General features: G+C 50.1%; 1 pseudogene; it reads right to left on the reverse strand.

The window, feature by feature from the left end:
• Positions 1–6,925: 6,925 nt before the first annotated feature.
• On the reverse strand, positions 6,926–108,676 carry LOC119965331 (annotated as a pseudogene).
• Between the last annotated feature and the right edge of the window lie 35,503 nt (positions 108,677–144,179).

Below are 144,179 nucleotides of genomic sequence, written 5' to 3' on the forward strand. Positions count from 1 at the left end.
TGGTACAGGGTATGGTGGGTTGTTTGGGCACCTTCATCTTTCCCTCTGCATCTTCCCAAAGAAATCTTTTGAGGAGTTCAGTGCCTTCCTGAATGAATCAGTTTCAATGGTCCCAAGCTAGGGACGCCCATGAATCAATGTGAATGCTTGACCTTTTCAGGGATGCTTCGAGGATATTCCAAAAAGATTTCCACTGTGGTCCTGGGAGTCTCCAACTGCATTTGGTGGTGTTGGGAAGCTTCAATCTGAGCCTGACACTTTGCAGAGGATGCGATCGAATAGCCTTGTTGTGCCCAACTCTGTAAAGTGACAAGGCCGTCAAATCTTGTGAGAGGCCTCTCCATGATTTGCGACACTCTGAACCCCATTGTGAGATCTAACGGGATTTTGCCCTCACTGGCAGGATCCAGATTTCTGTATTTAAGTGAGCCATTCGGCTCATTTAACTATGTCAGCTTCAGAATCTTCCGGGGGCTACGAATGAATGCCCATGTGTGGGAGACCTCGCTATGGCGCTGTTTAATACTGTTCCACACAAACGTGAACTAGGCGTAACGGCACCTGGGGAGTTCTCCCAGCCCATCGGAGACCCACGGCCGGTGGGGCTCTGGGCAGGATGGCCCTGGCACCCCTGCCACATGGGAACCGTGGCCTGCCTGGGTGCCCGGATGGCACTGTCAGGGTGGCAGACTGGCAGTGCCAAGGTGCCAAGTTCCAGGTGGCCTGTGCCAGGGATCGGGCCCAGGGATGCCCTGCTCTTGAAGTGGGATGAGGGGTGGCTCGAGGACCCCCTAACAGGTAAGCTGGGGCATTAGAGGGGTCCGCAGGAAAGGTTGAGAGATCGGGACGGCATTAAAAAATGGCTTAAATGGAGCCTCGGTTGGGTGTTCTTCGCCGATGCCAAATAAAAGGTCCCGTGTGATAGTGTGGGGCCGCTTTCGGTGCAGGCAGCAAGAAACACCCTGCTATTTGCACACAAAATAGTTCTGTTTTTTGGCCGTTAAATCATGCACAACATATGCAAGATTCCACCCATTAAATCGGAAGGAATCTTGTTTAACTGCAGCAAAGTCAACAATCAGTCACACATTTGGAAGGGCCATTTGGTGAGTCAGAAATGAATAAGAACCAGATACTAGAACTCTATGAAGACTATCCAAGTCCAGGAAAAGGAGTTCAAAGAGAGCCAACGGAACATGATCAGGAAGAGTTTTGAGGCATCCTGTCAGATTGCTTCCAGTCGTTGATAAAGGGTTTTATTGATCAAAGGCAGTTAGTAACAGGCACCGACGCTATTGTTAGAACCCTCGCAGAGGTTATTGCACCAGGACTAGCAGATTCCCCGTGACCTCCACTGAATACGAGCTTGCCCGGCAACGGGGGTGGGGCTTTTTCTTAACAGTGGATTAGATCACTAAAATAAAAACCCTGGCCTGGGTACAGGTCGAGGAGGGAGGCCGTTTGGAGAGTCGAGATTTTTGTATCACGAAAATAAACCCTAATGTTTGATTTCATAGCTTAGAATCATAGAATTTATAGTGCAAAAGGAGGCCATTCGGCCCATTGAGTCAGCACCAGCCCTTGTCAAGAGCACCATAATTAAGCCCACAGCTCCACCCTATCCCCATAACCCAGTAACCTCACCTAACCTCTTTTTTTGGATACTAAGAGCAATTTAGAATGGCCAATCTACCTAACCTGCATATCTTTGGACTGTGGGAGGAAACCGGAGCACCCTGAGGGAACCTACTCAGGCACGGGGAGAACGTGCAGACTCCACACAGACATGGACCTACAGCTCATTTAGTGGATTGTACATTGGAGGGCCGGCCATGGTCTTGCCTCCACTTAAATTTAGTGGGACCGTTCCAGGGATAATGTTCCTCATCATTGTGGATGCCCACTCAAAGTGAGTGGAGGTCAATAGGATGTGCATTACGACAGCTCGAGCCATCATCAATACCCTGCGGCAATCTTTTCCCACACAAGGGATTCCGAAGATGCTGGTCTTGGGCAATGGGACAGCTTTTGCGAGTCTGGAGTTTTGGGTGTTCATAACTGCGAATGGCATACGACACCTGCGTACCACCCCGTACCACCCTGCAGCAAATGGATTAGCAGAACGAGCAATCCAGATATTCAAAAATGGGATGAGAAAGCAGACGTTGGGTTCCTGGGAGACCCATCTGGCGTGGTTCCTGTTTTGCTGCTGGACAATGGCGCACACCACAATGGGGGTCGCTCCAGCCGAATTGCTGATGGGCTGCTGCCTTCGTACGTGTTTGAGTTTGGTTCTCCTGGACACTGGCTGGAAAATCCAGCAGGGCCAGAATTGTGGCAAGGCTGACGCAGACCTGGGTATGCCTTTGTGCACTTTCACTTTGGGTGACCTGGCGTACGCCCGCAACTTTGGTGGTGGCGCCATGTGGATCCCGGGCGTGGTGTTGTCCCAGACAGGACCAGTACTTTACAAGTGTGGGCATAGGGGTATAAGTCGAATCGGCATGTGGATCACCTCCATGGGTGCATCCCTGAGACTCCAGATCCGATTCCAGAGGTTCTTGACTGAAACCGCCCCCAGTTTGAATTACCGCCTCCGCCTCAGCTGTCGCCGTTGGCTACAGCTACACCTGCCTTGGAGAAGCTGGATTTGGACGTAGAGGACACTGGGATGCCGGATGAGGTCCCGCTGAGCTCCGAGTCTAAGACCGACATGAACGTAATGCCACCATGTGAGTCCGTTGTGTCGGCGCCACAGCCGCTTTCGTTCCAACAACCCCGCCAAATCGTCCACATGAAAACGCCATTCGTTGGTTCGGTTTATGCCTCCATTTACTACGAGGTCAACCCCCGAAGGCCATTCCCGGGCTAAGAGGACTAGGAGTCCTTGGACCCGCCCATGGACATGGATGTATCTCCGGTTTTCGTGGGAGAAGGGGTGTTATAATCCTCATGGAGGTCACTGCATCAGGACTAGCAGATCCCCGTAATGGGGGCGGGGCTTCCCTTCAGGGGTACAGATCACTGATATAAAAACGATGACCTGGGTGCAGATCGAGGAGGGAGACCCTACAGGGAGTGGAGATTCTGGTGTACTGTATATAAACCTAACTTTTGTTTTCCACCTGCTTGGTCCATGAGTGCTACTGTAACGGATTTTACAGCTCTGCAACAGGTCATAACACTTTGACTTTCTGCTCTGTCTCCCTGGTCCACACTGCCCGGGTCTGCACCCAGAGCCCTGCGCAAACCCTCTATTGGCCGGGGTTCACATGTTCCCCTGTGATTGGCCTGAAGCTGGTCACCTGGTCTGTGTTGCCCACCCTCTAAGTAAGTCTAAGTATCCCAGCATGCTTTTCCAACAGATTGCCAAATCCATCAGAAGTGTAGCTACCACTCATCTACACAGAGCAAGACAAAAGGACAAAAGCAAGGTCTTTAATTCAATCGAGCAAGCTTATCAATCTATCGGTGTCCCAGGGTGATCTGTTGTGATCAGCTAGGAATAGGAGAACTGTTTTGATTAGATACCGCAGCAGCATCCTGGGATTGCCTTTGAGGCTTCCATGTTCTTGGGCAATTCATTCCCCAATTGAGCCTGTTTAATAAATCATTTCCTATTTACCTTAGTTTACCCGAATGAAGGAGTGGCTCCCACCCTTCAGACCCTTGAAATAGACATGCCTATGTTTGCTTGTTATTCTCCCCCAGGAGGTGGACCCCACCCATCACTGAGTTAATAGAGGGGGTGGCTGGATGAGGTTCCGAAGTGACCATTAATTGTGCACTTCAGGGCATCAATTGGTGCTGGGGTGGGACATCTATCCACCGGCGTTTCCACCACAGGCTTAATTGGGGTGAAGTCAGGACGGTGCTGGGGTCCCCACCACCCACCCTCCCAGCTTATCAAATGCCCCTTTGTGGCCAAACCCACCACTGGGGAGAGCACATGGTCCCACCTGTGAATACTATTTTTCTCTTCACAGATACTGCCTGACCTCCTGAGTATTTCCAGCAATTTTCTGATTTTGTTTCAGATTTCCAGCATCCACAACAGTTTGGTTTCTGTTCACATGATGCACCCATTTGGGACCAACTCCAGAAAATGTAAATTCTTGTCATTCCAATTCGAGCAGGGTTTATTATTTTCAGGTTAATGAATATCTAAGTTAACCAGTGAGAAATATGGGAACTGGTTACATAGATAGCCTTTTTTCCTTTTTAAATAGTTTTTTAATAATGATGCTTCCCAGCAAACATAGTTACAGTCAAAAGGAAGGCTGAAATGTTTGGTGTGGTTTCATCAGCAAATTAATTATTTACAGCAGCAGAAAGGAGAAAGATGTTCATTGAAGCACATTTTTAAAAAAAAATTATTGAAATTTTTTGTCAGAAAATATAACAACAAACAATGAAAAGCAACAATAAAACACCTTAATAACTGTAATACCATCAACACCGTATCAACGCCTGTATCACACCCCCCCCACACCCCCAAACCCAGTAAGCAACCAAAGAACTCAAAAATAAATTAAATTAAAGTTAAATAAGCAAACATAGTCAACGTTCCCCCCCCCTTCCCCCCCTCCCCTCCCCCCCCCTTCTCCCCCCCCCTTCTCCCCCCCCCCCCCCCTTCTCCCCCCCTCCCCCCAATACCCCGAGAGATTGGGTAACACCAGCCCTCCACCATCTCTACCCCGCTCCAAGAAGACCCTCTTCACCCTCGGGGTCCCATACGCCCAAACAAAGCTCATGATACTGCTAGTCACCCTCCTAAAAAAGGCCCTAGGGATAAAGATGGGCAAACACTGAAAGAGGAACAAGAACCTCGGGAGAACCGTCATTTTGACGGACTGCACTCTACCTGCCAGCGATAGCGGCACCATGTCGCACCTTTTAAATTCCTCCTCCATCTGCTCCACAAGCCTGGTAAAATCAAGCTTATGGAGAGTCCCCCAACTCCTGGCCACCTGCCCCCCAGGTATCTGAAACTCTTCACTGCCCTCTTAAATGGGAGTCTCCCAATTCCCTCCTCCTGATCACCCGGGTGTACTACAAATACCTCACTCTTGCCCAGATTTAACTTATAGCCCGAGAAGCTCCCAAACTCAGCCAACAGCTCCATCACCCCCGGCATTCCCCCCTCTGGGTCCGCCACATACAACAGCAGGTCGTCCGCATACAGCGATACCCTATGTTCTTCCCCACCCCGCACCAAGCCCCTCCACCGCCCCGACTCCCTCAGCGCCAAAGCCAAAGGTTCTATCGCCAGTGCAAAAAGCAAAGGGGACTGGGGCACCCCTGCCTGGTCCCACGGTAGAGCCTGAAGTACTCTGATCTCCTTCCATTGGTAACTACACTCGCCATCGGGGCCTCGTAGAGCAAACGCACCCATTTGATGAACCCCTCCCCGAATCCGAACCACTCCATCGCCGGCATCATAATAACATTTAACAATCTCCGCACATTCGTGTTAAGCTGTCTTCCCTTGACAAATCCTGTCTGATCCTCGTGTATCACCCCTCATTGAAGCACATTAAGCAACCAATTCTGGGAGCTGCCAGAAGTAATGAAAGAGTTATGGCTGCATCTAGTGGATGAGGATTTCCTGGTCAAGTGGTCCCTAAGTGCAAGTTGTTGACCTCCTGGCCACATTGCCTGAGCTGTCAGCTGCCGCCACCTCATCCCAGGCCGCACTTGTTGCCTCTTGGCTTACCCTCTGGAATCCTCAGGGGAATAGGATATCCCTCCTGGCCTCCACGGCGTCTAGCAGCCTCCTCAGGTCAGCGTCCCCAAATCTTGGGGCCGGTCTCCTCGGTGCCATTGTTGCGCGCTGGCTGGGGTTGGCTGAGCAAGTGCAGCTCAAGTGCTGCTTGACCTTGTGAGCAGGGGGTTGGCGAGCGCGGTCCCGGCGAATCAGCTGCCGAGCTGGCATTTGCGACGAGAAGCCCTGCGACCTTGTTAAGTGGACCAATTAACGCTGAATTGTGTTGCCGGCTGAGCACCGGGAAGCACGCGGGCAATTCTCGCTCGCTACCATACTTAGAGATTTTTCCGGAGAATTGCATCCCAGGTGTTGCAATGACATAGTTGAAAAATAGCATCGGACAAAAATTGCCCGGGCAGCGATCTGAGGACTCCACTTTTGTATAGTTTTTAGCAAGACTATCCTATTTTTATAGTCCATTCCCCTTGAAGTGAACAAAGAACAAAGAGCAATGAAAATTACAGTGCAGAAACAGGCCCTTTGGCCCTCCAAGCCTGCACCGACCATACTGCCCGTCTGAACAAAAACTCCCTAAAGGCCAATATTACATTTGACTTCCCTTATACCTGTTGAACTTACATGCTAGCTTTTTGTGGTTTATGTACGAGGATCGCAGAATCCCTCCAAGCTGTAGCTTTCTGCAATCTTTCAGTGTGTACATTCTCGTCATAAACCATTGTGTCATGATACGTATATGGACTGGGATGTAAAGAGTTAACAAGTTAACGACAATGCTTCGTACCACTAGAGAGAGTCACAGAACAGTCATATATATATCCTGTGACTTTGGGGATTCTGTGAGTTAAAAGGCAGTTAGAAGATGGTGAAGCATAGCAGCAGTTGTACTTGAGAACTCTGTAGTTAGAGATAGTATAGTTTAATATAGAAACCTTCTACTTCAGGAATGTGAATGAATCTTAGTTAGTAGTGTAAATAAATTTATAGTTTCGTTTGTTAACAAAGCTTTGTGATCTTTAATCAGAACTACTCATTCAAGCCATCCAGGTAAAGCAAAATAGAGAACACAATACTGTTGTTTGAACCAAATTTTGAATGGAATTGAATTACCATTTCTCCCTCTCATGGGTCACAAGGATCCAAATGTATAAAGGCAATGGCTAAAGTTTATGCTGCAAAAGCCCCAGAGACCTCTACACATTGCAGTTTTAAAAGTGTTTTTATTGGCATTCCATTATTTAGATTAGCGTATACGGAACATAGTGGGAAAAACATAGTAATATAACAACGGAGAAAAAACATAATAATAAAAACAGAGAATGGAAAAAACACACAAAATAAGCTAGCAAGTTAACATACTAATATCAATACAGCTACTACAGCAAAGAAAAAAATTCTCCTTGTCTCTTGTCTAATTCTTCTGCCAATTACTGACCCCACTGCAAAGGGATTTATATGTCTGTTCTATCCAGGCTGCTCAGGATTTATATGCCTGTTTATTTCAGCTGCAGCACCAGAGAGCAATTTCTGCACATACCGAGCTACAGTCCGTGTCAGGTACCTCTTTGGTGAAGTGGAGGCATCTATTGCACTGTTTGCTGCTGAAGTTGAAATAAGAAAATTGCTTCCTGAAGACTCTGGACTATTGAAAGCTGTTCTCCCTTTCCTCCTCCCTCTCTGAGCAGTTTGGCTTCCTCAGACTAAACTATGCTAATTTGCCCTGTCATTCTGCAGGTTAAGGATGCTGGACACTACTGCACCAGTGTCTTGAAGTAAATGTTTACAGAGAGTGTATGGCACATGAATTGGCCCAAGCAGTCCATGCTGGTTTTTATATTCCACTCAAGCCCCCTCCCATCTTCCTTCAGCTGTATGCATCATTGTAACCATCTACTCCCTTCTCCTTCATGTTTAGCTTCCCCTTAAATGCACAATAAGTGATTCTATATCGAGCCCTTGAAATCAGAAGCAATATTTCCTCTAGATACCACACCACTTCTTGTACTACAACTTGTGATGACATTTGACCCAGGAGCAGTATAATAAGCAAAATATGCAATATCTTTAAAATGTTTGTGGAACCCGTAATTGTTTTTAAAAATGTTCGAAAAGGAGTTTTCAGAAGTGGAATCAATTGTAATTTTCTTGGACAGAAGAAAAAATACCGGTCTCTGTGATTTGACCCGGAAGCAGTACCAAAAGGAAGGAAGCTAAGAAGGAAGCCATGTGGATGGCAGACAAAAAGGGAGCTACGAACTAAGGAGTTGGAACACGAGAGCAATCAGTGCACGGACGCAGGTGGAAAGAGAAAGCTAACAGAGACAGGAGAAACACAAAGGAGTTTTGTGGGAAGAGAAAAAAAAATTGTTCTGAGGTCAGGTTTTCTATTCAGTGGAAAAGGAGCTTTTAAAGGCATTGTGCGAGCTGTCTAAAAATGTCTAAAACCCAGAAAGTTGTGTGACTAGCTCAGAAAAGCTGGGTGTTTCCCCAGAATTGGCAAGGCATATCATTTTCTGTTGACTGTTTAAATTGAATGACATTGCAGTCTTATAACTCACATTCATCAATTGATAATCATAGATTGAATAATCACGCTTCAGAGCAAGGAGAATAATTGTAACCCTGAGATCAACAAGTAAAAATATAATTTCATGAAAATGAAGATCGTCAACGAATACATTCACAATTCATAATCAAACCATAACTGCAGAATATTCAATAGTCTGATTTATGTTCAAAAAGGCACTTTCAGTATTAGTTTATAATTTGTACCATGTGTAATCCCAAAATCCCCACCTAGAATAATGGATAAAAGTGCAATGCTTTCTCCCCTTCTGAATTCTTACCTCCCATGTCATTAGCTACCAATACAATATTTCCTGTTCTTTATTATTTCAATCAGACTACTTTTATCCTTTAACACACCATCTTTGTATTATTGTGCTATTTAAATGGGGCTGGTTTAGCACAGTGGGCTAAAACAGCTGGCCTCCCTGAACAGGCACCAGAATGTGGCGACTAGGGGCTTTTCACAGTAACTTTATTGAAGCCTATTTGTGACAGTAAATGATTATTATTGTTATTATTAAATTATAACTACCTCTTTCAATTCCAGTCCTGATCCCTGCTGCTGATTTTAAATCTCGTCGCCCTGTATCTACTTCCCATTTAGTGCCAGCAGTGGGAGTTTGGATTGAATTTGGAGGAATGAAGCAGGGGTAACAGTTGTCGGAATAGCCAACATTGTGAGTTTGTTGCTGCTGTTTGGGCCACGGTCATTGGCAAAGTTGTTCCAGTTAAGGGAGAGCACAGAGGGAGAATATGATCCATTTGGGGTCACTCCTATTTTCACTTCTATTGCCTGGTACCAATTGGCAATTATGGACTCAAAATGGGGTTGACAGCCTCGTTGCCCCATTAGCACCAATGAAGAGGTCAGTAATATTTTGAAAGGAACCTAATTTGGGTGTTATTATTTCTTGCCTGTTTTTTATTGTCTCCCGTCTTGTTCTTTTAGCTCTATGTGTCTTTTCCTTTGCAAATTGCGAGTCTTGGAATTGGTATTGCTATTTTGGATTAGAATTGATTGAAACGTGTGTTGGGGGAGATGGGAGTCAATTATGTTATGCGTCCACGGTAACTTGATGATTTTTTTTGTCAAATTCAGGAGAGCGGGGATACTCCTCTTGGCTTCACAAAAATAATCTGAAGATTACTGGTCTGAAACCCCACAGTGTGTGATCTTGCTGGAGGATAAGGCAGCCCATTATAGGGAGAGCTCATCCAGTGAGCAGCACCAGGATTCCCTTTTGAACCCCCCAACATGGCAGCTGGGTATAAAGGAGGTCAACACCTGAAAATTGCCGATCTTTCTTCGCTGCTGGTGCAGGTGACCAGCTGGCCAGAGCAGTCCATTGGCCATTCAAACACAACAAAATACTGCAGATACTGGAAATCTGAAATTAAAACAGAAAATGTGTAAACGTTACGAGAACATATGACCCCTCTGCAGAACCAGAGGCTCAAATGGACCCAAAACGTTAACTTTGTGTCTCTCTCCACAGATGCTACCAGACCCGCTGAGTTAATCCAGTGTTTTCTGCTTTTAATTTAGTCCATTGGCCTGTTTTCCACGTGTGAAAACAACCTCATAGTAGACATGGTTTTGTCTAACATGAGAATATATTGTTTGTTCCAAATGAAAATTAAAAAATATAAGTGACATAAAAAAACGATTGCCTGCCCATTTCTCCATGGGTGCTGATCTGTGACCAGGGCTGAGTTAAATGTTCTCATTTTTGCTGACCACCGCGTTGTTTTCTCCAGTTGTTCCACTCCGATATGATTTGTTGTGCATTCTATGAGTTTTTTTACATTTGAATCTGCAATCAAATCAAACATAGCACCATCAGAGAGAGTGGACATAGTTGAAAATATCTTGTCACACTTCGCTGGGCAGATAATGTCGCTTATTTCACATTGAGATTGATTTCATTGAAGTATTTCAAGGTTTAGGGTCAGGTGATATGATAAAGGAATTTGCTTAAGTACCAATGCATTACTGTGCCACAGCTGGGAACAACAAAGCAAGAAGCAATGTCAGCTGAGATGGTAATGAAGAATTTGCACCTTTGGATCAATAACAGATTGATCAGAAAAATAAGTCTCAACTCACGTGGCAGGAAACATAAGCACAAACGAATGACATTCAACAATACGTGGTCAGGAGCAGTGGAAGATTTATCGTGGGTTACGACTTTTAAGGCATAAGCTGATATGGGTTTGGCTTATTTTCCTGTTTGGACTGTTAGTCTGTTTTGAAATCAATTTTTCTGGGGGCAGATGTGGGGGAGGGCACTGAAGTGCACGTGATGTGGAAAGGGGGCTTGTGAGGGAGGTTCTTGCCCAGGGCCTGAGCAGGGTGACCTGTCGGGCTTCCTCCATGTTCCTGACCTACTCCTGTCAGCCTCAAACTTGAGGCTCGGTGGGAAGCAGGCCTTAAGTGACCAATAATTGGTAAAGTTGTGGTTAGGTTGGGGGTGAACAGGAAGGTAGCTGGAATGTCGCCCAGGGAATTTTACAAGACTGTTTGCCTTAAAACCTGCTGGACATGGGGCCGTTAACTGTTTTAAAAAAAAGTTAGAGGACCCAATTCTTTTATTTTCCAATAAGGGGCAAGTTAACGTGGCCAATCCACCTACCCTGCACATCTTTGGGTTGTGGGGGTGAGACCTACGCAGACACGGGGAGAATGTGCAAACTCCACACGGATAGTGACCCAAAGCCGGTATCGAACCCGGGTCCTCAGCACTGTGAGGCAGCAGAACTAACCACTGCGCCACCATGTCACCCGTGGGCCATTAAATGTTGCCCGATGTCATCATATATGTGTTTATTTCTACCTCCACCACATTATCTGCTTCCATCTGTATTTTATCAATATTAATTATAGGCGTGACTTAAAGGAAACATTTCTAAGTGTCATTTTGGGCGCATTTGGTGACATCACGGTCCACCTTTCAAGGCACTTTGTACTGAAAATGCGCCTCGATGGGCTTCTCGCCAGTATTGGCTACCTTGCCTTCTGATTCACCAGACTCGTGTCTCAGCGTCTCACCGCAAACACAGGGGAGCTGCCTTTAAACGCTCCCTCACCACTCACTCCCAGTCAACACACAAGCATGGCAGCAAACAGACCTTCTCCTTGCTTTGGGGATGACGACCTCACAAGGCTTCTTGCCATGCAAAACATCTTGTTCCCGAGGGGGTTGGAGGATCAGCAGAAGGGTCACCAATGCCACTTGGTGAGCAATGAGACCACGATTGAGATGGCACAGCTGTCATCCTCACCTTCCACTAGCGTTGATAACTTACAATGCATGGTACTGAGGCCAACAATGCTATGGTGGCGGCCGCAATGGAAATCCTGTAGCACGTCAGCATCTTGAGAGGTGGTGCCCAAGATATGGCTCAGTATGTGATGCCTATCGCTTAGAGACGCAACACCATGTCCGTGTCGCTGAGGGACATGTCCCATACGCAGGTGGTCATGACTGGGGCACTGCAGAGCATGTCCCAGTCACAGAGGAGTGTCACTAAGGGCGTCAACACCATGGTACAGACAATGGGGAGCCGTCACGACTGGCAGAGCCAGATGACGCAGAGGCCTCTGGAGCCCACTCCAACTTCCCCTCCGTCCCATGGAAACTCCCAGAGTCCTATAGGCACCATCAGGGAAGAGGAAGCACTGGAGAACAACCCAGGGCCTACCACCAAGGAAGCGAAGACAGTCTTCATTTCTTTCGAATTCCCCCCTCTTGACACCGGTGCATCTTAAGGAGAGTGGCAGGGCATGGTGGCATGGCAAAGTCAGTGACACCGGTAAGTCAGCCGGGGCCCTCCGGCTCCAGACCCGCTAGAGGATGTCTGCCAAGGGCACTTAATGCCACAGGGCATGAAAAGCAGCAGGCTGCCTCCACTTCTGATGTGCATCCTGGGGACACAGCCAGACGTAGACCATGTAAGATCAAGGAGGTCGAGGTGCACTGGGGGGGCACTGTGGAGGGGGGGGGGGTCACTATGTGTAGCTCGAGATAATGGTGAATCCTCTGTCATGTTAATATTCGCAGCAGGCCTGCCCACACCCCAGCCTCCTGTAACCCTTTGCTGCCTGTGTTCCCGCAGCAGGCCTGCCCACACCCCAGCCTCCTGTTACCCTTTGCTGCCTGTGCGCCCGCAGCAGGCCTGCCCACACCCCAGCCTCCTGTTACCCTTTGCTGCCTGTGCGCCCGCAGCAGGCCTGCCCACAACCCCAGCCTCCTGTTACCCTTTGCTGCCTGTGTTCCCGCAGCAGGCCTGCCCACGCCCCAGCCTCCTGTTACCCTTTGCTGCCTGTGCGCACCGCAGGCAGGCCTGCCCACACCCCAGCCCTCCTGTTACCCTTTGCTGCCTGTGTGCCCGCAGCAGGCTGCCACACCCAGCCTCCTGTTACCCTTTGCTGCCTGTGCGCCCGCCAGCAGGCCTGCCCACCCCCAGCCTCCTGTTTACCCTTTGCTGCCTGTGCGCCCGCCGCAGGCCTGCCCACACCCCAGCCTCCTGTTACCCTTTGCGCCTGCAGGCCTGCCCACACCCCAGCCTCCTGTTACCCTTTGCTGCCGTGCGCCCGCAGCAGGCCTGCCCACACCCCAGCCTCCTGTTACCCTTTGCTGCCTGTGTTCCCGCAGCAGGCCTGCCCCACCCCCGCCTCCTGTTACCCTTTGCTGCCTGTGTTCCCGCAGCAGGCCTGCCCACACCCCAGCCTCCTGTTACCCTTTGCTGCCTGTGCGCCCGCAGCAGGCCTGCCCACACCCCAGCCTCCTGTTACCCTTTGCTGCCTGTGTTCCCGCAGCAGGCCTGCCCACACCCCAGCCTCCTGTTACCCTTTGCGGCCTGTGTTCCCGCAGCAGGCCTGCCCACACCCCAGCCTCCTGTTACCCTTTGCTGCCTGTGCGCCCGCCGCAGGCCTGCCCACACCCCAGCCTCCTGTTACCCTTTGCTGCCTGTGCGCCCGCAGCAGGCCTGCCCACACCCCAGCCTCCTGTTACCCTTTGCTGCCTGTGTTCCCGCAGCAGGCCTGCCCACACCCCAGCCTCCTGTTACCCTTTGCTGCCTGTGCGCCCGCAGCAGGCCTGCCCACACCCCAGCCTCCTGTTACCCTTTGCTGCCTGTGTTCCCGCAGCAGGCCTGCCCACACCCCAGCCTCCTGTTACCCTTTGCTGCCTGTGCGCCCGCCTCCTGGGGACACTGGTCCATGATGCAGCGCCCATTCAGAGGATGGGTGTCAGTGCACTGTCCATAGAAAGACAGGAGTCAGGCTTTGGAATAAACTGAAGAGCACCAGAGCTTTCCTCACAGTGAGTTATCATCACTCTCCTGCCGTGTATATTGGCCCGCTGACAGTGCCGACGCAGGTCTGCCCCAATATCGTTGTAGACCCATATTCTGTGTCCTTTCCAACTGCTCACTTTGGTCTGCCGAGTCCAACGCCTCTCCCGATCCTGGTACGTGTGTAACTTGCTGATTATTGCCATCGGCTGATCACTAGCCTTGGGCTTCAGTCGGAGTGGCCTGTGGGCCCTGTCGAACTCCGGTTGTTTGGGTAGCTGTCCCTTCCGACCAAGTTGCCCAGCATAGTCATTTGGTTCTCTGCCCTCAATCCCCTCTGGCAGGCCCACTATTCAAACATTTTGCTGCCAAGGCCGGTTTTCCTGATCCTCGACCTTCCCTTTCAGGCTCCCTTGGGTCACTACCAATCTTTTTATCTCTGGTACGGGATCTCCACTTTGATCTCTTTCTTCATTGCGGTCAATACCTTGGTTAGGAATGTCTTCTCCAGGTCGCGGGGGTTGGGGGGTGGGGAGGAGGAGCCCATTGTCCGGATTGTCGGTCTCCCTTGACGTGTTGGGTAAGCTGGGTCTACGAGGACTGCGTTTGCTGCAGTCGTAAGAGAGACAGGCTTCCAACACTTGAAGAAATGCAACTCGATTTTTATTGAACACCTAACAATGTGATACATGCTTTAACTGTGGGTTGACACTGTGCTGATTTGACTGGAGACCTGAGGCTAACCTGACTAGACTACTTACTACCACATGGTGTTTGTTCTAGCTGATGCTCACAAGCTCCGACTGTCTCAGACTATCTCTGACTGTCTCTGACTGTCCCATTAATCTGGCTGGATCCCGAGAGAGCGGGAAAACTAGTGCCCTCTGGTTTATAGTGGTTGTGTCCTGTCTAGTGATTGGCTGCTGTGTTCTGTGTGTTCATTGGTCATTCTGTGTGTCAATCACTGCCTGTCTGCACACCATCGTATACCTGGATGTATATTATAACATCCCTTGTAGCCACCTGGGGTGACCACTGCCCAAACACAAAATGGAAGATTGCAAGGAATGCAGGGAAAATTGGACAGGTTGTAAAAAGCAAGCAGCTTGCAGAGTGCTTGTATATTTGGACTGCTGCAGAAACCAGTTTGGCTGTTGCTGAAACCAGACAACGCTATGAAAAGAAACAGTTAGCATATTAATGAGGTGATACCGGGCAATCCCCAGGCACAAAAGACACAATTTAACACTAATCGATACATTGAATGGAAGGCCAGACTTTTCGGCGCCAATGAAGCCCAAAACAATAAGTCCCAAGAACCGCCCCAGTGATCGAGCAACTGCCCCGCTTTTGCGGAATTCAAATCAATCGATTGGGAAGAGACCCAATCGATTACAAAAGTATAGAGGGTCCGCCCAGGTGGGCGCAAGACCCTGAGAGGAGTATAAAGCAGAGACCCCGACCCCAGCTCGCTCTCTCTGTCACCCTCTCCTTGACCAGCTAGCCCTCCCAGCAGAACACCGTTGCAGCAGAAGAACCTTGTGCCGGAGAGGTCTGGATAGAAGCCGCCAGCAAGTAAGTCACAACGCACGCTACGGGAATAGACACTCCTGACCCCTTTAGACCATAACCACTGGAAGCCTGCGGACCCAGGACAAAGCTAGAAGCCTTTGTTCCCTGATCCGGCAGTCCCCTTATCCAGATAAGTATTTGGCCTAGTAGTGGTAGGATTAGCCTAGTCTTATAGTTTTATATGCATGATTAGTAGATTATTGTAATATAATAAACGTGTCTTGTTTGAACTTACTAATTGGTGTATGGTTTTATTGCTTTGAACTTGACCTTGAAACTTGTGGCTGTATCTTAACGATACCTGGCGACTCCAAAGCTAAGTAACGAAACAGAGCCAAATTGAGTGTTAAGCACACTCACCCAGAACGAGCAACACCCTCCCTTGGGGGTGGCCAGGGCCCCTCGCCTGCTTGGTCCGCTGACTCGCTCGCTCGCTGCTCCTGCCCTTTTCCATCACTTCTGGTTTTGCTGTGGCCTATTAGTCCACTACTTGCTGGCCTATTGCTCTTCTTCTTTGTTTTCCGTTTAGGAGTAGAATTAGTCTGAACCCTCGGGCTAAATTTGGCCAAAAGTGCCTTTTTGACTGTATCCTGGAGGACAGCCACCTGATGTGCGGCTGCTCAACACATCCCCCGTCACTGGAAATCTTTTAAGTAGAACATGGCCCAAGGTGCCTCACAAAGAAATGTAAGTTGTTCAGGGCAGAAATTGAGAGGAAAAAACTGAATCATAAAAACTATACACACTTACCCCTTTATTTTCTGCATCTGGTCAATGGTTTCTGCGAGAGGAATATTGAATGTTTCAGGCAGAAACAATGCCAGAATGGCTGCGAGCACTGAGCAACTCCCCATCAGAATATAAGGCAACAATTCATTATAAGCACCTGTGAAAATACAGGGCATAAATTATCTGCAAAGTAAAGACCAGCACATTGGCAATCCATGTAACAATGTTTTGCGATCAATAATCGCTCTTTCATTTATTTTCAATTTAGATATGTCAAATAATATGATGGATTGTTTCATTTCTACATTTAAGCTGTAGGTGCTGTATTAATGCAAGTTGTTGTTGATATTGAATCCAACACCCCTAACTTTAACTTACAGCCAAACTATTTTCTGAGAACAAAATGACACTACACATTTTGAAAGCAGGAATTGATCCTCATTGTGTACATTTTGCAGATGGAAATTTAAGAAACAGGAGGAGGCCTTTCAGCTCCTTGAGACCACGCTGCAATTCATTGTCATAGCTGAAATTCTGTCTTCTACATCCACTTCAATTTCCTTCCCACCCCCAGAGCTCGTGATTCTCTTAACGCCGAAACATCCAGGGCGGGGTTCTCTAATCCCGCGGCAGAGTGTCCACGCCCTCGTAAATGCCGTCGCGTTTTACAACGCCGTGAACGGCCCGGCCCAACGACTAATTCTGGCCCGCAAAAGGGGCCAACACGTGCGCGGCGAGAAGCACGGGGGGCCTGGCGCCATACCGCCGTCATTCGCGCGACGCCCCGATGATGCAGCGCTGTGTTGAATAAAATGTGCGCGAGCTCCGCAAAGTCCCGAGGCCGGCGACATGGCCGTGCCGCCCCGAGGTTCGAGGACAATGACCTTGAAACGCTGCTGGATGCAGTAGAGGAGAGGAGGGCAATCCTGTAAACTAGACGTGGCCACCGGCACCTTGCCACCTTCCGGAGGAATTGGTGTGAGGTGGGCAATGCCGGAATTGCGGTGGGGTACACCGTACGGACAGCCGAGTAGTGCTGCAAGAAGATGCACGACCTGATGAGGTCAGCCAGTGGGAGTACACCGAGACGTGCCCCTGGCACCACCCAACCCCTACCACCCACACATGTGACAGTAACCCCCCCCCAGGAGCGGTGCCAAACCTCTCACTTGACCCACATGGGCTGCACACACCCGTGAGAGCCGCCATAGCTGGGTCCCAGTGCTCCCAGACCATCGTCTCGGCGACATCTGCGCGGGATGCTCTGTAGCACCGAAATCTGATGCTTTGCTGCCCCTCCCTAGGAGAAGACCGCCCACACCTATCGGGAGAGTGCGAGAACTTTAGGGGGTTCACCTGTACTGCGCCCCCTCACAGTACACGGGCAGAGGGCACTGGACCTCATTAGCGGAGCCGGGGACCGGGAGGTTCCCGCTTGCCAGATCGGAGGCGCACCAGCAAGTGAGACTCCCCTGCCTGCCTACACCCCTCCCCCCATTCCTCACCATTTCCCCCCGTACACCCCCCCGTACGCCCCCTCCCCCATTCCCCCAGTACACCTCCCCAGTACACCCCTCCCCCCCATTCCTCACCAGTACACCCCCTCCCCCCATTCCTCACCATTCCTCCCCAGTACACCCCCCCAGTACACCCCCTCCCCAATTCCTCACCATTCACCTCAGTACACCCCCCAGTACGCCCCCTCCCCCATTCCCCCAGTACACCCCCCCAGTACACCCCTCCCCCCCATTCCTCACCAGTACACCCCCTCCCCCCATTCCTCACCATTCCTCCCCAGTACACCCCCCCAGTACACCCCCTCCCCAATTCCTCACCATTCACCTCAGTACACCCCCCAGTACACCCCCTCCCCATTCCCCCCCAGTACACCCCCCCAGTACACCCCCTCCCCCATTCCTCCCCATTCCCTCCCAGTACACTCCCCCAGTACACCCCCTCCCCCCCATTCCTCCCCCCAGTACACCTCCCGGTACACCCACCAGTACACCTCCCGGTACGCCCCCCCAGCACACCCCCTCCCCCATTTCTCCCCCCAGTACACCTTCCGGTACACCCCTCCCCTATTCCTCCCCATTTCCCCCAGTACAGCCCCCCAGTACACCCCCTCCCCCCATTCCCCTCCCCACCTACATCCCCTCCCCCATTCACCTCCAGTACACCCCCTCCCCCCATTCCCTCCCCACCTACACCCCCTCCCCCATTCACCCTTAGTACACCCCCTCCCCCATTCACCCCTAGTACACCCCCTCCCCCATTCCCCTCTCCACCTACACCCCCTCCTCCATTCACCCCCAGTACACACCCTCACCCCATTCCCTTGCCTGGCGACACCCCCTCACTCCTCCCCCCCCACTCACCCCAGTCCACTGTGTAACAATACATGCTGCATTGTATGTTGCAGGACCTGCTGCCGCTTGTCCTGGACCGCCTGCCGCTGCTTGCCCCCAACAAGTGCCAGGTCCAGATGTCCCCAGGAACGCATGCCACGGTGTGGAGGGCAGACAGCAAGGAAGGCCTTCCTCCGTCATTGGGGCAGATGAATCGGATGCACAGAGGACTGAGACCCAGGACAGTGATGAACAGAGGGCGGACACCCAGGAAAGCGACAGCCCCAAAATGCAGACGAAAGGACACTGGCGAGCACCAGAGTCAGGACAGTGACACACAGATGATGGACAGACCAGACAGTGCCCCTCAGATGGGGGTGACAGAAAGAACACCGGCCCCGGCCTCGACGCAGGAACCCCCAGACTTTGAGTCCGATGACGATCCAGACTTGGCATCACTGCACTGACCCACACCGCCCACCATCGCAGAGACTCGCACCTCGGTTGGGCATTTTAGTGATGAGGCTTCTGGGACACAGACTGGGTGTGCACCACACAGCCATACCGAGCAGGTGGAGGTAGGAGCAGCCCAGGGGCCGGACGGTCGGAGTGCAGCCCAGCCCCAGCAACCAGCTGCCGCCCAGACGGCTCCCGGGTTCCTGGACTTTCCAGTCCCACCCATAGACTCAATGCAGTTAGAAACCCAGAGACTAGAAAATGAGATGACGGTCAGCTTCCAGCAACTGCAGATGTAGGTGGAGGAGTCCACGCGCATCCAGGAGGAGAGACTGTGGCCGGTCATGGCTGCCACCCAGGCCGACACCACGTCCACGGTGGAGGCAATGGGTGCAATGGCTTCGGCCATGGGTCAGGTTCTGCAAGGCATGGGCTTCATGTGCATGCGTCATCCATGGCCCAGGACAGGGCTGCCCTCTCACAGGCAGCCATGGCCCAGAGCCAGCTGGACATTGCCGCCACGCTCCGCAGCCTGGCCGAGTCTCAGCGGCAATCACTGAGAGCGCCGGCGGCCTCGCCCAGATGCTGGATGGCGTCACACAGGCGCAGACAGGGATGGCCCACTCCCTGAGCTCCATCTCTGCTGACGTTCGGACCATGGTCGATACCACAGCGGGCCTCCAGGACTGGCAGCAGGTGTCGGGGGTGCATCGGGGCTTGTTTCTGCTCACACTCCCATCTCATAGGGAGGCCTAGGGCCACTGGGCCCCCTGAGGGAGGAGGGTGTTCTGGGGTCCGTCCTGATGTCTCCTGCCAGGAGGATCCTCAGACTCCCCCCGTTCCATCTGTGGTGCACCTGGTGGGCAGTGGGCAGAACAGGGTGGCACCACACCATCCAGCATGCCCGCCAAGCAGCCTGGCCCATCCAAGGCGGGCCACCCCAGGAAACGCATGCCAACAGGGAGCCAAGTCGCAGGCACAAGTCTCAGCAGTCCGCCTCCACTCCTGCTGTACCGTCTGGGGAAACACCGAGACATAGTGGTAGTTTGACACCTAATAAGTTGGCATGGGTGCTGGGCACAGTATAGTTATAGGGGCTAGGGCACTTGTATGTTACCGTTACAATTAAACTCACTGTTACACCAATGCAAGATGCCTCTGTGCTAAGTCCGGTGCCTGCAGGGTTGTGAAGGGGACTAAGAGGCACTGTGTTCGAAGGTCGGTGGAACGGTGAGCCCAGGTGGGTGTAAATATTCCCCCCGCCGTACTCAGCACCCCGCCACCAGCCACCCAACTCCATGTGATGGAGTGTCCGTAATGGGTACAGGGACTACCCACATGGAGGGTGTAGCTGTGGCCATGAGTCAGACGTTGGCTAATGATTTGGAGCTCACAGCTCATTGCAGAGCAGGTTGTCATCATTCACCATTGCATTGAACACACCCGTTTCCCCAGGAAATCCTGTGAGACCAGCCCGTTGTGCCGCAGTTCGAGGGTGCTGTGCATGTGGTGGTTTGGCAGGTACGGTAGTCGGGTGGTGTGGGAGGTGGGGGTGCTGGGTGGTGAGGTGGGGCGGTACGGTGGTGCCAGTGCCCCTGCTCAGAGAGCCCCCACCCCCCTAGTTGGTGAAAGGTGCGGCTATTAATGCCTCGCGTGCTCGCTGGCCAAGCCGGTGGCATTGTGCAGCCTCCCGTCCATATCCAGCCTCCATGTCGCTTCTGTTGCCCCCCTCGTCCCCATCCTCCTCATCTAGAACATAGAACATAGAACAGTACAGCACAGAACAGGCCCTTCGGCCCTCGATGTTGTGCCGAGCAATGATCACCCTACTTAAACCCACGTAACCCGTATACCCGTAACCCAACAATCCCCCCATTAACCTTACACTACGGGCAATTTAGCATGGCCAATCCACCTAACCCGCACATCTTTGGACTGTGGGAGGAAACCGGAGCACCCGGAGGAAACCCACACACACACGGGGAGGACGTGCAGACTCCACACAGACAGTGACCCAGCCGGGAATCGAACCTGGGACCCTGGAGCTGTGAAGCATTGATGCTAACCACCATGCTACCGTGAGGCCCTGGAGAGGCGTCTCCTCCCGCTGGCTCCCCGTCTGCCCCCTCCTCCTCCTCCAGCACATCGCCCCTCTGCTGGGCACTATTGTGGAGGACGCGGCAGACAACAACGATGCGGCCGACCCTCTCCGAATGGTACTGGAGGGCCCCTCGAGAGTGGTCGAGGCACCTGAAATGCATCGTCAACAGGCCGAAGCACCTCTCGATCACACCCCGGGTTGCTGCATGGGCCTCATTGTATCAGGTCTCCGTGTCGGTCTGTGGCCTCCGTATAGGCATCTTCAGCCATGACCGCAATGGGTCACCCTTGTCACCCAGCAACCAGCCCCGCAGCCGGTGGGGGGCATTCCTCAAACAATGGCGGGGATGAACAATTGTGCCAGGATAAACGCATCATATACGCTGCCCAGGTACTGTGTGCAGACGTGCATGATCTTGATGCGGTGGTCACAGACCACCTGGATGTTCATGCAGTAGGATCCCTTCCTGTTCATGATCACGGACCTGTTTTCCGCTGGTGGCCGCATGGTGATGTGCACCCCATCAATCGCCCCCTATACCACAGGCATCCTGGCCACGGCAGCGAATCCCGCTACCCGGACATTCTGGTAGGTCCTGTCCACTGGGAACTGTATGTACCGGTCTGCGATGTCATCCAGGGCGTCAGTCACTGCACGGCGGCACCTGTGCACCGACGCTTGGGAGATGCCGGACAGCTCCCCACTCGGCAACTGGAACGAACCCTTTGCAAAGAGGTTCAGGATGAGGGGGGCAACAGACGCGACATGGGGGCTGGATATGGATGGGAGGCTGCACAACGCCACCGGCTTGACCAGAGAACACGCGAGGCGTTACTAGCCGCACGTTTCACCAATTAGGGGGGGTAGGGGCTCTCTGAGCAGGGGCACCGTAACCTTGATGACCACCGGGAGAACGTGTCTTCCCCCAGTGCCACGCGGTGCCAGGTGTGCCATCAGGTGACAGATATGGCAACGGTTTCCCGACATCCGGAGTCTCTTCCTGCATGCCCTGTCCGGCAGGTCCTCGAAGGACATGCGGCGCCGGTGGACACGTGACCTCATCGGGCGTCTCCGGCACCTTGGAACCACCACCACCTGCTCCTCATCCACATCGGTATCGTCATCCTGTGCATCCCCCTCGCTGTATTGGTTGTCGTCCACCTTGGCCTCCTCCTGTGCCCATCGGGCGAGCGGCCCTGCAGCCTGAGGGGGTGACACTGGCCCTGTGCAGCCTGTCCCTCTGCTGCAGCCGCCGCTGCCACAGGGCCACATGCAGGGCAGCGGCTCCCTCCATGGCGGTCAACATCACCCAAACATTATGATCTGCAGGGGGTGAGGGTATACAACATGTTTAGGGATGGCGCCTTCTACAGCCATGTGCCACGGGCTACATGTCTGCCCCGGTTTGTGGATTGCATCCCAGACACAAATGCACCCAGACCCCTGGCTGCACCCTCCGTGCTCCGCCCAGTACTGCCTGTCCCTCCTGCTGGCGCCATCGTTGGATGGCTATGCCCTCATTAGGGGATGCCATGGTTTTGGACCCGCCCCTTCCCGCTGATGGATGGCGGCTGCTGGGAGATCTACCCCTGGGGGGGTCCCGCACCCATTGGCAAGGCCCGGGGCCATGCGGGCAGGCAGCGCCCGGGGCTGGCGCCCATCAACCTGGCCACCGTACTGGCGGCAGTGGCTCTGGCAATGCCCTGCATTGGCATGGTGGCTGGCATGTCGTCCCCCCCTCCCTAACATGGAGGACCCGCTCCGCCAACATAGAGGCCCAGACCCCCTCCCTCCCGAACATGGAAGACCCTGACCCAATCCCCCCGAACATGGAGGACGCATCCCGCCAACATAGAAGCCTGACCCCCCCTCCCAAACATGTAGGACCCCTACCCATCTCCCCATCCCCCCTCCGAACTAGGCCCCCCTGGCCCGCCGCCCGCAGCCCCGTCCGTGTCCAACATGATTGGCTGACGATTTTTATTTGCAGGTGTGAACGGCACCTGCGTGACCTGGGGTCACGCCGTCTGGATTTCGGCGCATCTGGGCCGCAGAATCCACAGGATCCCAGAGAATCGCGGGACTTGCCCCTTCGGCTGATTCTCCAGGCGGCGCGGCACCGTTCACGATGATGCTGTTCGCACCGGGTGGGAGAATGGCGGAACGCCGTCAGACCGGCATCGTGTAAAAAATCGGCACGATCACCGATTCTCTGACCCAGTCTGAGAGGATCCCATCCCCAATTCAATGTAATGATTCACAGCTCTCTGGGTTAGAAAATTCCAAGGATTCACAACTTTCGAAGTGAAAAAAATTCCACTCATCTTGGTTCTAAATGGTCGGCTCCTTATCTTGATTCTGTGACCACTTATTCTAAACTCTTCAGCAACCTTTTAAGGTTCATCTTGCTTCGAAAGATTGTTTACATTTAATTAGATCACCTCTAATTTTTCTAAATTCCAGAGAATTTATGCCCATTCTACTCAAATTTTCCTCATAGGACAGCCCACTCATCCCAGGCATCAGTCGAGTATATTTACAGTGCATCCCACTCTGACGTTCTGATGTAATTCTTTAGGAAAGAGATTAAAACAGCACACAGTATTCAAGGTACAGTTTCATTACAGGCCTATATCATTACAGAAAGACTTTCTTAATCTTATACTCCCACTCCTCTGCAATAAAGGCTGACATATCATTTGTCTGCCTAATTGCTTGTTGTGTCTACATATTAACTTTTTGATTTCTGTTCAAGGATCTTCAAATCTTTCTGCGATGTTTATGGGCTTCTTATCTTTGAAAAAATATTCTGCTTTTCCATTCTTCATACCAAAGTGAATAACATCATACTTCTCAATGTTCTGGTCTATCTGCTTCATTCTTTCCATTTAACTGGTTTATATCCTTTTGCAGTTTCTATGCATCCTTTTCACAGCTTACTTTCTATTCTAAGTCTGGTTCACCAGCAAACCTGGGTGCATTACACTTGGCTCCCTCATCTTAATCATTGATACAGATTATAAATAGCTCAGGCTCAAGCATTGATCCCGGTGTAAATCTACTGTTGTCCAGAAAATGATCAGCTGTCTTAAGTTTCTGTCCCTCAACTGATCCTCCACTGTTCCGAATATATCACCCAAGGCCCCCTGAGTCAAAACCTGTGGAGTGGGACCCTATCGAATTAATACCTTCTCTATTTTCTGCTCTGCTGGTACATGTTCAGAAAACTAATTTCCCTTCAATGAAACCGTGTTGATTGAGGCAAATCATAGAGTGGTTTCCTAACTGTCCTGTTACAAGAATGCCCTTAATAATAGATTCAAGCATTCCCTCCCACTGATGTTACGCTAACTGGTCCATTACTCCCTGTTTTCACTCTCCTGCCTTTCTTGAATAGCAAGGCTACATTAGCTTTTTTCCAATCTATAGAAACCATTCTAGAATCCAAGGATTGTGGAAGTTCAAAAAACAATGGGCGTGATTTTCCCCCCACGTTACGCCTGGTGCAGATCTGGACATGCCGGGAGCATCGCGAGAGAGGCCCAAATCAGGCTTTGTGGCAAGCACGAGAAACCGGACCCGTGACGCCAGGCACAATCTGGATCACGGCCATTAGGCTCATTTCAATATGTGCAGCCTGTTTGAGGCAGCCTTGCCAACCCTTTACAAATGGCACCCCGATTTCTGAGGAGCCTGTCTCATCAGTGAGTTTAGCTCCTCGTTGCTGGGCTAGACCAGCGAGGCCCATAAAATGACTAAGTGTGGGTGAATCCAGGTCTGGACTTCACCCAAGAAGCCCGCCCAAAATAACGCATGTGGTGTTCTTTGTGATTCCTGTTCTCAGGATGGATGTCGACAAGTCATCACGCTCATGACATTATGCGCAAAACGGTCGACTTCCGGTTTGTGTTGTTTTTCCAAGTGCGCATGTGCAAAATGGCCACCTTCTGCAGCGTGCTGTTTTTCTAGCTGCGCCACCGATTCAATGGCGTAAGCCACGATGTGCACGTATAAAAATAAGCAGTCAGCTTAGAAAGTCACTTTTGCGCCACTTTCCAGAGAGAATTTTTCAGAGCACCTATTTTTAGTAATTACCCTCGCACGGCACATTTTACTGGAATCTTCTAGCATTACATTTTGTTGCCTTTGCAATCGTTCACGCAGCTTTTCATTTCTTTTAAGCTTAAAATGGCTATCCACCTTTTTTATGACTATCATAATTGTTCAACTTCATTCTCAAAGTGGAATTAGGTGTACAATTCTATAGCCAGCGGTCCAGCTAAATTTAGGAGGAGCGCGATTTCGCGATGATCAGGATCTAACGCGAAGGCAGATTTAAAAAAACTTCAAGTTGCTGTTCGAAATTTTTCCACTTCTTTCGACTTAGTTTACCGGTCATCCTGAAGTGTTCTGGCTTGTTCAGACCTTCTACCTTACGATCAGTAACTTGGTGCTGTCTTCGAGATCTATGTAGCGGCTTCATTATCCTTCTTTTCTTCTTAGAAGCTAATCTGTCTTTCTAAGCTTACTGCTTACTTTTAGGGATACACTCCTGGGTACCCCATGTAGTGTTCTTTGTGATTCTTGTTCTCAGGATGGATGTTGTTGTAGTGTTCACAAAGACAACAAAAGCTAAGTTCAGTAACAAAGCTAACATTTATTTACACTACTTATTAAAGCTCGATCATTTACTCCTATAGTAAACAATTGACCAGTAATCTACAATCTAAACTCAACTAACACTAGTCTCTACACTCTATAACTGTACTGTCCTCTCTAGCACTGCTATCTCTAGCTCTCCTCTCCAGCACTCTCCCAGAGATCTGTGAATCAGTGCTTTATATAGTTCTGCATCTAGCTCCATCTAGTGGTTAGTTATGATATGCCATTAACCATTTGTATTCTGGACATTTCACATATTGTCACAAACTGTAAGTATGTCCATTGTTCGGAATTATTAATAAAGACTTCCTGGTAACTTCAACAAGACTGCTTTGTGGTGTCCAGGAAGCATACTTCACGGGTAGTGACAGCAGAATAGTTCAAGGTGGCAGTACAGAATTTACAAAATCCATGAACTAGATTCTCCACGCCCCGACGCCGAAATCGTGTCCGACGACGGTGCAGAGAATCCGTTTTGGCACCAAAATTGGGAGTGGCGCCGGTTTTTGAATTCTCTGCCCCCTGAAAAACGGCATATTCTAGGAGTATGCACAGCTTGCAATTGCCTGAGGCCAGCCAGTGATGCTCTGTCCCGGACCGGCCGAGTTCCCAACGGCGTGGGTTATGTGTGTTCACACCGTTTGTGAACTCGGCGTGGCGACTGCGAACTCAGTCCAGGGCCGCCAGTCGGGGGAGGGTCCGTCCGCAGGCAGAGGGGCTTCATTTGGGGTTGGGGGCACTGTGGGCAGGCGGTCCAGGGTGCGTGAGCGGCCGAAGGGGGGACTACTTCGGCGGTCCAGGTCCGTGGGCTGAGTCCGCCATGGAGCACGGCGTGGCCGCTGTAGGCCTCCGCCGTCTGCATGCGCAGCTTCGGAATCAGTTTTCCTGGCATAAAAGACCAGCTTTCATGCCGGCGTGGGGACTTAGTCTCCAAAAGAGAGAATCCAGATTTCTCTAAAAGAATGAAGAACTCAAAACAACCTCACTCCAGAAGCAAAGTGTTGAGAAAACGCACCCAAGTTTCAGAGACACAAGAGCCTGGCAGCAGAAACAAAAGGCAGAACCAGAAGTCTCCAATTAATTCCTGTAGAAGATTAGCTTCAACACAGCAGAACCTGCAGGTTGAGACACAATGGGCTGGATTCTCCGCCGCCGGGACGCTCCGTTTTGCTGGCAGCCCGGGGGTTTCCCGACAGCGTGGGGCTGCCCCACAATGGGAAACCCCATTGACCGGCCAGCGAAACGGAGAATGCCGCCGGGGTGCTGAACCAGAAATCTGGCGTGGCGGGACGGAGAAACTCACCCAATCTCTTTAAAGTTCCAGGCTAGTCAGTCCTGTGAATCTTTATAAATGTCTAATCAGGCAGAAACTCTGTTGTGCGTCACTGGCCCGCACTCCAGCTCGCCATTCTCAGCAAGTGGCCTTTGAGTCTGGAACGGATTGGGAATAAAAGGAGAGACCGAACACAGAGAATTATTTTTGAAAACAAATTCCACCTGCATCACGATTCTCCCATCTCCTGGCCAGGGAGAATTCTTCTCTCCTGACCTATCTCCGATAGCATTGCAGTCTCCAGTGAAATGACTCTCAGCACAACCCAACCCCACAAACATTTTGGACTTCAGAAAATCAGAACATCTGTCCAGCAGAACAGCAGCTTTAAGAAATCTGATTAAAAAGAAGTTTGAATTTCTGTGGACACCTTAGCATGCAGCTGAGTGGCAAGATATGAAATCGTCACTGACTACAGCTCCAGTCTTACCATTTTTGATTCCACAAAGGAAACAAAAATATCAGCGGATGCCAGTCAGATTGGCATTGGTGCAGTTTTGTTACTGAAAGCAGAAAATGATCTGTGGAAACTAGTAGTGTATGCATCGCGTGCTATGACTCCGACGGAGCAGAGATATGCACAGTCAGAATATAGGAGGGAGATGGAGAACCTGGTGGAGTGGTGTAACAACAACAATCCCTCCCCCAATGCCGGCAAAACTAAAGAGCTGGTCATTGACTTCAGGAAGCAAAGTACTGTACACACCCCTGTCAGCATCAATGGGGCCGAGGTGGAGATGGTTAGCAGTTTCAAATTCCTAGGGGTACACATCTCCAAAAATCTGTCCTGGTCCAATCACGTCGAAGCTATCACCAAGAAAGCACAACAGCGCCTATACTTCCTCAGGAAACTAAGGAAATTCAGCATGTCTACATTAACCCTTACCAACTTTTACAGATGCACCATAGAAAGCATCCTATTGGGCTGCATCACAGCCTGGTATGGCAACTGCTCGGCCCAGGACCGCAAGAAACTTCGGTCGTGTATACCGCCCAGTCCATCACACGAACCTACCTCCCATCCATTGACACCATCTACACCTCCCGCTGCCTGGGGGAAGCGGGCAGCATAATCAAAGATCCCTCCCACCCGGCTTACTCACTCTTCCAACTTCTTCCATCGGGCAGGAGTTACAGGAGTCTGAGAACACGCACGAACAGACTCAAAAACAGCTTCTTCCCCACTGTCACCAGACTCCTAAATGACCCTCTTATTGACTGACCTCATTAACACTACACCCTGTATGCTTCATCCGATGCCAGTGCTTATGTAGTTACATTGCATATCTTGTGTTGCCCTATTATGTATTTTCTTTTATTCCCTTTTCTTCCCATGTACTTAATGATCTGTTGAGCTGCTCGCAGAAAAATACTTTTCACCGTACCTCGGTACACGTGACAATAAACAAATCCAATCCAATCCAGGTAGGGAAAGAATGCCTAGGTCTGTTAACGGGTATAAGAAAGTTTCATTACTATGTATATAGCCTACTGCACTTCATTGTAGAAACAGATCATTATCCTCTGGTCAACAAAAGCAGATAGACCTCAATGACATGTTGCTGAGACTTCAGCGGATGATGAAACTATGTAGATACAACTTCACATTCGTCTATACCTCGGGCAAAGAACTAGTTGTAGCAGATGCATTGCCAAGAGCTCAGGGTTACAATGCTGAGAAAGCATCAGAAGTAGTTCTCAATGTGGAAGCACATGCCACATTTGTCGCAAACATGTTGGCTGGGATTCTCTGAAATCCCGGCCAAGTGTTGGCAGCGGCGTAAACACCGGAGTGGTCTATGCTGGCTTCAACGGGCCTCCTGGCACAGTAATTCCCTGGTGTTCAGGTAGCTAGCACGGTGCCGGAGTGCTGTGCACTGTTCCGGCGCCCGAAAGGTGGCCCTGCATGGCCGGCGTGGGTCTGCGCATGCACGTGGTTGCCGTCTCCATGCCGGCGCGAAGCAACATGTCGGGGACCTTACAGCGGGCCACGCGGAAGGAGGGTGGCCCCCTCCAGATCGCGGACGTGCACCGATCAGAAGCCCCCGATCACGGGCCTGGACCCTGTGGAGTCCCACCCAGAGTCAGATCCCCCGCCCCCGCCCCCCCCCACGAGGACGTTCAGCGCGGCCGCGGGTCCGAGCTCCTGCCAGGTGGTACCAGGTTGGAACCACGCCGGTGGGAGTTCGGCTCGTTGACTGCGGAGAATCGCCGCTGGGGCCTATTTCAGCGGCCCCTAGGGAGGTTATGTTGCAATTGTATAAGGTGTTAGTGAGGCCACACCTGGAGTATTGTGTTCAGTTTTGGTCTCCTTACTTGAGAAAGGACATACTGGCACTGGAGGGTGTGCAGAGGAGGTTCACTAGGTTAATCCCAGAGCTGAAGGGGTTGGATTATGAGGAGAGGTTGAGTAGACTGGGACTGTACTCATTGGAATTTAGAAGGATGAGGGGGGATCTTATAGAAACATTTAAAATTATGAAGGGAATAGATAGGATAGATGTGGGCAGGTTGTTTCCACTGGCGGGTGAAAGCAGAACTAGGGGACATAGCCTCAAAATAAGGGGAAGTAGATTTAGGACTGAGTTTAGGAGGAACTTCTTCACCCAAAGGGTTGTGAAACTATGGAATTCCTTGCCCAGTGAAGTAGTTGAAGCTCCTTCATTAAATGTTTTTAAGATAAAGATAGATAGTTTTTTGAAGAATAAAGGGATTAAGGGTTATGGAGTTCGGGCCGGAAAGTGGAGCTGAGTCCACAAAAGATCAGCCATGATCTCATTGAATGGCGGAGCAGGCTCGAGGGGCCAGATGGCCTACTCCTGCTCCTAGTTCTTATGTTCTTATGTTCGAATTATCCTGAAGTCATAATGTTGTCAGATCCGACTGCTCACTCAGTGATAATGTCTGTGTTTGCTCGATATGGCATTCCATTAAAAGTCGTGACGGATAATGGACCCTGTTTCAGTAGTTGGGAGTGGTTGTCATTTGCAGAAGAATACAACTTCCAACAGGTCACCTCAAGTCTGTTATATCCCCAATCCAATTGGAAAGCCGAGAAAGGAGTCAGAATAGTAAAACAACTGTTCAAAAAGGCATTTGATGATAAAAAGGATTTTCGCTAGCGCTGTTAAGTTACAGAGCTACTCCTTTGTTGTCAGGATTGTTGCCTGCCCAGATGCTCATGGGAAGGAAGATTCGTATGACATTGCCTGTCATAACAATTCCAAACATGGATGAGCAGTTACTACATGAAGAAATGAAGCAACAGCAATGCAAGATGCAAGAAAAAGACAGACTATGATAGGCATGCAAAACAATTACTGCCACTGAAAGAAGGAGATGTCGTCAGATACAAAATCCAGATGGTGGTTGGTCAAACATTGCAAAGGTGTTAAATGAGGTTGCACCACAATCGCATATGGCACAAACTGCGGCTGGACCGATGTTTTGTAGACATCGACGAGCATTGTTAAAAGTAAAGAATTTGCTGCAGTTCCCAGAGCCAACTATAACAAACCCAGACATGTTTTGTAACATTGACTCACCAACAGCGCGGTTATCGAATAGACATAAGGAACTGACAACAGACAATTCCAATGACACTGCAAGTGCATTGAGAAGGCCAAAAAGGACAAGAAAACCACCTAATCGACTGAAATGTAAAACACTGAGGACTGCAACTCTGTAATTACAATTATGATATGTAATATAATAATATGCATGAACTGTATGAATGCATTTTCGCAATGTATGTAAAAAAATGTTAGAAAGTATTTCAAACATTTTTCTCAAGGAAAGGAGGATGTGACATTATGTGAAATGTTCAGAATACAAAGGGTTAATTTCATATCATAATTATCCACTAGATGGAACTAGATGCAGAACTATATCAAGCACTGACTCACTGGCTTCTGGGAGAAGGCAGGAGAGGAGCAGTGGGAGAGTGTAGAATACAGTTATAGATAGAGTGTAGAGGCTAGTGTTAGTACAGTGTAGATTGTAGATTGTTAGATTATTGTTTACTACGGGAGTAAGTGGTCGAGCTTTAATAAGTAGTGTAAATAAAAGTTAGCTTTGTTAATGAAGTTAGCTTCTGTTGTCTTTGTAGACACTACAAAATCCATCCTGATAACAGAATCACAAAGAACACCACACAGTTAAGGGTACAGGTATAGAAACGACCATATGCAAGGTCCTAACATGTTGTGACCCATCTCCAGACTGGCCTTAGCTTCTGATCATGTGCCTTCTTACATTAATGTGTGGGCAGCAGTGTACTCAGAGCCATGTTAACCTTTAGTTACCAGATCCTTCTATTACTGTCAGAGTAGCTCTGCCATCTCTTTTTTAATAATAATCTTTATTAGCATCACAAGTAGGCTTACATTAACACTGCAAAGAAGTTACTGTTAAAGGTTAACCTTGTTCCTGCTGATAAACCCCACCAATTCTCAGCTGAGAATTCTGAATTCTCCCTCTGTGTACCCGAACAGGCACCGGAATGTGGCGACTAGGGACTTTTCACTGTAACTTAATTGCAGTGTTAATGTAAGCCGATTTAGAACATAGAACATATAGTGCAGAAGGAGGCCATTTGGCCCATCGAGTCGGCACCGACCCACTTAAGCCCTCCCTTCCACCCTATCCCTGTAACCCAATAGCCCTTCCTATTAATAAATCTTAGGAATACTAATAAATCCTCCTGATACATTACACATCTCACCAGTCGTAATAAACCTTACTTAAAAACAGAGATAATACTCATCAGCTACTCACTTAATACTGTCCCTGCTCTGTCGCTCAAACCCTCGTTGCTCCCTCTCCCAAACCCACGCAACGAGACATACTTACAGCTATGTACAATCAAATATGACTCCTGCTTCTAGTTCTTATGTTCTTATGTTCTTATGACAGGCACATCACCCAAACATCTTGTTGCCCATATACTAATATTCTTCCCTATGTCTTGCAGGACAAGATCACACAACAGGAGGCAGCAGCAATGAATGGGTGGAGGACAAGCATATCTGCATCTTTTGAAATCCTTGCTGGAGATGCTGCTGTGAATTATTGTTTGAGCAGTGGGGAATGGAAGAAAATTTCTTACATTGTAGTTGTGCGGAAGTTCAACTGTTAGCTTACCAAGGTAAAAAACGTAAGGCGAGGCGATGCCAGCCAGCCTGGAGGCCATCGAATTCACTCCAACACCCATGTGTCTTACTGCAGTTGGATATAGCTCAGTAGTGTAAACATAAACTATAGAATAGGCACATGTGGCCCCAAACTTTCCAATCATCACCAGAGTTGTGACAAGTGCTGAAATATCTAGAAAAACATACATAACCATAAACTTGGGGAAAGGTGAACTTGTTTACAAGCATATGTCTGCATAATCTGTCATGCGCTTGGCACATGGGATCATTTTCCAAATATGTGATTCTGACATGATGCTCACCAACTAGGATTCCATACTGGAAATTCATGGCTGCAAGGCTTCATCAATTAAAATTAATGGATGGCCAAGTATACATCCAGAATTTCATGTTATGTGTTCCTTATCAACAGGACTATGCACTAAAAGCACATATTCAAAAGCAGCTCCTTTTATGTTAGTATTATAATTAATGGGCTGGAGAAGATGAAGTGCCTTCCCATTCTGTGACGATGCCGATGATAGCTATAATTACAACTTATTGCTCTGTGAAAAGGAGAAAAAATCTCAAGCTGCTTCACAGAGATAAATCAAAAATAATTGACACCGTACTGAGGAAGAGATGAGGGAGAGTGACAAATCAATATATTAGAGATGTCTCAGCAGAGGATGTTAATTGCGGGAATTCCAGAACCTGAGGACTTGGTGGCTCAATGCATAGCCGCTATTAGTAAGCTGAAGAGATGAGAGTTGCAAGGGAGGTTGTGGCAAGGTGTTTGAAGAGTTTGTGGTGGTTCTAGAGCTGGAGAAGGGAACAGAGTTTCCCCTTAGTGGAGGGATCAATGACCAGTGGGTATAGATTGAAGGTAAGGGGCAGGAGGTTTAGAGGGGATGTGAGGAAAAACATTTTCACCCAGAGGGTGGAGGGAGTGTGGAGCTCGCTACCTGAAAGTGGAGTGGAGGGTGACATCCTCATAATATTTAAAGAAGTATTTAGATGTGCACTTGCAATCTCAAGGCATACAGGCCATGGGCCAAGTGCTGGGAAATGTGATTAGTGTAGATAGGTGGTTGTTTTTGACTGGCACAGACTTGATGGGCCGAAGGACCTTTCCCGTGCCTTAGGACTCTATGGCTATGACTAATTACAAAGAGTTCGGAAAGGATGAGACGTAGAAGAATGGGAAAGCTGAGAAATAAATGGAGATTACAGAGTTGTCAGAAAGCAGTGACAAAAATGATTATATAGGGAAATGCCAGAAGGTTCCAACAATCCTTCCACAGCAGAAGATGGCCATGACCAGCCTAGCCCCTGAAACAATGATAATCTCAGTACGTGGTCAATTTGTCCCATAGCACAAAACAGTGTTATTTTGCTGCTAGGGTCATGATGCTGCGTTGTTGGTACTTGTCGTCAGTAATAAACAAAGAAGAATTTAAAAAAAAAATTTGCAGTTGTGCCATGACACAACAGTGCAATTCAATTTGTCATTCCTTGGATCTGATGGATTATTGTTGTCGGCTTTGGTAAAGACGGTTTTGAGGGAATTGCAGGAGACACTGACTTAGATTGGGGAGACCACAACAGAATCACAGATGTAGGGACGGAAAGAGAAGCTAAGAACTGGATGGAAGTTTGATTGTGGGCATTTCTGAGGAAGGGAGAAATAATGATGGTGTGGAAGGAAAGAGGAAGAGCTTTAGTGTCAAGATCCACTTAAAATATCAGCATATTATGGGGGCCTGGAAAGAATGCTGGTGATCTTAGTGGTCTTAGTGGCTAGGTGTGGGTTTATGTTAGGTGAGGGTTGTCACTACAGCATTTAACCTGCTGAGTTATGCATTTTATTGAAGTGTTAGTCCCAACACATTGGCACCCTGAAGTTCAATGAAAGCAGAGCACATTGAATTGTAAGCTTAATTCTCCCATAATAACAGGTCAGTAAGAAGTCAGCTCACCCCAGTCCAACGCCGGCATCTCCACATCATAATAACAGGTGTCACATCTACCTACTGGTATGTGAGTAAACAGCGAGGAGGGCGAACATGCTTGATGGGACTCATACACATTCAGCAATAGGAGCATACGGGACACAGTGATCAACAAAATGTATGTGACATTCTGAGCTTTGTTTCCAGATTGCAAAAAACTCAGATACATTTTAGCTGTTCCATATTGTGATTCTTTGATAAAATACACAATTTTGTATCATTGGCTCTAACGAGGGATAGAATGGTGTTTGCAATTTAGCTCTTCTGCCAATGTGACCTTGAGTAAGGTAATGGCATGTACAGAACTGGCCTGGATTAATTACCCTCCAATTTTCCCTCCCTCACTGTTCTCCTCTCAGAACCTCTTTCTTGCAACACAGTGAAAATCAATGAAAATGTGATGGGTCTTCTTGGTTTGTGGAAGAGTGCCAGAATGCTAAAATTGCTTTAGGATTACACCAAATATCAGGCTGGAATTTTACCAGACACGGGTGATCGGATGAGATGTGGCAAGGCTGACTAAATTGTCTGGGGAAGGCATTGGTGGCGTGCCTGATATCGTCTCTCCATCATCCAATTTTCCCAGCGCTGGTAAAGGTGACAGGTATGCTGTCCACCAGGCGATGAATTGAGCCTCTTAAGTGACTGTGTAAGGGGAACTATCTATCTCCAAGGGCATATTGTACAATTGAGTGGTGGCCACTGCCTTCTGGGGAGACTGTCTAGTGAATCTGGTGGTCTCTCAGTGATCTTGGAGGGGCTGGGGCAGATCCCACCCTACCTGTGCCCAAAGCTGCCTGTGCCCAACAACCAGCCCCACCACCCCAATACCCGGGTCTGCCGGCTTGTCTGGCCCTGGCATCTCCGACCCCACTTTTAGTGTGCTCCTTTCATTGGGGCACGATCTCCTAGACATTACAGTCCCAACAATGGCCACCGCTAGCTGCTCCTCTGATGAGGCTGCAGTGTTTGCCTTCTGCTTTTAGTCCCGACAGTGGGCTTCATTCTCCATAGTAAAAGGATGGCCTATATCTCAATTTATTATAAAATACTGCTTTAAAATGTTCAACAAAAGACGAGCTATGATCACCTCACCACCTTAACTGCACTGTAAAAACTTACCTAAAGGTACGAGTTGAATGAAGCAAAGGACAATTCCAGCAAGGAAAAATGAACCTGAAAGGCTGAACTTTCGGGGAAACCTCTGGAGAAAAATCCAAGTTGCGATGTAGGCGGGAACTTCGATCATAGCAGAGAAGAAGCAGTTCAGATAGTCGTCACCATGAAGATTGGGTGTGTTCAAAGACAAGCCATAGTACACACCTGATGAAACAATCCTAGAATAAAAATGTTAAATCTTCTTGGAAAACAAGTTTTTAATCTTTCTTCCCAAAGCTCTTTTTCCATTTTGGTTTTTCTGCCATTTTCCTTCTCTTTCATTTGTGCTCCCTATCATTTTCCACCAAGGGGGCAGACAACAGGTGTCCTCCACACTCTGTATGAATGTGAGATATTAGATGCGGAACTGGGACATTCTCTGCAAGAAACTAACCTTCTAATTCACCTCTTTCTCCAATGAGAAACAGTAGCATCTCTACTGAAAGTTATTTGGGAAAAACAAATGCTTTATGCAATATCTGTAGGATTGATTCCATTCCAATTTTTATCCTTCCATTTGCTCAAGGAGTAACACAGCATGTTGCCTACTAATGAACTATCCAGTTCCGGGAGACTGAGAAAACAAATTCCTTCTTTCCTACCCTCAAGGCGACAGAGAAATCACTTTTTAAACTTTTCTTAAGCTGACATTACGGAAGGCAGTGGACGATCCTCGCTAAAGTGGTCAATTCAGATTTCTCGCTCAGGTGTCCCATGAAAGGGCCCTCGATGGCAAAGATCACAGTGTACCAGTGCCACCATCTGCCCCTCCCCTTTCTAAGGGCCTGTCTAACTGGCTCACCTATTGCTGTGCCCTCCCCCCTTCTCCTTGTTTCAGCTGTTCAAGGAGGAGCAAGAAGGGGAAGAGCTGGCGGTGTGTGTGCACAAATGTTTGAAAATTGTGGGACAGGCTAACCTGAAATCACTCATTCTTCCCAGTAAAACCTTTCAATGCCTATCTGTGTAGAATTTCATCTTCAACTTGATGCTAAGAAAAATCCTCAGACTTGCTTATCAAATCTTTTAGCAGGGACAGGAATTGGGGAATGGGGGGGGGATGGGGGAGGGGGTTGCAGGATGATTTACTGGATGCGTTCTTCACAGAGGCAGTTGGCCATTTAAAACATCAGCTGATTCCACTCAATTCCGAATTTGGCATTATGAAACTGCGCCATAGGGCAGCACAGTGGCACAGTGGTAGCACTGCAGTCTCACGGCGCCGAGGTCCAAGGTTCGATCCTGGCTCTGGGTTACTTTCCGTGTGGAGTTTGCACATTCTCCCTGTGTTTGCGTGGGTCTCACCCCCACAACCCAAAGATGTGCAGGGTAGGTGGATTGGCTATGCTAAAATTGCCCCTTGAATGGAAAAGGAGAATTGGGTACTTTAAATTAAAAGAAAAAAAATCCTCTCCAAAGGGATACTCTGGCTATCCAAACAAACGGACAGAGTTCTGACTTCTCTGACCAAGCCCACTCTAACTGCTGCAGGTTTCATAATACAGGGATGCCAAATTCAGAATTCAGTAGAGGCAGCTGATGACTTAAGTAGCTAGCTGCCTTCATGAAGCATGCATTTGCACCCTGCTAATGGGATGCAGATGAAAGCACAACCACCCATGCCCAATTCTGCACGGCGCCAGTGGGAAAACAACATTGCGGTGGAATGCATTTAGAACAGCAAACGTCAGGACTCGCCTGAATAATCCCTGGGACGGCCTCCATAGTTCAGAATGGAGTCCAACAGCACCCCTGGATCACAGAGCAGGTAGCCCTTCCAGATTCAGTGTCCCGCACGAGGATCCATCATGCAGCCTCAGAATGTTCCTGGAGATCAATCTTCATTTTCAAGAGGTCCACCTTTTTTGTTCAATATTGAGTCAGTGATGTTGGACACCTCTTCAGTAAGGCACCAGGATATGATAGCAGACTACACGGCAACACGTAACATGCCTCGTAACGGAATAAGGCGCAAAACATCCAGTGGCATAATTAATGAAGCTGAACCGTTAGATTTGGTATGTTCTTCCACTGGCCTCTGCAGTGGGACGATCCATATTCCCACCCCAGAATGGGAGAATTCCACCTGGTATTTATATGACTGGTATAGTTTAGTCTCTGGTCAATGTTAACCCATAGGATATTGACAGTGGGGGATTCAGCGATGGTGATGCGATTGAATGTCAAGGATAGATGGTTGCACTCTTCTTGTTGAAGATGGTCATTGACTGGCATTTGGGTGACATGAATATTACTTGTCACTTATCAGCCAAGTCTAAAATGTTGTCCTAGTTTTGCTGGTTATGGACACAGACTGCTTCAGTATCTAAGAAGTCACGAATGGTAGTGAATATTGTGTTGTCATCAGCAACATTCCCACTTCTGACCTTATGATGGAAGGACGTTCATTGATTAGGCAGCTGAAGATGGTTGGGCCGAGGACACTACCCCGAGAAACTCCTGCAGTAATGTCCTGGGACTGAGATAATTGACATCCAACAATCCCAACTATCTTCCTGTGTGCCAGGTATGACTCCAATCAATAGAAAATTTTCTCTCTGATTACCATTTACTCCAGTTTAGCTCCAGCTCCTTGATGTGACAATCAAATAGTGCCTTAAGTCAAGTGCAGTCACTCTCACCTCATCTCTGGAGTTCAGGCCCTTTGTCCATGTTTAGACAAAGGCTGTAATGAAGTCAGATGCTGTGTGCTTGGCTGATCTTCATTGAGCATGTTATTGCTAAGTAAGTGCCACTTGATAGGGTTAGATGATTGGTAGCATTTACTGGAATATTTCCTAGGATGAGGGATCATTGTTCCTTGAGTTAACTGGTTATTGTGGGTTTTTTCTCTTTCAAGCAGAAAAGGCTAAGAAGCTATTTGTGAGAGGCTTTTTCAATCATGATGGGTTTTGACATATTGGGAGGGATTCTCCGACCCCCGCACGGGGGGGGGGGGGGGGGTCGGGTCAGATTCTCGGGCACCGGGGATTTGGCAGGGGCAGGAATCGTGCCCCGGCGGTCGGTCGGCTCCCCCCCCCCCCCCCCCCCCCCCCCCCGGCGATTCTCCGGCCCGCCATGGGCCGAGTGGCCGCCCGTTTTAGGCTGGCTCCGCCGGTGTGAATTACAACAGGTACTTCGCGTGGCCTCCAGGGTCCTCGGGGGGGGGGGGGGGGATCTGGCCCCAGGAGGTGCCCCCATGGTGGCCTGGCCCACGATCAGAGCCCGGGGCACTCTATTCCTCCTTGTCGGCTGCTGTGGTCCTCCGCGATGACTGATGCAGAAATGAACCCCCCCCGTGCATATGTTGGGATGACGCCAGCACACGCTGGCGCTCTCATGCATGCGCCAACCCGCGCCGGCCGGCGGAGGCGCTTCGGCGCCAGTTGGCGTGGTACCAAGCCCCTTCCGCGCCTGCCGGCGCGGCGCAAATCACTCCGGCACCAGCCTAGCCCCTGAAGATGTGGAGGATTCCGCACCTTTGGGGCGGCCCAATGCCGGAGTGGTTCACGCCACTCCTTCGCGCCGGAGTTTCCAGCCCCGCCGATTCCCACAGAAGAACCTTTTTCAGTGGCTGAAGTCTGAGTAACCAGGAGGCACAGATTGTAACTGATTAGGATTTAGGATGTTCTCCTTGATAACCTTCAAAAGGAACTTGGATACATGCTTGGAGCCAAACGCATCGCAGGAGTGCAGAGAAAGATCAGGGAAATAACCCAAAATTCCTCGCAGGTAGTTGCTGAGCTAAATGGCCTCCTTCTGTGCAGTGCTGTTACATGAAGTACTTACCAAACCAGAAGGTTTATGCCAGTGATGATTCGGATATTTTGGTTTTAACCAGGTGGATAATGGAATAAGATCGTTGAGTTTTAGTCTTTGTATTTTCGAGCTGAAAGGAACGGACAGGATTCAGAATTATGCTGATTGTTAGGAAATATTTATGTTATTATCTATTACTAATAGTCCATATCGGGGATGGATGATCCAGAGCACTATAAAGCAGAGCACTATAAGCTCTTTTTCCCTCCCTCAGCTCTTCTCACAGTGCAGAAGGAGGCCATTCAGCCCATCGGGTCTGCACCGACCATTCGAAAGAGCACTCTACCTAGGCCCACTTACCTGCCGTTGGGCTAGCGTAAGTGGAAGGGTGCCCTCCCCAGCAAATCCATGAACATCTCCCACTAGTGCGGAGGCAGTTCTGTCATGAATTTTTTGTAGAAGTCCACTAGGAATCCATCTGGTCCCAGTGCCTTCCCCACTGGCATGGAGTTGATACTCTCCATTTCTCCTCCCAGTTCTAATGGTGCTTTCAGCATCCATTTCCTATCTTCCCCCACAACTGGCATGTCCAGTCCATCGAAGAACTGCTTAATCCCTAAGTCCCCCTCGGGGGGCTCTGAGGTGTACAGCCCAGTTGGCATGCGCCATTGACCTTTTCCGGCTCCGCTACTTGTTTGCCCCTCCCATCTCTAATCTGTGCTATTTCCCTCGTGGCTGCCTGCTTTCTCAGCTGGTGAGCCAGCAGGTGGCTGGCCTTGTCTCCGTGTCCGCACACCGTCCCCATGCCTGGTAGAGTTGGTACACTACTTTCCTCATGGAGAGCAGGTCGAATTCTATTATATTTTTAAAAAGAAATTTAGAGTACCCAATTCATTTTTTTCCCAATTAAGGGGCAATTTAACGTAGACAATCATAGAATTTACAGTGCAGAAGGAGGCCATTCGGCCCACCGAATCTGCCCCGGCTCTTGGAAAGAGCATCCTACCCAAGGCCCACACCTCCACCCCATCCCCATAACCCAGTAACCCCACCCAACACTAAGGGCAATTTTGGACACTAAGGGCAATTTATCATGGCCAATCCACCTAACCTGCACATCTTTGGACTGTGGGAGGAAACCGGAGCACCCGGAGAAAACCCACGCGCACACGGGGAGGACGTGCAGACTCCACACATTCAGTGACCCAAGCCGGAATCGAACCTGGGATCCTGGACCTGTGAAGCAATTGCGCTATCCACAATGCTACCGTGCTGCCGTGATGCCCCACATCTTTGGGTTGTGGGGATGAGACCCACGCAAGCACAGGGAGAATGTGCAAACTCCACTCAGTGACCCAGGGCTGGGATCAAACCCAGGTCCTCAATGCCATGAGACAGCAGTGCTAAGCCTCGGAGTATTGCCGGTTTACCTTCCGTTGCCCAGACACCCTCTCTTCCCTGTCTCTTTGTGCTTTGTAGGCAATAATTTCACCCCTGATCATAGGCCTCCCCATTTCAGCTGTTAGCAATATACTTGTCTATAGCCTGTGATATTTTCCCACAGAAGGCCTTGTTGACCAGGGGGACCTTATCCAACCTCCATCTTGGGCATGGCTCCTCTCCCCAACCTCACATCTATATAGTGTGGAGCATGGTCGGAGATTACAATCACTGAGTATTCCGCTCTTACTATCCCTGGAAGCACTGATTTCCCCACTACAAAGAAGTCGATCCGGGTGTATACGTTATGCACTTGGGAGAAGAAGGAGAATTCCTTCTCCCCTGGGTGGGTGAACTTCCATGGGTCCACTGCCCCCATCCTCCATCTGCTCCATGAATATGCCAAGTTCCTTTGCCATATTAGAGGTCCTCCCTGTTTTGTGGTGGGTGGGCCCTGTACAGTTGAAATTCCCCCCCCATGATAAGTCGGTGTGTGTTGAAGTTGGGGATTTCCGCCATGGTCTAATTTATAACCTTTTGTCGTCCCAGTTGGGTGTGTACATGTTGACCAAGACCACTGGTGACCCGTCCAGGACACCCCTGACCATGAAGTACCTTCCCCCTGTGTCCATAACTGTCCTCACCGCAGCAAGCATTGTCCCCTTATTTAACAGTATGGCTCCCCCGCTAGCCCTCATCCAGTAGTAAGAATGGTAGGTCTGTCCCACACTACCGTTCCTGTTACTGTATCCCCTCCTTACTCCCCTTGCTCCGTTTACTCCCCTAGCTGTCCCCCCATTGGTTTTATATACCTACCCCGTTGCCAGGATCTGTGGGAGACGTGCCATGGCACACCTTGCTCGTACCTTCTGGTGCAAGCTTTCCCGCTACTGTGGTGGCCCCCTTCCTGGGTTTGGCTATGTGTCTATCCTTCGCTCGCTGTATGGTTTCCCCTCCTGCCATCCTCCTCACTCTCTCCCGTGCTCCGCTGCCCTCATCATTCCCTTCCTACGCTTTGGTTCCGGTATTCAGAGCGAGGCAGTGCAGCTCCGCGCAGTGTCTCTCAGGTTGACACAGTCCCTTTGGGTGAGTTTCTCACCGCTGTCTTTGCTGCTGTTTTCCCAGCCTGTTTTCCTGGACAAATCTGTCTGTGTCCGGAAGGGTCGTAAACATTAGCTGCCTGCCCTGGAATGTGACCCAGAGTTTAGCCGGGTACAACTTCCAAATGTCACTTTGCTTTTGTACATCGCCACCTTTGCCCTGTTGGACTCCGCCCAGCGCTTGGCCAGGTCTGCCCCAATGTCCTGCTATATCCTGATCTGGTGCCTTTCCCAGGGCTGGGATCCCAGCACAGGATTCTTTCCCAGTCCTGGCCCCGGTGCATTTTGGCGATTATTTCCCTCAGCTGCTCTCCGGCCTTGGGCTTTGGCTGGAGCGACCAATGGGCTCTCTCTATTCCTGGCGGGTTGGGGGGGCGATGTCCCTTCCCACCAGGTTTCCCGGCAACTGGGCCACATAGTCCGTGGGATCCCTGCCTTCTATGGATCTAGGGAGCAAAGAATATTTGTAATTTATTCATGGCCTGAACTACTCATGTTGCCACCTTTATTGTCCTGTGGACCTGCCGCATTTACCACTTCCTGTAGTCCTTCACAGTTCTCATTACAATTTGACATTTCTGCAATTTGGCATCATTGGCAAATATCAATACTGCTCCCAAAAATTCTGGGCGCGATTCTCCGCCCCCCACGACGGGTCAGAGAATAGCGGGAGGGCCTTCCCAACATTTTTCCCGCCCTCCCGCTATTCTCCCCCCTCCCGCCCAACTCCTGACACGAATCGCTGCCGCCGTTTTTTTACGGCTGGCAGCGATTCTCAGCTGATAGATGGGCCGAAGTCCCAGCCCTTTACGCTGTTTTTACGAACGACAAACAGACCTGGTCTGGCCGTTCGTAAAAACGGCCGTAAAAACTCGCATTTTATAACCATGGCACCGATTGGCACGGCAGTACCACGGCCGTGCCAAGGGTGCCATGGGCCCGCGATCGGTGCCCACCGATCGCGGGCAGCGGGCCCGATGCCCGCGCACTATTTCTCCTTCCGCCGCCCCGCAGTATCCATTCGCGGGGCGGCTGAGGGGCATCCCGGCCCGCGCATGCGCGGGTTTCGCGCAAATGCGCGGTGACGTCATCCGCGCATGCGCGGGTTGGAGTCTTCCAATCCGCGCATGCGCGGCTGACGTCATATGACGCGTCAGCCGGCGCTAACTCGGGCAAGCGGGCTTCACGAAATTCGTTAAGCCCGTGATGCCGGAGCTTACGGCGTCGGGCTGCTAGCCCCGACCGGGGACCAGAATCGGTTCCCGGTCGGGAAGGGGGGCGCTGGCGTCAAACCCGCCCGGGTTTGACGCCAGCCTTACGATTTCTCCCGTTTTGGGAGAATCGCGCCCTCTATTTCCACATCATTTATGTGCATATAGGACTGGAATGCCACAGATGTTTTCCTGCGGTAACTCTTATTAGCCATGTGGTTTCTAGTTTTGCTTGTGGTTTCTTCTGCCATTTTGCTGAAGCTATATTGAGAAGCTGGGAGAAACCCCCATGGAATTTCAATGCCAAAGTAAATAGCAGCAGTCCCAAAAGAGAAACTTATGGGATACCACTCACCACATCTTTCATCCTGACCCGCTGCTTATTGTCCTTTTACCATTACTTCATTCAGATGGTCATATTCTCTTTAGTTCCAAGTACTTCTCCGCTTGCATTGTACCGTAACAAATTGTAAGGAACCTCCTATTTAAACCTGATTTCCCTCATGTATTCCCTTTAATTTCCTCAATTCATTGCGATTATACCTCTTATGCCTAGGCGGTTCCTGAGATTTATGCCTTTCGGATGGACTGTACTTTTCATTTTAAACAAAATGGGATACACCCACCCCACCCTGTCCTCCACAGATGTGCTATTTGGTTTTGCCTCTCGAGATCCCCGGTATCAGTGCTATTTGATCTGGCCCAGTTGACGAATGTAGAATCCCGTCCACTATGTGCGGGACTGTACTGCCTCCCTTTGATCAGAAAGATCAGACCACAGGGAAGGTGAGGGCAGCGGAATGCAGGAGTGGGTGAGGCAGAGACAGAGGGAACAGATATTTAGCGGGCATGGGACAGGGGTAAGATCAGTCCCGGGAGGGGGGCTACCACAGGAGCGGGGAAAGCTAGCGCAGGAAGTATGATAGCAAGGAGGGCCACGGAGCACATCCCAGCTAGGAGGGAGTACCTGGCAGGAAGCGGGGACCAGCGGGACACGGATGTGGAATGTAAGAGGGGAGATAGGCAGGGGACACATGGGGCTGGGGAAGGTGTAACAGGGGGTACAGAGTGGGCGGAGGGAGAGGGAACACAAGGGGAAGGGAGAAGAAAGAGATGGGTCTCAGATTTACTTCAGCAGGTAAGGTGCAGGTTGAGGGAACAAGATGGCGCCGCAAGCAACAACTTTGGAGGGTCCCTAACCAAGTGCAGGGGTGCACCCATGTGGCATGCACACAGTTGGTAGACATATTGGGTGCCCTTGGACATAGGTAAACCCCGGAATGCAGGGGCCCATACGGTGAGTATGGTGACCGTGGCCATTTTTGGGTGGCCACTTAACAAGGAAAACCCCAGAGTGCAACGGCGCATCCACCAGGTAGGTATGGCTGATACCGCAGGACGGGGGCGGGTGGGGGGGGGGGGGGGGGGGTCCAGGATCATCACCTGGAACGTTAGGGGACTTAACGGCCCACTGAAAAGATCCAGAGTGTTATCTTCTGTATTATGGCCGTGTGAAAGATGCACACAGAACATCTAGTTCTTCGACTAGTAAGATAATTTATTAACAAGATGAACACATAGAAAGATAACTAACGAACTATAATACAAATGGTAACTAATAATTGAATTCAGTGAATTATCCTGGAGCTATTTCTAGTGTGAAAGTCCTCCAGTTCGAATTAATACCAACTACCAGATCTCTCGAGTCACATGTTGGATCTCCATCGCCACCTGCTGGTCGGGGGTTATGTCGCTAACTGCATACATTGACAGATAACTGTATACAATGACGTGCTCATGCATATCACCACACAGATTCTTCATCCATTTGAGAAATTTGAAAGCCGACATAGTCTTCCTTCAAGAGACATACCTGACAGAGAAGGACGAGGGTTAGGGTGGTAGCTAAACTGATTCATAAGAGGACAGTGTTTATGCCAACAAGGACAGTCACGGGCTGAGGGGCACAGTACAATGTGGCCAGCAGTGTCCTCGAACGGGCATCGGTCGTCCTGGTAACCATGTACGCATCCAACTGGGACGACACGGATTTCATAAAGATGACCATGGCCGAAATCCCCGACATCGACACACACAAACTGATCATGGGAGGGGTGTTTAACTGTGTACATTGATGGACCAATCGAACCACAGAACGGGGAAAAAGACAGACATGGCTAGGGAACTGGATGCATTCATGGAACAGATGGGGGCAGTGGACCCATGGAGGTTCCTACACCCTGGTTAGAAGTATTTCTTGTTCTTTGCAAGGGTGCGCAAGGTATACACCTGTTTCAACTTCTTTGCAGTGGGGAAATCAGTGCTTCCAGAAATAGTAAGAGCAGAGCACTCCGCGTTAATCATCTCCAAACACACTCCACATTACATGGATGTGAGGTTGGAGACAGGCTGTGTCCAACGTCCCGCTTGGACGTTGGACACAGACCTTTTGGCTGACAAGGTCTTCTGCCAGGAAATATCACAGGCCATAGGCGAGTACATCACTAACAACCAGAATGGGGAAGTTTCACCTTCCATGTTCTGGGAGGCACTGAAGGCGGTGATTAGAGTAGAGATTATAGCCTACAAAGCTCGTAGAGACAGGGAAGAGAGGGCAGCTAGACAGCAACTGATCGACTCTATCCTGGAGGTGGACACAAATGACTCTGAGGCCTGACCGTAGAGCATTTGGTGGAGAGGAACAAGCTGCAAATGGACTTTAACCTGCTAGCCACCAGGATGGTGGTGCACCAACTCGGCCTGACATGGGGGAACTTTTATGAACATGGAGAGAAGGCTAGCCGTCTGTTGGACCACCAGCTGAGAAAGCACTCAGCCACGAAGGAAATAGCCCACGTAAGTGACAGCAGAGGCAGACTGGGAGCCAAACCAAAAATGGCCAACGAAGGATTTGAGGCCGCCTACCGGAGACTGTACACATCTGAGCCCCCCGAGGGGGACTCGGGGATGAAACCGTTCCTCAATGGACTGGACATGCTAACGTGGGGGACAATAGGTGTAGGGAACTGGATGCACCAATAGGTCTGGGAGTGGTCATGGAGAGCTCTGACTCCATGCAGGTGGGGAAGGTGCCAGGATCCGATGGGTTCCTGGCAGACTTCTAGAAAAGATTTGCACTGGCTCTGGCCCACACCTATGGAGGTTCGCTAGCGAGGGGCCCTCTGTCCCCTTCACTAACACAGGCCACCATATCGCTGATACCCAAAAAAAGGACCCAACGGAATGTGCTGCTTAACGTAGATGCGAAAATACTCGCAACGGTCATGGCAAAGAGACTGGAGAACTGTGTACCAGAAGTGGTTGCAGAGGACCATGCAGGCTTTGTTGAGGGTAGACAGCTAACTGAGAACATCAGACGGCTACTGAATGTAACCCCACCGGGGAGAGAACACCAGAGGTGGTCATCTCCCTGGACGCAGAAAAGAGCTTTGACAGGGCCGAATGGAAGTACCTCATAGAGGTACTGGAGCGGATTTGGGCTGGGGACCGGGTTCACCTCATGGGTGAAACTCCTGTACACCGCTCCCCAGGGCGAGAGTTTGGACCAACACCAATAACTCTGAATACTTCCAGTTGCACATTGGCACTAGGCAGGAATGCCCGCTGTCCCCTTTCCTGTTCGCCCTAGCTATTGAACCCCTGGCTGCGAGACACAAAAGGCTGGAAAGGTAACGTAAGAGGAGGCAGAGAACACACAATCTCACCCTATGTGGATGATCTGTTCCTCTACATCTCGGACCTGCGAAACGGCTTGAAGGAAATCATAAGGCTCCTGGAAGAGTTTGGGCCCTTCTTGGGCTACAAACTCAACCTGGGCAACGGCGAGGTATTACCCGAACGGGTGAGGGATAGAGCTGGAGGATCTACTGTTCAAACCAGCCCAAAACAAATTCCATTACCTGGGGTTCCAGATAGCCCATGACTGGACACGGATCCACAAATGGTATCTGACCCATCTGGCTGTGGAAGTTAAAAAGGACCTGCAGAGATGGGATGCACTCCCGCTTTCCCTGGCAGATAGGATGCAGACGATCAAAATGAACTGCAAAAAGGTCCCTCTTCCTGTTTAGATCCATAACGATCTTCATCCCCAAGACCTTTTTCCAAGGAATAGACAAATGATTATAGCATTTGTGTGGTCCGGGGTGGGGGGGGGGGGGGGGGGGGGAAGAATCCAAGAATTTCCAAAAATTCACTGAAGAGGAGAAGAAACATGGGTGGCTTGGTCCTTCTGAACCTGCAATACTACCACTGGGCAGACACAGCCGAAAGAGTGAGGGGATGGGTAAGGGAGACGAATACGGAATGGGTGAAAATGGAGGAGTCCTCCTGCACAGGAACGACCCTCTGAGTCCTCGCCATGACAGCACTCCCACTCCCCCCCCCTCCCATCCAGCAAAGTACACATCCAGCCCAGTGGTGTTAGCTTTGAACTTGGAACCAGATTGTGACAACATGTATATTGCAAGACAATTGAAGGGTTTACAATTTAATGTGAATGCATCCAACCACTAGATGGGGATCAAGAGCATCCACATGGATAATGTGATACCCTTGATTCTGGGAGTAGGTGATTAGACGGGATAGAAAGTCACCGTGTTTTCAGAAGCTCTGTAGATAGAATCATAGTCTCAGTGTATTTTGTAACATTTAGATCTTAGTGAATTAGTCAAATCTATGTAGTTGTAGTGTTCATAAATTAGCTTTGTTCAAAACATAGCTTGATGTTCTTTGTGAGACAGTACAGTTTGCAGCCACCATCATCCAGAAAGCAAAGAACATCACACAGATGAGACAGCACTTCAGCTGAACCAAAGTATTCACTATGACCCCCATCTGCGGTAACCACAAATTCCCACCAGCCATGCTGGACGGCACTTTTAACAAGTGGAGACAGGACAGAGAAGGGGGCAGGGGTGGGGAAATGCAATCGATTAGGAACTTCTACACGTGAGACAGAACTCCAACCCTGGATGAGGTGACAGAAAGACCTAGGGCTATCGAACGGTCAGGAACTCCAACATTTACAGATCAAAAACTTTCTCCGCAAGGAGACGACGAGGTACCTGAGGGCCCCAAGAGACACAATGGGACAGCACAGTGGTTAGCATAAATGCTTCACAGCTCCAGGGTATCAGGTTTGATTCCCGGCTTGGGTCACTGTCTGTGCGAAGTCTGCACGTTCTCCCACTGTGTGCATGTGTTTCCTCCGGGTGCTCCGGTTTCTTCCCACAGTCCAAAGATGTGCAGGTTTGGTGCATTGGCCATGCTAAATTGCCCGTAGTGTACAAAAAAGGTTAGGTGGGGTTACTGGGTTACAGGGATAGGGTGGAGGCATGGGCTTAAGTGGGGTGCTCTTTTTGAGGGTGGGTGCAGACTTGATGGACGGAATGGCCTCCTTCTGCATTGTAAATTCTATGAATCCTGGAGGAACAGCTAGAGTTGAAGGGGAACTGTGGGGACATGTACGGATGACTGTTTGAAAGGAAGAGGACACTACTCGACGGAGTAGGACAGAAATTGGAGGACGAACTAGGGACGGAGGTGGGGTGGGGACTTTGGAGCGAAGAACTGAGCAGGGTCAACTCCACCTCCTCCTGCGCAAGGCGAGGCCTCATGCAGTTCAAAGTGGTGCACAGAGCGCACATAACCAGAACCTGAATGAACAGGTTCTTCCTGGAGGTGGAGGACAAGTGTGAACGGTGCCAGGGAGGCCTGGCCAACCACACCCACATGTTCTGGGCCTGCCCCAGTCTTGTCCGGTTCTGGATAGCCTTCTTCGAGACAATGCCCGAAGCTGTGGGGGTGAGGGTGAAGCCATGCCTGAAAATGGCAGCCTTCAGGGTTTCGGACCAGCCCGAACTTCATATGGAAAAGTAGGCCCACGCCCTGGCTTTCGCTTTCTTGATCGCCTGCCGGAGAATTCTGCTCGGCTGGCGATCAGCTGCACCACCCACAGTTGCAGACTGGCTGGCAAACCTGTCAGAATTTCTCCATCTCGAGAAGATCAAATACATCGAGGGTCGAACGAGGGCTCCACAAAGCCTCCCTCCTCAGCCTGTTCCAAGACCTGTTCGATGTCAATAGCAGGTCGGAAGGGAGGGGGCGGGGGTGCAATGAGGACAGATAGGACCACACAGAGCAGATAGGAACAAGGGTGGGAGAGGGCAGGAAGGAAGGAACCCAAGAAAACATCAGGAGGGGACACGGGAAGAGGCTGAGGAGGGGCCAGGCCCCTCCCCCAAAAGCACAGGGGCAACAGTAACAAAATGGTACAGACAAACCGTCTTACTCACCTATTGTTCAGTGTACGGATGTGAAAATTCAACAAAAATATTTTAAAGTAAAATAAAAAGGACAGGAGGATCGGGGGGAGGGGGCGGGTAAGGGGGTAATCTCCTATGTTTGGCTTTTGTAAATTGTTTCTGGTCTACACAGACTTATTTAACTTGAATTGTATAATTCATGTGATTTTGCCACCACAATAAAAAGGAAAAAAACATTTACCTGTCTGGGCGCGATTCTCCACTGCCCACGACGGGTCGGAGAATAGCGGGAGGGCCTTACCGACATTTTTCCCAACCTCCCGCTATTCTCCCCACCCCCCACGGCCGCCCCACGACACGAATCGCTGCTCGCCGTTTTTTACAGCGAACAGCGATTCTCTTCTTACCGATGGGCCGAGTTCCCAGGCCTTTACGGCCGTTTTCACGAATGCAAACACACCTGCTCTCACCGTTCGTGAAAACGGCCGCAAAGTGCCGTCCCGGACAACCATGGCACCGATTGGCACGGCCGTGGTGGAATGGGCCCGCGATCGGTGGGCACCGATCGTGGGCAGCGGGTCCGATACCCGCACACTCTTTGTTCCTCCGCCGCCCCGCAGGATCAGTCCGCGGGGCGGCTGAGGGGCATGACGGCCCGCGCATGTGCGGGTTTGACGCATATGCGTGATGACGTCATCCGCGCATGCGCGGGTTGGAGCCGTCCAACCCGCGCATGCGTGGCTGACGTCATCGTGTGCGTCAGCCGCCATGACACTTGGCGCGCGGGCTTAGCGACGGTCGCTAAGCCCGCGATGCCGTTCTTCACGGGGCCGCGCTGCTAGCCCCGACCGGGGGGGGGAGAATCGGGTCCCGCGAGGGGGCGCGGAGGCTGCCGTGAAACACGGCCAGTTTCACGGCAGCCTTTACGACTCTCCGCATTTGCAGAGAATCGCGCCCATATATGTCTTTAAAATATTCTGCTTTTATTCTTACTACCAAATTGAATAACCTATAATTTCCCACATTATACTCCACCTGCCATTTTGTTGTCCATGACCTTAACCTTTCTGCATCTGTTTGCAGCTTCTTTGTGTCCATAAGAAATAGGAACAAGAATAGGCCATTCAGCCCTTTGAGCCATTCTGCCATTCATTAAGATCCTGGCTGATCTAACTCTGTCCACTTTCCTGCCTCATTCCCCGTAACCAGAAATTCCCAATCTGATTAAAAACCTACCAGCAGCGGGTCTTCGGCCCATTGTGGGCTGGAGAATCGGCGCGGGGGGCCCGCCGATCGGCGCGGCGTGATTCCCACCCCCGCCGAATCTCGGGGGGCGAAGAATTTGGGACACGGCGGGGGCGGGATTGACGCCGGCCCCGGGTGATTCTCCGACCCAGCGGGGGGTCGGAGAATCCCGCCCCAGGTCTTTTTCCAAATGGCAGGCAGTGGCTAGTGGGGTACCGCAGGAAGGGGTGCTGGGACCCAGCTTTTTGCCATAGTTAGTAATGATTTAGATGAGGGAACTAAATCTAATATCTCTGAATTTGCAGGTGACACAAAGATGGGTGGAAGGATGAGCTGTGAGGAGGATGCTGAGATCCTTCAGTATGATTTGGACAAGTTGAGCGAGTGGGCAAATGAATGGCAGAGGCAATCTAATTTGGGTAATTGTGAGGTCATCCATTTTGGTAGCAGAAACGGGAAGGCAGATTATTATGTGGGTGAGGACACCTCAGGAACTGCAAAGGCTAAAGAAGGCACGTCCTGAAGGGCAACCAGGGATGGGCAATAAATGCTCGCCTAACAAGCAACACCCACATCCCGTAAATGAATTTAAAAAAAAAATCTGAATGGCCAAAAATTGGGAGAGGGAAACATGCAACGGGACCTGGGAGTCTTTGTACATCAGTCACTGAAGGTAAGCATGCAGGTGCAGCAGGCGGTAAAGAAGGCCAACATACATTTGCCTTCTTTTTGTAAAATAAATTTAGAGTACCCAATCATTTTTCCAATTAAGGGGCAATTTAGCGTGGCCAATCCACCTAGCTTGCACATTTTTGTGTTGTGGGGGCGAAACCCACGCAGACACGGGGAGAATGTGCAAACTCCACGCGGACAGTGACCCAGAGCCGGGATCGAACCTGGGACCTCAGCGCCGTGAGGCGGTTGTGCTAACCACTAGGCCACCGTGCTGCCCTACATTTGCCTTCTTTAGGAGATAGCGAGAGGATTCAAGTACTGGGCAGGGATGTCTTGCTGCAATTATACTGGGCCTTGGTGAGGCCACACCTGGAATATTGTGTGCAATTTTGACCTCCTTATCTGAGGAAGGATGTTCTTGCTCTAGAAGGAATGCAGAGAAGGTTTATCAGACTGATTCCTGGGATGGCAGAATTAATGTATGAAGAGAGATTGAGTTGCTTAGGATTGTATTTGCTGGAGTTCAGAGGAATGAGGAGGGGGGGTCTAATAAATACATATAAAATTCTAACAGGACTATCCAGGCTACGGGGTAGACCATTTAGGACAGAGATGAGGAGAAATTTCTTCACCCAGAGAGTGGTCAGCCTGTGGAATTCACTACCACAGGAAGTAGTTGAGGCCAAAACATTGGGCGCAATTCTCCGCACTCACGACAGTGCGGAGAATAGCGGGGTTCGTAAACTTTTACGGCCACGCTAGTCTGACGCCCTCCCGCTATTCTCCCCCCCCCCCCCCCCCCACGCCCGACTCCCGATACGAATCGCTGCCGCCGTTTTTTTACGGCCAGCAGCGATTCTCAGCTGGCCGATGGGCCGAGTTCCAAGCCCTTTACGGCTGTTTTTACGAACGGCAAACACACCTGGTCTGGCCGTTCGTAAAAACGGCCGTAAAGTGCCGATTTTTAAAACCATGGCACCGATTGGCACGGCAGTACCACGGCCGTGCCAAGGGTGCCATGGGCCCACGATCGGTGGGCACCGATTGCGGGCAGCGGGTCCGATACCCGCGCACTCTTTGTCCTTCCGCCGCCCCGCTGTATCACTTCGCGGGGCGGCTGAGGGGCATCCCGGCCCGCGCATGCGCGGGTTTCGCGCAAATGCGCGATGACGTCATCCGCGCATGCACGGGTTGGAGTCTTCCAATCCGTGCATGCGCGGCTGACGTCATGTGACGCGTCAGCCGGCGCAAACTCTGGCAAGCGGGCTTAACGAAATTCGTTAAGCCCGCGATGCCGGAGTTTACGGCGGCGGTATGCTAGCCCCGACCGGGGACCAGAATCGGTTCCCGGTCGGGGAGGGGGAGGCTGGCGTCAAACCCGCCCGGATTTGACGCCAGCCTTACGATTTCTCCCTCTCTGGGAGAATCGCGCCCATAATGTTTTCAAGAAGCAGTTCGATGTGGCACTTGGGAAAAAGGGGACCAAAGGATATGTGGAAAAGTTGGGATCAGTCTATTGAATGGATAACCAGCCATGATTATAATGAATGGTGGAGGAGGTTTGAAGGGTCGATTGGTCTCCTCCTGCTCCTATTTTCTATGTTTCTGTATCTTCATCCTCAATGATAGGGGAGCTTAGCACAGTGCAAAAGACAAGACTAAAGCATTGACAACAATCTTCAGCCCTAAGTGCCAAATAGATTATCCATCTTGTAGGTTCGGAGACTTAAAAAAAAAAGTTTAGAGTACCCAATTAATTTTTTCCAATTAAGGGGTAATTTAGCGTGGCCAATCCACCTTGCCTGCACATCTTTTGGGTTGTGGGGGCGAAACCCATGCAAACACGGGGAGAATGTGCAAACTCCACACAGACAGTGACCCAGAGCCGGGATCGAACCTGGGACCTCGCCGCCGTTAGGCTGCAAGGCTAACCCACTGCGCCACCATGCTGCCCGTAGGTTTGGAGATGGCGGTCTTCAACCAATTCGATTCACTCCACAAGACATCAAGAAATGGCTGAAGACACTGGACAAAATTGCAACAATAATACTGAAGACTTGTGCTCCAGAACTAGCTGCGTCCTTAGCCAAACTGCTCCAGTACTGCTACAAAGCTAGCATCAGCCTGGCAATGTGGAAAACTGCCTCTGTGTGCCCTATTTATGGCACAGATCTAACAGGCCCTAACACTCTCCTGTTGATCATCAGCAAAGTGATAAAAAGAGTTTTTTTACAGTGCACTTAAACAGGACTTACTCAGCAATAGCAATAACCTGCTCACTGATGCCAGTCTGCGAGGGCGATTCAGCTCCTGATCTCCTTACACCTTTATTCCAAACATGAAAAAAATAGTTGAACTCAAGTGGTGAGGTGAGAGTGACTGCCTGAATGCTGACATCAAGTCAGCATTTGACTGAGTGCCGCATCAAGGAGCCCGAGCAAAACTGGAGTCATTGGGGATCAGGGAAAAGTGTTCCACTGGTTGGAGTCATACCTAGCACAATCATCTCAGTCCCAAGACATCACTGCAGGAGGTCCTCAGGGTACTGGCCAAGGTCCAACCATCTTCAGCTGCTTCATTAATAACCTCCCTTCCATCATAAGGTCAGAAGTGGAGTTGTTTGCTGATGACTGCACAATGTTCAGCACAATTCGTGACTCCTCAGATACTGAAGCAGTCTGTGCCTACTTGCAGCAATACCAGGACAATATTCAGGCTTGAGCTGATAAATAGCATGTTCTATTTGTGCCACAGCAGTGTCAGACAATGATCATCTCCAACAAGAGAGAATCCAACCACCTCCCCTTCACATTCAATGTCATTACCATAGCTGAAACCTCATTGTCAACATCTTGGGGGTTACCATTGACCAGAAATTGAACTGGACTAATACTGTGGCTACAATAGCAAGCCAGAGTCTGGGACTTCTGCAGCCAGTAACTCACCTGCCAACTCCAAAAGCCTGTCCACCATCCATAATTTACAGCACATTTCAAATCCACCATCTCTATCACATAGAAGGAAAAGGGTAGCAGAAACATGGAACGCAACCACTTGCAAGTTCCCCTCTAAACCTTTCTTCACTGCCGCTGGGGCAAAATCCTGGAATTCCCTCCCCAACAGCACAATGGGTGTACCTACACCACATAGATTTGCAGCCGTTTAGGAAGGTATTCACCATGACCTGTTGAAGGGCAGTTTGAGATAGCCAATAAATGCTGACCTTGTCAATGACATCCACTTCCCAAGAATGAATAAAAGTAAAATACGTGCAGCATTAATTAAACTAAGATTTCGTCATCTAGTGATTTTCAGTGTAAAATATCTCCTGTAGAAGTGGCACTTGTAATGAAGTACACCAGCCGCAGAAACTGGACACTTCTGTAGTTTACAAACAATATATCCTGTTTCCATACGGTAATTTTCATAGTGTATATATTACTCATATGAAGAATATTGGGGGAAAAGTCACAAGAAAATTGAACGAATTGAAGTGGGAGGAAAGCATAGTGCAAACAAAGATTCTAGTCATCATCTGTGTGCACTCTAATACAATGCACATCTTTAACTGATGGAACAGTGCATGTGACCTCATCCCTAAATCCTTAAGAATTACGAAATGATTCCCCACTACTTCAATTATTCTATCCAGTGAGCAATTAAGGCATAAAAAGTTAGCCCCAAGGACCGTGCTGAATTAATCGTAGGTGGGAGAAGACAGTCAGCCTTCATGAGAAAAGGATTGCAAAACAGCTAAATGAGTCAAATCAGAATATACTGTTGTGATTGTTCTATTACTTGGAGTAATATATGTTACTCATTTGTTTATGTCAAGATGTACTTAACTTTGATGATGGTGAATACTCAAAGTCGCCCAGTGATGACAAATAATTTATTGAGTAACTGATCAATTAACTTGTGAGTTCAATTCTTCAATACTTTTACGAGTAGTGAAATTTAACAAGATAGAATTAGATTACCTATGAATAATATACTTTGCACTCTGAGCTAACCAGACACTTTTGTTCTCTAGCCACAACACATCCAAAGAGAGTGGAAAATAGGATTGAGCTTGTATTTATACTCCATGTTGGCGTTGCCCTCTAGTGATCCTCTGACTGTACTGACTACACATTAACCCTTCATGTATTATATATATATGAACGTATCATAGAATTTACAGTGCATGTATATATATATGTATATATAGAGAGAGATCATTACAGTGATGAGCTTAATAGATCACTTTTAACCCCTCTTTGTGCAGTTGTAGCCCTGAAGTTGTCCAATAAAACCCCAGGGAAGCAAAAACAGTTCAGTCTGAACTCTCATATCTAATTCCTATGGGTTAAATTTGCTTTTGTATAAAGACGGAATTGGGTTTCAAGATCCTTGATGGCCAATTAAACAAATAGCTTGCCTATCATTTGGACAAAGGAGGCGACTGACTCCCTCCCTATCCCCCCCCCCTCCCCCCCACCCTCTCCATGAACTGTAACATAGTAAAATGTTTTTAAAAAAAAATAATTTAGAGGACCCAATTATTTTTTTCCCAATTAAGGGGCAATTTAGCATGGTAATTCCACCTACCCTGCACATCTTTGGGTTGTGGGGGTGAAATCTACGCAAACACGGGGAGAATGTGCAAACTCCACACAGAAAGTGACCTGGGATTGAACCCGGGTCCTCTACGCTTTAGGCAGCAGTGCTAACCACTGCGTCACCGTGCCGCCCTACAACAGAGCAAAATGTTAACACTTTCTGAAGAGAAGGATGAAGAGAAAGTTTGAGAATTAAAGAGCAGGCCTGCATTGAAGAGTTGTACCACCACAAAGCAAACAAATACAATGTTGTGTTCAGGTACCTCAAGATCGTTGAAGAGAACTTCAGGTGGAGTGACACCATTTTTCTTTGCGGCGTGTCGGACTATCGCTTCAGCTTCCTTCACCCTTCCCTTTAGCAGTAGCCAGCGTGTAGATTCAGGAATGAACCTGGAATTAAAAGTATTTTATTTTCAATAAATTTGCACCCTGTTAGGGTCTTTAGTGTATTGAGATCAAAAAAAGAAAGAAACCGGGGTAGGTTTTATATTTCTTGCCACATTTTATAAAAAGTAAGTACCATAATTTGAAGGTGTACTTGTGGAAGAGACCCGAGGTGTTCGAGTGAAGTCAAGCATCCAGCAGAGGGCAGCAGAGCGGAGCTACTGATTGGCTGTTCTGGGGAGATTTGCATACGTGCAGTGCGGTTAGCGTAATTTGAAGGTGGTTTGTGAAGGGGCTGTTGTCAAGTGACAATTAAACCCGAAACACTTCCTCAATGTTTCCCTTCCTACCTCCTCCTCTAATGAAAAACAACAACCGTGGTTGTTGGGAAGGTAAGATTATCTCTTTAAAAACTTACCTTGAAGGGTGACATCATAGCAAAGCAGTGACCTGATTGGCTGGCAAGGAAAGTGTTCCAGTTAGCAGTTGCTGGGAGAAATTTAACTCTTCGTGTGTTGGTGAGTATTGTGATTGGTAAGTAAAATCTTTATTCCTTTCACTTATTAATTATTTGATACTATATTTGTAATCAGTTAAGGTAAAGGGAAAAATGGCAGGAGGTCCCAGACCCGTGTTATGCTCCTCGTGCGCAATGTGGGAGTTCAGGGACGCGGCCGATGCCCCTGGCTCCTTCATGTGCGGGAAGTATGTCCAGCTGCAGCTCCTGTTAGACCGCATGATGGCTCTGGAGCTGCGGATGGACTCACTTTGGAGCATCCGCGATGCTGAGGAGGTCATGGATAGCACGTTTAGTGAATTGGTCACACCGCAGATTAGAATTGGTGATGGAGAGAGGGAATGGGTGACCAAAAGGCAGAGAAAGAGAAGGAAGGCAGTGCAGGTGTCCCCTGCAGTCATCTCCCTCCAAAACAGGTATACCGTTTTGGATACTGTTGGGGGAGATGACTCACCAGGGGAAGGCAGTAGTAGCCAGGCTCATGGCACCGTGGCTGGCTCTGCTGCACAGAAGGGCGGGAAAAAGACTGGCAGGGCTATAGTCATAGGGGATTCAATTGTAAGGGGAGTAGACAGGCGTTTCTGTGGTCGAAAACGAGACTCCCGAATGGTATGTTGCCTCCCGCGTGCTCGGGTCAGGGATGTCTCCGATCGGCTGCAGGACATACTAAAGGGGGAGGGTGAACAGCCAGTTGTCGTGGTACATATAGGCACCAATGATATAGGTAAAAAAAGGGATGAGGTCCTACAATCAGAATTTAGGGAGTTAGGAAATAAGTTAAAAAGTAGGACCTCACAGGTAGTAATCTCAGGATTGCTACCAGTGCCACGGGACAGTCAGAGTAGAAATTCAAGAATAGTCAGAATGAATACGTGGCTTGAGAGATGGTGCAGGAGGGAGGGGGTTCAGAATTTTGGGACATTGGAACCGGTTCTGGAGGCAGTGGGACCATTACAAACCGGATGATCTACACCTGGGCAGGACTGGAACCAATGTTCTAGGGGTGCTTTTGCTAACACTGTTGGGGAGGTTTTAAACTAATATGGCAGGGGGATGGGAACCAGATTAGGAAGTTAGAGGTCAGTAAAGAAGCAGCAACTAAAGCCAGTAAGGTACAAGACAATAAACTCAATGTGACTAAGGGGAAGAGTAGACAGGGAAGAGATGATGAACGCAAAGGGACAGGTGGTCTGCGGTGTATTTGTTTTAATGCGAGAAGTGTAGCAGGTAAGGCAGATGAACTTAGGGCTTGGATCAGTACCTGGGAATATGATGTTATTGGTATTACTGAGACTTGGTTGAGGGAAGGGCAGGACTGGCAACTGAATATCCCAGGGTATAGGATGCTTCAGGAGGGATAGAGAGGGAGGTAGAAGGAGTGGAGGAGTTGCATTACTCGTCAGAGATGATATCACAGCTGTGATTAAGGAGGGCACGATGGAGGATTCGAGCACTGACGCAATATGGGTGGAGCTGAGAAATAGGAAGGGTGCAGTAACATTGTTGGGACTTTACTACAGACCTCCCAAAAGCGAGCATGAAGTAGAGGTACAAATATGCAGACAGATTATAGAAAAATGTAGGAGCAATAGGGTGGTTGTGATGGGAGATTTTAACTTCCCCAACATTGAAAATGAAATGAAAATCGCTTATTGTCATGAGTAGGCTTCAATGAAGTTACTGTGAAAAGCCCCTAGTCGCCACATTCCGGCGCCTGTCCGGGGAGGCTGGTACGGGAATTGAACCGTGCTGCTGGCCTGCTTTAAAAGCCAGCGATTAGCCCTGTGAGCTAAACCAGCCCCTGGTTTGGGATTCATGTAGTGTTGGAGGCGTAGATGGAGCAGAGTTTGTAAGGAGCATCCAGGAGAGTTTTTTAGAGCAGTATGTAAATAGTCTAACTCGGGAAGGGGCCATACTGGACCTGGTATTAGGGAATGATCCCAGCCAGGTGGTTGATGTTTCAGTCGGTGATTACTTTGGGAATAGCGATCACAATTCCGTAAGTTTTAGAATACTCATGGACAAGGACAAGAGTGGTCCGAAAGGAAGAGTACTAAATTGGGGAAAGGCAGAGTATAACAAAATTCGGCAGGTGCTAGGGAATGTGGATTGGGAGCAGCTGTTTCAGGGTAAATCCACATTTGAAATGTGGGAGTCTTTTAAGGAAAGGTTGATTAGGGTGCAGGACAGACATGTTCCTGTGAAAATGAAAGATAGAAATGGCAAGATTAGGGAACCATGGATGAAGGGGGAAATTGTGAGACTAGCTAAGATGAAAAAGGAAGCATACATAGGATCGAGGCAACTCAAAACTGATGAAGCTTTGGAGGAATATCGGGAAAGTAGGACGAATCTCAAACGCGCAATAAAGAGGGCTAAAAGGGGTCATGAAATATCTTTGGCTAACAGGGTTAAGGAAAATCCCAAAGCCTTTTATTCGTATGTAAGGAGCAAGAGGGTAACTAGAGAAAGGATTGGCCCACTAAAAGACAAGAGAGGGAATTTATGCGTGGACTCAGAGGAAATGGGTGAGATTCTTAATGAGTACTTTGCATCGGTATTCACAAAGAAGAGGGACAAGACGGATGTTGAGGCTAGGGATGGATGTTTAAATACACTAGGTCAAGTTGTCATACGGAAGGGGGAAGTTTTGGGTATTCTAAAAGACATTAAGGTGGACAAGTCCCCAGGACCGGATGGGATCTATCCCAGGTTACTGAGGGAAGCGAGGGTTGAAATAGCTGGGGCCTTAACAGACATCTTTGCAGCATCCTTGAGCACGGGTGAGGTCCCAGAGGACTGGAGAATTGCTAATGTTGTCCCTTTGTTCAAGAAGGGTAGCAGGGATAATCCAGGGAATTATAGACCTGTGAGTTTGACGTCAGTGGTAGGCAAACTGTTGGAGAAGATACTGAGGGATAGGATCTATTCACATATGGAAGAAAATAGACTTATCAGTAATAGGCAGCATGGTTTTGTGCAGGGAAGGTCATGTCTTACAAACCTAATAGAATTTTTTGAGGAAGTGACAAAGTTAATTGATGAGGGAAGGGCTGTAGATGTCATATACATGGACTTTAGTAAGGCGTTTGATAAGGTTTCCCATGGCAGGTTGATGGAAAAAGTGAAGTCGTATGGGGTTCAGGGTGTACTAGCTAGATGGATAAAGAACTGGCTGGGCAACAGGAGACAGAGAGTAGTGGTGGAAGGGAGTGTCTCAAAATGGAGAAGGGTGACTAGTGGTGTTCCACAGGGATCCGTGCTCGGACCACTGCTGTTTGTGATCTACATAAATGACCTGGAGGAAGGTATAGGTGGTCTGATTAGCAAGTTTGAAGATGATTGGTGGGGTTGCAGATAGCGAGGAGGACTGTCAGAGAATACAGAAAAATATAGATAGATTGGAGAGTTGGGCAGAGAAATGGCAGATGGAGTTCAATCCAGGCAAATGCGAGGTGATGCATTTTGGAAGATCAAATTCAAGAGCGGACTATATGGTCAATGGAAGGGTCTTGGGGAAAATTGATGTGCAGAGAGATCTGGGAGTTCAGGTCCATTGTACCCTGAAGGTGGCAACGCAGGTTATAGAGTGGTCAAGAAGACATACAGCATGCTTGCCTTCATCGGACGGGGTATTGAGTACAAGAGTTGGCAGGTCATGTTACAGTTGTATAGGACTTTGGTTCGGCCACATTTGGAATACTGCGTGCAGTTCTGGTCACCACATTACCAGAAGGATATGGATGCTTTGGAGAGGGTGCAGAGGAGGTTCACCAGGATGTTGCCTGGTATGGAGGGTGCTAGCTATGAAGAAAGGTTGAGTAGATTAGGATTGTTTTCGTTGGAAAGACGGAGGTTGAGGGGGGACCTGATTGAGGTCTACAAAATTATGAGAGGTATGGACAGGGTGGATAGCAACAAGCTTTTCCCAAGAGTGGGGGTGTCAGTTACAAGAGGTCACGATTTCAAGGTGAGAGGGGGAAAGTTTAAGGGAGATGTGCATGGAAAGTTTTTTACGCAGAGGGTGGTGGGTGCCTGGAACGCTTTACCAGCGGAGGTGGTAGAGGCGGGCACGATAGCATAATTTAAGAGGCATCCACAGACAGGTATATGAACGGGCGGGAACAGAGGGAAGTAGACCTTGGAAAATAGGAGACAGGTCTAGATAAAGGATCTGGATCGGCGCAGGCTGGGAGGGCCGAAGGGCCTGTTCCTGTGCTGTAATTTTCTTTGTTCTTTGTTCTTTGTTCATAGGTGCTTTCCCTTTGAGAGAGAGAAAGCTGGCTAGTTTAACCTAAGGATCACCACACCTCAGGTGAGGGACCAGATTGAGCCTTCATGAATAGCCTCTGGCAGTCTAGGAATCAAAACCTCTCTCTGCATCATGAACCCGCTGTCCAGCCAACTGAGCTAAACTGTCCCCAGGCCACATTGTATTAAGCATTGCGGGGAAACACTTTTTCAAAGACATACTAATAATACCATATAGGCTGTGATTTTTCTTTGTGGAACACCCAGGTCAAATAAGTGATTGAGCCAGATCCTGGAATATTTCATGAACCAAGCGCAGTCAGAAAGTTAAGCTGTTACCTTTCCAACCATTTCAATTGTAAATGCATTTGTAGCACCCTCTGCAGGAATGTAGTTTGAGTTACAAATCTTTTCTACAGCAATAAACAGTCATAGAGAGTCAGTCTTCGGGCCAGATTTTGCTAGACTAAAGCGGGTTGAATTGGTCGGATGAAAAGAAAAGCGGGTGGGAAGTGGATCCAGAATTCCCACCCTGCAGTGGAGTCAGGAACAAGCATCACCCAGCCAGGCTTTAGCAATCTCCAACTCCAGCAGGGAAGTCAGCCACTTGATATGAGTACAGTTCTCTCCTATCTGGGGCAGATCAACTGCAGCAACAGTCTCGTGTGTACGGGGAAGGTTCCCCAAACAGAAAGAGGCACAGCGTCAGCATCCAGCACCAAGGAGAACAAGGAGCAAGGAATAATACCCTGAGCACCACCAATACTCGAGTCTACCTATCTGGGGGTGACTGAGCACTAGAGCAGGAGGAGACCTTGACTGTCCAGGGAGATAATAATCATCTTTATTGTCACAAGTAGGCTTACATTAATACTGCAATGAAGTTACTGTGAAAAGCCCCGAGTCGCCATATTCAGGCGCCTGTCGGGTACACAGAGGGAGAATTCAGAATGTCCAAATTACCTAATAGCACTTCTTTCGGGACTTGTGGGAGGAAACCAGAGCACCCGGAGGAAACACACCCAGACATGGGGAGAATGTGCAGACTCCGCACAGACAGTGACCCAAGCCGCGAATCGAACCTGGGACCCTGGAGCTGTGAAGCAACAGTGCTACCCATTTTGCTACTGTGCGTATAGTAATAACCTCTGCCATCCTTATGATGACTAGGTCCTTCGATGCACCCATCAGCAGGGCCTGTCAGTAGCACTGTTGGTTCTTTCAAATAATGGTTGTGTGGCCTATCATATATTGAGTTACTGTGGTAATTCTCAGGCAGTTATTTTTAGTAATAATAATCTTTATTGTGACAAGTAGGTTTACATTAGCACTGCAAAGAAGTTACTGTGAAAAGCCCCCAGTCACCACATTCCGACACCTGTTTGGGTACACAGAGGGAGAATTCAGAATGTCCCATTCACCTAACAGCACGTCTTTTGGGACTTGTGGGAGGAAACCCACGCAAACCACAGGGAGAACGTGCAGACTCCGCACAGACAATGACCCAAACCAGAACTTCATACTGCTTATTAATATCATATACAATATCGGTTACAGAGTATATGTTCCAACCCCCACAGAGGTCATGGAGTGTGGACCATCTGGTTCCCCATGACTGCCCCTCGCGGAATACAAGCTTCCCCGTTAATGGGGCGGGGATTCTCCTTACTGAGGGGAGCCCACCTAGTATTAAAACCCCAATCTGATAAGGGAGATCCTTTGGGGAGTGGAGATTATATGTATTGAGAATAAATCAGTATTTGTTGCATCCTACCAGCAACTCCATGTGTGTTCACTCTCTGCCGATTCTACACTGGCGATGAGTATTAAGTGGAGCTGCCATTGGCACCGAGTGCTGCGTACCCAGACTACTTTGTTTAGGTCTCAGGAGGCCTCTCACCCGCCAGCAGAGATGCCTCACATTGTAAAATAAGATGCAGGTATTGATGATTGGGGGCAGAACATTGAACACATGCAGTATTTGTTTTGGACAAATGCAATCACTGGGGACGAATGGAAAAGACAGTACTTACTACTCACGGCTTGTGGTGGACCAACCTACAATATCATTAAAAGTTTGACCCACCCGGGTGTAGCAGATATGTGGTCTTTTGCTGCCTTATCAAAAATCTATCCACTCTGCCTTAAAAATATTCAAAGATACCACTCTTGGATGAAGAGAGTTCCAAAGACTCTCAGCCTCGGAGAGAAAATACTTCACCTCACCCTCACCTTACATGAGCAGCCCATTATTTTAAACAACGATCCCTAGTTCCAGATTCTTCCACAAGAGGAAACATCCTTCCACATCCACCTTGTCAATTGCCTATAGGAACCTCTGGCCACGATCTAGCGTTCGTGCCACGTGTGGTCGAAAATCCTGTCATGGCCGCTAAATCTCACAAGAGGCTCAAAACGGGATTTGTGCTGGTGAGATTTTGGTTTGTAATCATCCATGCCCCTCTCCGATGATGCAATCAGGTTCACACCCAGGAGTGTGCGAGCTGGATTAGCATATTTCGCAGTAACTGTGCGTGCAATTATGGGACTTAACGCTGTTACTTCCTCCCTCACCGAATTTTGCGACCCAGCTGGCATGACAATGTCGGTGCGAATCACTTGTTTTTCAAAAACAAAATACCCCGATACTTATATGGGGGTTGGGTTATTTTCGGTGCAGATCCAGCATCCTTTAAAGATGGAGCACTGATCTCTGCCGAGCTAGCCCAGCTGGCTCTATCATACCTCGCCCCGCCAGAATGATGGTGTAAACCACGCACCTGATTTTCTGCGCACTGAATGCCAGAAAATCCAGAGTGAAAACTTGTCTGCACATCTGAAGAGATACACGCCGGTTTTCAGACTGAATCTGACGCTCTGCCAGATTTTGGGAAAATTTTCCCTTCTATGTTTCAATCAAATCACCTCTCACTCTTCTAAACTCCATTGGATGAAACCCTAGTCTGTCCAACCTTTCCTCGTAAGACAACTCACCTATTCCAAGAATTAGCCCAGTAAAGGCTTTTTATGCACACATTAGGAGCAAGTGGGTAGCAAGGAACAGAGTAGGCCCATGCAAGGACAATGGAGGAAAGTTATGCGTGGAACCGCAGGAAGTGAGTGAAATCCTTAATGAGTACTTTCTATCGGTATTCACCAGGGAGAAGGACATGACGGATGTTGAGTGCAGGGATAGGTATGGAAACACTCTTGAGAACGTCAATATATCAGAGGAGGAAGTGTTGAGTGTCCTCAATTGTATTTAAGTAGACAAGTCCCCGGAGCTGAATGGGATCTATCCCAGGTTACTGTGGGAGTCAAGAGGAGAAATAGCTGGGGTCTTAACAGATACCCTCACATCCTCTTTGACCCCAGGTGAGGTTCCAGATGATTGGAGAAGAGCCAATGTTGTTCCCTTGTTTAAGAAAGGAAGCAGGGATAAGCCAGCAAATTATAGTCCGGTGGGCTTGACATCAGTGGTGGGGAAGCATTTGGAAAAGAAACTGAGGGACAGGATATATATGCACATTTGGAGGAACTGAACTAGTTACTGACAGGCAGCATAGTTTTGTACGGGAAGGTCATGTCTCACCAACTTGATTGAGACTTTTGAGGAGGTGACAAAGAAAATTGATGAGGGAAGGTCTGTGGATGCAGTTTATATGGACTTGAGTAAGGTGTTTGACAAGGTCTCACATGGCAGACTGGTGCAAAAACTAAAATCACACGGGATTTTGCTAGATGGATACAGAACTGACTTGGTTACAGAAGACAGGGAGTAGAGGTGGAAGGGTGTTTTTCAGAATGGAGATCTGTAGCTAGTGATGTTCCGCAGGGCTCAGTGCTGGGATCTCTGTTGTTTGTTGTATCTATCAGCAATCTGGAGGAAAATATGGATGGGCTGATCATTAAGTTTGCGGATTACACAAAGTTTGGCGGAGTTGCTGAGGATTGTCAGAAGATAAAACAGGATAGATAGATTGGAGACTTGGACATAGAAATGGCAGATGGAGTTTAATCCAGACAAACATGAGGTGAATCAATTTGTAGGATCAAATCTAGGTTTGAATTATACAGTAAAAGGAACATTAACATACAAAGGGATCTGGGCGTGCAGGTCCACAGTTCCCTAAAAGTGGCAACACAGGTGGCCAAAGAGTTTTAAAATATACTTGTTCATGAGTTGTGGGCATCGCAGGCTGTGCCAGCATTTATTGCCCTCACTAGTTGCCCTTGAGGGGGCAGTTCAGAGTCAACCACATTGCTGGAGTAACATGTAGGCCAGACCAGGTAAGGACAGCAGATTTCCTTCCCTAAAGGACATTAGTGAACCAGATGGTATTTTTTTAAATGACAATTGACATTGGTTTCATGGTCATCATTAGACTTTTGATTCCAGGCTTTTTTTAAAATTCAGATTTCACCATCTGCAGTGATGGGATTTGAACCTGGGTCCCCAGAGTAATGCTGGTTTACTCGTCCAGTGACAATACCATTATGTTACTACCTCCCCATCAAGCAGGCATATGGCGTGCCTGCTTTTATCAGCTGGGGCATTGAGTACAGGAGTTGGGAAATCATGTTACAGCTATATAAAACCTTGGTTAGGCCGCATTTGGAGTATTGCGTGCAGTTCTGGTCACCACATTAAGAGAAGGATGTGGAAGCTTTGGATAGAGTGCAAAGAATGTTCACCAGGATGTTGCCTGGTCTTGAGGGTATTGGCTATAAGGAGAGGTTGAATAAACTAGGATAATTTTCACTGGCATGATGGAGGCTGAGGGGAGACCTGATAGAGATCTCCAAAATTATAAGAGGCACAGACAGGGTGGATAATCAGAGGCTTTTTCCAAGGATGGAAATGTCAATTACAAGGGGGCACAGGTTCAAGGTGAGGGGGAAAGTTTAATGGAGATGTGCAGGATAAGTTTTTCATGCAAAGAGTGGTGGGTGCCTCGAACGCGTTGCCAGAGGATGGGGTGGAAGCAGGCACATTAGCAACATGTGAGAGGCACCGGGATGGGTACATGAATGAGAGGAAGGAGAGGGATACGGGCTGAGTAAGGGCAGAAAGTCTTTTTTTACTTAGGGCACCATGACCGGCACAGGCTTGGAGGGCCGAAGGGCCTGTTCCTGTGCTGTATTTTTCTTTGTTCTTTCTTCTTAAACCTTCTCTGAACTGCTTCAAATGCATTTACATCTTTTCTTAAATAAGAAGACCAATACTGTACACAGTACTCCAGATGTGGTCTCACTAATGCCCTGTGTAAATTAAGCATAACCTCCCTACTTTTGTATTCAATTCTTCTCAGAGCGCATGTTACTTCTTCAAACAACTCCAATAAATTGGTTAAAAATAATTTCCCTTTCACAGTGTTATGTTAACTATGCCTGACTACCTTGGTGTTTTCAAAGTGCCCTGCTACAATGTCTTTAATAATAGCTTCTAAATTTTTCTCCATGAAAGAGGTGAAGCTAACCGGCCTATAGTTTCTTGCTTTCTACCTCCCTCTCATTTTGAATAAAGGTGTTGCTATTTCCAACCTCATGTAACCTTTCCCAAATCTAGGGAATATTGGAAAATGTAGGTGCGATTCCCTGGAAAGATTTCTAAGTGTGGAACTGAGCAGGAACTGCCGCGAGCTTCCCGGAGCTCATCCCGGTGAGACTGGGATCGGTATTCAATGTTAATTGGTCCACTTAACAAGGCCCCATGGGCTTCTTGCCGCAAATGAAGGCTCGCCGGCTGATTCGCCGGCACCGCACTCACCAGCGACCCCCCCCCCCCCCCCCCCCCCCCCGCTAACAAAGTCGAACGCTGCACACCTGGGGAGGCTCCTCTATGCAGTTGAGGCCAGAGAGGTGTCCTGTACCCTTGAGGGGGCCAGAGGGTGAGCCACAGGGCAGCCAGTGCTGCCCCCTCGAGATCTTTCCGCCTCCACGAAAGCACCCACCAACTCTCCATGCGGTCTCCAACCCCTCCTTCACACCCCCCTCCTCCCACCACTGTGAACCACACGTGTGGCTAGCAATGCCCTCCATGTGTCTCCTTAAGAGAAGCTCTCCCACAACCATGGGGAGAGGGCCCAGACCGGAGGAGGGATGCCGGAATTCAGAATCCTCACCTCCTTCGAGGAGCGGGCCCTGGAGGTGACTGGGGTGGCCGAGGACAGAGCGGTCATTAAGGCTGAGGTTGGCGAAGCCACAGAGGTGAGGAACCACTGGACCCACCCGGGGGACCTGTCAAACGTGACTTGCCATTGCCTTACTGACTGACCCATCCCTCCCACTGACCACATGTCCATTCCCCTGCAGGTCCTCCAGCCGACGGCACAGGCCTATCCCGGGTGCTTCACCCCCCCCCCCCCCCCCCAATTCCCCCACACTCCAGCCTCCCACGAATCCACCTCGGGGGAGGGCTCAGAGGCAGACACGATTGAAGCATCTCAGCTGTCATCCCCACCCTCCACCAATGCAGAGATACGCACCCTCGGTGGGAAATGTTAGTGGTCAGGTTTCTAGGGCACAATCTTGTGAGCTCCACACAGCTGCTGATGCACTTCAGGTGGAGGCAGGAACCCCCAGGCGAGACAGTAATCGGAGGTCTGCTGGATCCCAGGACCCAGCTGGGTCCCGGCCTGATGCTCAGCCTCTGGCACAGGGTTATCTGGAGATGTTAGGGTGTGGTCGGGACATAGGGTTATCTGGAGACGTTAGGGTGTGGTCGGGACACAGGGTTATCTGGAGACCTGGAGCTGATGGAGACGTTAGGGTGTGGTCGGGACATTCAGAGGGAGATGTCAGCAAAAGTCCAGCAGGTCCATATCCAATTGGAGGAGTTCCAGAGACTCCGGGCACTGGAGATGTCACCGGCAATGCAGGGCACCGAGGCCAACACTGCTAGGGTGGCAACCACAGTGGAGAGCCTGGTGCATGACGTCAGCACCATTAGCGAGAGTGTCCAAGGCATCACGCAATCGGTGACGGCCATGGCTGAGCGTCTCGGCAGATTGTCCAAATCGCTGGGGGGATGCAACCCACTACCAGGCTGACATTGATGAGGTTCTGCGGGACATGTCCCGCTCTCAGATGGGAATGGCCGAGGCGCTGTGGAGCTTGCCCAGTCACAGGTGGGCATTGCCAAGGCGCTGCAGAGCATGGCCCAGTCACTGAGGAGCATCGCCGTGGGCATTGACACAATGGTGCAGACATTGGAGAGCCACCAGGGTTGGCAGAGCCAGATGATGCAGGGGCAACCGGGGCTCAAACCAGCTGCCCCTCCGTCCCAAGGTGAACCATGGGGCTCTGTGGGTTCCGACCAGGAGGAGAGGCGCTGGGTGCCAACCCGGTCCCTCCCTTCGAGTGGCGATGGTGGCCACCAGCACCCCCTGTTTCCACCCCATTGATGAGGCCATGTCTCACAGTCAACACCTGGAACAGAGTGGCACGGCTGTGCATGTGTCGCTGACAAGTGAGCCGGGGTCCTCCAGCCAAGGAGCCCCCAGAGGTTGCCCGCTATGGGCATTGAAGACCATGCGACATTGTAAGAAGCTGGCTGCCTCCACCGCTGATGTGCATCCTGGGGAAACACCGAGACGTAGCGGTAAAGCTGGCAAACCAAAGCACATCGAGGATTACTGAGGGCATTGGGGGAAAGGGGTAGGAAGGGGATGAGGAGGGTGTGAAGTTGGGGGGGGGGGGGGAAATTGTATCGCACATTAAACATCCTTGTGCACACTCAGTATGACTCCTTTGACACTTTACTCAGCAATACGGACTGACCTGAGAACCCTTGGCCCATCTCTCCAGGCAGCCACCCACCCTCCGGCCGTGGACATTTCCCTGGAGCTGTGCCCCATCCCCTGGGTTTTCGGATGTTGGCTGCTGCGTGTGTGGTGTTGCCTCCTGCAGTGTTCAGGCAGTGTCCAGGCATCAAGGTGTGATTGGGAAGCTGGGTAATGACTCCCACATGTTACATGGCCCACCCACCCACAGGAATCCACTTGGGATGTGTGAAGTGGTCACTTAACCACGTTTGCCATTTCTCTATTACCAATAGCCTTCAGCTGCACAGCCAGAGGCCTCGACAGTCAGTGGGGGGTTATGGGTGGTCGTTAAGACAGACAGGCAGGGACAAGGGTTTCCCCCAGAACAGGTAAACAATCTAGGAGTTGGAATGGTGGTGCTGTGAGCGGTTGCTCCCTGGTTGACCCCCCCTCCCTCCAGTGCCTCCCACCCAACCCTTCTATGGTGGCCCACTCCTTCGTCGGGTCCCTCACCCCCAGCCGAGGGTTCCCCACCAGGCACTGGGGGGGGCGGCAAGCCCAGCACCCTCGGGCTCTTTGCCTGTGATCAAAGGTGGCTACTCACCTCCTCGGCTCCCCACAGAAGCCCTTCCGCCAGGATCAAGTTTTTCAAAAGGAGTACTAATCGGTGCCAGAATGAGCACTTGCTGGATCGGCCGCTGAATGGTCATTGGATATGGGAAGGATCCTGTTCATTGTATGGAAATTAGACATAAGTGGTGATCAGCTCACTACAGCAAGATCCCAATTTTGCCTACGGAGCGGGTCAGTTGCATCACAAACTGTTTGGCGCCTGGTGCGGCTCTCGTTTTTGGCCTCTCTGCTATTCACCGGCCTCGTTTTGCTTGAGCGTGAGCGTAAGGAGGCCGAAGAATCGCGCCTATTGCTTTCTTTCTAAGAAATCAGAGGTATTGTTGAAAGCTTTCAGCCAATTGGGAGCCCTCCAATAATTCTCCTGTTTTTGAGGAGTTGGGTATCTTAAAGCAGACAGCTTTTTGTATCCAGTTACTTTGAATATCTGATGGATCTCCAGTATTGATTTCAGTGACATCCCAATTTTGCCTACTGGAGGGGGCCTCAGGTTACTGTCCGTGTGCAGTTTGCACATTCTCCCCGTGTCTGCGTGGGTCTCACCTCCGCAACCCAAAAAGATGTGCAGGCTAGGTGAATTGACCATGCTAAATTTCCCCTTAATTGGAGAAAAAGAATTGGGTACTCTAAATGTAAAAAACAAATAAATAAATTGGAGGGTCTCATTGAAGCCCATATGTCTACACAAGAAAACCATGACTCTGTAAAATATGAAGTAACATCCTATTTGAAGACCTCCAAAAATAACTGAAACAATCGTCTTCCGACACACTAAGCAAGGAACAAATGATCAATATTACACAAGATTTGGGAAAAATGCAACCAAACGTAACTTCTGTGATGTTGAACATGTAAAATAGGAAATCAAAACACAAATAATTGAAGGCTGCCTCTCTACCTTGCCATCTATTCCAAAGAGCATTCGAGAAAGCCAGAGGGCTGTCAGAGCTGTTGGAATTAGCAAGATTATTTTCATTTTCAGAGTCCAGAACCACTGAAGTCAAGACTACCAAAATTAACTGCCACACTCGAGTTCAACTCTTGTGAACTGTTACGACACCCTGAGTGTGTGCACGGTCAATTCCAGCTCCACAGACCCCGGAGACCCAACAAAAATGAGTTAGCCAATAATTTGTGTTTCCCGGAGATCTTTAACCCTGGACTGCCTCAATGAGTGACAGGCACAAGGGGCTGGATTCTCCGCTGGCGGGATTCTCTGAATGTCAAGGTTCTGGCCTATCATCTGCATCAACACGGGGAGAATCGCGTCAAAAGGCTCGATATCTGACTGGACCCAGCTCAGTCCTGCGATCCAGCTGATCTCAGACTGTCGACTCCCTTGGATATTCCTACCTCCATCTGATGTGCATCAGCAACTGTATGATGCTCACCAGATTGTGCCCCAGAAGTGTGCCCACTATTGTCACCCACCGGGGTGTGTATCTCTGCGCTGGTGGAGGTGGGAATGATAGCAGTGATGCCTGGATATTAGTCTTCTCGGAGCTCTACTCTGAGGTGGTCTCTTGGGTGGTGAGGGGGAAACGTCTCCGGATGGCCCACCTCATCAGATGGAGATCCTGCGAGACGATGAACATGTTGTTAGTGAGAGGGAATGATCATTTTGTCTGACGTGAGCTACTCGCTTGAGGCAGGTCATCTGGGTGAAGGGGCAGTGGATCCTCAGCTCTCTAGCACAGGTCAACCTCGCTGTTGGTTCCGCATTGTGGGTGAGGGGTGAGGACTTATATCTCTCTCTGGCAACTCCCCCCCCCCCCCCCCCCCCCCCCCCCCCCCGGGTCTTAATATGGGCGATCTTGTCCTGTGGGGACAAAGAGAGGGCACTGTGAGCCACACGGTTGAGGTGTTCCATAGCAGGTGGCATGTGTGAGCCCCGCCCCTGAACATGAAAGGGTTGTGTTAGTGGGTGCCAAGGGGATCTGAGGAACAAGCACAAAGATCGGATGTGGGGTGGGTGCGAGGTGTCAGCAGTGATTTGTGTGAGTTGGGGGGGGGGGGGGCGGTGTTGTGAATTTGGCAATTTACCCCTGCAGCTCAGTGGACATTGATGGTCTTCTTCTAGCATTGGACAGCAGTCCTCCTGGTTATGCCACCTGGACTGACAGCCACTGCCATGTCCTTCCAGGCGGCATTGCTGACCTTGCTGTTGGTACTCTAACCCCCTCGGGGGATCAGGATGCACCGCCGCTAATTCACAGCGTCGATACGCCTGGCCAGGTCACAGTCCCCAAATCGAGGAGCAGGTCTGTGCGCTGCCTTGCTTGTGTGTTGACTGGGAGTGAGTAGTCAGGGAGGTTTTTAAAAGCAGCTCCCCCGTGTTAGCATTGAGAAACTGAACTCGGCGAATCAGACAGCGAGGGAGCCAGTAATGGCGAGAAACTTGTGAGGGCCTGTTTTCAGCACTAAGTGCCGTTGAATACAGGCTGTGATCTGTCAACGCTGCTGTCGAGGAAAACCCCGCCAAATCTACCCAAATGGCACTTCGAAATGTTTCTGTTGAATGGTGCCCTCAATGTGAGATGTACACAGTAATCTGATACAGCCACAAGATGCACATTTATTACTGTGATGGTAATAATTTGCTTTCAATCACCAACCACAAACGTTGGCCCTATAGTGGCTGATTTTCCATAAGATCATTGAACATAGGAACTAAGAGGAGGAGTTGGCCAGACAGGTCCTCAAGCCTGCTCCACCATTCAATATGATTATGGCTTAACCTTGGCCTCAACTCCACTTTCCTACCTGTTCCTTATGTCAATGATTAACTGAGAGACCAAAGCACTTTGCATATCAACCTTGAATATATTAAGTGTTGGAATCTCCACAACCCTCAACTTTGCAACAATACCTCCTGCAAATCTGCCTCCTGATATGTGGGGATTGATCACAATTTGGAACCTACCTTTTGATTTTCAGTGTAATTTCTGACTCTGTAAACCTTGCATTTGTAATTATTTTGCTTTCACTTTGATTTTTCCAATAGATAGATTTATAGGTCCAATTTATATTTAAGGTCACTTTTGCTGCTAATACTTTATCTCAAAATTATTTTTTTAAGATCCATTATAATCGGCTGTTTATTTTAGAGCACACTATGGGCTCAATTTTATGGCCTTGTTGCGCATGGGCGAGAGCACAATGCAGGCGATAGATCTGGAGAGAGGCCTCTCACAGGCTTCCTGGCAGCCTTCACGCCTCATGGGATCTACCAAAGTCCTGCGAGGCGTCGGAATCTGAAGCATGACCAAAAGGGGTGTGACCAAACAGCGCACACCTAAACCTACTTTGGCACGTTTACCCGGGATCTACCGATGTACCGGGATCTACGAGCCTCCCCAGGAAGGCTACAGCTGGGTGCCGTTCAGTGCTGGTCCACACAAACGTGAACCTGGCAGAAAGGCACCCAGGAGGTCTCCTGGGCTGTTGGAGACCTCTGAGCAGTCAGGGATAGTGCAAGGGGGCTCCCTGACCCTCCTCCTAGAACGTGGGCACCTTGGCACTGCCCCACTAGCACCTTGGCACAGCCCCACTAGCACCTTGGCACTGCCCCACTAGCACCTTGGCACTGCCCCACTAGCACCTTGGCACTGCCCCACTAGCACCTTGGCACTGCCCCACTAGCACCTTGGCACTGCCCCACTAGCACCTTGGCACAGCCAAGATGGCAACGGGGTTCTCTGCCCCGCCAGCCGGCCAATGGAGTCCCATTGTGCGAAGCTCCACGCTGTCGGGAAATCTCCGGGCTCGGGTGCACTGCCGGCGCAATGGAAAATCCTGCCAGCAGAGAATCCAGTCCTCGAAGTGTGAGCTAAACCGGTGACAAACTCCCCAGGACCCAAATAAGTGACTGAGTGCTGTTTGATAGCGGTGGGGAACTGAAAACTCCCTGAAAAAGAATCACCACAAATGAACTTAGAAACTGTTGCATTAAATTCTGCCCTTAATACTCAACCCATTGATTTGATTCTGGTAAAATTGGACAGGTATTTTAATGGGATGGTAACTGATTCCATTTGATTACTCATTGAAGGCAAAAAGTATCTCACCTAAATGTTACAGTTATGGAGTTATCATGACACTGCTTTATTACGTTGCTAATGCCAAACCCCATCCTCATACTCATTCAAGAAGGACCCACACTTTCTTTATCTTGGTTGGAATCAGCAGCAGAAGTTAACAGCAGTAATATTTCTTATCTATTACTTAGCCAGGTTAAAGTTCCAGTTGCTACCTACCACCATAAAGGAATGTACAGCACGCTGGAAAGAGACAGGGTGAAAATTAATATCCGCCAGTTTCGTATGAAGTATGCAGCCAAAGGCATTGCCATGTAGCCGACTGTAAAGGAAAGTGGAATTCCAAGTGTACCGAGCACAGTCCAAAGTGGTTTCCTAAGAAGTTCTGATCCTGTAAAAATAGAATAACCAGGTTACGAACAATATTATTGTGAGTGAATATCTTCTTATAGTTCATTGCTTATTATTGCCACTCTGAAATAAACCATTATTCATTTTAAAAGAACTTTCAGTAACAAAGGTGTTGCTCTCTAAACATCAGCCACAGACCGGGCTGTGTGAAGGATCAGCTCAGCTCATGCACCTTGCAGGGACTATGATTGTAGAGCAGAAATGGAAGTTGAGAACAATAGATAATATGTATAAATTAAATAACATTTTAAAAACACAAAGTAAATTTGTAACGGGGATTACTGGAGATCACGACTGTCATGCCTGTCTCCAAATGTGAGCAGCTGTTCATTGATGCTTCATGATGTCTCTTTCTATCCCACTTCAATGTCACCAGTCATGCCCTGGTGTATTATGAACTTTCAATTAATATTTTATATTGTAAAATTGAACTCAACAGGCTGAAATATTTGGCCGTCCAAGGGTCACCTGACTCCCTTTGTGGATTAGAACCAGACCCTTGTCTTAAGGGAGAACAAATGGAACCAGTCCAGCCGGATGTTGAATTAATGCATTTTCCTGAAACTAATCCAAGAGGGTATTGCCAAATTCATATAATCATAAAGTTCCTACAGTGCAGAAGGAGGCCAGTTGGCCCATCGAGTCTCCACCGACCCTTTGAAAGAACACTCTACCCAAGTCCACCCGACCATATCCCCGTAACCCCATAACCTACACATTCCTGGACACGATGAGGCAATTTATCGTGGCCAATCCACCTAGCCCCCATATCTTTGGACTGTGGGAAGAAACCGGAGTGCCCAGAGGAAACCTATTCGGACATGGAGAGAATATACAAGCTTTGCACAGACAGTGACCCAAGGCTGGAATTGAACCCGCTTCCCTGCGGCAGTAGTACTAGCCACTGTGCCGCCGTGCCGCCTCTGTACCAAATTGAGTGGGTCATTCCAACACAAAGACCTCGTAAGTCTCAAAGTGTTAAAGAACAACACAGGTTGGCCAATCAACACACCACCCTTTGATTGGGAAATTGACTTGTCACACAATGAGGAAGCCATTTTATTGTCTGCTTTTAAATCAGCTAGAAGCTATTCAACAGAGAATTCCACTGAAAGCCATACAAGTGGCCAAGGTAATTAACAACAATATCTCAAAACAGGGAGATCCTAACAGAGATCAAGATCAAAAGTTCAAACTCATCCGAGAATTGACACAGTTGGAATTTTGATTACAAGAAACCCACAGCTTACTGAAATCCTTCAGTTTATCATTTCAACTTTAAATCATCAATTGCATCTCAGAAAACTACAGGCTTGCCATGAAAGTGGCTGGAATAATTGTAAATTGTAACCATATATCACTTTCATCTGTATCTAATCTTTGAGCATGTGAGAGAGTGAGGTGAGTGATGTAATGTTCTTGTCGGGTGGCCTGATTGATATTGCAAGAACACTTGCACCTAAATCTATAAACGATTTATTAACATCAACTGTGGGTCAACTATATGCAAAACAACAGATGAATAACAGTATGATCATGCACAAGCAACCTCTCTCTTCCCTGCTCTCCAGTCAGTCTGAGGTCACCTGACTCTAACCTTCACTTATAAACTGGTGAGACTCCTAGTGGTAAATCGATAAAATACAACACAACCATGATATAACTACAAGTGAGACGTTGCATTTTAAAAATCCATGTAAAGTATGTGCTAATAAATAAAAAAATGTATTTTGAAATTCACAAAAATTTTTGCTAGAATTATTTAGTTGGGACATTCACTCCGTGGGCAAGAAAACACAAGCCTCTTACACACTAAAAATTGACACGGGCAGTAAAAAAGTCAAAGCATCATAGGATTTACAGTGCAGAAGGAGACCATTTGGCCCATCGGGTCTGCACCGGCCCTTGGAAAGAGCACCCTACCTCAGCCCACACCTCCACCCTATCCACCCACCGTAACCAAGTAACTCCACATAACCATTTTTCTGGACACTAAGGGCAATTTTGAATAGTCAATCTACGTTACCTGCAAATCTTTGGATTGTGGGAGGAAACTGGAGCACCCGGAGGAAACCAACGCAGGCACGGAGAGAACATGCAGACTCTGTACAGACAGTGACCCAAGTGGGAATCGAACCTGGGACCTGATGCTGTGAAGCAACAGTGCTAACTACTGTGCTACCATGCCACCCATCCTTTGCATGTTCCACCATAGGCCCTCTGACTTTAAGTCTGGACTTTATCTTGCTGATTCCTATTGACTTCTCATTTATTATCAGGTTTTTATGTATCCCAACACTTGTTAGGTAAGCAGGCCTCCGTAACTGGGGTTTTCTTTGTGTTCATTCATAAAATTCTAGTTTCAGCCACAAATAGAATATTGTAGCTAGTTCTGGTCACCGCACTTTAGTCAAGTTGCAAGGGTTCTTGGAAAGGTGCAGAGAAGATTTACTAGAATAGATCAAGGGAGGAGGTATTTTTGTCATGTAGTTAGGTTGCAGGAGTTGGGATTGTTCTCTTTGGAGCAAAGAAGATTGTGCAAGGAATTGATACAAGCGTACAAGATTATCACAGGTCTGGATAAGGTAGATGAGTAAAAACTGCTCTCATCAGCTGATGGTACAAGAATGAAGAGACATTATTATAAGGTTTTGGAAAAGAAATACAGAGGAGATGTGAGGACATGTTGGCTGCTGGAGAAAACCACCCTCCAATTCACTTGCAACTGCAGTTTCAAAATCCCAGCTGTCTCGCCTTTGGCCATGTTCACCACATTCATGACAACATTACTGTAGCTGTTGCTTTTCTCAATCGTACCCTAACTTTCACCATTGATGCCAAAGCCTCCAGTCAGTCTTCAATTAGAGACCATGTGCGCCCGGAGTTTGCCAGTTAAATAGTGGGAAAGGCCAAAACCGAGATTCATACTGGGCGGGAATTTGTTTGCCATCTAACTGGTCCACTCCCGATGGAGAGTTCCAGATCGTGCCCGAATATCGCAAACATAAGATTAACCCTAATTTGCAGCGGGGTTGACAGGCTTTAGGCTGTGAGACATTCAAGCCATCATTAAATTTTATGGATACCCATAACAGGGGCAACCAAAGCTGCTGCCTGTCTGTCCTACCAAACACTTTCAGGACAGAGAGCTGCTCTTGATTCTATGCTGAAGTCACTTTAGCAATAGCCCTCAGCTGTGAAGCAAGAGGTTGCTCATAGTCAAAGGCAGTTAATGAGGAATTGGCCAGGTTAGTTGAGTGAGCACTTCATAATTTGTTGCTTGCTCCTGCTGGTGGTTGCAGATGCCTGGAGGCTATTGTTTCTGTTTCCTTCCTTTTCTGTAGCCGGAAAGAAGGCCAATTGTTTCTACGATACTTGGGACCTGGAACACCTGGCTCAGGGGGACATATGTGTCCAAAAAATAATATGGTTTGAAGCAAGAAGACACTGTGGGCCATTGCTCCAAATCATTGATCGGCATTCGGTCCGAACTACAGCGATACCACGTGAGGGGTGATGCCCCAAAATATTCACCTCCATGTATTATACCACGGACCGAACAATCACGGAACATATCGGACCAAACAGCTCCATACTCACAAAACCCTGCTATCTTACGTAGCCGAGAAACAAACTTAAATCAGTGACGGACTCACCGGTGGACCTCTCTGCCGTATTAAGCCGATATCTTTGAATGATTATCGACAGGGTTGGGTTAAAGTGTTGCACCACAAGTGTCATGATCTGTTTGAATGTTTGCATATCCAGCTTTGCCGGATCTGCGAGACTCCAGATCACCCCGAATGTATGAGGTCCACAGGCAATCAACAGAATGACCATCTGGCACTGATTCTCCATGATATTGTTGGTCCGGAAGAAATAACAGTCTTTCAGTTTATTATTTCCAATCTTCGACAATGGTGTCAAATGCATCCAACCACCCAAACAGAGATATGACGAATCAAAGAAATCCAGCTGGTTCAGCTGAGTAGGTCACAGCATCGACAGCAAACCAGTTTACTCCTCGTCGTCAGTTTACTGAGGATACGGGGAGCCCACACCAAGTAAAAATGAGAACAAAGTTTTAGTTAAAAATTATATATATATATACTTTGGTAGACTCCTACTGGGTTCCCCCTTAGTCGGTGCCTTACTGGTCAACCTTATATACACTGAGTAATTGAGATACCCTGCCCCTAGCAGGACAGTTCATACTCCACAAGGTTCATGGGGAAGACAAGCATTCCCACCCCATAGGCCTCGTATGGGATATTACATTGCTTGGAGGAACTGTGCAAGTGGGGTAAATAAGACTAAAACGTAAAAGACTGTGTGAACCACTCTGACACACTAAACAGCGCGCTGTTGCACTGAAAGTTATGCTTTATTTTTCTCTGCTGTTTGTGTATAATTCAGTAATTTCCGGTTCACATTCCCAGCAAGACAATCCTGCTACCTTTCATATTTTTAGCATTTTTTGATCATTTTTCCACAGAAAGAAATTGGGAAAAATAAGGTGAGGCTGCAACATTTGCATGGGTCATCTGCCAGTCTTCTGGGCCAACATATAATCAACCAGAACCTAGCGTCACACTGAGAGTGACAGAATCTCAGAAAGGATTAATATAAACACTGAATGGTGTGAGCACTTACCAAGTACAAAGGCAGACTGATACTTTGAAACCTGTCCAATACCCATGAGGAAATTGAAAAGACAGAAAACTTCCCAATTGGGAGACAACCCTTGAAGTATACAGAATACAGCTTGTGTAGCCGCACCTCCAAACAGAACTTTCTTTCTCCCAAACCTGCAAAGTAGAAGCAAATAATGTTTCAACTGCTGCATGGATACAAATATGTTCATGAGTGTAGTTATTCACACGCTGGTAATTAAAGTTGCTATAGTCCAGATGACCATTGCCTACTTTTAGGGGGAGAGCTGACTGGTGGTGATTTAACCTGAGGTTTACCACATCTCAGGTGAGGGGCAAGAGTGAATAACCTCAGTTGGTACGGGAATTAAACCCATGGCTTCTGGCCTCGCTCTGCATCATGAACCAGCTGTCCAGCCAACTGAGCTAAACTGGCCCTGCTACACCAGTGTTAATACCATGTCTATATTCTCGCAGTTACATGGCAGCCATACACATAAAAGTGTTTGATTTACATGAAAGCACATGGGAATACAAAATCTGTGATCCTGCCAGCACATAAGTGCCAGAATGTTGCTGAAATACACCAGAGGGACTGGAAGTTAAGTTAGAGCACAGATCTGCAAGATCCCAGTCTGATCTCTGGGTATGTGAGGTGATGCACGATCAATTGCACAACGACGAGAGTTGGATACAACTGAGGCTTTATTGCTCTAAGATGTATGGCCTCCCACAGTAGCTGGCGAAATGGCTGCAACATGGCGGACACACACATTTATACTCCACCTACTGGGTGGAGCCAGCAGGCAGGGACTACTGACGTACCTGTAGTACAGGTCCTACCATACATCACCTAATATAGGTGCAACAGTGATTTACCACATGAGGTGGTTTGTTCAGAATGTAACCTCTGCTGGGTTAACAAAATTGTATTAATATAAGAAGTGAGCCTGAGGTTGGGCAGGAATTCTCACTTATCTGGCCCCATGATAACCGAGCTCTTGGCACTAAAAGGATGAAGGGATAGAGGTGGGGGGTGGGGGTGGAGGCGGGATCAGTGTATTGAACTTGATCAGCCATGATCATAATGAATGATGGTGCAGGCTTGAAGGGCCGAATGGCCTCCTCCTGCATCTATTTTCTATGTTTCTATGTAGGATCAGTGGAAATATGTATGCTGAGCTCACATGCACCTCCCTGAATTGGGCTCAGTTGGATACCAGGGTGTGGTGAAATTCAAGTTTGTATTTTGAGGGACGGGATTTACAATTTTGTTTTTAACTGCGGTGTTATGAAGGGGACCACAGCAACAATTGGAAAATGCTTATTTGGACAACATTATTGCGCAATCCCCATCCAGCCACTTATTTCATGGATCTCCGAGCACTGGTCCCAATTATGCCCCATGGATTTTTAAAAGAATGTATTCTCGCCATCGTGGCCATCACAAGCAAGGGGGGGCGGGCAAATATTACCTATTGGGGAGCACTTTGTTCCCTAAAGGAACTAGTTAAGTTTTCATAACAAACCAACAGCTTCACTTTTAATCATAGCAGCTTCTTTGTTTCTATATTAAAAAAAAAATGATTTCAAATTCACATGATGGCATTTGAACTGATGTTCTGCAGTATTGGTTTACTAGTTCAGTTATATAATCACTGTGATTTCATGCTACTCCTATTTATAGGACACCCACCATTGCCATGTTAATGAAGAACCCTTATTGAAGGACCAAGCAAACTTTAACAAAGCCTGTGACGGAAGCCCTGCGGCAAGTGCACTCACAGCATAATGCCTCATGTCACAGATTTCCAGTCTTAAATCAAGTGTCAACAAAAAGTTTTGGCATGGATGATCATCTTTTGAGATCCCCAGCCATCATAGATACCTGTTCAGTTCACATTACATGTTATTAAGGATCGTCTGACTCTACTCGACACAGCTCAGCTTATTGACAATATCTTAGCTGTGATACTAAGGACCTGTGTCAGCTGAGTTCTGAGCTAAACTGTTCTAATACAGCTATGACACTGGAATCCATTCAACAATGTGGAAAATATAAAACAGGATAAGTCCTTTTGAAACAAATTGATATCCTGTTAGCCTCCTCTTAAATCATCAGGAAGTGATGAGCTGAATCATTAAATCAATGAGCTTATTGTGCAAATTGATAGATGTGAGGATGGAGGAGGCAGGGGAGGAGGGTTTAAGAGGGTTTAAGGCTTGTGTATTGCCTGGCCTTGTTTGCCATGCCCAAATGCATTCCCTCACACTTCTCCAGATGGAATTTCTTTTGGAAATTTCCTACCTACCTGACTAGTTCCTTGTCATCTTGCTGCAGTCCCCAGTTCCATTCATTTTCATAGAATTCCTACAGTGCAGAAGGAGGCCATTCAGCCCATTGAGCACTGACCATCTGAAAAAGCACCCGACCTAGGCCCACTCCCCCGTCCTATCCCCATAACCCCACCTAACCTGCTCATCTTTGGACACTAGTGGGCAATTCTGCGTGGCCAATCCACCTAGCTACACATCTTTGGGCTGTGGGAGGGAAACCAGAGCACCCAAAGGAAAGCCACCCATCTTCAGGAGGAAAGTGCAAACTCCACACAGACAGTCACCCGAGGCCGTAATTGAATCCGTGATGTGAAACAGCAATGCTAATCGCTGTGCCACCGTGCCGCCCTGGAGCCCTTCAAGCAGAACGCCAATTTCTGTATCATCTGCAAACTTCTTTATTATACATCTTCCATCTAAATCATTGATTATATACCATGGGAAGCGTGTGGTACTGAACCCTGCTCTACTGGAAGCAACTTTCCAATCACAAAACACCCAATGACCATGATTTTTTTCATCCTGCCTGTAAGGCCATTTTGGAACCAAAGGCATTTCCTCTTGATTCTCAGATGCTTTGATTTTCTGACAGTGTGCCATGTGTGACTTTGTTAACAGCCTTGCTAAAAAAAAAGTATGCATAAATACTCAACTTTTATTGACCTCACAAAAAAAATGCAATCAAGTTAGTCAGACATACCTTCCCTTCACAGATGCCTACCATCTGTCCTTGCTTATTTAGTGACTTTCTAAGTGACAACATGAACTGCTATCTGAGTTTTTTCTAACAATTTGCCCACCTCCAAGATTATAGGCTAACTGACTGTCTTTAAGGAGACTATCCTGTCTACCCTTAATAAATAGTCCAAATCCATTATTTGTGTGCATACATTGGACAGAATTAAGAGATGCAAGTGTTGTGGTGGGTGGTTTTGGCAGCACCCACCCTGCTGACTGGACTGGTGGGAACTTGTGCCCGATTCTATGCTTGGAAGTTCATTAATTATGCACAGGTGCTGGTTGGGCGTGGCGGGTTGGAAGCTAATTCACCTTCCCACTGTCAGTTTACAGGATTGAAGGTCCGGATCCCATATTTAAAGGCCAGTCCAAGACATACATCTCACTCTCTCCAGTCCACCTGGCTTCAGCACACTTGCAGAGATGTCTTCCAGCCACAGGAAGAAGGCCAAAAACCTCAGGATGGTGGCAGTCCTCCATTTCACCCACCAGGCCCTTGAGGCCTTGATCAGAGGAGTGATGGTACACAGGCATGTCCTGTATCACAGAAACGGCACCAGGAAGCAAACTAATCTCGCATCTCCAGCCTCCAGTGCAGGAAGAGGAGGTACATCAGGCTAAGTCATCCTTTAGCTGACTCCAATCTCAAACTCACATCATGGCATAATGCACTCAAATAGCTACTGTCTTCGGAGTTCTCACACGACCATTAGTGGGGGACACATATCAACATTTATTCTCTCACGGAGACTTTCACATCACCACCATCGCAACAATCATGTTGCTCACACCCCATCCTCTGGTCCTTCTGAGGAGGGCTCACCACACGAAGGACATATGTATCTTACCCAACCTCTGTATCACCCCCTCTGCCTTCCATTTGTCTTCGTACTGGTCAAGATGGCGCACACCAAGTGCAAAAGATTGCTGACTGGGGTAAGGATGTTTGACGGCATTACTCTCACCGAGTTCGAGGAGGCAGCAGTCAACCTTGCTGGGGAAGACAGGGGTTGGTCCTGGTGGGAATGGGTGATCAGCCTCTCCCAACAACCTTGGATGATCACAGCTACAATGGAGACCGTGGTCCAACAGGTGTTACCAGATTTGCACACTGCCCTGCTCTCTATGACAATAAACCCTGGTGGACACCATCAAGATGTAAGCAATTTGGCAAGGAGGCACCCTGACCTCCCTCCAGCATCATCTCCTGCAGGAGTTTGGGTAGGCCCCTCATGCATCCAAAGAAGGGTGAGCATCATGAAGATCTGGAGGCTCAGGGATCTCGGGAGGCTGCTGAAGGTTCTTATGTGCACAATGATGCCATTGAGAAAAGAAGATGCAGGAGATGTGCCTGTGATACTTTAATTGATGGCAGGTTCCAGGAACAGTAAAGTTTTATGTGAGGGCATATGACCACATCTCTCCTGTCCCTCAGTGCCACTCCCTTTTATCTTGGGGGATGTCCTCCCACTCACCGGGGGCCTCCTCTCCGGACACTCCCAAGCGTCCTCTCTGCCTGTTGCCCCATTTGCTCCAAGGGTTCCCTCTGCATGTGACCCCCATTCGCTCCAGCTGCTCATGCCGCCAAGAGCACTTCTGCTCCTAAATAGGAGACCCTTATCACAGAACCCTCCAGGCCTCAGGCCACCAGAGGATGTCTGCCAATGTTATCATAGATATTAGGACAGAGCAGATTTTGGCACTGCATCAAGTCATAGTGGCAGGGTTAGGAAAGTAAGAAATGTTGATGTCACTTTTGGCCACGGCCGTGTTACCACTGTAAAAAAATTACTCATTTATGAATACATTTGATGGTTATGTGAATGTTTTATTCAACTGAGGGCATTGCGAATTTGTACATTGGAATCCTCTAATGTTGTTGACATTTAGCCATCTTCCCATTCAGTGATAGTGTCCCACTGTGAGATTAACATTCCTGTGATGTCAACCGCAGTTAAACTGTTCTCTGCACCCTTGTGTGATGTCAGTGAGATGTGTTTAAATCTTTATTTGAAGTGTGTTAAGTCAGCTTTACTAACCCTTCTTCCTCAAGGAACACCAGTGAGTGAGGGTTCAGCATTGATATTCTCACAACAATTGTGCCTCCTCAGTAGTAGTGGTAGAAGACAAGCACAGAGGAGGATATCCCCAGGCAGCTCCCCAGCACAGTCGCAGAAATGTTTTCACCATTAGATGGCAGCAAAAGCTTCCAGTCTTTGTAGTGGTCTTGCTCTTCATTGAACCCTCAGTTCCCAGAGTGAGGGGCATTCACAGGACGCCGGGAACCAAAGCAGAGATCATGGACTGGCAGTTGTTGAAGCCAGAAGGCGGAAGTGTGAAAGCAGGTTTCATTCTCGTTGAGTGGGAGGATGGGAGGACATCCCCCAAGATAAAAGGGAGTGACATTGAGGGCCAGGAGAGATGTGGTCATATGCCCTCACATAACTTTCTCTTTCAGGAACCTGTCATCAATTAAAGTATCACAGGCATACCTCTTGCATCTTCTTTTCTCAATGGCATCACTGTGCACATAAGAACCCGCAGCAGCCTCCTGAGGTTCCTGAGCTTCCAGATCTTCATCTTCCGATGAGCTTTCATCCTGCAGTTCGCTATCTGGTCTCTTTTTCCATCCCATCCCAAGGCTGTCTGCACAGTCATCTATCAATGTAAATATCCCCCACCTTCAAGAGACCTTCACATAACCCCCCCCCCCTTTATTATGTGTTTTCCAATCTAAAGACTTTAGATGTTTCTGATTACCATCACCATTCCATCTGTAGCCCAGTACAGAGAGACAGCAAAGCCCAGGGGCAGGGACTTTGAGGAAGACCTGTGGACCAAGCTGTGCTTTTCTCCTCTGGAGCACCCTTGCTCTACCCTGCAGGTGGAGTATACCGTGCTCCCAATGATTCCTCCTGATGCATGCCTTCTGCACCCCTGGGCTGTCTCCTATCTCTGACTGTTGACTATAATGATCACATAGCCCTGGACAGCCTGTAATCTGACGCCTTGCCACATCACCACAGGAGTATTTGTGGTCTCGATTCCTGACTGCAAGCCACAAACCAAGGACTTGAATGTTCCCCATTGCCATGAAGATTAAGGACTACTATGTTCCCTCTCAAAACACTATTCCGACCATCTTCTGATTCGGTGTGCGGCCCATCCTTCATGCACTTCACTAACAACGCACTCCCCTTCCTAGACTGCGTGCAATCTACTTCCCTTAGTCTGTCAGTGTTTCATATACACTTTTTGGCTCCAGCTTCCCACCCCTTGGTCTACACTCTACATCCCATTGTTCCTCATTGTTCTCCACCACCTTGGTCCCTGCCTCCTAGCATGCCCCCTGTCTCCCTTGCACAGCCCTCCTCACCCCCTTTCACAGTCTTCCTTCCCCTTTGTCCTGGGGAATGTACAGGGTTAGTTTTTCACACCCCACCCCTAGTTACATGGGCACATTTGGAGGGTGCTTAATTGGGCGAGGGCCAATTACAAATTAGACAGGAACTGGAGAATGTTGATTGGAAGCAGCTATTTGAGGACAAATCCACGACTGACATGTTGGAGACCTTTAAAGGCCAGTTGATTGAAGTGCAGGGCAGGCATGACCCCGCAAAAATTAAGGAAAGAAATGGCAGGATTCAGGAACCATGGATGACAAGGGAATTTGTATTCTTAGTCAAAAGGAAGAAGGAAGAATACGATAGGTCTAGGCATCTAGAAACTGACGAAGCCGTGGAAGTGTACAATGAAAGTCGGAAGGAACTTCAACGTGGAATTAGGAGGGCTAAAAGGGGCAATGAAATATCTTCAGCTAACGTGGTCAAGGAGAATCCCAAGGCTTTTTATGCATTTATTAGGAGCAAGAAGTTTGCAAGAGAAAAAGTAGACCCACTCAAGGACAACGGAGGAAGGTTATGTATGGAACCACAGGAAGTGGGTGAAATCCTTGAGTATTTTATTGTATCGGTATTCAACAGGGAGAAGGACATGACAGAGGTCAAAGTTAGGTGTATGAATGCTCTTGAGAACATCAATATATCAAAGGAGGAAGTGCTGTGTATCCTAAATTGCATTAAGGTAGACAAGTCCCCGGAGCTGGATGGGATCTATCCCAGGTTACTGTGGGAGGCAAGGGGAGAAATAGCTGGGCCTTAACAGATATCTTTACATCCTCTTTGACCCAGGCGAGGTTCCAGAGGACTGGGGAATAGCCAATGTTGGTCCCTTCAGAGGGAAGCAGGGATAATGCAACAAATTATGGGCCAGTGAGCCTGACATCAATGGTAGGGAAGCTTTTGGAAAAGATATTGAGGAACAGGGTGTATGCACATTTTTAGGAAAATGGACTAGTTAGTGACAGCAGCATGGTTTTGTACGGGGAAGGACATGTCTCACCAACTTGACTGAGTTTTTGAAGAGGTGACAAAGAAAATTGATGAGGGTAGGTCTGTGGATGTGGTTTATATGAATTTTAGTAAGGCGTTTGGCAAGGTCCCACATGACAGACTGGTACAAAAACTAAAGTCACATGGGATTCAGAGTGGATTGGCAAGTTGGATACAGAACTGGCTTGGTTCTAGAAGACAAAGTGTAGCGGTGGAAGGGTGTTTTTCAGAATGGAGATTTGTAGCTAGTGGTGTTCCCCAGAGATCGGTGCTGGGCCCACTGTTGTTTGTAGTATGAAAATGAAATGAAATTAAAATCGCTTATTGTCACGAGTAGGCTTCAATGAAGTTACTGTGAAAAGCCCCTAGTCGCCACATTCCGGCGCCTGTCCGGGGAGGCTGGTACGGGAATCGAACCGTGCTGCTGGCCTGCTTAGTCTGCTTTAAAAGCCAGCAATTTAGCTTTGTGAGCTAAACCAGCCCCTATATATAAATCATTTGGAAGAAAATGTGGGTGGTCTGATTAGTAAGTTTGCGGATGGCACGAAGATTGACGGAGTTGCCGATAGTGCCGAGGATTGTCAGAGGATACAACAGGGTGTAGATAGATTAGAGACTTGGCAGGTGGAGTTTAATCCAGATAAATGTGAGGTGATGCATTTTGGAGGATCAAGTCTAGGTATGAATTATACTGTAAATTGCTGAACCCTTAGGGACATTAACATACAGAGGGATTTGGGAGTGCAGGTCCACATTTCCCTAAATGTGGCAACACAGGTGGCCAAGGTGATTAAGAAGGCTCATGGCATGCTTGCCTTCATCAGCCAGGGCACTGAGTACAGGAATTGGGAAATCATGTTCCAGCTATACAAAACCTTGGTTAGGCTGCATTTCATGCAGTACTGATCTCCACATTATCAGAAGGACATGGAAGCTTTGGAGAGAGTGCAAAGTAGGTTCACCAGGATGTTGCCTATGGTGTTGGCTATGATGAGAGGTTGAGGATTGTTTTTGCTGGAAGGACGGAGCCTGAGGGGAGACCTGATAAGAGGTCTACAAAATTATGAGAGGCGTAGACAGGGTGGATAGTCAGAGATTTTTTTCCAAGCGTGGAAGTATCAATTACAAAGGGGCACAGGTTCAAGGTGAGATAGGGAAAGTTTAAGGGAGATGTGCGGGGTTAGGTTTACACAGAGAGTGGTGGATCGCGCTGTCAGAGGACGTGGTGGAAGCAGGCACACTGGCAACATGAATAGAGAGGAAATAGAGGGAGCAAGGGCAGAAGGTTTTTTAGTTTGGGCATCATGGTTGGCACATGCATGGAGGGTTGAAGGGCCTGTTCTTGTGCTGTACTTGTCTTTGTTCTTTGTTCCTATCCTCCCCTCAAACCCCTGGTTGAAATGATCATTTCTGAAAGTGCACTTCTGTCTGAGTACCATTGCATAATAATGTCTTTGTGGACAGATATGTCAGCCATTGGGAGGAAAAGACCCCTGTACTCCCCAACACCAGCTGCAGCACTGGTCAGTGTCATAACACAGTTGTATTTCTGGACAACTTCAGCAAAGAGTAGGAGCAGATCAACCCTACAGCCTGAGCAGTGTGGCGTTCATTACAACAGCGCTATGACAGCTAGGCTATGTATGTTACGCTCACCTCACATTCTTAAGCGAACTGAGGTCCAACTCATGCGTACCATGCATTTTCAACTGGGTTTCACGCAGTCATACATTAAAGAAAAAGCCGTTCAGCCCATCAATTCTGACCAACAAAACTACACAAATTCTACACTAATCCCACTTTCCAGCACTTGCCCCATAACCTTGAAGGTGATGTTTCAAGTGCTCATCCATGTACTTTTTAAATGTTGGAAGTTTCCCACCTCTGCTAGCTTCCCAGGCAGTGCATTCCAGACTCCCACCACCCTCGGGATGAAAAATGTTTTCCTCAAATTCGCTCTGGACCTCCTGCCCCTCACCTTAAAATTATGCCCCCTCTTTGTTGACCCTTCAACTGAGGGGAACTTCTTCCTCACTATTAATCATGCTGCCAATCTTTGTTTCATCTGCAAGCTTACTTATTACCCCTCCCCCTCCTCCCCGCCACATCCTCACCTCAATTGTTTATATATATCACGATAATAAGGGTGCTATCACTGATTCCTGTGGTGCACTGCTGGACACAGGCCTCTAGTTATACAACCAGCCTTCTACAGCCACCCCCTGTCTCCTACAACTTGCCAAGTTACCCAAGATCCCATGTGCCTTTACCTTCTTTATCAATCTCCCATGTGGGACCTTGTCAGTGCTTTGCTGAAATCCATACAAACTGCATCAACTGCACAACCCTCATCTACCCACCCAGTCACGTCCTCAAAACACTCAACAAAATTCTTTGGACATGACAAAGCCACACTGCTGATCCCTGATCAAACATTACCTCTCCAAGCGGAGCTTAATTTTCTCCTTCAGTATTTTCCGCAATAGTTTCCCCCTGCTATTGATGCGAAACTCACTGGTCTGTCATTCTCTAGTTTATCTTTGCCACCCTTCTTCTTGAAAAGTGGAACCACATTAGTGTTCTCCAATTCTCTAGCGCCTCCCCTGTGGTGAGTAAGGAGTAAAAGAATTGTGTCAGCGTCCCTGTAATTTCTACCCTTGTCTCCCACAGCAGCCTGGGATACAATTCACTTGGACCTGGTGTATTCACCCACTTTTAAGCTTGCCAAAACCTCCAATTCCTCCTCACTCTCAATGTCTAACTGTTCAAAAACCTCACTGTCACTCTTCCTGAATTCTGTACCTATATCCTCCTTCACCCAAGTGAAGACAGATGTGAAGTACTCTTTTAACACCCTACCAATGTCTGCAGGTTCCACGCACGGATTGCCTGCATGGTCCCTGATGGGCCCCAACTCTTTCCCTGGTTAACCTCTTCCCCTTAATATACTTTGATTTGATTATGATTTGATTTATTGTCACATGTACCGAAGTACAGTGAAAAGTATTTTTCTGTGGCCGAGGGAACGTACACAGTACATACATAGTAGACAAAGAGAATAATCAACAGAGTGCATTGACAAATAGTACATTGACAAACAGTGATTGGTTACAGCGTGGAACAAGGGGCTAAACAAAGCAAATACAAGAGCAGCATAGATTATTTGGGATTTGCTCTCATCCTACTCGCCAGTGCCTTTTCATGCTCCGTCTTTGCTCTCCTAATTGCTGTCTTACGATCCCCTCTGCACTTTCTAAACCCCACTAAGGCCTCTGCTGATTGGCTCCCTTTGTACCAGCAAAAAGCCTCTCTTTTCTTTCTTATGTAGTTCTGAAGATTCCCAGACATCCAGGGTTCTCTGGGCTTGTTGCTCCTACATTTCATCCTGAAGGGAACATGCTATGCCTGTACTCTCCCCATTTCTATTTTGAATGCCCCGCTCCACCCCTGTTCCCAGTCTACTTTGGCCAGATCCTATCTTATTCTAATAAAATGTGCCATCCCCACGCCAACACCGTTGTTTGCAGACCATCTTTTTTCTTTTCCATAATCAACTTAAATCATACTGTGGTGTGGTCGCTGTCACTAAAATGCTCCCCACTGCCACACTTGTATGGCTTTGTTCCTCAGAATTAGATCCAGCACTGCACTGTCCCTTGTTGGACCTTCCACAAATTGACATAAAAATTCCTCATGAATACATTTGAAGAAATCTGCTCCCTTTATATCCTTTACAGGATGACTATTCCAATTAATGTTGGGGATGTTCAGGCCAATGAAATTCCAGCGAGCAAATGTTTCAATGAGCATTCATGAGATTTTAATGAATGCAAATGTCATTGACACCTTTATACAGCGGCTTACTGCCATCGGGGAACAAAGCCAGACAGGTGTTAGAGAATTGCTTTTACGCTGGTGTGTTTGATTTTTTTTTTGCCTGCTGCTAGACTCTCCAATCCTGCCCACCATGTCAGCCGCCACCGGTGAGTTGGGAGAATTCTGTTCATTCTTTTGTCATGTGGCAGGGTGAATTTCAAAGGGAAGGCATTAAGTAGATGAACTCTCACTTTGTGTTGGAAAAGACTTTGGGCGCAATTCTCCGCTCTCACGCCGGTTCGGAGAATAGCGGGCCGTGCAAATTTTCACGGCGACGCTGGTCCGACGCCCTTCCACTATTCTCCGAACCCCGCACAAACTACACGTCGGCATTCCTGGAAAAGGCCTCGAACGCACCCCCGACCCGACCAGAATCGCTACTTATTGGCCCCCCCGCTATTCTCCGGCCCGAATGGGCCGAAGTCCCGACATCATCACGCACTGTTTTCACGCCGGCCAACACACCTGCTTTTCAAGTTCATCAACCAGCCGTGCTGGCTGACGAGAGCTTCGAGTAGGTGAGCGCACCGCTCAGCGCACCGCTCAGCGCACTGCTGGAATCTGGCAACAACGGGGAAGGCATCCCCGTGAACGGGAGGGGGTCCAGAGCGGGGGGAGTGGGGAGACGGAGGGGGGAGTGGGGGAGACGGAGGGGGGGGAGTGGAGAGACGGACTGGGGAGTGGGGGAGACGGAGGGGGGAGACGGAGGGGGAAGTGGGGGAGACGGAGGGGGGATATGGAGGGAGTGGGGGAGACGGAGGGGGGAGTGGGGAGACGGAGGTGGGTGGGGGATGGAGGGGAGTCTGAGGGGGGAGTGGGGGAGACGGAGGGGGAGTGGGGGAGACGGAGGGAGAGGGGAGACGGAGGGAGAGGGGAGACGGAGGGGGGAGTCTGAGGGGGGAGTGGGGAGAGACGGGAGGGGAGCGGGGGAGACGAGGGGGGAGTGTGGGAGACGGAGGGGGGAGTGGGATGGGGGGGGAGTGGGAGTGGGGGGGGTAGGAGGATGAGAGTGAGCGAGTGACCACGTCCAACCCCGGTTACAAAATGTCTGCCACCATGCCAATGGCGTGCCAGTCACGAGTACACGCCGCTGGTTGCCCTGTGGCTTACGGGACACAGGCCACTGACGCACAGCGTTGAAGAGGAGCGTAGTTAACTGCCCGTTGGATGCAGAAAGTGACCAGGGGTTTAGGCTGCCGCGCTGTGTCAGCAGCAGCCGACCAGGCCAACTGGGACACACAGGTATCCGTGGCAGGCGGCTGCCGAGGTGTAGACTAACCTCCGTCTAACATGTCCGTTTTCTCTCTGCCCCCACCACCCTTCTGTAGGTTAGCACAATGTCTGCGAACAGAACGGCTATGTTCTGCGCAGTGGTTGGGGGCCGCTGCACTGCATTTGGAGATGCAGCAGCATCCACAGCCACAACCCGCAGTGATGCAGGGCCAGATGCAGCAGCAGAGGGAAGGGCGAGGAGTTGCCAGTCGTCGAGCAGCATGGGGGAGGAGGAGGAGGAGGAGGGGGAGGAGGAGAGAGTGAGGGTGCAGCCACGGCACCAGAGGCGACGACCAAGGTCGAGGGTGTACCGTGCCCGGGATCTCTTTCCTAACAATGACGGACATCACCTGCAGTAGGAGGACTCCGGCTGCGTAGGCGACGGTGATACATATCTGTCACCTCGTGGCGCACCTCGCCCCACGTGGAACGGGGGAGGACACGCGATCCCGGTTGCCATCAAGGTGACGGTCGCTCTTAACTTCTATGCGACCGACTCCTTCCAGTCTCCGAGCGGGGACCTCTCCGGGATCTCCCAGTCATCGGTCAACAGGTGTATCCGGGATGTGACCGACGCCCTCTATGCCATCGCGGACCTCTACATCACCTTTCCTGAGGACCGAGCAAGTCAAGACTCACAAACTCGTGGATTTGCCAGTGTGGCCGGGATACCGATGGTGCAGGGGGCAATCGATTGTGTTCACGTCCCCATGCGCCCACCTGCAGGGGACAGGGATGTGTTCACAAACAGAAGGGGGACATACTCCATGAATATCCAGGTGGTATGCGACCCCCACATGAGGATCATGAACGTCTGTGCAAGGTTCCCAGGGAGTGTGCATGACTCTTACATACTGGCGCAGTCATACATCCCTGTTTGAGGGGCGTCCCCCCCCGGCTGAGGGGCTGGTTGCTAGGCAACAGGGGTTATCCGCTGAGGTCGTGGCTGATGACGCCTATACGGAGGCCTCAGACCAATGCGGAAACACGATACAACAAGGCCCATGCAGCAACCAGGGGTATGGTGGAGCGCTGCCTTGGCCTCCTGAAGATGAAATTCAGGTGCCTATACCGCTCCGGAGGGGCCCTGCAGTACCAGCCCGACAGGGTCGCTCGCATTGTTGTGGTCTGCTGTGCGCTGCACAACATCGCGATGCAGAGGGGAGATGACCTGCTGCAGGAGGCGGAGGGAGAAAGCCAGTGGCAGTGGTGCCAGCACAGAGGAGGAGGAGGAGGAGGACGAGGAGGCTGGCGAGTGGCGGGCGCAGCATGCAGACCACGACCCAGGTGCTGGTGATGTCCAGGAGGCAGCACGACGGACCCGGCGAGGACGGCGGGCACGCGACGCCTTGGTGGCAGCACGGTTCACGCGTCACATGTGACGTCCCCGCTGAACACCAAACCACCACCTGCATCGCTAGTCGTGTAGAGGGTCAACACACAACTGCCACCATCACAGCCTCCCCACCCCCTCTCAGTGTACACTGCTCCACTTAGAAATCACCCTTACCACTGGGTCCAGACGGTATGGCGCAACATCGATGGCTGTGTCAGCGGGTGTGATCAGTGCCATGTGGAATGATGACAGCCCGCTCTGCGAAGAGCTGTGACCTCAGAATCGTTAGAGAGAGTCTGACCCATGGCAATAGCTGAACCATCCACCTTGGTGGCTGAGATCGTCACGGACACTCTATCACGGCCCGCGTGGGCTAGCTGTAGGGAGGGGTGGGGGGGGGGGTAGGGACTGCACACCCGGCACCAAAGTTTCACCGCTCGTCAACCCCAGCGACACTCGGTCACCATCACGAATCCTGTGGCTGTGGAACAATCACACGGTATTACAAGTAAGGTGGAACAGTTTGTTTAATGTGAACAAACATTTACATGTGCCCTAGCCCCTACAACTAAACTGTGCCCTTCACCCGTGCCAACTTACTCAGTGTCCTATCTTTGTTGCCTTACGGGCCTACCACTACGTCTAAGTGATTCCCCAGATGATACAGCAGGAGTGGAGGAGGACTGCTGCAAATCGCCCCCTTCGACTAGTTTCTCCTTCGCGTTTCCTGGGGCGACCCGGCCTTGATGGGCCAGGCTGCTTTGCGGGCATCTCGGGTGACGTGTGCCACCCTGCTCTGCCTGCTGCCCACCTGATGCACCAGGGATGGGACGGGGGGAGGCCGAGAATTCCGGGACGTCCCGTGATGGAGTTAATGGGACGGGCCCCGAAACCTCCTCCTCCCTCGGGGAGCCCGGTGGCCCCCGGGCCTCACTTTGGGACAGAGGTGCGAGTGGGGAGGTGCCCCTACGCGCCACCGACACCTGGCGCTGCCAGTCCTGGAGGCCTGCAACGGTATCCACCAGGATCCAAAGGTTTGCAGAGATGGAGTCCAGGGAGTTAAACATTCCCGCCAGGGACTATGCGACCTCAACCTGTGTGTGCACGACACCATCCAGCACATGTGTCAGGCGGTTGATGCTCTCCGCGACTGACTGCTGCGACTGGGCCATGACCTGCTGAGACTCGGCCAAGGCCCGCAGCGCGCCGGCAATGTCGTTTTAACTCTGGCGCATTGCTGCCTGTGAGAGGGCAACCCTGTCCAGGGCCGAGGATGACGCGTGCACGTGAAGCCCAACGTCTTGCATAACCTGACCCATGGCCGAAACCGTATCACCCATTGCCTCCACCGCGGATGCCACCCGTGCGGTGTCGGGCTGGGTTTCTGCCATGAGCGGCACCACTCCCTGCTCGTGGACGCGGTTCGACTCCTCTAACAGCGTCTGCAGAGTCTGGAAGACAGCTCTCATCCCGTCATTGTGTCCCTGGGTTTCTTGATGCATCGGCTGTGCGGGTGGGTTGAGAAAGTCCAGGAACTCTGAAAACGTCTGGGAGCCAGCTGCATGCTGGGCCTGGCCTCCGCCAGTCTGGGCCCTCGGCTGCTCCGACCTCCACCTGCTGTACCTGCTCAGCTGTGATGTGCGACCCAGACTGTGACTCAGGAGCCTCATCACTAAATAGGCCAACCGGGGTGAGTGTCTCTGGGATGGTGGATGGTGTGGGAGAAAGCTGTGCCGCAAGCTCGAGGTCGTCTTGGGTGGACGCCTCCTCGATGTCATCGGCCCGCTGAGAGGCCGCAGGGCGTTCGCGGGCCATTTCTCTATCTTGTGGTGTCGCCGCCCTCTGGCCGTCCTGCTCCACAGATTCGGTTGGGGAGGATGGGACTCCCCGCTGATCAGGCACTCGGGTGAGTTGGGGGCAGATGCCTGTGTCCGTCTGGAGCCAGACGGCCCTGGTCGTTCGGCATCACGTCCTAGGGAAGAGAATGAAACGGGTTATTTAGAGACGCTCGGTCGGGCGCTGGACGGTCCCAGTGGGCAGAGTGTGAAGGGACAGAGGATGGGGGAGATATCCCAGTGGGCAGGGTGTGTGATGGGACAGAGGAGGGGGAGGTGTCCAAGTGGGCAGGGTGTGTGAAGGGACAGAGGATGGGGGAGGTGTCCAAGTGGGCAGGGTGTGTGAAGGGACAGAGGATGGGGGAGGTATCCCAGTGGGCAGGGTGTGTGAATGGACAGAGGATGGGGGAGGTATCCCAGTGGGCAGGGTGTGTAATGGGACAGAGGATGGGGGAGGTAGTCCAAGTGGGCAGGGTGTGTGAAGGGACAGAGGATGGGGGAGGTATCCAAGTGGGCAGGGTGTGTGAAGGGACAGAGGATGGGGGAGGTATCCCAGTGGGCAGGGTGTGTAAAGGGACAGAGGATGGGGGAGGGGGGGTGTTTGTCATGCAGGGTTGTCTCACTTGTTGCAGATCCGCCAACCTCGCATTGCGCGATCTCCCGAGTAGCAGATCCGCCAACAAGGTCCAGGGCCCTCTGCTCAAAAGTGGTGAGGGGCTGCAGGATGGGCGAACCCCCTCCCATCTTGTTACGATCACGGGTGTTGTGAGCGGTCTTGTCCTGTTGGGGGAGGGGGCATAGGTAGATTATTACAATATGGCAGGTATCAGCAGTCCGTTCAGATACTGGTACAGTTTGTGGGTCAAGTTGTAATAAGACGATTGCATCTCTCCATGGGGGCCAGAGCGCTGGGTCTTTGACAACTTTGTGAACCACCCTCAACTCACTCTGCCACAATCCCCCTCCACCCCCCGTGCCAGGGGGGGAGGTGGGTGATTAAGTAAAGGGGGGGGAGGGATGGTTGTGACTCGGGGGCACCCTCTTGGCACTTACCCTGACAGCCCTGGTGAGGTCGTGCATCTTCTTCCGACACTGGTCAGCTGAACGAGGGGTCTGCCCCCAGCACTTACGGCAGCAGCAACCTCACGCCAGGCCTGGCGCACCGCGCTGGCAGGGTGGCGATGCCCTCTACGCGGGCAGATGATGCCCCTCCTCTGCTCGATGGAATCGAGCAGCATCTCCACATCAGCCTCCACAAATCGCGGGGCTGCTCTCCTCAGCTCCGACATCTTGGCCTACAGTTTCCGTGCTCGCCCGCGCCTTTTTACGGCGTCGGGCGGCGTCACGTGGGCGTGTTCGTAGCGTCGCCGCGTTCCGGCGTCGTCGCGCACGTGATTGACGCGGCCCCGTTCCTAGCCCATTTCCCGGACGTGAATACCTCGGGAAATGGGTTGTGTCGGGCAGTCGCAAAACTCGGCCGTTTTCACGGCCAACTTCGCGATTTTCCACGGATGCGGAGAATCGCGCCCTTTGTGTTGGAAATGAAAGGGTTCTCATGTTTAGTAGATCACAGGAGACGAGCACATATGATTGCAGTCTGATAATCAAAGTGATTTTAACCCGCAAGATCTTTTTTTACTAACCCATGAATGTGTTCATCAGATTTGAAATAATGATAGGCAGTGACACAGTTTAATACATAGAATCATAGATATAGAATTTACAGTGCAGATGGAGGCCATTCGACCCATCGAGTCTGCACCGGCCCTTGGAAAGGGCACCCTACCTGAGCCCACTCCTCCACCCCATCCCAGTAACCCCACCTGACCTTTTGGACACTAAGGGCAATTTGTCATGGCCAATCCACCTAACCTGCACATCTTTGGACTGTGGGAGGAAACCGGAGCACCCAGAGGAAGCCCACGCACACACGGGAAGAATGTGCAGACTCCGCAGAGACAGTGACCCAAGCCAGGAGTCGAACCTGGGACCCTGGAGCTGTGAAGCAATTGTGCTAACCACTATGCTACCGTGCCGCCCATCCGATGGAGAATATTATCATTTTCATCTCTGTCTCTCAAGCCATTCCATCCATTCTTTATATTTGTTTCCCAGCACAGTATTACAAAATCAGTAGGCAATAATTAAACAGTAGAGTCACAAATTATTATGTGAGATGGGGATGGAGAAAGAGATCAAATTTAGGGTGAGTGATAAGCTTGCATGGCCTCAGCGTGATTCATGGATTTTAATTGATTGGTTGTGGCATCAAAAAGCCAGGACAGAGCCTCGCCAGATTGCAGGGGGAAAGACAAGGAAGTCGGCTGGTGGAAGTGAGATTTCAGACAGTGGGAACCCAGCAACGGGAACCTCAGACAATATTGACGTAGGTCATGAAAGAGAGAGGGGAGGAGCAGATCTAAGACAGGGAAGACCAAGTTCCCTTGTGGGACCTGGAGAAGTGCATCTGCTAAATTATTTGCCACATTTCTTCTGGCCATGGATCCAGCTGGAAAATGCTTTGGCCAGTGAGGCCAGTGTATTACACAATTTGCATGATCCAAGGTTCGACTGACAGCGTCATACCCAGATTTCTGAATATTTATGAGGACCCTATCTAGCTACAACAAGTAGCTCACATGCCTAGAAACAAGTTAAATAGACGTTGTTGCAGCAGGTGGTGAGGTTTAGTCCCCGCTTTAACAATGCCCCTTTCCCACTTGTCCTGCTTCTGTCAGATGCTGGGGGGTTAAAACCTGATCTGAAGACTGATTCTGGCAGAGTTTACTGAAGAAATAGCTCACCTGTCTGATAATTGCCCAGCCAAAAAGCAACCAATCAGCACTCCTATGAAGTACACTGACATGGAAAATGGCCCTTTCCAGGCATTGCCACACACCAAGTCCCACTGAAACGCAAAAAGACATTTTAAACACTCCACATTTTTGATTTGAGGAAAATTACAGAATAGCTATTTTACTGCACTGGACCCAAGAGTGGAGATAAACAGAATGCAAGAGAAATAAATTCAGAAGCAGGTCTGATCAACAAGGTACTAAAATCAGGATTACTCCCAGTGCCACGTGTTAGCGAGATCAGGAGTGGGAGAATACGTGTCTGGAGGGAGGTAGAAATGAAAGACAGAAAAGAAGAAAATGAAAGTTGAAGACAGAGGAAACAGGGTTAGCAGCAATTAGGGTCATTGTACAAAATGTATAAAAATTTGAAAAGGAGAAGTCTAAAGGCACTGTTTCTGAATGCATATAACGTTCACAGTAAGATTTATGTGGTAATCCAACCACTGTATATATGTGTGCTTGCAGTAGGGGATGTATGGCCGTACCTGTATTACAGGTTTCTCCGGTAAGCCCCTGCCGGCTAGCTCCGCCCACAGGGAGCTGTATAAATATTCGTAGGTTTCACTGAGATGCCATTCTACAGCTGCCGCCGGAGGAATAGCATCTCACTGTAATAAAGCCTCTCTTGTACATCTCTTGAGTCTTTGTGTACAATTGTTAGCGCCACTATATATGAAATACGATAGATGAATTAATCGTACAAATAGATGTGAACAATATAATATGATTGTGATTACGGAGACATGGGCCAAAATTCTCCAGTGGTTAGGATTCTCTTTGCCCCCTGGCAGTGCACTGCCACCTGTGGGTTTCCCGGCAGTAGCGTGGGGCTTTGATCGGAATTCCAAATAACAAGCCACGAGCAGAGAATCCCGCCGCCAGCGAATGGCACACCACCGAGAAACATGGGGCTGGGGGAGCGGAGAATCCAGCCCATGGCTACAGAGTGACTAATGCTGTGAACAGAATATCCAAAGTGCATCAATCATCTTTGTGACCTCCTCGAAAAACTCTATCAAGTTAGTTAATTCATTGGATAACTTCATTAAAAGGCAGGACGGTGCAGAGGCAATCACTAATATTTGAGGAAATAATGTGCAGTTTGGCAGACTATGTTCTCCCACCAAAGATTAATCCCCTCTGAAATGCGCTCACGTTGGGTGTGGTGGCCAGAGATGATTCACTATCCCTTGCCATGTAAATTTAGGAATGGTGGGATTGCAAGGGATTCCCTCGTGAATCCCGCTGTTGGGCCATCATTTTCAGCAGGTGGTCCGATGGGGAGGACCGGGCGGCTAACCCCCCCCTCCATTCAGCAATGCAATTCCACACCCATCTCCACCATGGGATTTGCTGGGTCACTCCCTCCCTCAACATGAGGGTGAACCGACTTCCTCCCCCCAGGGACCCTATAAGAGAGGCCCTCACCTGAGACCCCATAACAGAAACAGCTGCCTGGAAGTGAGGTAGGTCCAGTCAGAAACCATGAAAGAAAATAACTGCTTAAAACTCACCTATCCCTTATATCTGCTGGCTCAGATAGAAAAAGCAACAACTTTAAATTCCTAGAAAGTAAAAACGACATCCTCAGAATTTAAACGCCCTCAGGTCCTTTGATCTGTAAGGCTTTTATTATTCATGCCAATGAGAAACTGCTTTTACTGGGCTGTGAATGACAGCTTCCAGATAGCCAGATGGCTGTATTGTTAATTTAATTTCCCTTCATGCTTGAATAGATCTCAAGTACCCGGTTGTGAATGTACCCACAATGTTTATAAACATCTAGCTGTGACTGACAGCTCTCGACCACATTGAAAGCACTAAAGTCCTTTCTGCTGAAGGGGGCTCTCTGTTATAGGGGAGGGATATCTCTCATAATTTTAAACATCTCAATCAGGTCCCCATTCAGTCTCCTTTGCTCCAAGAGAAACAACCCCAGTTCATCCAATCTCTTCAGAGCTAAATATTCCAGCCCATGCAATATCCTGGTTAATCTCCTCTGCACCCTTTTAAGTTCTATCACATCCCTCTTATAATTTGAATTCCAGGATTGTACACAATACTCTAGCTGTGGCCTAACTAGCGTTTTATATAGTTCCACTAAAAAACTAACTTAATTAGTTTGACCAATTATACCATATGCCTTTGGATCCACTTTATCCACCTGCTCTGCCTTCGGAAGCACTTTATCTACCTGCTCTGCTACCTTAAGGGACCAGTGTACATACACACCAATGTCCTTCTGATCCTCTGTGCTTCCCAGGGTCCTGCAATTTATCATACAATTGCAATGTTAATGTAAGCCTATTTGTGACACTAATAAATATATTATTATTATGTATTCTCTTGCTTTATTAGTCCTGTCCATGTGCATCACACTTTTCTGGATTGAATTCCATTTTCCACTTGTCAGCCCATCTATATCCACCTGTAATCTAAGGCTATCCTCCTCACTATTTACCATCCTACCAATTTTCGTATCATCTGCGAACTTGCTGATCAACCCTCCAACATTCATATCTAAATCATTTATATGAACAACAAACACAAGGGCCCCCACATTGATCCTCATGGGACCCCACTGGACACAGGTCTCCAGTCAGAAAAACAGCCCTTAACCACCACCCACTGCTTCCTGCCACTCATCCAACTCTGGATCCAATTTGCCACATTTCCTTGGATCTCATGGGATCCTACCTTCACCATCAATCTCCCATGTGGGACCTTATCCAAGTTGACTATGTCAAATGCATTTCCCTCATCTACTCACCTGGTCACCTCTTCAAAAAATTCAATCAAGTTGGTTGGACATGACTTACTTAGTAAAACCATACTGACTGTTCTTGATTAATCCCAACCTCTCTGAATGCAAATTAATTTATCTTTTAGAATTGTTTCCACTAGTTTCCCCACCACTGAGGTGAAACTGAATGGCCCTGTAGTTTCCTGGTTTCTCCCTTCTGAAATAATGGCACCATATTGGCTACTCTCCAGTTCTCTAGCACCTTTCCTGTGGCCATCGAGGAATTGAAGATTATTGCCAGTGCCCCTGCAATTTCCTCCCTCACCTCACCCAACAGCCAGGGATACATTTCATCTAGCCCTGGGGATTTGTCCACCTTTAAACCTGGCAGACCACTCAGAACCTCTTCTCTGTCTATTTTAATCTCTTTAATTTTATCATAGTCCTTCTCCCTGATTCGTATACCCACACTGGCCCTTTCACGGTGAGCACCAAGACAAAGTATTCATTTAGAAGCCTACATTCATCCTTCGGCTCCACGCACAAATGACCACTGTGGTCCTTAAAGGACTCTTTCCCTAGTTATCCTTTTATCCTTAATATACTTGTACAACAATTTAGGATTTTCCTTTATTTCATCTGCCAGTATCCTTTCATGTCCCCTTTTTACTCTCCTAATTTCCTTTTCAAGTTTAATTTTGCATAATCAATACGCCCCTGGGGTTTCTGCTGTTTTGAGCCCTCACTATCTGCCATAAGCTTTTGATATCCAGAGTTAAGTGGATTTATTCACCCTTTTTCTTGATTGGAACATGTTGGCCCTGTACACTCCTATTTCCTTCTTGGATGCAGCCCACTGTTCTGTCACAGATTTACCGAAACGTGCCTCCCAGTCCACTCTGGCCAAATCATATCTGATGTAAAACTGGGCTTACCCCAGTTTAGAACTTTGATTTCAGGCCCATCTTTGTCCTCTTCCATAACAATCTTGAATCTAATGGAGTTATGATCATTGTCTACAAAATTCTCCCCCATTGATAATTTAACCACTTGCTTGTCTTTGTTACCCAAAACTAAGTTCAGGATGCCCCCTCCCTTGTGGACATTTTACATACTGGCTTAACAAGTTTGCCTGGATGCATTTTAAGAATTCCCATCCTCTAAACCATTTACTTTGACGAGCCAAGTTAACGTTGGGGATGTTGAACTCCCCCACCATGACAAACCTATTACTTCGACACCTCTGAAATCTGCCAACATATCTTCTCTCTTATTTCTCTCAGATTGTCAGGGGGCCTATAGAACACTCCCAGCAATGTGTTGCCAATTTGCACTGGAAACAACAATAATGTTGCCCTTTTTATATTGAGTGATATTGCTTTTCAGAGTCGCCAGGTATCAGATGATGATACCACCACAAGGTTCAACCAGATAGTGATCAAAGACCCAACAACCAGTAAGTTAGTTCAAGTTCAATAATAGTTTATTTACACACAAGATTAACTCACACATGCAACATAAAACACTACAAGCTAAATTATACCTAACACTACAACAACCTGTACTTAACTTCAGGCACCTGGCTTTGGCAGAGGAACAAGGCCTTTGTTTGGATCTGTAGTGGCTGGGTCTAGAGAAGTAACTTCAGTTCTGCTGGGCTCATCTGTCTGGTAGCGATCGTTGATCATGAACTTGCTTCAGGTCGTGGTGCTGCAGTTGGCTTCAGGTATAGGCCGGGGGAAAGAGTGCCGGTGTGCCAGGGCCAAAAGAGATCGAACACATGGTAGTGTCTCTCTTTATCCTTTGGTGTTTCACGCTCTTTCGAGCGGTCCTTAGCTTTGGACGCAATAATTTGGCAGGCTTTGATTACTGCCTTCGATTTGGGCCAATAAAGGGATGGATACCTTGATGGCTGGGTGTGTCCTGAGCGGTCATTGACCTTGGCTGTTTGGGCTTCCTGGGTGAAGGGAGTGGCGCCGATGTGTCTGGAATTGTATCTGATACCTGAGTACCAGTCCTTTGTTCTGGGGAAATGGGTCAGTAGAATGCAAATCGGCTCGGGGTTTCGATACTGTCTGGTTCTCTATTAGCAAATATACATTTAGGCTCTGAGTTTGCCTGAATTCTGTATTGGCCATATTTCCCTTGAGTCTTTGCAAGTGTCCCTCTTTCCTTTGTCAGTGGCCATCCCAGATGGCTACAAATGTGATTACTCCTTTTTGGTTTTTAAGTTCTACCCATATGGCTTCAGTTGAAGACCTAAGATGTCACTCCTCCTTCCTACTGTAATGGATTCCCTGATCAAAATTGTCACACCCCCTCCTCTTTTACCTGCTCTATCTTGCCTGAAGAACCTGTATCTTGGAATGTTGAGCTGCCAGCCCAGTTCCATTGACAGCAATTACATCATAACCTCATGTTTTAATTTGCATTAAAATAAATACCATCCAATCTTCCCAAACTCCCTTACGGTTTAACTGGTCTAGACATTCTATGCTTTGATGCCTCTTCACCCTCTCTCAGGATCCCAGAAAGTAATGTGTCAGAAAGGAATGTATAACTGTTACAATGCACATTAATTCTTGAAATATTAGCCATTGCCTATCCATCATCATGCATATTAATGAACTTGCCCAATCTATTTTAGCCAAGTCACACCTCATAACTCATGTATTTTCCTTAGCTTAGATTTAGAGTTGTTTCAGATTGGACTTTGTCACTTTCGATCCTAATGAAGAATTCTATCAGGTTATGTTTAAGTAATATGGGATAATTATAAACAGTGCTAGCCTCACAAGAACTTGGAGTGCGGGGGCCTTGCAGAGGTGTGAAGGCACTCAACATCACCTCTAATGCAGAGTTACAAGCTACAATATTGTAAAAATTGTATAACGTGCCCTGCTGATGTTAAATGCGAGGGTATCCAAAAACCCAGAAGGGTAGCGGTTCTTTGTGGTTATATATAGAATTTTGCATAATGTGAGAAAAGATATGTGCAAACTAGGGAGGAAAATTCCAGTCGTTTTGTGGTTAATTAATAAAGGATATTTATTAACTTAAAAGTAAACACACAAGAAGGACGATAATACACTACGGATCCAGTGGGCCCAGTTTTCCAAAAATAAGAACTAAATTGGCTAAAATTAAATTACAAATGAAGAAACTTGAACTAGAGATGCAGGAAAAGTGAAAAGAAACTGAAAGAGCTAAGAGAGAGAGCACAAGAGCGAGATAGCTAAGAGAGAGCAAGAGAGAGGTGAGAGTGTGAGAGTGAGGGAGCTAAGAGCGCGAGTGCGGCACGGTCGCACAGTGGTGAGAACTGCTGCCTCATGGCGTTCGATCCCGGCCCTGGGTCGCTGTCCACGTGCAGTTTGCACATTCTCCCCAACTTTGCATGGGTCTCACCCCCACCTAAAAAGATCTGCAGGGTCGGTGAATTGGCTACTCTAACCTGCCCCTTCATTTGAAAAAAAGAATTGGGTACTCTAAATTTCAAAAAGGTTTTGCAACCGAGCCACGAAAGCGAGAGCGAGTAGGCGAGAGAACGTTCAGAGCGTCAGAGCGCTGAGAGTGAGAGCACGGGTGCCAAGAGAGCGAGAGGGTGCACATGCCAAGAGCGCACGCTCAGACAGTGAGCGCGTGGGAGCGCGCTTCAGAGTGAGAGTGAGTGCGACAGCCCGCAATCAGAAAGCGAGAGTGTGAGAGGCCACACTCAAAGAGCAAGAACTCAAGCTCAGAGAGGCGGCATGGTCGGAGAGTATTTAGCACTGTTGCTTCACAGCACCAGAGTTCCGGGTTCGATTCCCGATTGGGTCACTGTCTGTGCAGAGTCTGCATGTTCTCCCTATGTCAGCATGGGTTTTCTCCGGTTGCTCCAGTTTCCTCCCACAAGTCACAAAAGACTAGCTGTTCGGTTATTTGGACATTCTCAGTTTTCCCTCAGTGTACCTTAACAGGCGGCATATTGTTGCGACTAGGGGATTTTCACAGTAACTTCATTGCAGTATTAATGAAAGCCTACTTGTGACAATAATAAAGATTATTATTATTGAGAGAGCACGCTCTGAGAGCAAAAGTGCAAGGCTCAGAGAGAGCTTGAGAGGCCAGACTCAGAACGCGAGAGCGAGAGAGGCCGCGCACAGAGCGAGAGAGCGGGAGAGGTCATGCCCAATGAGAGAGAGAGCGAGAGGTCACGCCCAGTGTGAGAGCACGAGATGCCGCACCCAGTGAGAGAGCGCGAGAGGTCATGCCCAGTGAAAACGCATGAGAAGTCACGCCCAGTGAGAGAGCGCAAGAGGCCACGTCCAGTGAGAGCGCGTGAGTGGTCATGCCCAGTGAGAACGCATGAGAGGTCACGCCCAGTGCGAGAGCACGAGAGGTCATGCCCAGTGAGAACGCATGAGAGGTCACGCCCAGTGCGAGAGCACGAGAGGTCATGCACAGTGAAAGAGCGCGAGAGTTCATGCCCAGTGAGAACGCATGAGAGGTCACACCCCAGTGAGAGAGCACGAGAGGCCACGCCCAGTGAGAGAGAGTGCGAGAGGCCACTCCCAGTGAGAGAGAGTGCGAGAGGCCACTCCCAGTGAGAGAGAGCATGGGAGGCCACTCCCAGTGAGAGAGAATGCGAGAGGCCACTCCCAGTGAGAGAGAATGCGAGAGGCCACTCCCAGTGTGAGAGAATGCGAGAGGCCTCTCCCAGTGAGAGAGTGCGAGAGGCCACTCCCAATGAGAGAGAGTGTGGGAGGCCACTCCCAGTGAGAGAGAATGCAAGAGGCTACTCCCAGTGAGAGAGTGCGAGAGGCCACTCCCAGTGAGAGAGAATGCGAGAGGCCACTCTCAGTGAGAGAGAGTGCAAGAGGCCACTCTCAGTGAGAGGGAGTGTGGAAGGCCTCTCCCAGTGAGAGAGAATGCGAGAGGCCACTCTCAGTGAGAGGGAGTGTGGGAGGCCTCTCCCAGTGAGAGAGAATGCGAGAGGCCTCTCCCAGTGGGAGAGAGCGTGGGAGGCCACTCCCAGTGAGAGAGAATGCGAGAGGCCACTCCCAGTGTGAGAGAATGCGAGAGGCCACTCCCAGTGAGAGAATGCGAGAGGCCATTCCCAGAGAGAGAACGCGTGAGAGGCCACTCCCAGTGAGAGAGAGTGCGAGAGGCCACGCCCAGTAAGAGAACAAAAGGCCACTCCCAATGAGAGAGAGCACGAGAGACCATGGCCAGTGGGAGGGATATGTAAGAGGCCAAGCTTAGAGATATAGATGCCGCACTCAGAGAGAGTGTAAGCGGTCGCGCTCAGAGAGTGAAGCGCGACTGCACAGCTGAGACAGCGCGAGAGCCCATGCTCAAAGGGCAAGAAAGCCAGCCCTCTCAAGCAAATGGGTGTGCGCTCAGAGAGAGTGAGCGCACAAGAGCATGAGAGCCCGCCTCAGAGAGAGCATGTGCACTCAGAGAGCGTAAGAGACAGCACGAGAGTGCAAGAGCAGCGCGCTCAGAGAGCTGGCACGCTCAGAGATAGAGAGCACACATTCAGTGGAGAGAGCAAGCACGCGTGCTCAGAGAGCACAAGAACACGAGCGAGAGAGAGCATGAGAGCACAAGAGCCCGGGCTCAGAGAGAGAGAACGTGCACACTCAGAGACCAGTGGCTCTGGATTGGCACCCAACTCCCCCTCCTCCCGGTTGGTGCCTGTAGGGCTGGGGCTCACCGCAGGGTGGAGGGACAGCTGGACCGAGCCCCGGCTGTCCCTGTGTCACCTGGCTCTGCGAGACCTGGTGGCCCCCCAATGTCTGCAACACAATGCCGACACCCTCAATGATGGTCCTCAGTGATTGGGGCAAGACCTGGAATGCCCAAGGCAATGCCCACCTGCAACTGGGACAAGCTCCACAGCACCTCGGCTATGCCCACATGAGACAGGGACATGCCCTGCAGTGAAATGAAAATGAAAATCGCTTATTGCCACGAGTAGGCTTCAATGAAGTTACTGTGAAAAGCCCCTAGTCGCCACATTCCGGCACCTGTCCGGGGAGGCTGGCCCCATCAAGGTCCACCTGCTACTGGTTCACGTCCCTCAGTGACTGAAACATGTTGCTGTGCCGCTCAGCCATGGCCGTCACCAACTGAGCCACACCTTGGACACCTTAACCAGGAGGAGGTGATCCTGCTTCCACCTGACATGTATTAGCAACTGTGTGGTGCTCTCCAGAATGCGCCCCATCCCCCTGTCAACTACTGTGGCCCACCAAGGTGTCTGTCTCTGTGCTGGTGGAGGGTGGGGATGACAGCAGTGCCGTGAATACGTTGATGCCACAAATACACTGGTGTCCTCGGAGCTCTCAACGTGTTACCGTGCGAGGCGGGGTACCACGCCGGATGGGCTAGCACCGTCGGATGCTGATCCTGCTGGAGAAGACATGTAGTCAGTGGGAGGGATGGGTCAGTCTGTGTGGAACCTCACCTCTGCACCACACGCTGACCTCTATGTCAGTGACAGACCTGTCCTCGGTCACCCCGTGACTCCCCAGCCCCCGTTCCTCAAAGAGGGTGAGAACTCTGATGTCTGGCACCCTGCTGCCCATCTGGGGCCTCTCCCTTTGTTGTGAGCCAACTTCTGCGGGGAACACAGAGGGGACATTGTGAGCTGCAAGGATGTGGGCGGGGGGGGGGTTTGGTTTGGAGAGTATGGGGTTGGGGCAGTACGGATGGAACTGTTGGACATGGGTGGGCCGGGTCACGGAACAGTGCCAGGCACATTCCCCGGAGAGGGAGGATTGGGATCCGGGGTCTAGTGAATCCATGGGGAGGTTGTTGATCTTCTTATGGAACTGTGTTCTAGTCCTCCTGGTGTTGCTCCCCAAGCTGGCAGCCGATGCCACATCCTTGCAGGCGGCATTAACTGCCCTGAGCCTAATGCTCTGAGACCTTGGGGGAACAGGGCATCCCATCTGGCCTCTACCACGTCCAACAATCTGCCCAGGTCAGCATCTGTGAATCATGGGGCAGGTCCCCTCGATGGTATGGCTGCGAGCTGTGTGGGGTTGGCTGTGCAGGAACGTTTAAGTGCTGCTCTCCCTTGTTAGCGGGGAGCTGGCGAGCACGGTTCTGGCGAATCAGCCGGCGGGACCATCATTTGCGACATGAAGCCCACGGGGCCTCTTTAAGTTGACCAATTAATATTTATAGTGGTGACGGCCTCACCATTCTGAGCGTCGGGGTTTCTTGCGGCAGTTGCCACTCACTACCACGCTTTTGAAATCTTTTGGTTAAATCACAACCCAAGGTGTTGCCCATTTAAAACGGGATGAGTCAAAATCTTTAACCCCCCCCCACCCCCAGAGGGTCATCATGAGTGTTAAAAAAAATAATCTTTATTGTCACAAGTAGGCTTCAATGAAGTTACTGTGAAAAGCCCCTAGTCGCTACATTCCGGCGCCTGTTCGGGTACACAGAGGGAGAAATCAGAATGCCGAATTACCTAACAGCAGGTCTTTCAGCACTTGTGGGAGGAAATCGGAACGCCCAGAGGAAACCCACGCAGACACAGGGAGAACGTGCAGACTCCGCACAGAGTCTGGTTACAGAGTACTGGGGCTGGTTTAGCACACTGGGCCAAATCACTGGCTTTTAAAGCAGACCAAGCAGGCCAGCAGCACGGTTCAATTCCTGTACCAGCCTCCCGAACAGGCGCCGGAATGTGGCGACTAGGGGCTTTTCACAGTAACTTCATTGAAGCCTACTCGTGACAATAAGCGATTTTCATTTGCATTTTTAATTTCACAGACAGTGACCCAAGCCCGGAATCGAACCCGGGACCCTGGTGCCCTGAAGCAACAGTGCTAACCAATGTGCTGTCGAGCCGCCCTTTGAAACGCACTTCTTGAAAGGCGATGGAAGCAGAATCTTGGAACATTTTTCAAGCAGAAGCGGATCAATTCTTAGTGAGCAATTAGGTTCTGTGAGTGGAAAGGACGCGGATTTGCTATCTGATCAGCAATGACCTTATTAAATTGCTGGACAAGCTGGGAGGTTGGAGTGACCGGCTCAATGTTCGTATGCGCGCTGTTGAGAGACAGACTTCGCTCGGGGCGGGGGTTCGGCTTGCTCAGCAATAACGTCAGCAGCAGGCATAATAGTCGGCAATAAAGCTAATAAAGGAAGGGACTCGGGAGAAAGGACTGTACCTGGAGCAGGTCTTAGTAGTCCATCGCGCGCGATGGCCCAGATTTCAGGGCCAGTGGTCCTGTCAGTTTCAGAGGGAAAATGAGGCTGAGCGGTGGTAGTTTCAACCTCATTACTGCCGCAAAATGCAGGACAATTTCTATTTGGCCCAATTACAATTCTCTGGATTGCCTGGTAACATTTTCCCGTCCAAAAGGGGTCCAAGGAAATTAACAAAGGTCCCTTTCTTCCGCGGTTTTGTCCAGGTACTTGATCAACCCTCCCCCAAACCTGACGATACAAGGAACACTCATTGCTTCCTTTTGACAGCTCGTCCACACCCAGCCTCAGATAGTGAAATCTAAACTGTCCTTTCAAACTCTCAATTTGAAGGCTGTAGAATCTGTGGCTAAACTAAACCAATCGACATAACAAAAAGGAAAACTTCAATTGAGATAAATTAGGCAAATCTCTAGAGGACTGGGAAAGGAGTAAGGTTGTTTTAAGAGTTAAAATTCAGATCGTGCAAGATAGAGAATTGCAGGTCATGTTTGGGTTCAAATGCTGTTATAAATAAAATCGAAATAGTTAGCCTGACATTGACTATTGCCAGTGCAATGACCGTATTCCTTCAGCCACTTACCTCGCTGACGATGGTGGAGATGTACTGATCCTTACTGTACTCCCAACCATCCAAACAGGGCTCCTGTTCCACCTCAGACATATTGATGGAATCTGGGTCGGCAAACGTCGCTGAAAGATTCCTGATCACATCCAACCGGTACCGTCTGCACTGGCTGTGCTGGAGTTTGCCTCTTTCTTGTTCCAGAGGGATAGTCCGATTCAGCCACGCTTCACTCAGATTGAGATTCCCGGGAATTAAACAGCGATGCTCCGGAATATCCCCGACAAAAACGATGGACATACGGACGAAACCGTTGGGAAAGACGATGAGGCTCAACAGGAAGAAGATAACTTTCTGGAAGGGTCCCCATTCTCCCAGGAAAGCGGTGATTTCATCGTAATCCCGCATGTTAGTGAGAGCGGGAGGACTGAGAGCGACTGACTGACTGACTTCCTCAAACTGCAGCAATTTACCTTCGGGGGCGGAGCGTAACCATAGCCTGGAGTTATTTCAAAGTTCATTTCAACCTCAATCATTTCCACTTTAATTGGTGATCTCATCTTCAGATCAAATGTACTCTTAAAGAGGTTCTTCCAATAAACACCTTTGCTCGCCAAAGACCGAAACGTTTTTATTCTTTTGACAGGAGAAAGATTTTATTGTTTGTTTAGTAACTTGATATTACAAAGTTTCATGTTGATATATTGCATATTGATGACTGAAAGGGAGAGGGGGTGCGGTGAAAATAATAATTTTAAAAAAATGTCTGGTCTTGAGTTTGTGTGGGAGAGGGAGGAAGGTTTGGAACAGTATTGAGTGTATATACCCAGCTGCCCAAAGTGTCAGACGCCCCACGTGGACGCAATTGACAGATTGAGGATTATTTGTCGTGGGCAAATAATGATGATTATTTTTTTTTACAAAACTTCTTCCAGCTGTCTCTCCCATTCTCTCCTCCCGGATATCTTTTATTTTTCGATCGGATTAAACCCCCACCAGGCATGTGATTCTCCGGGGTCAGGATTGGTATTCGAGAGCCTGACAAGCTGCAGCCACATAAAAACACTCCACTCGCCACACACGCTCAGCACAGCCATGAGGAAGTCACCCCGAAGTGGGGCACCGAGGTTCGCCAGTGGAGCTGGAGACACAGCTGGATGCCATGGAGGAGAGGTGGGATACCCTGTTCCTGGGGTGGGAAGGAGGCTGCCACCTGCCAACAGCAACCGAGCCTGGGCGCAGGTGGCTGAGGCCATGGGCCCACCGCCAGGACTAGACAGTCATGCAGGAAGAAGCTGCACAACTTCCTCAGGGTGGCCAGGGTGAGTCAGCAGCTTTGTGCCCCAGCACCACCCTGTCCCTCACTCCCCACACACATCAACGTCCCCCCCCCCCCCCCCCCTCCCCACATTGTGGCCTCAGCTGGAGGATAGGTAGGCAGTGTTGGGTGAGGATGGACAACCTCCCAGGCCAGCCAGGGTGAGTCACCACCACCACTGTGCCCCTGACACCATCCCACATACCTGTAGTCCCCGCCACCCAGAGGGCAATGGTTCCCCACCCGCCATCCCACCTCTTACCACATGCCATCACCCATATGGTCCGCCATGGCCGGGTGCCCTGCACACACAGGCCCTGGCCACATACACACCGTACTGTCCATGTCCAGATGTCTCACACAGTGCATTATCTGTTCCCCCCCCCCCCCCCCCCCCCCCCCCCCAGGAGAAGGTGACCCTCAACCGCAGCGAGTAAGAGAAGACCAGAGGGAGACACTGGACCTGCGGCGCCTCACTGTCGCAGAGCAGAGGGAAATTACCTGATTGGGATTGGAGAGTGGGCAGTCACCAAGGCAGAGGTTGGCATTGGAGATCCAAGTGAGTCCCCAATGAAATGCAATGTTCCTATGGCATCTGTGTAACCTTCTCCCCCACACACAACGGACCTACCCACGATGTAACTGTGTGTCTTGTCTTTTGTCTTGCAGGATCACCTGGCGACGAGGCTGGTCCATCAGGGGTCCCAGCTGTAACCCCGCAACTCACCTTGCAATGAGGTAGCACCTGGTGACCCATGCACCCAGCTGCAATCCCGCAGCACCCTGGAGTACCAGTCCGGGGGCAGCACCAACGCCTTATCACTGCTGTCACTGGCACCCTCTACCATCCCAGAGACACTCACCTTGGCTGGGCATTTAGTGGAGAGTCTCCTGGTACACTGTCTGGTGTGCACCACACACATGCAGTGATACATCGGGTGGAGGTAGGAACCCCTGATGGGGCGGATGGTCAGAGGGCGGCTCGATCTTGGAGATGCAGGCACAAAACCGGGATTACAGGAGGGGGTGCAGCAACATTCCAGCGTCTGCCTGTGCAGTTGGAGGAGTCCAACCACCTGCAGGAGCACAAGGTGATTATGGCAATGCGTGCCACCCAGGCCAACACTACTACGAGTGACACCCATAGAGGAGGCCTTAGTTGCGAAGGTACTGGCCATGGGTCAAGATGCCCAAGGCCTGGGACACTCTGTGTGGGCAGTGTCTAATGCACACGATACGGCGGTCATGTCACAGACAGTCATGTACCAGGGCCACACGGACATTGCAGCGATGCTCCAGAGCTTGGCTCAGTCACAACAGATCATGGCTGTGGACGTCGAGGGCATTTGCCTGGTGCTGGCTGGCCTGACCTGGTCCCTGGGAGTCATGGCACAGTCCCAGAGGAACGTAGTACAGTCTCTGTGCTCCATGGCCACGAGCATTGCGATCCTGATTGAGACGAGAGCGGGCCTTTGGGACTGGCCACGCCAGGCGGGTGGGAGCCCCCAGAGCTCCCTCCAGCTGCACGTCCATCCCAAGAAGTAGCCTGGGGTCATTAGGAACTCTGAGGGAGGAGGAAGTGATGGGTTCCGTGGTAGTGACTCCCATAGGGAGGTGCTGGAACACCTCAACGCCTCTGAATTCCCCCACCTGTCCCTGACGTATTCGATGGGCAGCAGGCAGAACAAGGTGGCGCCACGCCACCTGTGACACCAGGAAGACTGGGCACGGTCACTCCAGAGGAGACCCAGGTCACAGGGTGAGATATGTAGCAGGCTGCCTCCACAATTGATGTACCACCTGGGAGACCACCTCGAAGGAGTGTTGGGAGATGCAAGCTTAGAAAGATAGACACCAGTTAAGTTAGCCCCAGTAAAGCACACAGGAGAGGATTAGCGGGGGCACAATACTTGGAAATGTCACAATAAACACCTGTTCACTGACGTTCCGAACAGCTTTGGTCCTCTGTCTGAAGGGTGTGAGGGATGGGCTGGGCTGGTTGCAGAGGAGAGGAAGGGGCGAGGGGAAGCTGGAGGCCGGTGGTGGGAGTGCGAGAGATGGAGGTGGACAAGGACCAGGGCTCCCAGGGCAGACGGAGGTTACCCCCGAGGTCGCCGGGAATGAGGTCAGATATGTGGGACGCCATGTGCTAGGACCTACCTGGTTAGTGATCCACCACCTCACACAGCCCTGATACCTAACCCCCCACCAGCAGGCATGTGGGAATCACCCAGGTAGACAGTGGAATGTGCTACCGAAGCCAGGAGTCAGACTTCATCAAACGATGCGGAGCACCAGAGCTCATTGCAGAGCGGGTCACCATCATCTTCCATCCCATGGACTAGACCCGCTGATACTGCGAACACAGGGACCCTGTAAGTGAAGCAGGTGGGAAGCACAGAGGGGGATACAGGTGCGGGGTGGGGGTTGCGTGGTGGGGGTTGCATGGTGGGGGTGGCATGGGATGTTTGGCCTGCGGTGGGCAGGCTGCTCAGTCGGTGAACCTGGTGGCGATTAGATTGTCCTGTGCACTGTGGCCCTGATGCACATGTTGTGCGGCCTCCTGTGGCTGCCTCGGCCCAATACCCTGCCCACCTTAGTCCTCCGCTGCATTCTCCTCATCGACCGAGGCCTGGCATTCATCCTCCTCCTCCAGCATGTTGTCCCTCTGCTGTATGATGTTGTGGAGGACGAAACAGGCCACTACGATGTTGGCGACTCTCCAAGGGCTATACTGGAAGGCCCCAGGCACCTAAACCGCTTCTTCAGGACATCAATGCACTACTCAATGATGCTCTTGGTTGTTGCATGGACACCATTGTAGCGGTTCTCCACATCAATCGAGGGCTCTGGATAGGTGTCATCAGCCACGACCACAGCAGATAATCCCTGTCGCCCAAGAGCCAACCCCTCACCTGAAGGAGCTCCTCAAAGGTGTTGGGAACCGATGAGTGCGCCGGATGAAGCCATCGTACATGCTTCTGGCATAACGGGCGCAGACATGTACAATATGCAGCCAGTGGTCACACACCAACTGCACATTGAGGGAATGGAAACCCTTCTGGTTTGTGAAGGACTCCACCTCATGTGGCGGTGCTCGCAGAGGAACAGGCGTCCCATCGATCACTCACTGGGTCTGGGGCATCCCAGCGATGGCAGGGTATCCCGCTGCCCAAGCAGCCTGGTGGGCACGGTCCATATTCAGGTCGATGCATTGTGCTGCCCAGGCATATAGGGCCTCCCCAACAGCATAGATGCACATGTGCATGCAAGTCTGGGAGATCTCAGACAGGTCCCTACTCGGTGCCGGGAAGGACCCCGTGGCATAATAGTTCATAGCAACCGTCACTGTGACAGTCACCAGGAGTGGGTACCCTCCGCTATAATCCAGATGTGCCATAATCTGGCAGATATGCCATACAGTATCCCTGGTTACCTGGTCCTCAAACAACAGGCACTGCTGGTATATACAAAGCCTGATGCGATGCTTCCTTCCCACCTCCTTTGCTTGTTGGACGCCTGGCTCTCTCTGCTCCTCAGCGGGCTCCTGCTCCTCTGGGGCCCTCCCCAAGCAGGAAACCGTAGAGGTCGGGCGAGGGAGAAGCGAGACAGTAACTCCCGAGAGGGGGGTGATGCACAATCAATGGACACGAAACGTAGATAAAGTCCGAACGATCGGCTTTAATACGCAAGAAGTGACCCGGCAGCAGACGTACAGAAGAATGGCTGACTGCCGGGGAACACGGGCTCTTATACCCCGCCTTGTCGGCGGAGCTATCTTCCTCTCAGCCAATCGGCTGAGAGGCATATGACATAACTGGGCCAATGGGCAGCGAGTCCTCTGCACCAATGGCAGCTCACACTCCCAGGTACCGTAATACCCCTAGTCATACTACCACATTCACCCCCTGTTGAGAAAGGAACCTGGGGGGGGGTGTGTACTGGGAACGCGGACATGGTATGGGGGGAGGGGTACGTGTCCATTGAGTATGTGAGAGACTGGTAGTATGACTAGAGATGTTACATCGTACCATTTCATTGATGGCTGCCCACTGGCCCGCAACTATTTACGGCGGGTGCCAGGTCCCGGAGGGAGATCGTGTCCTATAGGCCGTCGGGATACTCCACATACGCGTATTGCGGGTTCGTGTGGCGTAGCTGGACTCTTTCAACCAACGTGTCCGACTTGTGCACCCGCACGTGTTTCTAGAGCAGGATAGGCCCGGGGTTAGCCAGCCAGGTCGGGAGCGGGGTCCCTGAGGAAGATTTCCTGGGAAAAACAAGAAGGCGTTCGTGAGGCGTTTGGTTAGTGGATGTACAGAGGAGTGACCGGATAGAATGGAGGGTGTCTGGGAGGACCTCTTGCCAGTGGGTGACTGGGGGATTTCTGGACCGCACGGCCAGCAGGACGGTCTTCCAGACCGTACCGTTCTCCCTCTCGACCTGCCCGTTACCCCGGGGGTTGTAACTGGTCGTCCTGCTGGAGGCGATGCCCCTGCTGAGCAGGAATTGACGCAACTCGTCACTCATAAAGGAGGACCCCCTATCGCTGTGATTGAAAGCGGGGAATCCGAACAGGGAGAAAATGGTGTGTAGGGCTTTTATGATGGTGGTTGTGGTCATGTCGGGGCAGGGAATGGCGAAAGGGAAACGGGAGTATTCGTCAATCACATTGAGGAAGTACGTGTTGTGGTTGTTGGAGGGGAGGGGACGTTTAAAGTCCAAGCTGAGACGTTCAAAGGGGCGGGAGGCCTTTATGAGATGCGCTTGTTTGGGGCGGTAGAAATGCGGCTTGCACTCTGCGCTGATGTGGCAGTCCCTAGTCACTGTCCTGGGTGTCAGTGCCCTGGGCGTCAGTGCCCTGGGTGTCAGTGCCCTGGGTGTCAGTGCCCAGGGTGTCAGTGTCCTGGGTGTCAGTGCCCTGGGTCTCAGTGCCCTGGGTATCAGTGCCCTGGGTGTCAGTGCCCTGGGTGTCAGTGCCCTGGGTATCAGTGCCCTGGGTATCAGTGCCCTGGGTATCAGTGCCCTGGGTATCAGTGCCCTGGGTGTCAGTGCCCAGGGTGTCAGTGTCCTGGGTGTCAGTGCCCTGGGTCTCAGTGCCCTGGGTGTCAGTGCTGTGGGTGTCAGTGCCCTGGGTATCAGTGCCCTGGGTGTCAGTGCCCTGGGTATCAGTGCCCTGGGTATCAGTGCCCTGGGTGTCAGTGCCCTGGGTGTCAGTGCCCTGGGTATCAGTGCCCTGGGTGTCAGTGCCCTGGGTGTCAGTGCCCTGGGTGTCAGTGCCCTGGGTGTCAGTGCCCTGGGTGTCAGTGCCCTGGGTGTCAGTGCCCTGGGTATCAGTGCCCTGGGTGTCAGTGCCCTGGGTATCAGTGCCCTGGGTGTCAGTATCCTGGGTATCAGTGTCCTGGGTGTCAGTGCCCTGGGTGTCAGTGCCCTGGGTGTCAGTGCCCTGGGTGTCACTGTCCTGGGTGTCAGTGCCCTGGGTGTCAGTGCCCTGGGTATCAGTGTCCTGGGTGTCAGTGCCCTGGGTGTCAGTGCCCTGGGTGTCAGTGCCCTGGGTGTCACTGTCCTGGGTGTCAGTGCCCTGGGTGTCAGTGTCCTGGGTGTCAGTGCCCTGGGTGTCAGTGCCCTGGGTATCACTGTCCTGGGTATCAATGTCCTGGGTGTCAGTGCCCTGTGTGTCAGTGCCCTGGGTATCAGTGCCCTGGGTATCAGTGCCCTGGGTGTCAGTGCCCTGTGTGTCAGTGCCCTGGGTGTCAGTGCCCTGGGTGTCAGTGCCCTGGTTGTCAGTGCCCTGGGTATCAGTGCCCTGGGTGTCAGTGCCCTGGGTATCAGTGCCCTGGGTGTCAGTGCCCTGGGTGTCAGTGCCCTGGGTGTCAGTGCCCTGGGTGTCAGTGCCCTGGGTGTCAGTGCCCTGTGTGTCAGTGCTCTGGGTGTCAGTGCCCTGGGTGTCAGTGCCCTGTGTGTCAGTGCCCTGGGTCTTGGTCTTGGCTGCAGGCCTTCTGTGATGTCTGCCCTCCCCGCCGTGGTCTGCGTCCCAGGTGGCCACTGGACCTTGCACTGGCCGTGGGCCTGGTATGCTAGACGGCCTGGGACAAGTGGTGGCTGGTCCTGTGAGACACAAGATAGCATGAATCGTTAGACAGGCTGACGAGGGTGAGGAGCTGGAATGTGGGACTGGAGTGGGGTGAAGGGGTGGAGTGGGGGCTGGGGTGAGGGGGTGGAGTGGGGGCTGGGGTGAGGGGATGGAGTGGGGGGCTGGAGTGAGGGTGTGGAGTGGGGTGAGCGGGTGGAGTGGGGGCTGGGTGAGCGGGTGGAGTGGGGGCTGGGTGAGGGGGTGGAGTGGGGGGGGCTAGGGTGAGGGGGTGGAGTGGGGGTTGGGGTGAGGGGGTGGAGTGGGGGGCTGGGGTGAGGGGTGGAGTGGGGGGCTGGGGTGAGTGGTGGTGGGGTTGGGGTGAGGGGGTGGAGTGGGAGGCTGGGGTGAGGGGGTGGAGTGGGGGGCTGGGGTGAGGGGGTGGTGGGGGTTGGGGTGAGGGGGTGGAGTGGGGGGGCTGGGGTGAGGGGGTGGAGTGGGGGGCTGGGGTGAGGGGGTGGAGTGGGGGGCTGGGGTGAGGGGGTGGAGTGGGGGGCTGGGGTGAGGGGGTGGAGTGGGGGGCTGGGGTGAGGGGTGGAGTGGGGGGCTGGGGTGAGGGTGTGGAGTTGGGGGCTGGGGTGAGGGGGTGGAGTGGGGGTTGGGTTTAGGGGTGGGGTGGAGTGGGGGGCTGGGGTGAGGGGGTGGAGTGGGGGGCTGGGGTGAGGGGGTGGTGGGGGCTGGGGTGAGGGGGTGGAGTGGGGGACTGGGGTGAGGGGGTGGTGGGGGTTGGGGTGAGGGGGTGGAGTGGGGGGCTGAGGTGAGGGTGTGGATTGGGGGGCTGGGGTGAGGGGGTGGAGTGGGGGGCTGGGGTGAGGGGGTGGAGTGGGGGGCTGGGGTGAGGGGGTGGAGTGGGGGGCTGGGGTGAGCTGGTGGAGTGGGGGGCTGGGGTGAGGGCGTGGAGTTGGGGGCTGGGGTGAGGGGGTGGAGTGGGGGGGCTGGGGTGAGGGGGTGGAGTGGGGGGCTGGGGTGAGGGGGTGGAGTGGGGGCTGGGGTGAGGGGGTGGAGTGGGGGGCTGGGGTGAGGGGGTGGAGTGGGGGGCTGGGGTGAGGGGGTGGAGTGGGGGGCTGGGGTGAGGGGGTGGAGTGGGGGGGCTGGGGTGAGGGGGTGGAGTGGGGGGCTGGGGTGAGGGGGTGGAGTGGGGGGTGGGGTGAGGGGGTGGTGGGGGTTGGGGTGAGGGGGTAGAGTGGGGGGCTGGGGTGAGGGGGTGGAGTGGGGGGCTGGGGTGAGGGGGTGGTGGGGGTTGGGGTGAGGGGGTGGAGTGGGGGGCTGAGGTGAGGGTGTGGAGTGGGGGGCTGGGGTGAGGGGGTGGAGTGGGGGTTGGGGTGAGGGGGTGGAGTGGGGGGCTGGGGTGAGGGGGTGGAGTGGGGGGCTGGGTGAGCGGGTGGAGTGGGGGCTGGGTGAGGGGGTGGAGTGGGGGGCTGGGGTGAGGGGGTGGAGTTGGGTGCTGGGGTGAGGGGGTGGAGTGGGGGGCTGGGGTGAGCTGGTGGAGTGGGGGGCTGGGGTGAGGGCGTGGGGTTGGGGGCTGGGGTGAGGGGGTGGAGTGGGGGGCTGGGGTGAGGGGATGGAGTGGGGGGCTGGGGTGAGGGGGTGGAGTGGGGGGCTCGGGTGAGGGGGTGGAGTGGGGGGCTGGGGTGAGGGGGTGGTGGGGGTTGGGGTGAGGGGGTGGAGTGGGGGGCTGGGGTGAGGGGGTGGAGTGGGGGGCTGGGGTGAGGGGGTGGTGGGGGTTGGGGTGAGGGGGTGGAGTGGGGGGCTGAGGTGAGGGTGTGGAGTGGGGGGCTGGGGTGAGGGGGTGGAGTGGGGGGCTGGGGTGAGGGGGTGGAGTGGGGGGCTGGGGTGAGGGGGTGGAGTGGGGGGCTGGGGTGAGCTGGTGGAGTGGGGGGCTGGGGTGAGGGTGTGGAGTTGGGGGCTGGGTGAGGGGGTGGAGTGGGGGGCTGGGGTGAGGGGGTGGAGTGGGGGGCTGGGGTGAGGGGGTGGAGTGGGGGTTGGGGTGAGGGGATGGAGTGGGGGGCTGGGGTGAGGGGGTGGAGTGGGGGGCTGGGGTGAGGGGGTGGAGTGGGGGGCTGGGGTGAGGGGGTGGAGTGGGGGTTGGGGTGAGGGGGTGGAGTGGGGGGCTGGGGTGAGGGGGTGGAGTGGGGGGCTGGGGTGAGGAGGTGGAGTCAGGCAGAGGGGTCTCACTTGGTAGTGCACCTCCGACCTGGCAACCGGCAACCTCCCGGTCCTCGGTTCTGCCTGCCCTCTGCTCATGGTCGGTGAGGGGGTGCAGTGCTGGTGGACCCCATCCAGTTCTTTCCCATCCCTTTGGTTGTGAGCTATCTTATCCTTGGGCAGGGGGAAGAAACATCAGGGTCAGGCAGTCCGGCGCGGGCAGCGCAGCTGTTGGGTATATGATAGCAGCACAAGGCAGCCGGCCAATGCGGCTGGCATGTGTGGGTGCAGCCCATGTGGGTCAAGGAGGGGGTTGTGCCATGCTCCTGGGGGGGGGGGGGGGGGCTTTCACATGTGTGGTGGGTAGGGGTGGTGGTGCCAGGGGCACGTTGCTGTGTACTCATCCTGGCTGCCCTCGTTATGTTGTGCAGCTTTTCGCGGCACTGTTCACCGGTACGTGGGGTGTGCTACACGCGCTGATGGCCTGGCCCACCTCCCTCCATATATGCCGGAGGGTGCTGCGCGCGTGGTTATGGCCCCTTCTGGGGCACAGGACCACCCTCCTCTCCTCTACCGCATCCAGGAGCGTGTCCAAGTCATGGTCCCTTAAACTCGGGGCAGCACGGCGGGTGTCGACAGTGAGCCCCGCTCACGCACCTTAAACGACCCCGTGAAGCCGCGCTGGTCTGCGGCCACTCCCCCGTGCTTCTCGCAACGCTCGTGCTGGCCCCTTTTGCGGCGCAGAACCGCTGCTCGCAGCGGCCCACTGACGCCGTTGTAAACGCTCTGGCGTTTATAATGGCATCAACGCTCTGCTGCTGGATTGGAGAATCCCGCCCCTTTAGTTTTGGCATCTGCTTATGTTTAATTTTCAACTTTATCCCCGAGATGTGCTAAATTAAGATTTATATGGTTAAGGTATGTGTGAAGGAGGAACTTCACACAAACCAGTAGGACCAGATGTCTGAGGGCAATGAACGTAATGAGTTTCTATGCACAGTACTGTTCCAAGCCTGTCTCAACATAACCAAATTCCTCAGTACACAAGTCAAACGCCAGGGGCGGAATTCTCCATTTCTGAGACGAGGGGCTGGATTCTCCGATTCTGCAGCTGTTCGCAGGATCCGTTGGTCATGCAACCAGAAAGTTGGCGCCGCTCTGCCCGGTCGGGAGCCAGCAGCCGCACCGCGTAAAGCCCCTGGATATGGCTGAAGAATTGCTGGGTCCGTGGCCGCACATGCTCACAGCGGTGGCCTGCAGCGGGCACGGCGCACAACATGGTGCCAGCCACGCCCGGACCCAGCCTGCCAAAACCTACCTCCCTCGCCACCCCCGGAGCACTACCCCGAGCCCTCCAGCCCCTGGCTAAACCCCCTTGGCAGTGGAACAGCTTTCTCCCCCCCCACGTCCCCCCGTCCCCCCGACTGTGGAGGCACTGGACACCATGTGAGGGCCCTGAAAGTTGTGAGGGCACGTGTCCCACGCCGTCAGGGACTCGGCCCATCTAGGGTGCAGCATCGGGGGAGGGCCTCAGGTGATGTCCTGAATACTTCCCGATGGCGTGCAGCTTACTCCTCGAGTATGCTGTTTTTGAGGGGGCGAGCATTGGAAAAACGGCCAGCCCCTCATTCCAGCGTAAAAATTGATTTTTCGGTCGTTCGCCGAGCGCGATTTCGGCATCAGCAATGGGAGAATCCAGCCCTCAGTGTTGACGCTGACCCAAAATTTATGGAGTTCCACATCAGGAAAACTGCCACTGCACCTATACCGATTCAGCTACTGTTATGGATCTAACACCCGCAGCACGTGGAACAATCGATTTGGTTTATCGATTGACACTCAGGAGGCTGACAAGTCGCAGCCGGTAGATACTCACTTCACTCCCCCACACACCATCCCAGCCAACATGATGGCAGCAAGGAGAACGGCACCCCATTTCACCGATGCCGAGCTGGAGAACCCCCTGGACGGTGTGGAAGAGAGGCAGATGACCCTATACCCCGGTCCGGGAAGGAGGCTGCTAGCCCACACCTTTCACTGCGCCTGGCTGCAGTTGGCAGAGGCGATCGGCACTACCAGCAAAACCTTCCGGACCGGCCAGCAGTGCCGAAAGAAACGGCACAACGTCCTCAGGGTGGCCAGGGTGAGTAGGCAGCACCATGCCCCGGCACCAAACCCCCCTCCCACACACCCGTAACCATATCCCCCCTACCCAGAGGGCTAGCAAACGCCCACCCTGCACCACATGCCGGCACTCATACCAGCTGCCATGGCTGGGTGCCCTGGCCACTGAGGCCATCAGCTACCAATCCCCTGGGCTGCATGTAATGGACTATCAATGTTGTCGTTTTCTGTCCCCTCCAGCCCACCCCCCAGGAGAAGGCTGCGCACAACCACCGGGAGCGGGAGAAGACAGAAGAGAGACCACTGGACGTACAGCTCCTCACTGTGGCAGAGCTGGACATGGTTGGCGGCCCGGAGGAAAGGGAAGCCGCCGAAGTGGAATTCAGCCGGAAACGAGGAAGTGAGACCCTGCTTAGTTGCAGTTCCCCGTGACACGTGTGTCAACCCTCACCAACACCGCCCTCACCCCCACGGTCACCCCACACCCGCCTCATTCGCACCCTCACCCCCACACCACACTCCAGGACTGGCAGCGCCAGTTGGCGGTGGAGCCTCAATGGGATAGCTAGACTTGAACCCCTGTCCCATGGAGTAGCCTGGGGTCCTGAGGGAGGAGAAGGGGATGTGGCCCGTGCTGGTGACTCCCTCAGGGATGGTACTGGAACACTGCAGCACTTAGGACCACCCCCCCCCCCCCCCCCCCCCCCCCCCGCACCGCTCCTGACCCTGGCACACCTGATGGGCAGCAGGCGGAATAGGGAGGCACCACGCCATTTGGGACACCTGAGCAGCAGCCGGGCCCATCCAGGCCTGATCACCCTGAAGATGCGCGCCAACCGGGTACCTAGGTCACAGGGCGGGCAGCAGGCTGGCTCTTCTCCTGCTGTAACGTCTTGGGAACCACCTAGACCTAGTGTTGGGGCCCATAGCCCAGAAAGTTAGACACCAGTTAATTTGGCCAAGGCGCATTGCACAGTTTAGTTATAGGGGCTAGGGGATGTATCTGTAAATATGTGTCCACATTAAACATCTGTTACCACTGTTACAACCTGTCTCGGTGCCTATTAGATGGGTGTGAGGGGTGGCCCGAGAATGGCAGGGGGTGAATGGGCAGGTATTGTGGGTGGCCTGGGCTCCCCAAATCCCCCCCCCCCCCCCGAATGTCCAGCTTGCATGCAGGGACCACCCAGGTGCAGGGTGAAAAGTGCTGCCGTGGGCAGGAGTCAGACATTGATGAACGATGCGGAGTGCCAGAGCGGGTTGTCATCATCTCTATCCCATGGACCAGACCCGCTGTTACTGCCACCCAGGGCCCACACCCCATAGTAGGCATGTGTACATCATAGAGGGGGTTGCAGGTGGGCAGTGGCAGAGGCGGGGTGGGCACTGTGAGGGGGTGTGGGGGTTTGATGCATTGTGCGTACCCCTGGTCAGTCCCCTCTCCCCACCCCAGTTGGTTAATGTAGGAGCGATCAGAGTGTCCCATGCACGTGTGTGTCTGACACACACGCCGTGCGGCCTCCTGTACCTGCCTGGGCCCCATGTCCTGCCCTCCCCCGCATCCTCCTCGTAGGTTGAGGCCTGGTGTTTATCCTCCTCCTCTTGCACATTGCCTCTGTACTGCGCAATGTTGTGGAGGACTCAGCAGGCCGTGATGATACATGCGACCCTCTGAGCATCATACCGGAGGGTCCCTTCAGAGCAGTCCAAGCACCTGAACCACATCTTCAGGCAGATGAAGAACCGCTAAATCATGCTCCTGGTTGCTGCATGGATATCGTTGTACCAGGCCTCGGCAACAGTCCGTGGCCTGCGGATCGGTGTCATCAGCCACTACCTCAGCCGATAGCCCCTGTCACCCAGGCGCCAACCCCGCAGCCGTGGGGCATCTCAAACATGTCAGTGATCGTCGAGTTGCCAGAATGAAGGCATCGTGCACACTGTAGCGTGGGGCATTCTAACTGCTGGAGCTCGGAGTTAGCACCAAAGAGCCGCAGCTGGAGTTGGTCCAGGTCCCACTTGTCAATACCTGCACTATTTAGAATTTAGGGAAATGTTGAGGGAAATGTGCCACTGGAACTAGCAAGAATCCAGGTTTCTAAGCCTGATGGAGTTGAGAGGGATGGGTGTGGGGAATTGCCAGTGTGAAAGGGGTGGCTTTGAGACCCAGTAGAGAGGCACTCACTAAGGGGGAGAGCATGGATGGAGGTCCCAGGGGAGTAGAGGGATGAAGGGCAGGGCTGTCTCAGGAATCCTTGCTGTTCACTTTGCTTTTCTTCTCTGTTCAGTGCACAATTCTAGAGAATCCTGGAGCCTGTAGAGTTGGCACTTCCAGTACTTATGATACAGCAGCAGAGACAAAGACACGCCATTGTACATGACTGTTATAACCTGCCTGCTTACCATTGGCTGGGGACTAATGACAATCTCACAATCCTGTGGGAGTATGAGCTTCCCCAATGAGGGGGGCGGAGAAATCATTAGCAGACTCCCTGCATAAATAAAGCTGGCCAGTTTGGAACCAGCAGAGAGAGAGAGAGAGAGGGAGAGGGAGAGAGAGGGGGAGAGAGAGGGGGAGAGAGAGGGAGGGAGAGAGGGAGGGAGAGAGGGAGGGAGAGAGGGAGGGAGGGAGAGAGGGAGGGAGAGAGGGAGGGAGAGAGGGAGGGGAGAGAGGGAGGGAGAGAGGGAGGGAGAGAGGGAGGGAGAGAGGGAGGGAGAGAGGGAGGGAGAGAGGGAGAGAGAGAGAGAGAGGGGAGAGAGAGAGAGAGAGAGAGAGAGAGAGAGAGGGAGAGAGAGGGAGAGGGAGAGGGGCGTTAGCTTCAAGGGAAGTTGCTGCTGTTGTGTATATATATGTTATTGTAAATAAATGTTATTTTTTTGTATCCTGAAGACTCGTGCTGGATTCTTTGTGGCCCTCACAAAACTGGCGACGAGGGTTAAAGTGAATAGCTGTCTACACTGCTGAAGCCACCTCCCTGGATTTTTGTTGGACACAGGTTGGAAGTTGTTTTCTATCACACCATGCCTCTGTATGGACGTTTGGATGTTTTTGATGCTGCGCTGGAAAGCTGGAACCAGTACGCACAAAGGATGCGTTACTATTTCCGGGCAAACAATATCACCGAAAATGAGCGCCAGGTGGTCATATTGCTCACCGCCTGTGGCCCGCGTACGTTTGGGGTGATTAGGAGCCTTACGTACCCAGCTGCGCTGGACACCAAAACGTTTGATGAACTTGTGAACTTAGTGGGGCAACATTTTAACCCAAACCCATCCACGATAGTCCAACGTTACCGGTTTAATACCGCTGAGAGGACCCCAGGAGAATCCCTTGCTGACTTTCTATCCAGGCTATGCAGGATTGCGGAGTACTGTGACTATGGTGAGACCTTATCAGAAATGTTACACGACCGTTTGGTTTGCGGTATTAACAATGCAGCCACCCAGAGAAAGTTGTTAGCCGAGCCAACATTGACTTTTCAGCAGGTCATTCAAATAGTATTGTCCCGAGAGAGCGCAGAACGAGGAGTGCAGGAGCTCCAGGGAATGGAGGTGAATGCCTTGGGCCGCAACCCCTTCCGTCCGAAAGCGTCCCCCTGCACCCCTGCGGTACCTTGGGCGAAGCGACGTCCGGATCGACGCAAGTGGCCGTCGGACATTCCTCCCCAAAGGAGCCCTCTCCAGAACCAATGGATGAGGAGCCATGCCCGTGTCAGACTTTTTAAAAAAAATTTAGATTGCCCAATTATTTTTTCCAATTAAGGGGCAATTTAGCATGGCCAATCCACCTACTCTGCACATTTTTGGGTTGTGGGGGCGAAACCCATGCAGACACGGGGAGAATGTGCAAACTCCACACGGACAGTGACCCAGAGCCGGGATCGAACCTGGGACCTCAGCACCGTGAGGCGGTTGTGCTAACCACTAGGCCACCGTGCTGCCCGTCCGTGTCAGACTTGTAGGCGCCGACCCCGTCGCGGACGCCGGTCTTGGGGGCGCCAGAGGCGCCGTCGTTCTGACCGAAACTGGGGCCAGTCCAGGGGCCTTTGACGATGACGCTCTTTCTCACTGTCCTCATCACTATCATCCAACTGGACGTTTCCCTTTACATCTGCCAATTTTAACTGACTGCCATGTTTCACGGCCATTTTCTGAACTTCAAACTCTCTACCTTTCTTTTTCACTGATCTGTATTTCCCTTTCTCTTTCTTTTTGTTCTACTGGGGCTATTCTTTCTTTTCTCCTTTCTTCTCTCTACTTTTCTTTTTTCTCTCTCTCTCTCTTTCTCTTTCCAATCTATCTCTCTCACTTTCCTTTTCCTCTCTTTCGTATTCAAGCTACTTTAATTCTTTCTCATGTTCCATTTGTTTAATTTGTAACTGAATGTTTGCCATTTCCAATGAGTCAAACTGTATCTCAGGCAACTTTAAATGCTTATCTACTGCCATAATAACCTAATCTTTTCGCATTTTGTCAAGTAATGTTAACTGCAATATTTCTGTCAAACCTAACAGTCTGCTTTTAGTCTCTGTCTGTAAGGTACTGTGTGTGACCGTCTCCACCCCCAAAAACATCTGAGCACACTCTCCACTTAAACTAAAATACCACACCTGAAAAGCAACCACAATATGCTCACCCCTCACTGTCTTTAAGTTCACTAAGCCAATCCAATAGATAGACTTTTATCCAGGACGAGCCCCCAATTTGATATGGGCCAGGGTTTAGAGAACCCCAAAGTGTATAATGGAGTTCACCTGGCCTACACCTTTTATTAGATTGTGGTATGGGGAGCACACAGCCCACTCTACACGTGTGGTACAGCAGAAATGGAAAAGTAATTTTTGAAGCGAAACAATGTTTATTCTATGAACTCAAGTTAACCTTTTTAAAGCATACAGTGAACATCTTAGCAACCATCAATTCAAATTCAAACCCCAAAGAATACAACACTAAGTAATCCTTAATAACTTCCCAAACAACATCCAGACAAAAGAAACACATTTTGACAGAAGTTCATTTGGTTTACATTCACTACTGAGAACATTTATAATTCTGAATTCACCAAATGATCAAGAGATAGTCTTTTCATAGCGGAGAGATCAACAGTGCACTTGCTCTGTCTGGCTTCAGCTCCAACACTGAAAACAAAACTAAAAAACACCCTGCAGCAAACAGCCTAAAACCAAAGTAAGAAGCTGACAGACAGCCCAGCTCCACCCACTGTCTGACATCACAGCAGTAATAAACACCCATTTCTTAAAGGTACTCTCACTACAGATACTTATATACACACCCATTTATAAACACCCATTTCTTAAAGGTACTCTCACATGACACTTGATAGAGGAAAGCTTAGATTATGAAATTAGGGGTGGGGAGGGGTGGAATGCAAATTTGAGGAAGCTAGAGTGCAGTCAAGTCAGACCGTGAAGTGCTTTCTGGTGGTGCCATGAGCAGTTTCCTCCTGGTTGCCCCCCCTACCCTCCAAGGCAGCCCACCCCTGTGGAGGGTCCACCCTGCCAGCCGAGGACCCCCCACGAGCACTGGGGTGGCAAGCCTAGCACCCAAAGGCTCTTTGCCTGTGTCCAGAGGTGGCTACTCATCTCCTCAGCTCCCCACAGAAGCCCTTCCGCCAGGTTCATGTTTTTCAAAAGGAGTACTAATCGGTGGCAGCGTGACCACTTGCTGGCAAGGCTGCTGAATGACAGGAGACCGTTGGATATGGGGTGGCTCCCATTAATTGTATGGAAATTGCACTTAAGTGGTGACAATTGGTTTCTCACCACGCTAAGGCGAGATCCTGATTTCGCCAACGGGAGCTGGCTGGTTGGATCACAAAGTGTTTGGCGCCAGGTACGGTTCTCATTTTTGGCCTCTTCCGCTATTCACTGGCTTTGTTTCGCTTGAGCGAGGGCGTAATGAGGCCAGAGAACTGTACCCATTGCTTCCTTTCTAAGAAATCAGAGGTGTTGTAGAAAGCTTTCAGACATTGGGAGCCCCCCAATAATTATCCGTTTGACGAGGGATTGGATATTTTAAAGTGGACAATTTTTTGTATCCAGTTGCCCAGAAATCAACACAGTCAGGGTTTAAGGTGAATCGTTACTTTGAATATCTGATGGATATCCATTATTGATGTTAACTGCAGCATTGCATTTGCAAAGTCTTTTTCACATGATTCTCTATGGCAGCACGGTAGCACAATGGTTAGCAATGAGCTTCACAGCTCCAGGGTCCCAGGTTCGATTCCCAGCTTAGGTCATTGTTTGTGAATTAACGGCCTCACCTGGGAAGCTTTGCCATGGCGCCATTCAGCATTGGTCCACAAAAATGTGTGGTTCTCCCAGGCCATTAGAAACACCTGCGTTGTCGGACTCTGAGCAGGGTGGTACCCTAGCACTCCCTCTGATACCCGGGCACCTTGGTACTGCCAGCTTGGCACCTTGGCCCTGAAGAGGTGGGGAGAGGTGGCCTCGAGGACCCCCTAAGAGGTAAGTTGGATACAGTGGGGGGAGGGGGGGTTTGAGGCCATGGTGGGGTGGTTGAGGGGAATGGAAGGGGCGGCAATTAAAAATGGCACCCCAATCTGTGAATACTCTTCCTACAATGGCAAGCTGAGCTTTGACTTGGTGATGCGACGAGGCTGTTGAATCTTGTGACAGGCCTCTTGCGGGATTCGTGTTGCTCCCAACTACCTTCGAATGTATTCAAGAAGTGGCTGGATATAGCACTTGGGGAGAATGGGATCAAAGGCTATGGGGAGAAAGCAGGATTAGGGTACTGAGTTGGATGATCAGCCATGATCGTGATGAATGGCGGAGCAGGCTCGAAGAACCAAAAGGTCTCCTCTTGCTCTTCTCTTCTATATTTTAACGTATCTATCTACCTACATTTCCTGAACTCTGAGAAATACCTTGGGCGGGATTCTCCGACCCCGGGCTGGGTTGGAGAATCGCCGTGAGGGGGGCGTGATTCATGTGCCGCTGCTCCGTGCCGGTCCGCCGATTCTCCGGTCACTGGAGAATTGGCGCCGTGCGGTTGGTGCGTCGCCGGTCGGGGGCTGCACTATGCGACCCCCTCTCCCAGTGATTCTCCACGCGCAATGGGCCGAGTGGCCGCCGAGATCGGGTGAGTCCCGCCAGCACCGTTCACGTGTGGTCCTACCCGGCCGAACCTCAACGTTCATCCTGTGGGGGGGGCGGCCTGGTGGGGGGGAAGGGGGATCCTACCCCGGGGTGGGCCTCCATCATGGCCTGGCCCGTGATCGGGGCCTAACAATTGGTGGGCCGGCTTCTCCTGGTGGGTCCTATGTTCCTCCGTGCCAGGCCCCTGTAGCTCTCCGCCATGTTGTGTCGGGGCCGGCATGGAGAAAGAAACTAGCGCGTATGCACAAGTCCGCGCCGGCCGTAGCGTGCATGTTGTTGGTCGTTCTAAGTTAGTGTGTTTAACACTCCTCCAATAGAGGCAGTGTGCTTAACACTCGTTTGGCTCTGTTTCTTATTTCTAAGCTCTGGAGTCGCCAGGTGCCGTAAGAGACACCGTCACAAGTGCTAAGGTCAAGTTCAAGTCAATAAAGTCATACACCGATTAGTAAGTCCAAAACAATTAGAGTTTATTATAACAATTATAATAAATACTCATGCACACGCTAAAAGACTAATACTTATCTAAGTAGGAACAAGCAAGGTCAGGGAACAAGGCCGTTGTTCCTTTCTGGTCTGCAACTTCTGTTCGCTAATAGTTGGCAAGAGTACAAGCAATGCCTGGGTCACGTAGCGATCGTTGTTTTGGCACTTACTTATAGATGGCTGCTGCTCAACGGCCGGTGATGAAAGACAGGAGTCTGGAGGCTGGAGTTGGAGGCCGGAGACAGGAGGCAACAGGAGACAGCAGGCCGAACCATGTGCGGGACCTTCTTTTTATAGGTCCCCAGAGGTCCATGCCCCTTGGGGCGGGCTCTCTCACCTGCTGGGGATCGATTGGGTCTTTCCCAATCGATATGATTCGAACCCCCCTATCCTAGGGTCGTTCCTTGATGGCTGGGGCGGTTCTTAGGGCTTATTGTCCTGGTTTCGTTGGCGCCATCCTGTCTGCTTCACTATAGAAAAGTATCAATCGATACTTAAATGTATCTATTGTATCTGCGACTGTCCCGGTATCACCTCATTAGTATGCAGATCATTTTCCAATTTACATCGCTGCCTGGACTCTGCAGCTGTGGGGAAACCGGTTTTTACGAGTGTCTTACTGTTGAAAGCTTCTGCAAGCTGTTTGTCCTGGACTATGTCCGTTTTTCCCTGCAGTCTTTGCAGTTCTCCATTTTGTATACTGGTGTCCACTTTAGATGGCTACAATGTGCAGACCTGTGGCGCCCGTTTGACGCTGGTATCGGCAGCTGGAGCTGTGTGAGTCGCTCCAGTGCTGTGCTCGCCCCCTGTAGGGTGCAGGATCCCTGCTCTTAGGGGCCTGTTGACGCCGTCGTCAAACGCAACGGCGTTTATGATGGCGTCAACACTTCATCTCACGATCAGAGAATCCCGCCCCCATTTTCCCCAAACAACATCCAATATTTCGTAACTCTACGGACAAAATCCAATGTATAGTTCCCATCCCCACAGGTTATTTTCCAGGTTTTTTAAAAGCAGTCTTTAGCATTTCGTGTAGCGATTCTTCTCTGTTTGAGTATTGATTTTACATAGCAGCCTTTCAGCAACAGTTTGGTTTCGGCAGAGACTGCTTTCTGCAGTTGACTATGATTATGATGGTAACTGCTCCTCTCCCTCCTGCAGTTATCTCGCCATGGATATGTTGCCCACCCAGTGGAACAAGCTTTTAGCATGAAGGTGACAAATTCCTTATCTCTCCACTTTGAAGTCACCTCCTCTGTACACCATTATTTTCCCCGAGGCACTTATGTAAATGCTAATTTGCATTCACAAAAGCATTCTTTCAGATAGCTGTGCCGATCGGTTCCCCATTTATCCCATTTCTGTATTTTAGACTTTATCCCAATTTCAGTTTTTTAATCTTGATTTCCCTCAATTCTTAACATGCAGTTTATCAAATACTTTTTGGAAGTCAACCGTGATACTTCCTGGTTACGTCGTCAAATTAGTTAAACATCATTTGCCCTTAACAAATCCGTGCTGGTTTTTAAAATTAATTCAATTGCTGTATGTAGAAGGTATACACCAGAGCATATAGTTGAAACATTAACTTTTCTGTGAAAAAATGGTCAACAAAAGCTGAAACATGACAGGCAACAAGAGTATTCTTCCTGCTGGAAGGGTGTCCCAGAGATTTTTTGATTGAGGGAGAACACTAGAAGAAATATATGGGGCTGGATTCTCCGTCGGCAGGACCCTCCGCTTTGCCGGCCGTGCACTCACGGCCCCGGATTTCCTGATGGCGTCCGGGGGTCCCACAATGGGAAACCCCATTGGCCGGCTGGCAGGACGGAGGATCCTGCTGCAGGCGGGGGCACACCGCACCTGGAAATGGGTGCAGCAGGAGGGAGAATCCTGCCCATGAATTATAATTACTGTGACAAAACAAAATACAGGGAGAATCGTTCATGTTACAAATCAGCCAATTGAAAACTGTTGGCCCTTCTGGCACATACGCTATATCTCTGGGAGCAATTCTGTTCAAGGGGCAAAAGTAGCGAGGGATTTGTTACAATAGATCCTGTCTGAGAATGGGATTTGTCTTGTAAATATTTGGAGGAGCAATCATTCTGAATATTCATTATTTTGTGCTCTTGCCCCCTTTCGTGCCCACTTACAGCTCGGTAGCATAGTGGTTAGCACAGTTGCTTCACAGCTCAAGGGTCCCAGGTTCGATTCCCGGCTTGGTCACTGTCTGTGCGGAGTCTGCACGTTCTCCCCGTGTCTGCGCGTGTTTCCTCCAGAAGCTCCAGTTTCCTCCCATAGTCCAAGAATATGCAGGTTAGGTGGATCGGCCATGCTAAATTGCCCTTAGTGTCCAAAACGTTAAGTGGGGGTTACTGGATTACAGGCATGGGGTAGATCCATGGGCTTGAGTAGGGTGCTCTTTGCAAGGGCCGCTGCAGACTTGATGGGCCGAATGGCCTCATTCTGCACTGTAAATTCTATGATTCTATGTTTACTTACTTACGACTTGCACCCTTGGTGACATTTTGTTTCTTGTTTCCTTGGACTTCGATCCAAACTTTTTTCCAGGTATCTGCTCAGTCTTTTCACATATCTTTTCATTTTTGAGTGTCCATCCCAGTACATGTATTTTATTCAACTATTTCCCATGTTATTTTAATGTTAAATTCAACTGCCTGTCCATTTCACACTGTGTTTTCTTAGTCTAGGTTGATGTCTTGTGAGAATGTATTTATTAATCTTGCAGTGTAGTGAAGTGTTGTTGTACAGCCTCGCATTTTGTTTACTTTAATTGTTCTGACATTTCATAGAATTTGCCCCTGTGACGTTGCTAGTCTTAACATTTTCAACTCTTAGACCAAATTAAACTTTATGATTCTGTAAGGATTATGACTCTCATATCTTGTACATTTTCTAAGTCATCAACAAATACAAAATTAGATAAGCATTTTTGTTGGTGGATTCATGATTGCTCTAGTTCAATAAAACGTCCTTCACCACATTTAGTAAGTCTTTGGACTTTCCCAGTTTTTATTACAGTTCACAGAGTGAGCTGACCCAGTAGTCCCTATCCTCAAGCCCAACATGGTCAGTCTGCTTTTGCGAGGACTGTGAACTAACAGTTATTAAAGCCTCACATTTAGATCAGTACCCCATGCCGCATATAGAAAATGTATGGCAAACTCGTAGTGGGCGAGATAACTGGAATTAACACGTGATGCCTCAACATATGGAGTAGGGGCAGTCCTCTCTCACAGATGAGGTGATGGCACAGAGAGACCTATAGCATAAGCATCAAGAAACTTGGCTGACGCGGAAAGATCCTATTCTTAAATCAAAAAGGAATAGTTGGCTGTTATTTTTGGGGTGAAGAAATTCCATCCATAAGATTACAGCCGTGTTTCACAATTGCAACAGATCATGAACTCCTGCTGGGCATTTTCAAAGAGGATAAAGCCCCAATCGCCTTGGCTCAGATCTAATATTGGGCATTATTGTTAGCGGCCTACGAATACTCTCTCGAGCACAGCCCAGGAACACACTCAGTCAACACGTATGCTCTGAGTCACCTCCCACTGCCCACAAGCTTGACCGCTCTGCCAGCAATGGGAGAAGTCATCAAGACCTTGAACTTCCTGGATACCTTGCCAGTATTTGCGAAGCAGATTCACGTGGGCACAGAAGGACCCCACATTGGCAAAATTGTGCCATATGATCCTAAGTGGTAGAATCCGAGGACACCCCATGGATGACATGAAGCCCATCCTCACTAAACAAGAGCTGAGTGAAGAAGATGGCATCATCCGATCGGGAACCTGAGTAGTTGCCCCTGTCCAAGTCGGCACCCAATTCTGACGAAATTACACAGTGGACATTCTGGGAGTATCCAAGATGAAAATGCTCGCAAGGAACAAAGTCTGGTGGCCTGGACTTGATACAGACATCGAGATTCTGATGAAGCAGTGTTCCTTGTGCCAGGAACACCAGAGGATCTCACCTTTGGCCTCTTTGCGCCCATGGCAATGGCCAGAAAGAGCACAGGTATGAATTTAGCTAGCCAGTTTTGGGATCGATGTACCTTATTATGATCTATACCCACTCAAAATAGTTAGTAGTACAATGAATGTTGTACCCACGGCATACCAGATGACCTTGTATCTGATCATTCTATCCCCTTTACAAGCAGAGAATTGTAGGCTTTCATGAAGTCCTAGAATAGAATCCCTGCAGAAGGAGACCATTCGTCCCATCTGGTCTGCACCTACCCTCTGAAAGAGCACCCTACCTAGACCCACTCCCCTACAAAACCGTAACCCCAACTAACCTTCAGACACTAAGGGGGAATTTAGCATGGCCAATCCACCTAACCTGCACATCTTTGGACTGTGGAAGGAAACCAGAGCACCCGGAGGAAACCCACGTAGACATGGGGAGAACATTCCAACTCCACACAAACAGTCATCCAAGGTCAGAATAGAGCACGGATCCCAGGTCCTGTGAGATGGTAGTGCTAACCACTGTGCCACCACGTCGCCCAGTCAAACGGCATTAACACACCCAAACAGCGTTGCATTATCCATTGTCTAATGGGTAGTTAAAACATACTAAAACATACAAAACTGGAATGAAGAAATAACCTGCTGTTTTCCTGGGGATGAAATTAACCCAGTTCCTCTCTGATTATAAAACCACGCCGTACAAAATGACAGGAGTCCCACCAGCGCAATTGTTAATTGGAGGACAATTGCGCACCAGGCTCAGCCTGCTGTTTCCCCACTTGTGGGGTTGGGGGGGGGGGGGGTTGGAGTCAAAGCAGGAAAACCCGAATTGACCTCCAGAACAGGAGATGCCATCAATGTGCAGAACGTGGAGACGGTACCCAATGGATCCCAGGAGTCGTGCTGTAAAAGACTGGCCTGGCCTCTTACAAAGTCCAAGTTGATGGGTCAGGCTGTGAAGAAATACCTGGAGCACCTGAGAAGCAGGGAACCCACTCCAGCAGAGATGACTTCAGCAAAGGCAACATCTTTGATGCCCGTTGTGACTACTTCTGGCAAGGGGGCTAAGCCAATTGGGAACCAAAGAGGTGTTCCCCTCCCCACCGATGATGAAGATTAGGAGTCCAAAATGGAGACAGGGGGCTGGATTCTCCGATTTGAAGACTATGTCCCCATGCTGGCATGGGAACAGGAAAGCTGGCGCAAAACGGCCATCGATTGTCCGTTTTGCTGGGGGCAAGCAGGAAGGCAGCATAGACCAGTGTTTTGCTAACTTTTTTTCGAGCGACCCATGTTTACAGAATGGCCGACTATCGCGACCCACGCCACATTCACAAAAGATTCTCCATAATTACTGTTAAAAAATCACAGTCACCGTTGGCACATCTGTACTATTGAATGTAGTTTCGGGAGCCGTTCAGAGGAGGAGGAGCAGTCTCTGGGTGAGTATAAAAACTCACTTTAACCCGGGGATCGAGGCCTAGTTTTGGGAGCCGTTCAGAGGAGGAGGAGCAGTCTCTGGGTGAGTATAAAAACTCACTTTAACCCGGGGATCGAGGCCTAGTTTCGGGAGCCGTTCAGAGGAGGAGCAGTCTCTGGGTGAGTATAAAAACTCACTTTAACCCGGGGATCGAGGCCTAGTTTTGGGAGCCGTTCAGAGGAGGAGGAGCAGTCTCTGGGTGAGTATAAAAACTCACTTTAACCCGGGGATCGAGGCCTAGTTTCGGGAGCCGTTCCGAGGAGGAGGAGCAGTCTCTGGGTGAGTATAAAAACTCACTTTAACCCGGGGATTGAGGCCTAGTTTCGGGAGCCGTTCAGAGGAGGAGGAGCAGTCTCTGGGTGAGTATAAAAACTCACTTTAACCCGGGGATCGAGGCCTAGTTTCGGGAGCCGTTCAGAGGAGGAGGAGCAGTCTCTGGGTGAGTATAAAAACTCACTTTAACCCGGGGATCGAGGCCTAGTTTCGGGAGCCGTTCCGAGGAGGAGGAGCAGTCTCTGGGTGAGTATAAAAACTCACTTTAACCCGGGGATCGAGGCCTAGTTTCGGGAGCCGTTCAGAGGAGGAGGAGCAGTCTCTGGGTGAGTATAAAAACTCACTTTAACCCGGGGATCGAGGCCTAGTTTCGGGAGCCGTTCAGAGGAGGAGGAGCAGTCTCTGGGTGAGTATACAGACCTAACGGTAACTTCCTGTTTTCCACTTTTTTTTCAAAAGTGACGTCAGAGGGAAGCTGTGATCTGATTGGTTGATAACCAATCTGCCCCAAATTTAAAACTCGTAAACTTAAATTAAACAAATTAATTAATTAGAGATGGCTGGTCAGGTGATGTGCTTAAGCTGCTTGATGTGGGAGCTGGCAGATCCCATTGCGAGCTGCAGCGACCACATCTGCAGTAAGTGTTGGCTGCTCGAAGAACTCCGGCTCAGAGTTGATGAGCTGGAGTCTGAGCTTCACACACTGAGGCACATCCGGGAGGGGGAGGCTTACCTGGACACTTTGTTTCAGGAGGCAGTCACACCTGTCAGAGTAAATAGTTTAAATCCTGCCAGTGGCCAGGGACAGCAGGGTGTGACTGCAAGTCAGGCAGGTAAAGGGAACCAGCAGTCAGGAACTCAGGAGCCTCAGCCCTTGACCCTGTCCAACAGGTACGAGGCACTTGCTCCCTGTGTGGATGGCGAACAGGGCTGCAGGAAGGATGAGTCAGCTGACCAAGGCACCATGGTTCAGCAGGCCATTCAAGGGGAGGAAGTAAATAGGCAAGTTGTAGTTGTAGGGGATTCTATTATCAGAGGGATAGATAGTATCCTTTGTGAGCAGGATAGAGGGTCCCGCATGGTATGTTGCCTGCCCGGTGCTAGGGTGCGGGACATCTCTGACCGGCTTGAAAGGATATTGGAGAGGGAGGGGGAGGATCCAGTTGTTGTGGTCCATGTCGGTACCAACAACATAGGCAAGTCTAGGAAAGAGGACCTGTTTAGAGATTATAAAGAGCTAGGATTCAAATTAAAAAACAGGTCCTCAAGGGTCATAATCTCCGGATTACTGCCCGAGCCACGTGCAAATTGGCATAGGGAGGCAAGAATAAGGGAAGTTAACACATGGCTGAAAGAGTGGTGTGGGAAAGAGGGGTTCCTTTTCATGGGACACTGGCATCAGTTTTGGGACAGGGGGGACCTATACCGTTGGGATGGTCTCTACCTGAACCGAGCTGGGACCAGTGTTCTGGCGAAAAGAGTAAATAGGGTGGTCAATAGGACTTTAAACTAGAGATTGGGGGGGAAGGGAAAGTCAGGGAACCAAGAGGTGAAGGAATCAGTGGGAAGCGTAGCTGCTTAGGATTACAAAAAAATCACGAAAAGACAGAGCTCAGGAGAGGTTACGATAGTCCCCATCTCACAAAATATGACAGTGTATGGAAAGGCTCAGTAAACCAAGGTCCACCACTCTAAGAAAACAAAAAGGGACAGTCAATAGGGAATTAAAGGTGCTATATTTAAATGCCCGCAGTGTACGGAACAAGGTAGATGAGCTTGTGGCCCAGATTGTGACTGGCAGGTATGATGTGGTAGGCATCACAGAGACGTGGTTGCAGGGGGTTCAGGACTGGCAGTTAAACATCCAGGGATTTACAACCTATCGAAAAGACAGAGAGGTGGGTCGAGGGGGCGGGGTTGCCTTGTTAATTAGAAATGAAATTAAATCAATAGCACTAAACGACATAGGGTCAGACGATGTGGAGTCTGTGTGGGTAGAGTTGAGGAACCACAAAGGCAAAAAAACCATAATGGGAGTTATGTACAGGCCTCCTGACAGTGGTCAGGACCAGGGGCACAAAATGCACCACGAAATAGAAAGGGCATGTCAGAAAGGCAAGGTCACAGTGATCATGGGGGACTTCAATATGCAGGTGGACTGGGTAAATAATGTTGCCAGTGGACCCAAAGAAAGGGAATTCATTGAATGTTTACAGGATGGCTTTTTGGAACAGCTTGTGATGGAGCCCACGAGGGAACAGGCTATTCTGGACTTAGTGTTATGTAATGAGCCAGAATTGATAAAAGATCTTAAAGTAAGGGAACACTTAGGAAGCAGTGATCATAATATGGTAGAATTCAGTCTGCAATTTGAAAGAAGGAAGGTAGAATCAGATGTAAAGGTTTTACAGTTAAATAAAGGTAATTACAGGCGCATGAGGGAGGAACTGACGAAAATCGACTGGAAGCAGCGCCTAGTGGGAAAGACAGTAGAACAGCAATGGCAGGAGTTTCTGGGAGTAATTGAGGACACAGTGCAGAGGTACATCCCAAAGAAAAGAAAGGTTATCAGAGGGAGGATTAGGCAGCCATGGCTGACAAAGGAAGTCAGGGAATGCATCAAGGCAAAAGAGAGAGCCTATAATGTGGCAAAGAGTAGTGGGAAGTCAGAAGTTTGGGAAGGCTACAAAAACAAACAGAGGATAACAAAGAGAGAAATAAGGAAGGAGAGGATCAAATATGAAGGTAGGCTAGCCAGTAACATTAGGAATGATAGTAAAAGTTTCTTTAAATACATTAAAAACAAACGGGAGGCAAAAGTAGACATTGGGCCGCTCCAAAATGACGCTGGTAACCTAGTGATGGGAGACAAGGAAATAACTGAGGAACTTAATAAGTACTTTGCGTCAGTCTTCACAGTAGAAGACATGAGTAATATCCCAACAATTCAGGAAAGTCAGGGGGCAGAGTTGAATATGGTTGCCATCACAAAGGAGAAAGTGCTAGAGAAACTAAACGGTCTGAAAATTGATAAATCTCCGGGCCCAGATGGGCTACATCCTAGAGTTCTAAAGGAGATAGCTGAAGAAATAGTGGAGGCGTTAGTTATGATCTTTCAAAAGTCACTGGAATCAGGGAAAGTTCCAGAGGATTGGAAAATCGCTGTTGGTCCCCCCCTGTTCAAGAAGGGAACAAGAAAAAAGATGGAAAATTATAGGCCAATTAGCCTAACCTCGGTTGTTGGCAAAATTCTAGAATCCATCGTTAAGGATGAGATTTCTAAATTCTTGGAAGTGCAGGGTCGGATTAGGACAAGTCAGCATGGATTTAGTAAGGGGAGGTCGTGCCTGACAAACCTGTTAGAGTTCTTTGAAGAGATAACAAATAGGTTAGACCAAGGAGAGCCAATGGATGTTATCTATCTTGACTTCCAAAAGGCCTTTGACAAGGTGCCTCACGGGAGACTGCTGAGTAAAATAAGGGCCCATGGTATTCGAGGCAAGGTACTAACATGGATTGACGATTGGCTGTCAGACAGAAGGCAGAGAGTTGGGATAAAAGGTTCTTTTTCGGAATGGCAACCGGTGACAAGTGGTGTCCCGCAGGGTTCAGTGTTGGGGCCACAGCTGTTCTCTTTATATATTAACGATCTAGATGACGGGACTGGGGGCATTCTGGCCAAGTTTGCCGATGATACAAAGATAGGTGGAGGGGCAGGTAGTATTGAGGAGGTGGGGAGGCTGCAGAAAGATTTAGACAGTTTAGGAGAATGGTCCAAGAAGTGGCTGATGAAATTCAACGTGGGCAAGTGCGAGGTCTTGCACTTTGGAAAAAAGAATAGAGGCATGGACTATTTTCTAAACGGTGACAAAATTCATAATGCTAAAGTGCAAAGGGACTTGGGAGTCCTAGTCCAGGATTCTCTAAAGGTAAACTTGCAGGTTGAGTCCGTAATTAAGAAAGCAAATGTAATGTTGTCATTTATCTCAAGAGGCTTGGAATATAAAAGCAGGGATGTACTTCTGAGGCTTTATAAAGCACTAGTTAGGCCCCATTTAGAATACTGTGAGCAATTTTGGGCCCCACACCTCAGGAAGGACATACTGGCACTGGAGCGGGTCCAGCGGAGATTCACACGGATGATCCCAGGAATGGTAGGCCTAACATACGATGAACGTCTGAGGATCGTGGGATTATGTTCATTGGAGTTTAGGAGGTTGAGGGGAGATCTAATAGAAACTTACAAGATAATGAATGGCTTGGATAGGATGGACGTAGGGAAGTTGTTTCCATTAGCAGGGGAGACTAGGACGCGGGGGCACAGCCTTAGAATAAAAGGGAGTCACTTTAGAACAGAGATGAGGAGAAATTTCTTCAGCCAGAGAGTGGTAGGTCTGTGGAATTCATTGCCACAGAGGGCGGTGGAGGCCGGGACGTTGAGTGTCTTTAAGACAGAAATTGATAAATTCTTGATTTCTCGAGGAATTAAGGGCTATGGGGAGAGAGCGGGTAAATGGAGTTGAAATCAACCATGATTGAATGGTGGAGTGGACTCGATGGGCCGAATGGCCTTACTTCCGCTCCTATGTCTTATGGTCTTATAAATTTGTAAATTGAGCTGCTGTTTGGCCGTAAACAACAGTTCCGCCCTGACACATTGCTGAAGGGTGTAACTCAGGATTATTTGATTATTTTACTTCTTCACACCCATTTTTAGCATTTGGAAAATTGTGTGCAAGCGCTGGAAAGATTAACAGGCTCAATATTGCACAGTTTAACAACATCATGTTTATGTGTTCAAAACCTAACAAGACCTTGGATAGGAAATTACACTCAAATCTTCAACTTCAGAAACAGGAGCCCTAACTGTGGAACGAAAAACATGGTCAGACATCACTGGACGCCTGTCAGTACCGTTTCCCAGGTAAATATGTGACAGACTGAAAACATGCTAAAAAAAATGCAATGCTGGGCACCGGTCAGCTGGCCAATATGCAGACATATTCCATTCCATACACCTGCAGCATTTAACCAGCTCCTGTACACATGAATGCAGTTCAGTCACCAGCTAATGTCATCTTTGGCGAACAATTGAAGCACTGATAAAGGTAGATGCAAAAGCCGTTGAAGTAGAGGAACCAATTCAGCTGCAGCCACACAGCAGAGATGGATGCTTGGGGATGAGACCTGGGCAGAGGGGGTAGATAGAGGCGGGGACGTGATGAAAAAATGAAGCATTCTTGAAGGACAAGAGCCCCGGTGTGAACAGACAATTCGAAAGTGGAAGGACATTGTGGTTTGTAGGGATGGAGGAGGCTGTATGTCCAGCTTAACAGAGAGAATGATAAAACACGCACGGGGCTTGTTTGTGACATACTGAACTCAAGAAATAATACAGATCCTGATGCTGAACGCAGTAGCAGAGGATTTTACAGGCCTCTGACTGCAAACTGCCAACTATACTTGTGGTAGACACCACTGTTGTATTATAGTGTATATATAGGTTTTACGATAAAGCCCCTGTACTACAGGTATGGGAGTAGATCCCTGCCTGCTGGCACCGCCCAGTCGGCAGAGTATAAATATGTGTGCTCTCCATACAGCAGCCATTTTGTCAGCTGCTGCAGGAGGCCATCCATCTCTGTGTAATAAAGCCTCGATTACATTCTACTCTCGTCTTGTCGTAATTGATAGTGCATCAATACTCTGGCCCAGAGAAGCAAGGAAGTCCATGGCACTGGCTTCTACATCAGCCTCGCACGGTCATACATTGTAATGCAGTGAGAATTTACCGAGAGAGAAAACGGTAAACATGGTCAGGCGATATTTGGGGATCATTTTGGTGACCTTTTGATGACCCATTCTACACCATCAGGTGATCAATCTGCGGGTCGCGCCTCGCACTTTGAAAATCACTGGCGTAGAGCACCCGGCTCTAGCTGCCGATACGGCTTGGTGAATTGCAGGGTGTGTGGCCGCGCATGCGCACGGCGGCTGCTACTGTGCTTCATGATGGATGCCTTCGCGGAACTGACCCGCTAATAGTCCCCCCCCCCCCTTCTGCCAGCTCGGGTGCCCCAGACTGCCCCACCACAGTGCCCCAGCCCTGAATAATGTCCGACGTTCCACGAGGGTCAGCCTTCTCCCAACTGTGGTGGCACTGGACTGAGTCTGCAGCTGTCACACTGAGTTCCCGACAGGTGAGACCATGAGAGACCCACGCCGTCGGGAACTTGGCAGGTTGGGGGCGGAGCATCGGGGAGGGACGGGCCTCTGGCAATGTTCTGAGGCCGTGGATACGTGGCACTTGTAAGGGGGCGGAGCATCGCGAATGCATGCCGTCCCTATTCTGTCGAGAATTTGAATTCTCCGGCCCGTCGCCTCACGCAATTTCGGCAACCGGAGAATCCAGCCCAGGAGGTTGATCCTCTCCCCGAGGTCAGCACCGAAGATGAGCCTCCACCTGTCGCACTCAACAAAGAAGTGACGATCACCAGTGTGCTTTACATCCCCCGATCTGGTTCCAACTGCTGCTGACTCAAGACCTCGTGCCAAGCGACGGAAGAGGCCTCGTCGCTGCGGGAGTGATGGGGATAATTCCGAGCTGAAGGGGGGTGGGATGTGAGAAACCTCACAAAGACCATGGGGGTGGGGGGAGGGTCACTGATTGATCTCCCCATGGGCTTTGTCGAATACGTGTTCCCGTGGCGAACGGGCAGAGGTCCACCAAGATGGGGCTCATTAGACTTTTAAATGTAGCTCCCAGGACTGGCAGTTCGCGATAGTTCTGGGCTGGGATGTTTGCTTTGTGTGCCATGATAGTTGCTGTATTTTCAGTTTAAAATAAACCAGGTTGGCCTTTCATTCCATGCCTTCTGGAATGTAACTGTATGGAACTCACCAAGATCACCGAGGTGTGGGCACAGAGAGAAGAGCTACTTCAGTGCATCTGACAGGCTGAGAAGCATTTGATCAGTGAAGCTGAATAACTCCAGCCTTGGCCAGGTGAGAGGTTGCCGGTCACTAAGAGAGTGTTTTCAGTGCTTGACAAATGATAGCCAATGTCCTGGAAGTCATATCATCTCTTGTGCATTTCACTCACTTATAGTTGAACTTTGCTGCTGTCAATCTTCACCTATGTATGGACGAAGCTTGTACAGTTGCACTTTGCACCTCTGTAGAAGAGCAACAGGAGCAATCTGTCCAACCCAATAGTAGCGGCAACATGAAAAAAAACAGTCACAGTCCTGGCTGACTTTGCCTTAGTCACATGCTACCCCACAGGGCACAGAGAGCCAGCTCCAAGAAGGTGAGACGCTTAGCACACGATCTGAAGACACACTATCAGCTCTCTCGCCACACATGAGCCCCCCTATTTCAGGAGGTTTAACTTTGATGGCAGGCTATTGCTGACATCTGCAGCCTTGGAACAAGGCCTCCTCCCTTATGGATCAAGTGCGCATATATTGCCAGTGGCTGTCAATGTTCCTGGTTGGAGGGCCACCCTGCTGGTCCCAGCCTCACCCCAAAGTGAATCCATTCTTCTGAAGCAAGGAGCGAAAACTGTGTTTTATAAGTATCAATAAAGGCTTTTGTGGGAGGCAGCGAAGGACAACGTTTATGGTAAATGACAGTGAGGCATAGGGTGTGAGGGAATATTATTGGAGCTAAGAGAGTGTTTTCACCTGTTGCACCCTCTTGAAGTTCTGGATCCTCAGGTGCACATGGGCTGGGGGCACCCATATGGCCGGTGTCACTCTGCAGAACCAGGGGCCAAGGTGGGTGGTCAGTGGGCGTGCAGAAAGATGGCTGCCGTTGACCCCTGGCAGTGTCAACTTGCCACCTGGGAACCCTGGCAATGCTAGCCTGGCACCTTGGGAGTGTCACCCAGGCACCCTGGCATAGCCGGGAAGTGCAGGCTGGGTGACTCACATAAGATTTCACGCCCGGTGAGCAGCTCAATTTGGGGTTAGCTCACCATTCACACGTTGCATCCGGATCCATGCCGGGCGCAATGGGGTCATTAAATCACGTCCATGGTAATGAATTCAGAATTTAATTTCACCCAGGTGTCTGAAAGAATTCCTTTGTGAAAGTAGCATCAGCTGCAAACGATGCAGCAATTCCTTCACTTTAAACTCCAATAAGGCAACAATTGATCTCAGAAGCTTGGTTAGAAAGAGTAAAATGGTGGCAAACGAATGTGTGGCTGTGGCAGTGTTGTGTTGAGGTATCGTGCAGTGATGCAGCATTGACTGCAGACACTACCTCTTCCACAGAAATATCACAGTAATGTAGTACACGGACGTCCCTTCTAAATTTAACCAGCAAGATATTCTTGGTGCTTTCTTCATGCAGTAGATGAAATATGATTCCTAAGTTTGCATTCCTGTATGTTAATTTATATTTTGACATTGATCAACATTGACAAGATTGGAAAGGTGTCTTGCTGAGTCATAAGTGCTGTCTTTATGGTGAATTTATTTCCTGAGCACATGGAGAAATCTGCTTCCATTTCAAGAAGTGACAGAACTACTCCCAAAAGGCAGCATGGGTATTTATTTATTTATCCTTTCACGAGTTATGGGCATCTTTGACTAGGCCAGCATTTGTCGCCCATCTCTAATTGCCCTTCAGAAGGTGCTGGTGAGACACCATCTTGATTCACTGTAGTCCATTCTCATAATATGCACCCATGCACATCATGAGGTAAAAGCAGGCAGTGACAGACACCCAGGTGAGCCAATCAATATACAGAACAGAACACGACCAATCACAAGACAGGACACCAGAGGCATCAGCACTCTGCCTCTTTCCACTGGTGATAGCTATAGTGATAGTCAAGGTGTACAAATCATTCAACACCTCCAACACGTGGATCAGAGCTAGCCTGGTCTAGATAGTTAGCTTTAGTTCACTTAGGGTAGTAGAGAGTCAACCCACAGGCAGCTGTGTGCTTTATTGCTAGAATTCAATAAATCTTTTAATGAACTGACGCCTTCATTAGGTGTATACTTGATTAGTTAATTGCATCTTGTGCAATCCGTGTTACCCCAGGGTGAACAACACGACATCCATATGGGTACCACCCATGGTTTGAAAAAAGAACAAAGAACAATACAGCACAAGAACAGGCCCTTCCACCAACCAAGCCTGCACCGGATATGATACCAATCTTTACCAAGTGTTTGTCAAGATGCCTTTTGAATGCTATTAATGTATCTGCTTCCACAACCTCCCCTTGCAACGCGTTCCAGGCGCTTACCACCATCTGCGTAAAAACCTGCCTCACACGTCTCCTCTAAACATTGCCCCATGGACCTTACATCTATGACCCTGGTGACTGACTCCTCCTGCCTGGGAAAGAGTGCCTGTCTAGCCACTCTATCCATGCCCTTCATAATCTTGGAGACCCCTATCAGGTCACCCCTCAACCTTCGTCTTTCTAATGAAACAGTCCGAGTCTATTCAGTCTCTCCACATAGCTAACACCCTCCAGACCAGGCAACATCTTGGTAAACCTCTTCTGCACCCTCTCAAAAGCCTCCACATCCTTCTGGTAGTGTGGCGACCAGAATTGTGCACAATATTCCAAGTGCAGCCTTACCAAGGTTCTATACAACTGTGGCATGACTTGCCATTTTTTATTCTCGATGCCCCGTCCAATGAAGGCAATAATTCCGTCTGCTTTCTTGACTACCTTGTCCACTTGTGTTGCCACCTTCAAAGATCTGTGTACCTGCATGCCCAGATTCTCTGACTTTCTATATTCCTCAGAGTTTTACCATTTATGGTAGATATCCCCTCTATATTAGACCTACCAAAATGCATTACTTCACATTTTTCCAGATTAAACTCCATTTCCCATTTCCCTGCCCAATTCTCCAACCCATCTAGGTCCTGCTGTATCTTCTGACAATCCTCAACACTATCTGCCACTCCACCAACCTTGGTGTCATCGTGAACTTACTAATCAAACTGGCTCCTCTGTCTGGCGCTGGCAGTTGTGGGGGGGGCCTGCAATACACGCCCAACATTGTGATTTCCCCTTCCTGTTCCTGAGCTCTACCCAGATTGCCTCATTGTATGAGTCCTCCGAGGTGTTCACCTACAGTACGGCTATAATATTCTCCTGAACCAGCAATGCTGCTCCCCCACCCCTTTTACATCCCCTGCTATCTCTCCTGAAGCATCTATATTCTCCAACGTTCAGCTGCCAATCCTGCCCTTCCTTTAACCATGTTTCTGTGATAGCCACAACATCGTAATTCTAAGTACTAATAAGTGCTCTAGGTTCATCTGCCTTGCCCGCTATACTTCTGCCGTTGAAACAAATACACTTCAAACCACTGCGTTTAAGCAGAAAGGGTGATGTTGTTCTCTTATTTTTGTTCGAAAAGAAGTTCCCTGATTTTGATCCAGTGACAGTGAATAGTAGTGTTAGTCCCAGCTCTGAATGGTATGTGGCTTAGAGGGAAACATGTAGATGATGGTGCTCCGATGCATCCGCTTCCCTTGTCCTTTCAGGTGGTAGTGGTGGCGGGTTTGGAAAGTGCTGTCAAATGAACCTCGGATGGTGCAGTGCATCTTGTAGCCACTGTGTGTCCATATTGGAGGAAATATTTAAGGTGGTGGATGAGGTCCAATCAAGGGAGTTGCTTTTTCTTCGATGATGTGGAGCTGCTTGAATGTTGTTGAACTGCATTCCTCGATCAAGTGAAGAGTATCCTATCAGGCAAGTTTTACTGGTGTACTTCATTTCCAAGCTTTGCTGATTGAATGCAATTCTTACTGATGCTAATAGCCTCATGGATGCTCGGTTTTGAATTGCCATATTTATTTGAAATCTACCCCATTTAAAGTA

This window comes from Scyliorhinus canicula, chromosome 4 (assembly GCF_902713615.1).
Source record: "Scyliorhinus canicula chromosome 4, sScyCan1.1, whole genome shotgun sequence".
Lineage (NCBI taxonomy): Eukaryota > Metazoa > Chordata > Chondrichthyes > Carcharhiniformes > Scyliorhinidae > Scyliorhinus > Scyliorhinus canicula.